We start from the raw sequence: 134,638 nt of genomic DNA, 5'->3' as shown, positions 1-134,638 counted from the left end.
TCCCTCCAAATAATCTCCCCCACCCATATTCACAGCAATCCCCTCGACCATGGCATATCACGTGATCTCTCTACTCCCATTGTGTCAATCACGGATAAGGCTATCTCTGATCACTTCCTTGTATCACTCTCCACCCATATCCCCCTTCCCCCTCCAAACCCCACTTTCTTCAGTGTTTGGCCCCAGAAAAAACTCTCCCCCAAGTCACTTACAATGGCATTTTCAAATTCCCAACTGTCTAGCCTTTGGCCCTCCATTCACCATGACATTTCTGCAGCTACCGATCTGCTCAATCACACCCTCACCTCAACCTTTGATGCCCTTGTCCCCATTAAAACCATTATCTCTTTCACCCTGGTCGTTCCCCCTGGTATGGCCCTCATCTCCGCTCCCTTAAGTCCAAGGGACGCAGAATTGAATGCTTATGGTGGACAACTGGTTTAGCCATTCATCGCCAGATCTGGCTGGATCACATAAAGTATTATCGGGTCCTACTCTCCTCTGCCAAAATTGCTCACTATTCCAGGATCATCCTAGAATACAAAGATAACCCCCGGCTTCTCTTCACTACAAACTGTCTTCTTAATTGCCTCTCCCCTGCCTCCTCCACCCTCACCTCCAACAACAAGTGCCAGGAGCTCATGGACTTCTTTGTCACTAAGATTGAGATCATCCATTCAGCTGCCTCTGTTGCTTCCCTCCCTTCCCCCAGCCCACCAAGCCAAACTTCACCTGAGGTTCTCCCCTCCCCTAGCCCTGAACTCGCATTTTTCTCCAGTTTCTCTCCTATCTCCCCTCATACATTCTCCGAGCTCATCTTGACCGTGAGACCCACCTTCTGCTCCCTCGACCCTATTCCCACCAAACTGCTAACCGTCCAAATTCCCTTCCTGGTTGTTAGCTGATATTGTTAATGATTCCCTCTCCTCTTCAAATTTGCCATCATCACCCCCTCTTCAAAAACCCCACCCTTGACCCCTTTGTCCTTGCAAACTATCGCCCCATCTCCAACCTCCTTTCCTCTCCAAAGTCCTTGAACATGTTGTCGCCTCCCAAATCCATGCCTTTCTTTCCTGCAACTCCATGTTTGAATCCCTCCATTCAGGTTTCCACCCCTACCACAGTACTGAAACGGCCCTTATCAAAGTCACAAATTACATCCTATGTGACTGTGACCATGGTAAACTATACCTCCTCGCCCTTCTCGACCTATCAACAGCCTTTGACGTGGTTGACCACACCATTCTCCTCCAATGTCTCTCCTCTGTCATCCAGCTGAGTGGGACTGCGCTCGCCTGGTTCCATTCTTATCTATCCAGTCGTAGTCAGAGAATTACCAAGTCTTCTCTTCCCACTCCTGCACAGATACCTCTGAAGTCCTCCAAGGATCTATCCTTGGCTCTCTCCTATTTCTCATCTACATGTTGTCCCTCGGCGACATCATCCGAAAACACAATGTCAGGTTCCACATGTACTCTGACGACACCCAGCTCCACCTCACCACCATCTCTCTTGACCCCTCCATTGTCTCTGATTTGTCACACTGCTTATCCGACTGGATGAGCAAAAATTTTCTCTAGCTAAATGTTGGGAAGACTGAAGCCATTGTCTTCAATTCCCACTACAAACTCCGTTCCCTATATATCGAATCCATCCCTTTCCCTGGCCACTGTCTGAGGCTGAACCAGACCATTCGCAACCTTGGTGTCCTATTTGACCCTGAGATGAGCTTCCGACCACATATTCGCTCCATCACCAAGACCGCCTACTTCCACCTCTGTAACATCGTCCGTCTCTGCCCCTGCCTCAGCTCATATGCTGCTGAAACCCTCATCTATGCCTTTACTACCTTTAGACTTGACTATTCCACTGCTCTCCTGGCTGGCTTCCACCCTCCATAAACTTGAGCTCATCCAAAACTCTGCTGCCCGTATCCTAACTCGCGGCAAGTCCTGTTCACCCATCACCCCTGTGCTTGTTGACCTACATTGGCTACCGGTCTGGGAACGCCTTGAGCAGTGCAGGGGGGAAAATATTTGCTGTCGAGTGATCCATTTATGGAAAGTAAACATGTAGATGTTGGGCCAGGTCAGGGTCATGCTTAGATGTGCTTCCCCATGCGGTGGACTGGCCTACCAATGCTCAAGGCAAATTCACACATGAAAGAATGGCAGCTTGAGTGGGATATGAGTGGAACCTGTGAAACTTTAACCAAGCAGGAGTTAATGCCCTTAGGAGAAAAATAAATGATAAGGGCCAAGGACGTCAGTCAGTCAAACATTCTGTTGTCCTTTAATATGAGTTCCATTGTTTGTTGGTAAAACAGATGTAATCTAGTCAGGGAATAAACAAATATACACAAAATCCTACTACTGACAGGTCCGCTAGTTAATCAGTAATCTCTTAAAGGCCACAAACGTACTCACAATGCCATGCAGTAAATTCCAGGCAACAATATAGGCTGGTAATAGCTGCAGGGAGAAAAGGGTGCACTTGGCCCAGATCTGGTTATAATTTAGATAACCAAGGCAGCATAGTGCACTCAGTCTAAACTGATACTTGCACTATATTAATGCAAGTTCTTGTTGTTGTGGACCCGTCCATGACTTGATGTCAGACAGTATAGAGTTGGTCGTTGGGTTAAAAGAAGTGGTGGAAAGGTAGAGCTGGGTGTAGTCAACATTCATATGGAAGCTGACTCCATTCCTGCAGATGATGGCACTGAGTGGCAGTATATGGGTGGTTTTGTTTCTCGTTCATGTACCGTGATATTGAAACCAATACAAATTTTGTCATATTAATCCTAAACTAAACCAAACATTCCCAAGGGTTATATACAGACCAGTGAGCCTGACATCTGTAGTGGGTAAGTTGTTAGAGGGTATTCTGAGGGACAGAATCTACAGGCATTTGGAGAGGCAGGGACTAATTAGGAACAGTCAGCATGGTTTTGTGAGAGGAAAATCATGTCTCACGAATTTGATTGAGTTTTTTGAAGGGGTAACCAAGAAGATAGATGAGGGCTGTGCAGTAGACGTGGTCTACATGGACTTCAGCAAAGCATTTGACAAGGTACCGCATGGTAGGTTGTTACATAAGGTTAAATCTCATGGGATCCAAGGTGAGGTAGCCAATTGGATACAAAATTGGCTTGACGACAGAAGACAGAGGGTGGTTGTCGAGGGTTGTTTTTCAAACTGGATGCCCGTGTCCAGCGGTGTGCCTCAGGGATCGGTGCTGGGTCCGCTGTTATTTGTTATTTATATTAATGATTTGGATGAGAATTTAGAAGGCATGGTTAGTAAGTTTGCAGATGACACCAAGATTGGTGGCATTGTGGACAGTGAAGAAGGTTATCTAGGATTGCAACGGGATCTTGATAAATTGGGCCAGTGGGCCGATGAATGGCAGATGGAGTTTAATTTAGATAAATGTGAGGTGATGCATTTTGGTAGATCGAATCGGGCCAGGACCTACTCCGTTAATGGTAGGGCGTTGGGGAGAGTTATAGAACAAAGAGATCTAGGAGTACAGATTCATAGCTCTTTGAAAGTGGAGTCACAGGTGGATAGGGTGGTGAAGAAGGCATTCAGCATGCTTGGTTTCATTGGTCAGAACATTGAATGCAGGAGTTGGGATGTCTTGTTGAAGTTGTACAGGGCATTGGTGAGGCCACACTTGGAATACTGTGTACAGTTCTGGTCACCCTATTATAGAAAGGATATTATTAAACTAGAAAGAGTGCAGAAAAGATTTACTAGGATGCTACCGGGACTTGATGGTTTGACTTACAGGGAGAGGTTAGACAGACTGGGACTTTATTCCCTGGAGAGTAGGAGGTTAAGGGGTGATCTTATAGAAGTCTATAAAATAATGAGGGGCATAGATAAGGTCGATAGTCAAAATCTTTTCCCAAAGGTAGGGGAGTCTATAACGAGGGGGCACAGATTTAAGGTGAGAGGGGAGAGATACAAAAGGGTCCAGAGGGGCAATTTTTTCACTCAAAGGGTGGTGAGTGTCTGGAACGAGCTGCCAGAGGCAGTAGTAGAGGCGGGTACAATTTTGTCTTTTAAAAAGCATTTGGACAGTTACATGGGGAAGATGGGTATCGAGGGATATGGGCCAAGTGCAGGCAATTGGGACTAGCTTAGTGGTATAAACTGGGCGACATGGACATGTTGGGCCGAAGGGCCTGTTTCCATGTTGTAACTTCTATGATTCTATGATTCTATGATTCTATATAGAGAAATTAGAGCTTTTGTGGAACAAGTGTTTGGCCTTGACTTTACTTACTGGTAGGCCCTCACACTCCATGGTGTAAGTTGCATATTAAATGTGGGATCTGGAGTGCCTGATATAATCCACGGCTGGTTCCCCAAGGGGAGAATTGGGGAGAATTTTGCAACCTGTGCTTTAAGTGTGCATAGACCTTAGTAAAGTATGTTAATCAGGTCCTGAAGGACCTCTGACAAATTATGAGCATTCAGGCAAGGCTCCACCCACAGCGACAGCCTCACCTATAAAAACTGGACACGCGGGGGCTCTGACTGGTGAATCCTGCTTAAACAGCCTTCTTGGAAGGAGAAGGTAAGTTTTTTTCTTGATTGTGTCATGGGGTGGGGGGCAAGTGTTGTGCTTTGAGATATCCTTAGTTGCCTTTTGCCCATTATTTAGTTATTTTGCTGGCAAAGCCTCTATTTTTGCATTTCCGTAGAGCCATCTAAACCCCATGCCTCAGCCTCACCACCTCCCTCTCCCCCTTTAAGACTGACCTTAAAACCCTTTGACCACGCTTTTGGTTACTCCTTCTAATATCTCCTTTAGCTCAGTGCCCATTTATTTCTTGATTTTTGTCCTCCCTCCCTAGGTGAGGAATGTTAAGGCCAACTGTACAACTCTAGCTGCCAAACTGGTTGAGGTCAGCTAACTCACCATATACCTTGGACTGAGCCATGGACTTTTGTAGTCTATGACTCAGAAGCATACTGGACATTGTATTTACCAGCTGAGCTACTGGGGCAGGATGATAGTTCATTGATAACGTTGCACCTCAGCTGAGCATTCCAGCAATAGTATTTGCAGGTACAGTACTCTCTCCTGGATAGACATAGGAGGAAGACATTGTTCCCCAACACATGGGCAGGTAGTCATCCTGTAACTACTTCCCCATCTCTAACCTCCCTTTCCTCTATAAGGTTCTCAAACATGTCTTTACTTCCTGGCTCCATGCTCATCCCTCATGAAACTCACTCTTCAACTGTTCTCACAGCATTGAGAACACCTTAGCCAAAGTCACAAATTACATCCTCAGTGATTGTGACCATGGTGTGTTATCACTCCTCATCTTCCTGAAGCTCGCCAAATATTTGACATGGCTGACCATGCCACCCACCTTCATCACCTCTATTCTGCTGTCCAGATCCATGAGACCGCTCTCACATGGTTCCATTTCTACATTCAAACACAGCTGGCACATTTCTATCAATGGCTTCTTTTCCTTCCCATACACCTCTGTATACCTCTGGAGTCCCCTAAGGATCAATGCCTATATACTGCCCCTCAGTGCCATCATCTGCAGGAATGGAGTCAGCTTCCATATGAATGTTAATTACACCCAGCTCTACTTCTCCACCACTTCTCTTGACTCACTGACCAACTCTGTACTGCCTGACATCAAGTCATGGATGGGTCCACAACAACAATAATAACTTTCATTGATATAGTGCTTGTAACGTTGCAAAACGTCCCAAAGGGCCTCACAGACGCATTATCAAAAATATGCACGCCAAGCCAAAGAAAAAGATATTAGGAGGTGTGACCAAAAACTTGGTCAAAGGGATGGGTTTTAAATAGGGTCTTAAAGGAGGAGAGGTAGGTGGAGAGATAAATGGGTTTACAGAGGGAATTCCAGAGCATGGGGCCTAGGCAATGGAAGGCACAGCCGCCAACAATGATGGGGGGCGGGGGTGGGGGCGGTGTGCGGGGGGGCGGGAACAAGAGATCAGTCAGAGGAATGGGAGACTCTGGAGGTAACGGTGTGGGGGCAAAGAGACAAGCGATTGCTAAATATGCTGAAACTAAGATCACAATTTTCTGCAATTGAACACTGTGAAGAACAAAAGCATAATTTTAGGCAACCACCACAAACTCCACTCCTGTGCCACTGACTCCACTCCCCTCCCTAACCACTCGCCTGGTTAAACCAAACCATAGACAGCTTTGTCACCCTGCTTGATCCTGACCTGAGCTTCAAAACTAACATTCTGCCCATCACCAAGGCTACTTATTTCCAAGTCTCAGGCATCCAGCGTTCAAAGGTCAGTGGGAAAGATGGGGCCTAAAAAAATTTCAGGCTGCCAGGGTCTGTGCCAGTGGCAAGTGTTCACAGACCATGGCTTTGTACACGCTGAAAAGGGGGAAACGATTTTTAAAAAATTCTGTTTTGCAGGCAATACAGAGGTTGTCTGTATCACCACACTATGGCAACAAGCTTCCACCCCACCTCGGTGGGACTCCCCAGTGGGGGCCAAGTAACCCTACTCCTGTACTGAAATGACTCAGAGGCTGGAAGATTGCTCAGGTCAAGGGCATATCTCCGTGGTGGGCAGAAGTCCTCTCCTCTTGGAAATGCGTCCCAATCAACGGAGGGTGCGGAACGTCTAATTACTCCAAAGTTGGCCTTCCCTCCTCCAACTAGTCCAAAGCTCAGCTGTCCATATCTTGTCCCACACTACGTCCTATTTGTTCATCACCTCTGCCCTCGTTGACATACATTGGCTCACTATCGCTCAACCCATTAAATTTTATATCCTTGTCCCCATCTATGTTGTTCTATGGCCTCAACCCTCCCTACTTCTGCAATCTCCTTGAATCCTATATCCCCTTCCACACCCACCAGTCTCTAATTCTGGTCTTCTGTGCATTCCTATCTCCCGTCGCCTCACATTTGGTGGCAGGGCCTTCAGCCGCCTCGGCCCTACTCTCTGGAACTCCTTTCAGAGGGAGGGATCTGGTAGCAATACCAAAAGCTTCAAGATAAAAGAAACAGGAGATGAGTGTAGAGGTCAGGCCAGGGTAAGGAGTAAAGATAACATAAACAGTCAAGGAATAATTACAGTAATAAAACAGAAGTATAAAAAGACTGTTAAAAATAAAGAAAAAGGAACAACTATTAAAGATGAATTAATCTGCCTGTACAGCAATGTACACAGAGTCCAAAATAAAACAGGGGAACTGGAAGCAATAATCCATAGCAAGGAACCATATGGAGTGGGAATAACTGAAATATGGCTACATAAAGAACAGGACTGGCAACTAAATATTGTAGGAAATAACATAATCAGAAAGGACAGGGAAGGATGAAGGAGGGGGGTGGAGTAGCTGCACTAATTAGAGATAACATAAGGGCAGTAGAAAAAAGGGACATAACTAACAAAAGGATAGAAACAGAATCTATATGGATTGAAATAAAAGATAAGGAGGGATCGATGACACTAATAGGCGTATACTACAGACCACCTAATAGTGAAAGGAGATGGGTCTGAAACTACTGTATTAAACTTAAATAAGGGCAATTATAAAGGAATGAGGGTGGAATTGGCGAAAGTGGACTGGGTAAACAGATTAGATGGTATGATGGTGGATAAGCAGTGGAAAACATTTTAAAAGATATTTTATGACTCGCAACAAAAATATATCCCTGTGAGGAGGAAAGACTCCACAAAAAGGGTGAACCAACCATGGCTAACTAAGGAAGTCAAGGATGGGTATCAGGTTAAAAGAAAAAGCATACAACATGGCAAAGATTACTGGTAAGCCGGAAGATTGGGAAAACTTTAAAAACCAGCAAAGGATGACGAAAAGAATAATAAAGAGGGAGAAAATAAATTGAGATTAAACTAGCAAGAAATATAAAAACTGACAGTAAAAGCTTCTACAAGTACATAAAAAGGAAGAGGGTAGCTAAAGTAAACATTGGTCCCTTAGAGGATGAGACTGGGGAAATAACAATGGAAAACAAGGAAATGGCAGAGGAATTGAACAGATATTTTGTATCTGTCTTCACAGTAGAAGACACTAATAACATACCAATAATAGTAGATAATCAAGGGCAAAGGGGACGGAGGAACTAAAAACAATCACTATCACTAGAGAAAAAGTACGAGGTAAACTAATGGGTCTAAAGGCTAACAAGTCCCCTGGATCTGATGGCTTGCGTCTGAGGGTCTTAAAAGAAGTGACTACAGAGATAGTGGATACATTGGTTGTAATCTTCCAGAATTCACTAGATTCTGGAAAGGTCCCAGCGGATTGGAAAACCGCAAACGTAACACCCCTATTCAAGAAGGGAGTGAGACAGAAAGCAGGTAAATATAGACCAGTTAGCCTAACATCTGTCATTGGGAAAATGCTAGATTCCATTATTAAGGAAGTAGTAGCAGGACATTTGGAGACTCATAATACAATCAAGGAGAGTCAACATGGTTTTATGAAGGGGAAATCATGTCTGACAAATTTATTAGAGTCCTTTGAGGAAGTAATGGGCAGGGTGGATAAAGAGGAACCAATGGATGCAGTATATTTGGATTTCCATAAGGCATTCGATAAGGTGCCACATAAAAGATTACTGCACAAGATAAGAGCTCATGGTTTTGGGGGTAATATACTGGCATGGATAGAGGATTGGCTAAATAACAGAAAACAAAGAGTCGGGATAAAAGGGTCATTTTCAAAATGGCAGTCTGTAACTAGTGGGGTGCCGCAGGGATCAGTGCTGGGGCCTCAACTATTTACAATATATATCAATGACTTGGATGAAGGAACAGAGTGTCTTGTAGCCAAATTTGCTGATGATACAAAGATAGGTGGAAAAGCAAGTTGCGATGAGGACACAGTGTCTACAAAGGGATATTGACAGGTTAAGCGAATGGGCAAAAATTTGGCAGATGGAATATAATGTGGGAAAATGTGAAGTCATCCACTTTGGGAGGAAAAATAAAAAAGCAAAATATTATTTGAATGAAAAAATACTACAAAATGCTGCGGTACAGAGGGATATGGGTGTCCTCGTACATGAAACACAAAAAGTCAACATACAGATGCAGCGGGTAATCCGGAAAGCAAATGGAATATTGGCCTTTATTTCTAGGGGGATGGAGTATAAAAGCAGGGAAGTCATGCTACAATTGTACAGCGTGCTGGTGAGACCACACCTGAAGTACTGCGTACAGTTCTGGTGCCCTTATTTAAGGAAGGACATACTTGCATGGCAGGCAGTTCAGAGAAGGTTCACTATGTTGATTCCGGGTATGGAAGGGTTGTCTTATGAGGAAATATTGAACAGGTTGGGTCGATACTCATTGGAGTTTAGAAGAATGAGAGGAGATCTTATTGAAACATACAAGATTCTGAGAGTAGATGCTGAGAGGATGTTACCCCTCATGGGGGAATCTAAAACTAGGGGGCATAGTCTCAGAATAAGGGGTCGCCCGTTTAAGACGGAAACGAGGAGGAATTTTTTCTCCCAGAGGGTCGTGAATCTTTGGAATTCTTTACTTCAAAAAGCTGTGGAGGCTGAGTCATTGAAGACATTCAAGACCGAGTTAGACAAATTTTTGATCAGCAAGGGAGTCAAAGGATATGGGGAAAGAGCGGGAAAGTGGAGTTGAGGTAAAAATCAGATCAGCCATGATCTCATTAAATGGCGGAGCAGGCTCGAGGGGCCGAATGGCCTACTCCTGCTCCTATCTCTTATGGTCTTATGGTCTAAAAGAGGATCTAGTAATGGGAAATGAACCTAAACAGATAAGACAAATAAGCACAGGGTAACATCTAGGCAATAGCGATCACAACATAATAAGGTTTAAGATAAAGATTGAGGAGGACATAAGTAAGAAAAAGACCAAAGTAATAAATTGGAAAAAAGCTGAATTTGAGGAGATGAGAATGGAACTAGGGAAAATAAACTAGAATAATTTACTGATAAACAAAGAAATAGAACAGCAGTGGGAAACATTTAAAACGATGATCAATAGCGTTCAGGAGAAATATATCCCACTAAAAAGCAAGAATAAACTAGCCAGTAATGATACACCATGAATGAATAAAGAAATAAGGGCAAAATTGAAACTAAATAAAAAGGCATCCACTTAGTACATAGACAACAAAGAAAAGGATGACAAAAGGGACTATGAAAAGATTTGGAAAGAAATTTTAAAAACAATTAGGAAGGCAAAGAGAAACTATGTAATTAAATTATCAAGGAATAAAAAAAGAAATAGTAAAGTATTCTACAGACACCATAAATAACAAAAGAAAAATCAAGATAGGGATAGGACCACTAAGGGATACACAGGATAAACTCACAGATAATGACAGCAAAATGGCAGAAATATTAAATAATTACCTTGCCTCAGTATTTACCAGGGAGAATAACATGGTGGGAATGACATTAGAAAAAGAGATCAAAAAAGATATAAAGACATTTAAGATAGAAAGGGGGGAGATATTGATAATCTAATCAAACTTAGACAAGATAAGATCTCTTGTCCGGACGAATTGCATCCACGCAGATTAAAAGAAGTTAGGGAGGAGATAGCAGAGGCACTATTACATATATATAAAAATTCATTAGAAGAGGGAATAGTGCCAGAGGACTGGCAGACAGCTAATGTCATTTCGAAATTTAAAAAGGGAGAAAGAACCAGTCCAGGGAACAATAGACCAGTTAGCTTAACGTTGGTGGTAGGAAAGATAATAGAATCCTTACTCAAAGATGTAATAGAAAAACATCTAGAAACCAAAAATATAGTAAAGAATAGTCAGCACGGATTTCAAAAGGGAAGGTCATGCTTGACCAACCTAATTGAATTCTTTGAAGAAGTAACGGAAAGAGTAGACAAGGGCAATGTAGTAGATGTAATATATTTGGATTTTCAAAAGGCCTTCAATAAGGTACTGCATTGTAGACTCATGACTAAAGTCAGATTATGTGGAGTCAGGGGACAAGTAGCAGAATGGATAGCAAGCTGTCTATTAAACAGAAAACTAGAGAGTAGGGGTTAAAGGTAGTTACTCAGACTGGCAAAAGGTGGGAATTGATGTTCCACAAGGATCGGTGCTGGGACCACTGTTGTTCACTATTTACATAAACGATTTGGATTCAGGAATCGTAAGTACAATTTCAAAATTTGTGCACAACACCAAATTGGGGGGTATAGTTAATACCGAGGAGGACTGTGATAAAATACAGGAAGACATTAATAAGCTTGCAGAATGGGCATGTAATTGGCAAATTAATTTCAATATAGGTAAGTGTGAGGTATTACATTTTGGTAGGAAGAATAAGGAGGCCACATACAGCTTGGAAAATAAGAGTCTAAATGAGATAGAGGAGCAGAGGGATCTGGGAGTATAGATACACAAATCATTAAAAATAGCGACACAGATTAATACGACCATAAAAAAAGCAAACCAAGCACTGAAGTTCATTTCTAAAGGGATAAAATTGAAAAGCAGGGACGTTAAATTAAACTTGTATAGAACCTTGGTTAGGCCACACTTGGAGTACTGTGAACAGTTCTGATCTCCATATTATAAAAAGGATATAAAGGCACTGGAGAAGGTGCAAAAAGATTTACTAGGATGATACCAGAACTGAGAGGTTATACCTATCAGGAAAGATTGAGCAGGCTGGGGCTCTTTTCTCTAGAAAAGAGAAGACTGAAGGATGACCTGATAGAGGTCTTTAAGATTATGAAAGGGTTTGATAGGGTAGACGTAGAGACGATGGGCTCGAATTTAGCAGGCCTGCGGGTTCCCAGTGGGTGGTCCTCCGGGAGCGTGGAAAACACAGACGGCTAATTGCGTGCGTCCCCCGCGCGATCGCGGGATAATTGAACTACTTAAGCCCTGCTTCCGGGTTCTCCGCTCCCCAGCTGCGTGCCGGCGGGCTGCGCATGCGTAGTACCGTCGACGCGATGTAGGAGCTCCACTTAAAGGGGCAGTCTCCCAAAGCCCCTCCTGCTGCAATCATTAGGCTGGTGATGATGGCTCATCCGAGGGGAAAGGCTGCGCCACGTTTTTCGGACCTTGCGCTGCAGCTGATGCTGGAGGGCGTGAGGAGGAGGAGGGACACGCTCTTCCCTGCGGATGGACGCAAATTCCCTGCCGCCGCCACCAGGAAGGCATGGGCAGAGGTGGCGGCGGAGGTGAGCAGCAGGGCCAACACCCCAAGGACATGGGAGCAGTGCCGCAAGCGGTTCAATGACCTCACTAGGTCTGGCAAGGTGAGTACACCAACGCACCCTCCCACATCCCGTCCCCACCATCACGCCAAACAGATCACAACCCCTCCTGCAGAGCCACCACAGCGCTCCCGCAGCAATCCTCACAGCCACTCATTCACCATCCTCGCAAGTACCCACCGTCCCTGTCCCCACCCGAACACTACCACACACCCCAATCCCCATGCAATGGGATGGGCATGTGGCACATGCATCCTCCCATCCATCTGCCCCACGCTCAACCCACCCACACCGATGCTCGATGCGTGTCACTATGCAATACGCACCCACTCACGCATCTGTGTTTTGCCTTGACAGGAGAAGAGAAGCAAGAACAACAGGGAAAGGGCCCGCACCGGAGGGGGCCCGCCGCACGTGGTAGACCTCACAGACGCAGAGGTGGAGGCGCTCGACCTCGCCCGCACGCCACATTGCCTGTCGGTCGCAGATGGTGAGTGTGTCGCTGCAGAAACGGCCGGTAAGGGAAAGCTGACACTCAACACCCATGATCGCGAGTGACCGTATCATCATCTGCCATCAGGCGCACCGTAACGTTGGTGCACATGCCTCATAGTGCCCTCTGTTCTCTTGCAGGGCTGTCTGCGAGCGCTGTGTGTGAGGAGGGCGATTCCTCAGAGAACATGGCGGTCTCTGAGGGTGCATCGTCACATCTGAGCCAACCATCCACCAGCGCAGAGACACGCACCTCGGTGGGTCCCCCTCGCCAACTAGTTGGGGTAGCACTTGGTGATTCACCGCGCACGAGTGAGCATGAGCAGACCCTGGTGGCAGGGGCAGCCGCGGAGGGTCCGCGTCAGTGGGAGCACTCATCTCCAGGCTCTGCTCAGCCGGACCCAGATGCTGAACCCAGGGGGCCACCAGTGAAAAGGAGAGTCGTCGAGGGGCACCAGCTAATTGCTGAGGTACTGGGAGAGGTGCCGTGCGCATTGTCCACAATTGCGCAGGCGATGGAGGAGTCCAACTCCTGCATGCGGGCATTGGTGGCGCAGGCACAGGAGGGTACCGGCGACATAGTGTCGCGGGTAGGTGCGGGAGCGTCTGCGGTGGAGGACAGGCTGGCCTCCCTCGAGCGTCACGCACAGCTCCACATCGAGTCCGTGCAGGCCCTGACAACGTCTGTACGGATTCAGGGTGAGCAACATTCCGCCGCCATAAACAGGCTGACGGATACACTAGGGGTGGCCTTGCAAGGCCTCACACATGCCATCCAAACTGCCGTCCAGCAGGGTGGAAGGGGTGATGTGGGCCGAGGCCACGAGAGGGATGATGGTGACCGGGGACATGGAAGCGGGGACGCTTCTCAAGGCGCCCCCACCTCCCACCCGTTGCCCCCCTCTCAACCAGTACCCGCAATGGTGCCTCCTCTCCAGGTGCCGGTGCAGGAGGAGCAGTCTGTGGAGGTGCCCTCACGGGCACCGAAACCCAGGGGCCGTCCGCCCAAAGCATCTACCCGGTCAGGGCGAGAACAGGAGCAACCTGCCACTACCTCTGCTGGAGCCACAGGGGTAGCACCGCAAAAGAAATCCAAAGGCGTTATAAGCACAAAGGGAATGCACCAGGGTGTCTGTTAATTTGTACACTTTTTGTTTATATTATCTCACATTGTACATATTAAACACTATATTCTCACCACTCCTGCCACCTCTCGTCCATTCTTCCGCGGCCTGTGCAATAGGTGCGTTCCGTGCAGCCCATCATGACGGCAAACACCTGCTGCCGCCCATTGGGCACACTGCTGTGGGTGCAGGAGTACTGGCAACAGTCTTCAGTGGAGGGGGCTGGTATGGCCGCTCGCATGTGCAGTTGAGGAGATGCGAGCGCCTCGCACTGCCTGACTCTAGGAGAACCATTGACGTATGAGTGCCTCCCTGGCCCGGCGACCATCCCGGTGAGTCGTGGTTTGGCGCATGGGTCGTCCATCATCCTCTGGCACGTCCGCGTCCTCCTCCTCGTTCTCCTCCTCCTCCTCCTCATCGCCGTCCTCAATGTGGGTGGCGGGTGTGGATTGGGCCTCCTCCAGCGGCACCCCTCTCTGTCGTGCCATGTTATGCAGGGCACAGCAGACAACTATGATTCGTCCCACTCTGAATGGTGTGTATTGGAGCGCTCCCCCAGAACGATCAAGGCACCTGAAGCGCATCTTGAGAAGCCCTATGGTCTGCTCAATTGTAGACCTGGTAGCAGTGTGGCTGTCATTGTACCGACGCTCCGGCTCGGTGATGGGGTTCCTCAGAGGCGTCATGAGCCACGTGTGTAGGGGATACCCCTTGTCGCCGAGGAGCCAGCCGTTGCCGGCGTTGGGTGCCTGGAGGATTGGCGGGACGGTGGACTCCCTGAGGACGAAGGCATCGTGGCAGCTGCCGGGGTATCTGGCGCACACGTGTAGGAATCTCTGGCGGTGGTCACAGATGAGCTGGGCGTTAATGGAGTGATACCCCTTCCTGTTGATGAACAGCCCTGGCTCATGCGGAGGTGCCCGTATTGCGATGTGGGTGCAGTCGATTACACCCTGTACCCATGGGAAGCCAGCCATGGCATGGAATCCAACCGCCCTCTCCATCTGGCTGCGCTCGTCCATGGCGAAGTTGATGTAGTGCGAGGCCCTGCGGAACAACCCATCGGTGACCTGCCTTATGCACTTGTGTGCAGACAACTGACAGACCCCGGTGATGTCCCCGGTGGCACCCTGGAAGGATCCGGATGCAAAGAAGTTGAGGGCAGTGGTGACTTTGACGGCGACAGGTAAGAAGATGCTGCTTGGTCCATCAGGGAGCAGCTCGTCATTAAGGAGGCTGCAGATGTCGGCAACTACCTGGCGATTGACTCTGAGCCGACGTATGCACTGCTCCTCGGAGAGGTCCATGAAGCTGAGCCTCGGTCTGTACACCCTGTGCGGAGGGTAGTGCCTCCTGCGACGCATCTCTCTCTGCGGTTGCCCTCCCTCCTGCTGTGCAGGTGGGCGTGCAACAGCACCGTGTTGGGGGGCTCCACGTCTCCGAGGCAGATGGCGTGGACTGCGAGGCTGCTGGGGCTGGTCATGCTGTTCGTCCTCCGAGGATGTCAACGCACCACCCATCTGGCAGGTGTTGGTCTGAGGGGTTGTGCAGGGTAGGTAGGTGGTTCCTCGCACTGGGGCTGCGGTTTCACGTCGGTCTGTCCTCTGGCTTGGCGGGGGGTGGTGGAGGGCAGGGGTTGCCCTACGTGACGCGGTGGCCTCCTGCGTGGGTGAGGGCTCTCCCACCCGCTGTGGAGTGCACCTTGGCAGCTGCCACAGGCTGCTGGCTGGAACACGACCGGTTGAAGGGAGACTGTTTCCCCCAGTGTGTGAAACTCACTGCGTTGAAGCTAAAATCCCACACTTCCTGTTTTGACAGCTGATTCAGCTCATTTAATGACCTCAACAAGCAAGTTAAGTACACTCAAGTGGAACCCCGCTTTAATTGCCTGCGGGATTCCCACCAGCGGGGCCTGCGCACGCAGCCCCGCACGTCAGCACGGCACCTGGAAGTGGCCGGGATCTCAGAGCGATCCGGTCACGTGACTGGATATCGGGATTTTCGGGGCCCCCCCGCTGGAAACCCACAGGAAACCCGACGGTAAAATCGAGCCCGATGTTTCCACCTGTGGGGGAGACCAGAACAAGGAACCATAAATATAAGATAGTTACTAATAAATCCAATAGGGAATTCAGGAGAAACGTCTTTACCCAGAGAGTGGTTAGAATATGGAACTCGCTACCACAAGGAGCAGCTGAGGTAACTAGCATAGATGCATTTAAGGGGAAGCTAGATAAACACATGAGGGAGAAAGGAATAGAAGGATATTCTGGTAAGTTTAGATGAAGTAGGGAGGGAAGAGGCTCATGTGGAGCATAAACGCCGGCACGGACTTGTTGGGCCGAATGGCCTATTTCTGTGCTGTAACTTCTGTGTAATTCTCTAAGCTTCTCTGCCACTTCCCACCTTTAAAAATCTTCTCAAAATCCATTTTATGGATAAAGCTTTCGATCACCCCTCCTAATCTCACCCTTTTATGGCTTGGCACCCATTCCCTTTGCCTCTATCTGTGAAATGCCGTGGGACATTTTTGAACTAAAATACGCTATATACATGCAAATAGAGTTTTTTGAGGTTGTAACTAGCAGGGTAGATAAGGAAGAACCAGTGAATGTAGTATATTTGGATTTTCAAAAGGCATTCGATAAGGTGCCACACAAAAGGTTGTTACATAAGATAAGGGCTCATGGGATTGGGAGTAATATATTAGCATGGATAGAGGATTGGTTAAAGGACAGAAAACAGAGAGTAGGAATAAACAGGTCATTTTAGGGTTGGCAGGTTGTAACTAGTGGGGTGCTGCAAGGATCAGTGCTTGGGCCTCAGCTGTTTACAATGACTTAGATGAGGGGACTGAGTGTAATGTATTCAAATTTGCCAACAATATAAAGCTGGGTGGGAAATTAAGCTGTGAGGAGGACACAAAGAGTCTGCAAAGGGATATAGACAGATTAAGTGAGTGGGTGAGAAGGTAGCAGTTGGAGTATAACGTGGGGAAATGTGAAATTATCCATGTTGGTAGGAAGAATAGAAAAGCAGAATATTTTTGAAGAGGTGAGAGACTAAGAAATATTGGTGTTCAGAGGGATTTGGGTGTCCTTGTACAGGAATCACAGAAAGTTAACAAGCAGGTACAGCAAGCAATTAGGAAGGCAAATGGTATATTAGCCTTTATTGCAAGGGGATTGGAGTATGAGAGTAAGGAGGTCTTGCTGCAATTATATAAGGCTCTGGTGAGGATACACCTGGAGTACAGTGTTCAGTGCAACAAAGGTTCACCAGATTGATTCCTGGGATGAGAGGGTTGTCCTATGAGGAGAGATTGAGTAAAATGGGCCTATATTCTCTGGAGTTTAGAAGAATGAGGGGTGATCTCATTGAAATCTATAACATTCTTAGAGGGCTTGACAGGGTAGCTGCTGAGAAGCTGTTTATCCTGGCTGGAGAGTTTAGAACTAAGGGTCATAGTCTCAAGAGGTCGGCCATTTGGGACTGAGATGAGGAAAAATGTCTTCACTCAGAGGGTTGTGAATCTTTGGAATTCTCTACCCCAGAGGGCTGAGGATGCTCAGTCATTGAGTATATTCAAGATTGAGATTGATAGATTTTTGGACACTAAGGGAATCAAGAGTCATGGGGATAGGGCGAGAAAGTGGAATTAGGGGAGAAGATCAGCCATGATCTTATTGAACGGCGGAGCAGGCTCGAGGGGCCATATGGCCTATTCCTGCTCCTATTTCTTATGTTCTTATGTTCTTAAATTGTGCTGTAGCAATTCTAGATCAACAGTAATTGCCACACAAGGAGGAAGTTTGCACAATTATCTATAAGCAGCTTTATCAAGAGATAAGTGCTCAAGATTGTCTTTAATGTTGTAGGACTGTGGAACTTGGACATTTCATTAAAATAGGAGACTGCAATAAATGAGGTTTTCCCCCCAACTGTCAAAAAATCCTTTGCATCTCCCACTGGCTGCTGACTGAAACACGTCTGCTCCAACAGGGAGTGTTTCCCACAGCACAGGAAACATGCTGAGGATCCATGAAAATTGCACCCCTGCCAAAATCTCCTGTCAATGATGCCTGTCAAGTACCTCAACTAGGTAAGTAAGTATTTAAATTGTCATCCCGCCGGCTTTAATTGCCGGTGGGAGTCCCACATACCGGGAGCTGCGCGCGCACCCGAACGCATCACTGGGGAACCCGGAAGTGGGCGGGTTGGAGCCGGGCTCCGGACTCACTCTGGGATTCCCTGATTTACGAGCCCCCTCACCCCCAACGCACCCACTTGGCCATCCTAAAATCGACCCCTGTGTGTGCGTGTGTGTGGGCGGGCTGCATGAATAGTGCATTTTTCTGCAGTGTGTGAGCTAATATCATTAAAATTGACCAAATGGTAACCAGCCATTTGTTTGAAGAAATGGAAAAAATGTCCCTGTCACCTGGATCAAATGTAATCCAGATAGAAGGTGGTCTTAACTTAACCTTTTCTTTATTTGTGAATACTTCCTGGAAAACAGTGTTTGGAATCTCTACAGTTGTCTTTACTGTTACTGTTCTCTGTGCTTTCGCTTCTGTTGTGCATTCCAAGAAAAGCAAAACTATTGCTTTTTTCCAAGGCAAAAGGCAGAGTTGTGAGATACAGTTTAACCATTGCACTGAAACAGACATCATTACAAACATTATAATTACTTTTGAAATGTGTTTGTAAAATGGGCACCATCTTCATAAAAAGTAGTTTGGCAAAAGTTTTTTTTTGTTTACAATCATAAAAGATGATGAGTACATCACACTGAGAAATGCAATTGTGTTATTTACGAGTGATGTCAGCCAGTGAAAATGAGCCATGACTCTCCTGGGGCTGGAGGGAGAGAAAGATTTCTCTGGTCACTATGTGTTGTAAAGCCATTAACATTCTTTTAGAAGCATTTACGATATTAGGTCGGATTACCTGAAGGTGCTGGGGATCTGGTTTGGGGGGGCCGGGGCGTGCACCAAAAACTGGGAGGAGCGTATTTCCAAGGTTAAGCAGAAACTGGGACTGTGGGATCGACGATCCCTCTCGATCGTGGGCAAGAGCCTGGTCATCAGGTGCGAGGTGCTCTCGGTGTTGCTGTACGTGGCGCAGGTCTGGCCCATACCTCGCTCCTGTGCTGTGACAGTCACCCGAGCCATCTTCTGCTTTGTCTGGAGATCAAAAATGGACCGTGTCCGCAGGGTCACGATGTACAAATCTCCAGAGAAAGGGGGGAAAGGCGTGCCCAACGTGGCCCTCATCCTGATGGCCACCTTTGTGTGCGGCTGCATCAAGCTGTGCATAGACCCTCGGTACGCAAACACAAAGTGTCACTACGTGCTGAGGTTCTACCTGTCCCCGGTGTTGAGAAGGATGGGCCTGGCCACGCTGCCACGGAACGCTCCGTCCAGTTGGAACGTTCCGCCCCACCTGTCCTTCGTGGAAAAGTTTGTGCAGAAAAACACCTTTGACCACAAGGCGATCAGTAAGTGGTCAGCACGTAACGTCCTCGAGACCCTGAGGGAAAAGGAGATGGTGGATCCTGTCGGTTGGTTCCCCGAGCAGACTGTCAATGTCGTTTGGCAGAACGCCTCATCGCCAGTGCTTTCAAACAAGCACCAAGACCTAGCTTGGCTGGTGGTGAGAAGGGCCCTTCCCATCAGATCCTTCATGTACTCCCGGACTCTGAGTGCCACCGCGCGCTGTCCCAGAGGAGGCTGCGGTGGAGACGAGACAGTCACCCATCTCCTTCTGGAATGTGCCTTTGCAAAGAAGGCCTGGAGAGAGATGCAGTGGTATCTGTCCAGGTTCGTCCCGAGCAATTCCGTAACACAGGATTCTGTGCTCTACGGGCTGTTCCCGGGGACGCACACTGAGACGGACATCAGCTGCTGCTGGAAGACCATCAACTCGGTGAAAGACGCCCTTTGGTCTGCCCGAAACTTGCTGGTCTTCCAGTGCAAGGAGCTGTCCTCAACCGAGTGTTGCAGACTGGCACATTCCAAGGTCCAGGACTACGTGCTCAGGGACGCGCTGAGGATGGGTGCGGCCGCTGCAAAGGCTCTGTGGGGAAAGGCAACCGTTTAGAGCCTTCCCGCCATTGTATACCGAGGGGCTGCAATCAGGGAAAAACCCCCTCGGGCAGAATGTAAAATTCTAACTGATGTAATGTAACTGTAATGAACCTGGAAAGAATCTGTAACGTACCTGTTATCAAAAATGTGTATTGAGTTGTTGGCCAGAGGCTGCAGAAGGCTGCTGAGCTGGATTCAAAGTGCTAACAAAGACACTGACCTTTTGAACTGAGGTGACCTGGAGTTCAGTCACTGGTCTGAACTGGCCAGAACCGGTTTGAATTTGTTCCGCTTCTTACAGAGACAAAGGGACGGTGATGCTACCTGAGCCCTTGGAACAGAGCCAATCAGGGGATGACATCGGTCACTCCAGCAACTCTGAGCCAACCGGAAAAGACAGCATCGTTCGAAAAGACAGACTTGGGGAATAAAAACTGAGGAGTTGCTGGCTTGGAGTCAGTGTGTGTCTTTGTTTTGTTTGTGAGCAAGAGAGAGAAGAGAGAAGAGAGAAGAGAGAAGAGAGAAGAGTGAGAGTGAGAGTGAGAGTGAGAGTGAGAGTGAGAGTGAGAGTGAGAGTGAGAGTGAGAGTGAGAGTGAGAGTGAGAGTGAGAGTGAGAGTGAGAGTGAGAGTGAGAGTGAGAGTGAGAGTGAGTGTGTGTGTTTTTGTTGGTGTGTCTTTGTTTGTGAAGGAGACTCTGGGAGACTCTGGAAACTAACCCTCGTGGAAGTAGGAACCCTGCGTCAAGGACGTGGAGACGGCGTCGGGAGTAAGAGGGAGAATTGCCTGGCCAGCAGCGTCTCTCTTTTCCGGGTAATATAATATCCTTTCTATTCTGGGACCACTCTGGGAGTGTCGTCAGGAAACCTAGTGGGTGTGCGTTTAAAGCTTGATACTCGGGGAGTATTAATAGAGAAACCTAGTGGGTGTGCGTTTAAATCCTAGTTTGAGTATAAACCTGTATAACCTGCTGTAAACTACATGCCTATATCTAACTAGACGTATAAGCGGTATGTACATGATCTAATAACGTTAATAAAGCGAATTGAGAATTAAGAGAGAATTGACTCTTCCTCTGTGTACTAAGCTAAAACCGTTAACCGGTGACTTCTGGTCAACAGAGTGTATTGCAATGAAGCACCCTAGAGTGTCATGAACTGTAATTATGTCCAATGTGTTCATTGAACTGTACTTGATGTAACCTGCAAATTGTAAAATCTGTATTGTGTATGTTTGGAATGTGATATGAGAACTGTATTGTATGTATTGCTGCAAATTTTATGAATAAAGTATATTTTTTGAAAAAAAATTTACAATATCAGTATACAGGCAGCAAACAGAGCGATTCTTCCTCTCCTCCCCCTTTCCCGGTTTTTCTCCTTCAATGAATAGTAAGAAAAATTTGCTACACACTTTCCCATGAATTCAATGGCCCTTTAAGTGAGGCTGCAGGAATGCAAGAATTGAATGAGGCAATCGCATTCATCTCCTCTAGTCAGCCACTCACCAACCAGTACAAGCTATTGTATCATGGACTCTACTTCACTAATTTAATCTCTTGAGAAAAAATTATAAACATAAATAGTCATAATAGTCATAAATAAACATTGGCCCAGAATTTGCTGTTAAAATAATGGTGAGGCTAATGGTGTCGCCGTTATTTATGCGCAAATCACACAGCAACTTCAGGCGAGGGCGGATGTGCGGTTAAACGCGGAAATCCAGAAGTTGCTGTCTGAGATACACTGCTCCGCCGTTAGCTTCGTGAAAACAGCATCTCACTGTCTGCCTCGTCATTCAAATGCATTGAATGGCGTGAAGTTCCTGCATTTGTTTGGCAGATACAAACTAAACATGCCACAGAAAGTTAGGGCTTGTCCATTTCAAGTCTAAGTACCATTTTAATCTGCAGAAACATTGGGCCGGATTGTGCTGTGAAAATAAATGTATTGAATGGCGTGAAGTTCCTGTAGTGAGAAGGTAAATACCGACAAAACTCGCCATAAAAAGTTAGAGTTTGTCCATTCCAGTGTAAGTACCCTTTTACCGGCGTAGTAAGGCTTAATTACTGCCAAACAACCTCTCTGTCACTGAAAATTAACTATTACAATGTGGAGTTTCATTCCTTCAGGTATTAATTGTTGGAGATTCTTTAAAAAATTTAAAATTAATTTTTTTTTTACTTTCTCTTTCTGTCTCTTTTTTCCTCTCTCTCAATCCAATCTTTCTTTCCCTCTCTTTATTTCTCTTTCTGTACCTGATTTGACAATGAATTCACCCACTCTAACTTACACTTCTTTCTCAGTCCTTACATTGTTAATTTCACAATCCTTCAATCTGATTAGTTAAGGAGATACACGGTTGCTTGCCCTGTTCACACTGATCCCAGATGCCCTGTAGAGGGTGCCATGACCTTTCCATCTCCCACTTCCAGCAACTTGCAGCGCAAAGTATCATGGAGATTAAACGGGCAAAGGCATGTCTAACTGACGGCGGGAGTCCTTCGTTGACCGGTTACAGCAAATTCTGGGCCAATATTTACATAAGTAGCCCCGGAACTCCAAACATTATTGGGTAAAATTCCCACATCTCACTATTCAGCCCTGGCCACCAACTCTTCACTGACATCCCCAGCAGCGCAGGATGGATTGTATCCTATGTGATATTTGATCACCTCAGTCTGTAACCATCCCCAATCCAGAGAGGATAAAGATGGAAGTAAGGGACCAGCAGGAGAAAAAGGCATTATAAGGGGTATGAGGGCAATTTTTTAGTATTTGGGAGGGACATGTTAGTTTGTGGAGCAACACTCCACATGAATCATAAATGCCTTCAAAATTTAAAACATGTGATTGTATTGAGAATTATGAATCTGCACCGACAGACTTGGATTTTTTCACTGCTCTAAACAATATATTCCTGCTCCAGGTCAACACTTGTCATTAGACATGGAAACAATGTTTTGGATCTCTCACTTCCATCATTTCCTTCATTTATTGCACCCTTTAACAGGTTTAATGCAGGATATCTCATTTTTATCTGCCTTACATGCATAGACATTTCAAAATTCTCATCCTTGTTTTCAAATCCCTTCTAACGCCTCATCCCTCCCTATCTCTGTAACCTCCTCCAGCCCTATAACTCTCTGAGATCTCTGCGCTCCTCCAGACCTTGCGAGTAAACGGTAGTTTGTTTGGTTTCATTAACTAATACCTTTATATATATGAATTTTTTTTTTAATGAGACCCTTCCTGTGGTCTTCCTCTGGGACCTGCTACTACACATCACAGAGTAGAGGATCAGTGAGTCTGCTGACATAATCTTGGATGATTATGCACAATTTAATTCTAATTAATATGAATAAAGAAGTCGTATTTACAACACAATCACCCCCTCCTTTAGAAGCCTACATGATATACTTTGACCTTTGACATTGATATCAGGCAGATTTATTAAGGTTTCCTCACTAATAGAAAATACACAAAATCCTCTCTGTACTCACTGACAGTACAAAAAGGTATATCAATAGTACATTCAACTATCAATAATTCTCAAAATAAGATGAAAAATGTATCTTTTTAATAGGAAGTGGGCAGTAGTTAAGCAGCATCAGAAAGGGTATGATTGATTACATAGAGAAGCCAACTGGCAGTTACTGGTTAGTACAATTGGGAGCTGGGCATGAATCCAACCCAGACTTGTAGGATGAAGATCTCTGTTTGCTGTGTGTCAGGATGCAACATGAAATGAGTTTGGGGCTGTCTTAATCCAGTTCCTAGTGGGCATGGGCCCACAATACAAAATTACCTATAATTCATTGGCAATCTAATTCAGAGAAGTCATTAAGATGACTGGTGTGGGATAATGGAAAGATGCACACTGGTGTATTAGAGGGTTCTTTTTTGAGGTTTGGATTAAGATATGATGTTGAGGCAGAGCAGAGGAAGTTTTATTCTGACCCAGAATGTTATTTTCAATTGTCTAGCAGTGATGTCCCCTCGTCTAGATGTGCAAAGTTGATGGTAATCTAATGCCTCAAAAGGAACCTCTGATTCTTCAGATGCCATCGCCTTTCATTCAAACCAGTATAGAATGTATCTAGAAGAACACAGTTCTATTAATCTAATACAATATGAGTGCTCCCTGGCCTCTGAGTCACTGAGTCATTTTGCAGCATGTGCAGCAATTCATTTGAGCATTTATCGTGATAACACTTCCTGCTGCCCGATGCATTTTTGTGGGGCATGTAAGTAGGAAAAAATCAACTGCACAAATCACCCAGTTCCTCATTAGTGTAATAGAGTCTGAACAGGGAAGTGAAAATAATTTAGATGATCAATTCAGTGAGTGTCTAACACAGTGACTTACAGAGGACTGCCTATTCCCTCTGACTTCTGATGTTGGTATTGGAAATACTTACACAGAATCATAAATGTATCTGGGCTTCTAGAAGGTACTTTGCGAGTTTATGGAATGGATGGATCTAAATATTCACCAGACGTATGTTGACAATAGCTATCTTGGCAAACCTGTATTCCTGTACCCTTAAGCTATAATCCTGTTCCAATACATTTACTTACAGTAATACAAACATCTGAGAACTAACAGCTCATCGGTGTCTGGTGCTGCTATGTGGCATGTGATGATACCCGACTACAGGATCCAGTTGTTAAAATAATTTCTCCTGTGCCCACATGACATCCACTTGAGCCCTTTCCTGCAAGAGTCACTGGCTAGCGATCAGGAGCGGGGACACTGGCTAATTTTTTTTCTTCCCAAGTCAGGAGCGTGAGGCCAATTGTAGTGTTCCCACTGCTGCCCGAGTGAGATCCACTCTCCTAGAGGGTCAACTGGTTAAGACGTTGAGTAGCTGAGCCATACAAACCAGAGGATCCCAGTTTCACATTGATTGTCTGTGGGGGATTTAGCTGATCTCATTCACAGTGGGGATAAATCAGCCAGGGTTCCTGCTCCTGATCAGTGATCCCTGCTGGCTGTTGGGTGAGGACAGGTTTGGGGCTTGTTGGTCAGCACTAACCATCTAGCCTCACACATGAAGCATGGTCATTTCAGCTTGGACTGGAGGATGCATTTTGTGTCCAGTTAATGTCACAATTCTGGTGCTTATTCCCAAAACTGAATAGTGTGTTTACTAATAATGGTCCTGGGGGAGCTCTCGCATTGGCTCAGCTGACTCTCCACTGCCTAGTGTGAAACTTAGCTATTCAGATTAGAGAGGGGCCAGGAGTTTTCCAATGTCCAAGTGCAGATTTTAACACTGTTAAGGTTGTTGAATGTTTGATTTCACATTATAGATATGATGACATATCTATACTGTGACACTTTGATCCAGGAGACAGTCATACCCCTTAGACTAAACACTGTAGAATTGGCACGTGGTCAAGGACAGGAGGGTGAGGCAGGTATGGGGATCCAGGAGGTAGCATTGCAGGAGCATCAGCCTCTGCACTTGTCCAATAGATGCGAGGTTCTTGCAGCCCTTGTGGACGAGTGCAGGGACTGAAGGGAGGATGAACAAACTGGCCATGGCACCGTGGTTCGGGGGGCCATTCAAGTGGGGGGAGTAAAAAGGAATGTGGTTGTAGTAGGCGACAGTATAGTTAGAGGGATAGACACTGTTCTCTGCAGCCAAGAGTGAGAGTCCCGAAGGCTGTGTTGCCTACCCGGTGCCAGGGTTAAGGACATCTTCTCAGGGCTGGAGAGAAACTTGGAATGGGAGGGGAAGGATCCAGTTGTCGTGGTCCACGTAGGTACCAATGACATAGGTAGGACTAAGAAAGATGTTCTGCTGAGGGAGTTTGAGCAGCTAGGGACTAAATTAAAAAGCAGAACCACAAAGGTGATAATCTCCGAATTATTACCTGAGCCACGAGCAAATTGGCACAGGGTGAATCAGATCAGAGAGATAAATGCGTGGCTCAAAGATTGGTGTGGGAGAAGTGGGTTTCGATTCATGGGGCACTGGCACCAGTACTGGGGAAAGAGGGAGCTGTTCCGTTGGGACAGGCTTCACCTGAACCATGCTGGGACCAGTGTTCTGGCAAACCGAATAACTAGGGCGGTAGAGAAGGCTTTAAACTAAATAGGGGGGGAGGGCTCAGGTGGGGCGAAGTTTAGATTGATAGAGAAAAGACAAGGAAGTAGTACAGGAAAGTGATGGGGGTAATGATAAACAGGATGTGTCAGGAAGGAACAGAGCGTACAAACATAAGAGTGCACTAGCAAATGGGGCCGGGGTAGGAAAGAATGGTAAATAGACAAAATTAAAGGTTCTTTATCTGAATGCACGCAGCATTTGTAATAAGATAGATGAATTGACGGCACAAATAGACATTACAGAGATGTGGTTACAAGGTGACCAAGGTTGGGAGCTAAATATTCAGGGTTATTTAACATTTTGGAAGGATAGGAAAAAAGGTAAAGGTGGTGGGGTAGCTCTATTAAAAAAGGATGAAATTAGTATAATAGTGAGAAATGATCTTGACTCAGAAGATCAATTTGGGTGGAGGTAAGAAATAGCAAGGGAAAGAAATCACTGGTGGGAGTAGTTTATAGGCCCCCTAACAGTAGCTACACTGTAGGGCAAAATATAAATCAGGAAATAAGGGGGGCTTGTAAAAAAGGTAACACAATAATCATGGGCAATTTTAACTTTTACATAGATTGGGCAAATCAAATTGGCAAAAATAGCCCTGAGGAGGAGTCCATGGAGTGTATTAGGGGCTGTTTCTTAGGCCAATACATCGGAGAACCAACCAGGGAACAGACCATTTTGGATCTGGTAATGGGTAACGAAACAGGATTAATTAATGATCTCAAAGTAAAGGATCCTTTGGGAAGCAGTGATCATAACATGATAGAATTTCACATCCAGTTTGAGAGCGAGGATCTTGGGTCTGAAACTACTGTATTAAACTTAAATAAGGGCAATTATAAAGGAATGAGGACAGAATTGGCTAAAGTGGACTGGATAAACAGATTAGATGGTATGATGGTGGATAAGCAGAGGCAAACATTTAAAAAGATATTTTATGACTCGCAACAAAAATATATCCCTGTGAGGAGGAAAGACACCACAAAAAGGGTGAACCAACCCTGCCTAACTAGGGAAGTCAAGGATGGGTATCAGGTTAAAAGAAAAAGCATACAACATGGCAAAGATTACTGGTAAGCCAGAAGATTGGGAAAACTTTAAAAACCAGCAAAGGATGATGAAAAGAATAATAAAGAGGGAGAAAATAAATTATGAGATTAAACTAGCAAGAAATATAAAAACTGACAGTAAAAGCTTCTACAAGTATATAAAAAGGAAGAGGGTAGCTAAAGTAAACATTGGTCCCTTAGAGGATGAGACTGGGGAAATAATAATGGAAAACAAGGAAATGGCAGAGGAATTGAACAGATATTTTGTATCTGTCTTCACAGTAGAAGACACTAATAACATACCAATAATAGTAAAACATCAAGGGCAAAGGGGAGGGAGGAACTAAAAACAATCACTATCACTAGAGAAAAAGTACTAGGTAAACTAATGGGTCTAAAGGCTGACAAGTCCCCTGGACCTGATGGCTTGCGTCTGAGGGTCTTAAAGGAAGTGGCTACAGAGATAGTGGATACATTGGTTGTAATCTTCCAGATTTCACTAGATTCTGGAAAGGTCCCAGCGGATTGGAAAACCGCAAACGTAACACCCCTATTCAAGAAGGGAGCGAGACAGAAAGCAGGTAACTATAGACCAGTTAGCCTAACGTCTGTTATTAGGAAAATGCTAGAATCCATTATTAAGGAAGTAGTAGCAGGACATTTGGAGACTCATAATGCAATCAAGGAGAGTCAACATGGTTTTATGAAGGGGAAATCATGTCTGACAAATTTATTAGAGTTCTTTGAGGAAGTAACGGGCAGGGTGGATAAAGGGGAACCAATGGATGCAGTATATTTGGATTTCCAAAAGGCATTCGATAAGGTGCCACATAAAAGATTACTGCACAAGATGTGTTGGGGGTAATATACTGGCATGGATAGAGGATTGGCTAAATAACAGAAAAGAGTCAGAATAAAAGGGTCATTTTAAAAATGGCAATCTGTAACTAGTGGGGTGCCGCAGGGATCAGTGCTTGGGCCTCAACTATTTACAATATATATCAATGACTTGGATGAAGGAACAGAGTGTCTTGTGACCAAATTTGCTGATGATACAAAGATAGGTGGAAAAGCAAGTTGCGATGAGGACACAAAGTGTCTGCAAAGGGATATTGACAATTTAAGCAAATGGGCAAAAATTTGGCAGATGGAATATAATGTGGGAAAATGTGAAGTCATCCACTTTAGGAGGAAAAATAAAAAAGCAATATATTATTTGAATGGAAAAATACTATAAATGCTGCAGTACAGAGGGATCTGGGTGTCCTCATACATGAAACACAAAAAGTCAACATATAGGTGCAGCAGGTAATCCGGAAGGCAAATGGAATATTGGCCTTTATTTCTAGGGGGATGGAGTATAAAAGCAGGGAAGTCATGGTGAGACCACACCTGGAGTACTGCGTACAGTTCTGGTGCCCTTATTTAAGGAAGTTCATACTTGCATTGGAGGCAGTTCAGAGAAGGTTCACTAGGTTGATTCCGGGTATGGAAGGGTTGTCTTATGAGCAAATATTGAACAGGTTGGGTCTATACTCTTTGGAGTTTAGAAGAATGAGAGGAGATCTTATTGGAACATACAAGATTCTGAGGGGACTCGATAGGGTAGATGCTGAGAGGATGTTACCCCTCATGGGGGAATCTAAAACTAGGGGGCATAGTCTCAGAATAAGGGGTCGCCCGTTTAAGACGGAAACGAGGAGGAAGTTTTTCTCCCAGAGGGTCGTGAATCTTTGGAATTCTTTACCCCAAAAAGCTGTGGAGGCTGAGTCATTGAATACATTCAAGGCTGAGTTAGACAAATTTTTGATCAGCAAGGGAATCAAAGGATATGGGGAAAAGGCAGGAAAGTGGAGTTGAGATAAAAATCAGATCAGCCATGATCTCATTAAATGGCGGAGCAGGCTTGAGGGGCCGAATGGTCTACTCCTGCTCCTATCTCTTATGGTCTTATGACTGAATAACATATAACTGCTTTGTCTGTAACACAATTGCAAATGTCAATATAATCTGCAGCTTGAAACTAAAAATTTATAAATGGTTAAACATTAAAATATCTTTCTACTTATTTCATTGAAAATGCAACACAAATCTTTCAAATCACTTAATCTATAGTGATGTTGGGGTCCTTTGAAATGGGCAACTTGTGATGTTTTTTGAACAAGTGACAAAGATTTCATTGACAAAACAATTAACCCATCTTTACTCAAGGGTCACACACTAAGTGACCTCTTTTAGTCTCCTATTAGTGCCCATATTCGACACAGATTTAATCAACAATAATAATCTTTTAAATTTTATGGAGACATTGCCCCATGCTGTACAAATGAGCTGTAGTTTCGTATTGGTGGATGTTGAATGAGGCTTAGCTGTGATGTCTTCATATGAGTAGAGAGAGGAGGGAAAAAAATGAGCAAAGGAAGTTCTGTCAGCTAATCTTTGCTTTATGACCATCTCAAGAGGCAGACCTAGTTTGGAAACTCTAAATAAATAAGAAATTTTGAAGCAATAATTACATTTTGGCAAAAGAACCGGGAGTGGGGGGGGTGGGGCGGGGGAATGAGGAGACATTTTTTATGTAGCAAGTTGCAATGATCAGGAATGCATTGTCGGAAAGGGTGGTGGAAGCAGATTCAAGAATAACTTTCAAAAGGGAATTAGATATATACTTGAAAAGGAAAAAAATGCAGGGTTATGGGGAAAGAGCAGATAAGTATGACTAATCTCTTTCAAAGAGCTCTTGGTCACTTTCTGTGCTGTATGATTACACGAACAATAGAATATCAGTTCATGCTGATAGGCAATAAGGCAGCGTAGAAGTAGGGCTGTGGGTGCATTGTCAGCCCCTCCATACTGTATTCCTGATCTTGTGCATGCCACTAGAATGGGGATGGCAAATAGCAAATATATCTTAGAGGACAGGACAGAATTGAAAGGTAAGCCGTAGCAGACTGCTTCCTGGTAATTGGCCGGAGTGCCCTTGGTAGAGGGTCGGAAACAATTTGCTGCCTCCTAAGAAATGGTGCATGGCTTAGGAAACCCCCTCCCTTTAAATGATGATAAATAACGTTTGTTTTATAAAAAATAAGGCTGCTTACGTATTGATTTTTTTTGCTGTCACCTCGGACAATTAGAATGAAAATGAAAACAGTTCACAGTCATATGAAAACATTAAAAAAGATTTTCTTTATATAACACAGTCAAATCTCAAATGTGTCAAAACTTCACATGCAAATAATTACTTTGAATTGTAATGATTGTTGTTATATGAAAAAATTACAAAAATCAACCATCCTTGATTACAATACAAATAATATCTGCTATGCAAATGTTTTAATGTCATTCCAACACCTTAATAAAAAGTGCTTAGCAATTTTTTTTATGGGAGGGGCAGATGTAGAGCTGTGTGCCAGTTACGTGTGTGATGTGATGTGCATGAATGCAATTTATATTAATGCATTATGTGTTTGCCCATTTTAAGAAGGATGGACTGAAAGGCGCTCTAGTAATATGAGGCATGATTGCAACCAACAAACCGGTTTATTTTACATGAATTACTGAATACAGTTTTTCAGCGAGAATCATCTATTTCCGGCCAGTCATGTACCATTGAAATAAATAAAAAGCAACTCTGCCTCTCTTCTAGACAGACAATCATTTACGAGCTACCTAACCGGTCATATCTCCCTCTGTTACAGGCTGCTCATTCGTTTGCCTTCCAAGTCTCTGTGTCTCTGACTGACAGAGAGAGAGAGAGAGAGAGAGAGAGATCTCATCCAAGGTTTGTGTGTAGACAAAAAGCCTTTTCTCATTTAATTAACCCACAATGGGTCTTCCACCTACAGTGACTGAAAACAATCTATGTTGATGGCCAAAAATGTTTCCTTAATGATATGACCATTTTCCCGTTGTTTAGTAGCATACAAAAGTAAACAGTCTGATGGCTGTTCCATCTGGTGACCTACCCAGGAATCATCTATTACCAGGATGCAGACGTCTGTGGAATGTACTCAACAACTTCTCATTGTTTTCTAATTAATATTCTAAATTGCAATGGCAATAATCTAGATTTCATATTGGTTGGCTTTAAATGTTAAGTCAACAAAAATATTGCATTTAATATATGAGAAATATTATAAATTAACAAAATTCTGCTCAGGCAATGCCAGTAAAACCCAAAATGCTACTGCACTATACAAATGAGAGTTGTTCTTGAAACCATCTCATTTCAGCTCAAGGCAATGACTTGTCATCAATAGATTTTCCTGTTTTCCAGTAAAGCTGTGTAAAACATGTGAATTTGAAGAGATTTTAAGCATATACATATTCTTAAAGTACATTGCAGGAAATGTAGTTTGTATTTTCCCTTTGTTCTGAAAGAGTGCTGCGCCTGAATGTTTTTGTCAGAATTGAAATGGGATTTGCATAATCTAATGCGATATTATATGAATCATCTGTAGCGAAGTAAAGCTTGCTGTACCCAAATCAAACCCTGTTTACTAAGAGGCTGTTTCTGAGCAACTCAACTATTAAGACATTGAGAGGTCATCGTACAACATTAATTGGGTAACATACATGCAACTCAGAATTTAGTGTCTATCTTGCTTGAAACAAAGCAGGATTTTTGCAAAATTTTTACATAAAAAGCTTAGAAGCAGTATGTTAGGAACAGTTAACAATTTGGAACATTAAGCCAGAGAAATGATGGCTTGGGGGGCAATTCAAGCTAGGATATCAGGCATAAACACAACTTCTTTTAAATGGGTGGTTGAGAAGGAGAAATTAAAACTTGCACTAAAATATTTAGGATAACTCGCTCAGTTCAAAGGCTTGTGTGACATTTCAAAATTGTAATTAGGAGCTGTGCGGTTGTGGTGTTCACAGCTGCTAGTTCAGAAATAAGTGTCTTTACTGTTTGCTTCTGATTGTGGAGGAATAAGGGAGGCAGCAGTGAATGTAAATCAAAGGGCCGGAGAGATGCCACAATTCATGTGGGTGCTCAATAGCTCAGCAATGTCCTTCTGCCCAGCTTGCAGTGCAATGGTCAAAGCAGTGCTGCCATCCTGCAGGGAAAGTAAGAAAAGAGAAACAGACTATGAAACATTGAACACGTGTTAAGTAATTCGTCAACAACTTTTTGTCAAAGGCCACATTCCCTGCCAATGTTATGCTCAAAGGCCATTCACAGGAATGCTGCACCACAGAGAAACGGGATGCAGGTCTGCCCCTGTCACTCTCTCTACGTGGGAAGCTCATAGCTTCAAATCATGCAGCTGTGGGTAATTATCAAGTGATGGTGAGGCTCCTTCCCAAAGGAAAGAAAAAAAAAACTGTGGGACCAGCAGTTCTATTAGATAGCTCGGTTTTACTAGGATCTTTTCATTGGATCCATGCAAATTGACATCACCCTCCTTTCCTATAGCATTCCTTTGTCTTCCTGGACAGTAAAAAAAGGACTTAATCCCACTTTGGTCACAAGGCATTTGAAACAGCAAGTCTGCAGAGGGCCTGTGAAGGAAGAGGCAGACGGTAAATGACTCCCCCTGAACCCTGGGGCAGTATTATGAGTACAGTACTATTGTATGCCACTGACAGCCATCACCGAGCTAACAGAGGTGCTTGAAATAATCCCTATAATTACTTTAGACATAATCAGTTGGTAACGATCACAACAATTCTCCTTTGAAATAGACTTTCAGTAGCAATTAACATGGTACCTAGAAATACAATGAACTATTTGCATCTAATTGACGTTAATGGATTATAAAGACACTAAAAAACTGCAACATCACTCCTAATCACTAACCAAACAATTTAATATATTCAAAAGTAACCAGCCACTGTACTCAGGCAGTCATGATGTGGAGATGCCGGTGATGGACTGGGGTTGACAATTGTAAACAATTTTACAACACCAAGTTATAGTCCAGCAATTTTATTTTAAATTCACAAGCTTTCGGAGGCTTCCCCCTTCGTCAGGTGAACTCAGGCAGATTGTTGCAAGAAATGTAAATAACATTTAAATATGTGTTTTTGGTGAATTTTTGTGCTCATCAAGCTGAAAGATGTAATGGGACACTTTTCCGCTTTCGGTACTCGGTGTCAGTATCGAGCATTCCCAGGTCAGTATAGTGAAGTAGTGTAAAGCTCCCCCTACTTAATCTCAATAATGTAACTCAACCCAAACCTCAGAAGAGCACCCTACATCTGCGCCATTGTGATATTTTCTAAATTCCCATCCCAGCTGTTTCTGTGACCTCTTTGAAATTACCGAGTTGTACCAAATTGTAAGCAATTTCGACTGTGGACCTGGGCTGAGACAGGACAAATACACTTGCTGTCAGAGAGGGGAGACCTGGATCCCATCAGTCTAAATGCCAATTCAAGTCTCTGAGGTGAATGAATAACATGAAATCCTCTGCAATACCTGTTTTTGAAATAAAGCTCATCAGAGCAAATAATTACAGAAATTTAAACATAGAAGAATATACATTGATTCTATTAAAGGAAATAATTAGGTATATAAATGATTCAGAATATGCAACACTGACAGGAAAGGAGCAGGCTCATGATGTTTCTTATCAGTTAATAGGGAGGAACCTTTTGGAAAAACCTAGGTGAAGGGCAGGCCAACGATATAAGCACCAAGTCTTAAGAGTAAAATAAACAAGGTAAATCAGGAAGTAGCGATTGGGTGATGAGGTCCTGGGAATAAATGAATTAAGAGGAGAAGACAACTCCATGAATCGTGATTTCAACGTAGTGTAGATGGAGGGAGGAGAAAGAATGTGCTGAATGGTGTAATAGGAGGGACAACAGCATAAAGTAACTAAACATTTCGATAAAATAACATGATGCATGAAAGGTTATGATGGAGAAAGAGGTTGGAGGCTAGAGGTAAGTGAAGACTCAACAATCATACGGTAAGATTTTTCTTGTTTCTTGTACAGCAGTATGAGCTTGGCATTAAGAGCCATCCTTTGGGAGCATTATTCAAGTTGGGCTCTATGGAGATGAAGAGTTGCTGAATGAGGATATCTAGCTTCTTGGAGGCACCTTAGCAACAGAAATAATGGAGTATGGACAGAGGAGACAGTGAGGCCAATACTGTCAATAGATAAAGAAGGACCAAAGGTGGAGCCAAAGGTAAGTAGCAGCAGCTGTTGGATTTTCATTGTCCCATGAAGGGCATGGAGATGCAGATGTAGTAATTCAGCCATTGCATTGAGAGGAGTGAAGATTGTGTGCACTGAGGATGTGCATTTTGAAGTAAGTTGACGAGTGAAGAGGGGAAACAATCAGCAAAAAAGTGGATAAGGATGAACAATGAATGAAAATATGGAGAAGGAAGAGAATAGAAGCAAGAACAGACCTAAAGCTGTATGATTCAGTACTCACTTTATCAGTTAGTGCTGTGTTACACCCAGGCTGAGCCAACAGAAGTTTAACGATCTCCACGTGACCATGCTCACTTGCACACATGAGTGCTGTGGATCCGTCATCATCTTGGATATTCATATTAGCCCCATATGACACGAGGGCTTTCACCATATTGATCCTTCCGTGACTGACAGCCAGCATTAATGCTGTCTGCCCTGCCTGTAAAATGTAATTAAACAGTCATCTTTGGTAGTTATCACTTTTTAAAAAATTCTACCATACCGATTGATATGTTGGCCATGCATTAAAATGATTGTGTTATATTGATGCTTAAGGCCTGACCACCAAGGTTCTGCCAAAAATATTATGAGCCTAACCCTAGGGTCACAAACATAGGCATGGAGCAGGTGCCACCTAGGGCTCGGAGGAATTTCTACCCTATTATGTTTTAAAAACTATTTGACTCATCTTCATCTCCTGGCCTGGCTTCGACTGCCTGAGGGGGTCAGAGAGGAATTTTCCAGAATATTTTTTCCCTTTTGGCCCTGGGTTTTTCTCTGTATTTTTTGCCTCTCACAGGAGATTACATGGCTGCGGCGGAGGGGGTGGGGGGAGGGAGTGTCTAGCCATGATGCTCCAGCCATCGTGAGTATGGGGCAGGCTTGATGGACCAGCTGGTCTTTTCAATTTCGTACATGCGTATGTTCTTTGTCTATTCAATATGTAAAGCCAAATAGTCGATACAGAATCGATTTTCACATTGCCAGTAATTGAGAGCAGTTCTACTTAGTTTCCCACTTGCTGGAAGCCCATGTTAGTTCTGCTTACCAGAGCTCTGACCTCAGTTTCCTCACCTCGGAGTGTGGGAGTAAAGAAGGGCCTACAGGCCTCAAGGATAAAGGGTCACAGCTGCAAACAATTGACCCAGCACCCAATCTTCCACTGTCTTGACAGAAGAGGAGATAGGCCACCAGTCGCATCAACCTCAGTGACCACAGCCTATAGTCATATGTGAACCTTTAGCCATGCAAGTCATTAATTATGATTTTAATTAATTTTAACCCCCTGCACCAATCTGATTAACTAGCTTCAAGACCAATGCGACTGCCCACTAGTCACCGGCAGTTATATGCTGCAGCAGCTAGAAAATACCTCAGTGCATAAAGTCAGCTGAACATTCTTTGGGGGCCTTTTGGCAAGTTTTCCTTCACTAGTCTCCCAGTGCCAGGACTGTGGTCAAGAACGTGGTATGGAAATTCTCCTGGGCCTCTGCCTGTGCTGCTCTGGGACAACCACAAGGAAACATGTGAGTGATTCTGTGGCTGTCTCTCCCTCCATTTGCCTCTCCTTCCCTGTGGGAAGCACCTACCATCCCTTCGACATCTCTGCGCAACCGAGACCAGGGACTCAGGAACATGGAAGATCACAAGCACAGCTATCTCAACACGCTATCTCATGACAGTGCATTGGGGATGTTAGAATAATTAATTTTCCATCTTTGAAGGGGAAATTTAGTCCTGATGAAAGCAGAACAACTCTGGCAGCAAAGTCACTACCACCTGGGAAAATAAAACAGAACAAGTTGCACCATAGGTGTCTAATGATGTAATCACGTACATTATTGTGAGGGAGCTAGAAAATAAAGGAATGGCATTTAACGAAGGCCACAAGAAAGGACTTGAAAACTACTTTGTTAGCAAAAATCTGTCAGTACAGTTCTCTCTAACATGTTTCAAAAAGAGCGAGTAGTACTTGTAATAGGGCTCGCCTGTCCAGTACCTCTGACCCATGCTGCTCCATGTGTTCCTGAGCCTTCATTCATAGCTGGCCTCCCCGTGGGGTAGAATCAAAGAATCTTACAGCACAGAAGGTGACAATTAAACCCATTGTGCCTGTCCCCATACCCTTTTAAACTTCCCTTTTAAAAGCCATTATGGATTCTGCTTCCACTACCGTTTCTGGTCGGGTATTTCATGTCCTAACAACCCTCTGTGTAAACAAACAATTCTCCTAACTTTCCCTCCATTCTTTAGATAATGATCTTAAATCTATTCTCTCTAGATACTGACTTACCAACAAATGGGAATAGTTTTACCCTATTTACCTCATCAAAACTCCTTATGATTTTGAACACTTCTGTCAAATCTTAATCTTCTTTGTTCTAAGAAAAAGACCCCCTGTTTCCCCAGTCTCTCTTCTCGGGTATCACCTTTGAGGCTGAAATTTCACACTGGTGCACTGGAGACACAAATGCACTTTGCACAGGCAGCACAAAGGGGCTTTCCCCGAGAGAGCCATAGTCCCCTCATTTAAATAATGGTAGTATGCTCCCACTGTGATTCGCGTCAAGTGCTGGGAGTACAAGCATCAGGGTTTCCTGGGCAGGAGCAGAAATGTACCTGGTGCAGATTCTTAAAGTGGCACTTGCACTTACTATTGATTGCAAAGTTAGAAATTGGGGATTTTCTGCTATGTATTGTGTTGAGATGAGGCAGGAGATTGCCAACATCTAAGGGATGCTGAGGTCAGCCAGTGTCAAGCAAAGGGTCTTGAAAGGTGGGGTCCAGCAGTAAAGTTGAAACCAAACAAAGGGGAAAAAGTAAACATCCAATCCAAAGAATTGAGTATTGGTGAAATGCCACGGAACAAAAAGCTGCAAAAATCGACGATTAATCTCATCAAAGGTTTGAAATGTTTTAAAGCTACTTCTGGTGGCTGTGCATTTGCAGAAGTGTGCTTTGCTCCAGTTTATAAAGGCGCGCCGTGCTGGCTTCCCAGCAAGGGAGCAATGTATCGGAATTCCCAGGACAATAGGGACATGCTTCCGAAACAACTCAAATGCAATCTAATGAGGCTGGTACCAGGGAGCAGCGTGAGCCTCCTGTGCTGTTAGTGCAGCCCGATCAGAAAACTGGGGCTAGCACAAGAGTGGAATTTCAGTCCTTTAGTGAATCTCTTCTGCACTCCCTTCATGGTCTTGACATCCTTTCTAAAGTCTTGTATCTAATACTGGACAAAATATTCTAAGTGCAGCCTAACCAATGATTTGTACAGCTTTCACATTACCTCTGCTTTTGCACTCTTATATTGAGCCTAGGATCCCTATATTTTTTAAAAATAAACTTTATTAACATCCTCCCACTTTTAAAAATTAAAAAAAAATATTAGTTCCTGGGATGTGGGTGTTGCTGGCAAGGCCGGCATCTATTGCCCAAGCCTGGTTGCCCTCGATGGGCATTCTTCTTGAACCGCTGCAGTCCATGTGGTGAAGGTGCTCCCACTATGCTGTCATGTAGGGATTTCCAGGATTTTGACGGAGTGATGATGAAGGAATGGCGATATATGCCCAAGTCGGGATGGTATGTGGCTTGGAGGGGAACTTGGAGGTGGTGGTGTTCCTATGCACCTACAGTCCTCCTTGTCCTCTAGGTGCTGGAGGTCATGGGTTTGGGTGGTGTTGCTGAAGAACCCTTGGCGAGTTGCTGCAGTGCATCCTGTAGACAGTACACACTGCAGCCATGGTATGCCAGTGATGGAGGGGATGGATGTTTAGGCTAGTGGATCAAGCAGTGATTTGGAAACTTTTGAGCTTCTTGACTGTTGGCATACGCTCCATTGCAGGTAGAGCAATGCACTCCTGACTTGCGCCTAATGGGTGGTGGAGAGGCTTTGGGGAGTCAGGGGGTGAGCCACTCACCACAGAATATCCATATGTCACTATATCTGAACCCATAAGTCACTCTGCTCCTCTACTCTTTTTAAAGTTTCATTGTTTAATGCATTTGTCCAATTATTCTTCTCAAAATATATCACACTTCACATTTCTCCACATCAAGTATCATTTGACATCCATCTATCTGACCAATCTACTAATCTCAGTGTTCTCTTGAAGTTGCATACAGTCCTCTTCACAGTTAGCCATACTCCCTATTTTTGTGTCATCTGCAAATTTTGCTATTGTGCCCCCAAAACCCAGGTGCCATTTTTATATTATATATTTATTGAGAAGAGCAATGGTCCTCTGTTTGCATCTCCAATCTGAAGAATATCCATTAATTACTATTCTCTTTTCCGTCCTTCAACCAACTTTCTAATCATGCTGCCTTTAATACTGTGTGCCTTAACTTTATAGAATATAATTTTACAACACCAAGTTATAGTCCAGCAATTTTATTTTAAATTCACAAGCTTTCGGAGGCTTCCTCCTTCCTCAGGTACATTTACCTGAGGAAGGAGGAAGCCTCCGAAAGCTTGTGAATTTAAAATAAAATTGCTGGACTATAACTTGGTGTTGTAAAATTGTTTACAATTGTCAACCCCAGTCCATCACCGGCATCTCCACATCATTATAGAATATAGGAATTGCTAGATGAAAAAAGACCAGGGTCCATCTAGTTTGCATTCTACCATCCTGAAGTCGCATGATATAACAATAATGCAGTTGTTGACTGATCATGGCAATCAATCTCTATCAATTAGTTTACAACAGACCCAGACATGAGTTGAAGAAAACCCCAGTGGTGGAAAGCTTTGGGAACCATAGGTCCAAATCACCTGTTCCTCCCAAACTTGCCACACTTACCATGTCATGTTTCAAATTCATCATATGCTGTATCCTAAAATATTATTTTCTGAAAGAAATCTATCTAATTTGCATTTGAATTAATCAACATTATAGAATCATAGAAAGTTACAGCACAGAAGGAGGCCATTCGGCCCATCATGTCTGTGCCAGCCGACAAAGAGTTATCCAGCTTAATCCCACTTTCCAGCACATGGTCCACAGCCCTGTAGTTACAGCACTTCAAGTGCACATCCAAGTACTTTTTAAATGAGTTGAGGGTTTCTGCCTCTATCACCCTTTCAGGCAGTGAGTTCCAGACCCCCACCACCCTCTGGGTGAAAAAATTTCTCCTTAGCTCCCCTCTAATCCTTCTACCAATTACTTGAAATCTATGCCCCCTAGTCACTGACCCCTCTGCTAATGGAAATAGTTCCTCCCTATCCACTCTATCTAGGCCCCTCATAATTTTATATACCTCAATTAAATCTCCCTCAGTCTCCTTTGTTCCAAAGAAAACAATCCCAGCCTATCTAATTTTTACTCGTAGCTAAAATTCTCCAGAGCTGCCTCCACCGTCTCCCTAGGGAGCCTGTTCCATAGATTTACCACTCGCTCACTGAAATAAGGGGCCAGATTTTGCTGTGAGCGGTCAGCCGTTCATTAGACTTGCATTTGCCCATAGACTTTCTATGGGGTTGTGCACAGCATGTAAATTAGAGATCCAAACAGCGTGGCGCCCTCTACAGGGCATCTGGGACCTGTGTGAACAGGGCAAGCAGCTGTGTATCTCCTTAACCAATCAGATTGAAGAATCGTTAATGAGCAGCGCAGAGTCTGAACCAGGAAGTGTAAGTTAGAATAGTGAATTCAATGTCAAATCAGGTACAGAAGGCGAAAGAGAAAGAGGGAAAGAAAGATTGGATTAAAAGAGAGGGAGAAAAGAGACAGAAAGAAAAAGTAAAAAAAAAGTTATTTAAATTTTAAAAAATCTCCAATAATAATTAAAAGCCGAAGGAAGGAGAATCTGCAACTGTAAGGGTTAATTTTCAGTGCCAGAGAGGTTGTTTGGCAGTAATTAAGCCTTACTATGCCGGTAAAAGGGTACTTACACTGGAATAGGCAAGCTCTAACTTTTTGTGGCGAGTTTTGTCTGTATTTACCTTCTCACCACAGGAACTACACGCCATTCAATACATTTATTTTCACAGCACAATCCGGCCCAATGTTTCTGCAGATTAGTTTTGAATTTACCCCACTTCAAGCACAGGTTGTGTCATCTGGTTCTACTGTTCTGGACAAGGTGAAACAGCTTGTCATGGTCTACATTATCTAATCCCTTTTAGAATCCTAAAAGCAGAAATCATATCACATCTCAATCTTCCCTTTTCCAGCAAGAACATTCTCAATTTAGAGGGATGGCCCGACTAGAGAGGGGGCAAAACTTGACCTCCTCTTGGGAAATAAGGAAGGGCAGGTGACAGAAGTGTTAGTGAGGGATCACTTTGGGACCAGTGATCATAATTCCATTAGTTTTAAGATAGCTATGGAGAAGGATAGGTCTGGCCCAAAAGTTAAAATTCTAAATTGGGGAAAGGCCAATTTTGATGGTATTAGACAGGAACTTTCAGAAGTTGATTGGGAGAGTCTGTTGGCAGGCAAAGGGACGTCTGGTAAGTGGGAGGCTTTCAAAAGTGTGTTAACCAGGGTTCAGGGTAAGCACATTCCTTATAAAGTGAAGGGCAAGGCTGGTAGAAGTAGGGAACCTTGGATGACTCGGGAGATTGAGGCCCTAGTCAAAAAGGAGAAGGAGGCATATGACATGCATAGGCAGCTGGGATCAAGTGGATCCCTTGAAGAGTATAGAGATTGCCGGAGTAGAGTTAAGAGAGAAATCAGGAGGGCAAAAAGGGGACATGAGATTGCTTTGGCAGATAAGGCAAAGGAGAATCCAAAGAGCTTCTACAAATACATAAAGGGCAAAAGAGTAACTAGGGAGAGAGTAGGGCCTCTTAAGGATCAACAAGGTCATCTATGTGCGGAACCACAAGAGATGGGTGAGATCCTGAATGAATATTTCACATCGGTATTTACGGTTGAGAAAGGCATGGATGTTAGGGAACTTGGGGAAATAAATAGTGATGTCTTGAGGAGTGTACATATTACAGAGAGGGAGGTGCTGGAAGTCTTAACGCGCATCAAGGTAGATAAATCTCCGGGACCTGATGAAATGTATCCCAGGACGTTATGGGAGGTTAGGGAGGAAATTGCGGGTCCCCTAGCAGAGATATTTGAATCATCCACCGCTACAGGTGAGGTGCCTGAAGATTGGAGGGTAGCAAATGTTGTGCCTTTGTTTAAGAAGGGCGGCAGGGAAAAGCCTGGGAACTACAGACCGGTGAGCCTGACATCTGTAGTGGGTAAGTTGTTAGAGGGTATTCTGAGGGACAGGATCTACAGGCATTTGGAGAGGCAGGGACTAATTAGGAACAGTCAGCATGGTTTTGTGAGAGGAAAATCATGTCTCACGAGTTTGGTTGAGTTTTTTGAAGGGGTAACCAAGAAGATAGATGAGGGCTGTGCAGTAGACGTGGTCTACATGGACTTCAGCAAAGCCTTTGACAAGGTACCGCATGGTAGGTTGTTACATAAGGTTAAATCTCATGGGATCCAAGGTGAGGTAGCCAATTGGATACAAAATTGGCTTGACGACAGAAGACAAAGGGTGGTTGTAGAGGGTTGTTTTTCAAACTGGATGCCTGTGTCCAGCGGTGTGCCTCAGGGATCGGTGCTGGGTCCGCTGTTATTTGTTATTTATATTAATGATTTGGATGAGAATTTAGGAGGCATGGTTAGTAATTTGCAGATGACACCAAGATTGGTGGCATTGTGGACAGTGAAGGTGGTTATCTAGGATTGCAACGGGATCTTGATAAATTGGGCCAGTGGGCCGATGAATGGCAGATGGAGTTTAATTTAGATAAATGTGAGGTGATGCATTTTGGGAGATCGAATCGGGCCAGGACCTACTCCGTTAATGGTAAGGCGTTGGGGAGAGTTATAGAACAAAGAGATCTAGGAGTACAGGTTCATAGCTCCTTGAAAGTGGAGTCACAGATGGATAGGGTGGTGAAGAAGGCATTCGGCATGCTTGGTTTCATTGGTCAGAACACTGAATACAGGAGTTGGGATGTCTTGTTGAAGTTGTACAGGGCATTGGTGAGGCCACACTTGGAGTACTGTGTACAGTTCTGGTCACCCTATTATAGAAATGATATTATTAAACTAGAAAGAGTGCAAAAAAGATTTACTAGGATGCTACCGGGACTTGATGGTTTGACTTATAGGGAGAGGTTAGACAGACTGGGACTTTTTTCCCTGGAGAGTAGGAGGTTAAGGGGTGATCTTATAGAAGTCTATAAAATAATGAGGGGCATAGATAAGGTAGATAGTCAAAATCTTTTCCCAAAGGTAGGGGAGTCTATAACGAGGGGGCATAGATTTAAGGTGAGAGGGGAGAGATACAAAAGGGTCCAGAGGGGCAATTTTTTCACTCAAAGGGTGGTGAGTGTCTGGAACGAGCTGCCAGAGGCAGTAGTAGAGGCGGGTACAATTTTGTCTTTTAAAAAGCATTTGGACAGTTACATGGGTAAGATGGGTATAGAGGGATATGGGCCAAGTGCAGGAAATTGGGACTAGCTTAGTGGTATAAACTGGGCGACATGGACATGTTGGGCCGAAGGGCCTGTTTCCATGTTGTAACTTCTATGATTCTATGATAATTTACATAATAGGTCCTCATAATCCAATCTCTCCAACCCCTCAATCATTCTGGTTGCTCTGTTCTGTATCCTTTCAATTGCTGCCATATCCTGTCTGTACTGAGGCGACCAGAACTGTATACACTATTCCAAGTGTGGTTGCACCAATGATTTATAAAGTGGCAGGATTACCTCACTATTTCAGCTCAATACTGACCTTTTAACGCATCCCAACATCTAATTTGCTTTACTCACTGCCACTGAGCATTGCTGTGATAGCTTCAATTTATTGTCAATCAGGTCTCTTTATGTTAACTATACTCAGCATTCCAAAGTATTCCTTCTTACCTCTTCAATGAAAGAAAGCAAGGGAATACACTTGGGGCCTATAATATGAATGATGTATAGATCACTGCACCACGGTCCATACCTGAATAGCTTGGACATTGACATTTCCCAAATGAAGTAGCTGCATGACCACTGCCAATTCTTCATCTGTTTCAGCAGAAGCCAACGAAGCTAACATGGTAGCAGTGTATCCCGCCTTGTTCTGATGGTCCACATTGCACATATCTGATTAGCAATAATAAGCGTTATGATAAGGATAAGACATTCAACAAGCAAACAAAGCAGGTTCCTCGTTTAATGCTTCAATCACTATCTTTAGAGAGCGCAAAGGCTTTAATAGGAGTGGATTTACATAGAATCTGTGGTCTTGCTTCCCCGGTGGCTGAGTGGGAAGATGGCGTCAGGCTCCTTTTGTCCCATCTTTGCTGAGCTAACTAATCTCAGCTGGGCCAGAAACAATTAGTCCCGGGTCTAGGGAAAAAAACAAAATAACCAGACTGCTGCTAATCATGATTCAGTGAATCTTGCTGGAATGTGTGTACGTGTGGGCTTCAGGTAAAGACAGGATCAAGCTCAGCTATGATGACCCCCGTGGATAAACATCCTGCCGACACTCTGGGCTCCTCAGGTAAGGGTGGCCAGTGTTTGTAGGATTATAGCCCAGCATGTAATAGCATCTTTGAGACAAGGAGTCATTTGGAGGAGGAGTAAAGGCTTCTTGACATCTTGCTTAACTTCTTCATCTGCATCGATGATGATGTATGTGAGCACAGAAGACCCCGGGGTAGATTTTAACTTGGGCCACCTGGAATAAATGGAGAGGTAGTGGCCCAAAAATGGTTTACCACCCCGTTTACGCCGGTGCTCCATCTTCAAAGAGGCCTCCTGCTGGCCGGCCGGAGCACCCATCTGTTTCAGATGGTAGGGCCTTTCAATAGACAAATCATTGTCCTATGACATACATAGGACCCCAATGGCAATTTTGATGGACAAGTGGACAAAGTGTGCGCCTTGCACACTCCGCCCAGTTTTACCAGGTTGTACAGGAGAGGAGGTACCAACAAGGTAACCAGAAAGTTATTTTTGTGGGGCCAGGAGGAGCAAGACTGCTCCTCCGGGCTGCTGCCGCCCCGGGCTCTCCCCTCCAAGGTGGCCCCTGTTTGGTGCCCGCAGCTAGGTGGCAACATGCTAATGAGGCCCAGGCCTCAAATTTGACCGATCTCCTACCTGCAGGATTAAGTTGCCGGCCAGCACACTCCGCCGATTGGCCGTCCGATAGTTAAAATCTACCCCACCCAAATCTATCAGGAATAGCAATCTGTTCCACTGATCATACAAATAGACTGAACACAGAACCTCACAAGCCAACCTGCAGGCTTGTTCTTACATTGCCGTAGCAGAGGATGCACCTAATTATAATCAGAGTAACAGAACTTGAACTGAATATCTAACAACCTTTAATTCAAACCTTGCAATATGCAACATCAGGAAACACCTCAGAGAACAGCTTCCTCTTCATTGTGCCTGGGGAATGCTCAGCTCCCAGGCATAGCGAAGAGAAAAATGGGAGTGGAGGCCCGTTAAGTTAGGTCTTCGCCCTCCACGTTGCCCATGGGATTTCTGGAGCTTCCCCACCTAATTGTAACTGGAACAATGCCTGGTGTAGTTACGGGACCAGCGTAAGTATCCAAATAAGGCAGGAGGGGACATTCCCAACATCCTGCCTCACTTTCCCCATCACCTGTTCCACTAGCGTTGGGGCTCACGCTGGGAGCTGTGGGCTGGAAGGCCTACAGGGATCCTGGAGGTAGCCCAAAGGTGAAAGGGGAAAAAAAGGAATTGCAGTTCCCCTGCTCTAGGGAGATCTTCAGGTTTCGTAGGCCCTGATGCCAGAGCATGCAGATGGGATTGAGCCTGGAAAACTGTGCACCCATCCCCTTACAGACGCAGCACCCTTCAGTGGGTAGGTGTGTGTGTCAGACATCAAGCAGGGGCCCAATGAAGAAAACATACCCTCACTGGTTTCACACTCAGCTGCAAATCTGTGTAATTACTCACAGTTTTGTTTTTCAGTTTTCTTCCTTCTTTTTCTGAAGACTCTAATTTTTGCTGAGATATAGTTCCATGGGTGCTGGCAGCTCTTTGGTACCTTGCTCAACTGGCCATTCTTTGTGTGAACCTAAACACAGCATTGGCAGACTAATCTACTGTGGGGGCATCACAGCCCGTTCATATCTTGTCCTTACCTGCCTACAAATATGCACACTTTCCACCGCGATCATTGGATAATGATCGAGAGTGGGAGCCCTGGTGAATTGCTCCCATCTCTAAACCATGGGCGCTGAGATCATAGGAACATAGGAATAAGAGTAGGCCATTCAGCTCTTTGAGCCTGTTCCGCCATTCAATTAGATCATGGCTGATCTGTATCTTAACTCCATCTACCCGCCTTGGTTCCATATCCCTTAATATCCTTACTGTACAAAAATTAATCAATCTCAGTTTTGAAATTTTCAATTGTCCTAGCCTTTTGTGGGAGAGAGTTCCAGATTTCCACCCCCTTTGTGTGAAGAAGTGCTTCCTGACATCACTCCTGAATGGCCTAGGTCTAATTTTAAGGTTATGCCCCAGGTCAATTATGGTGCTCTCAGCACAAGTGCCCTGGCTGACATCAGCCAGCTCAGCCTGGGCCTTGCACCCAAGCTGGGATTTTCCTGGTTTGTTTGACTTAATGACCTGACACTGTGCATTTATCCATTAAGCCACTAGGGGGCAAGATGTCTATTTACTCTATAAATGTCTCTGAACTTCAGCACTTCAAAAAGAAAGTCTCTTTTAATACCTGTGTCCAGTAAGAGTCTCACAATGTGGAAGTTGGAGTGGGAGACACTGTAATGGAGAGCGGTGTTCTGATTTTCATCCGTTAAGTTTACAATAAAACGAAGTAGTTCTGGTGATATTTCTCGGAGTTCCAGGAGAAAATCTTGAACTGTGTCAGGAGCTGCAGATTTCTGACTGGAAATCCTGAACCATTCCCACTGAACTGTGTTTAAACTCTGCCTCTGCAGAAACAAAAGAGTGATTAAAATGTTAATTTTGAAACAGAAACCTTTGCTTTCTTTCTTATGGCATGTTGGGAATTTTCCTCAAAATATAATCTCGTTTCCTCAAATTTCTTTCCTTCTCTCCTAAAGGAACTGAAGGGCCTGGCTCCCTCCAGAACTTCACTTCAGCTTTTAGGCTGTGGTAGCACTCTTGCCTTTGAGTCATAAGGTTGTGTGTTCAAGACCGACTCCCGGGACTTGAGCACATAATCTAGGCTGACACTTCAGTGCCGTACTGTCGGAGATGTCGCCTTTCGGACGAGACATTGAACTGAGGCCTATCCAGGTGATGTAAGAGATCCCATGACACTATTTGAAGGAGGGAAGGGGAGTCTCCCAGTGTCTTGGCCAACATTCATCCCTCAACCAACATCACTAAAACAGATTAACAGGCCATTTATCTCACTAGGATTTGTGCGACCTCATTGTTGCAAATTACCTGCCAAGTTTGCCTACATTATAAATGACTACATTTCAAAGTATGTAATTGGCTTGAAAGGCACTATATAAATGCAGGTTCTTCCTTTTTATTAGTTCTTGGGATGTGGGCGATACTGGCAATGCCACATTTATTGCCCATCCCCAGTTGCCCTGTGAAGGTGGTGGTGGATAGCTACTTCAGAGGGCATTAAGAGTCGACCACGTAGTGTGGAACTCGAGTCATATATAGGCCAGATCAGGTAGAGGTGGCAGGCCCCTTTCCCTGAAGGACAATATTGAACCAGATGAATTTTTACAAAAATCCAGCAGCTTTCATTTTTTCTGGTGCCAACTCACAAATGACCAGATTTATTGAATTCAATTTTGCAACTTACCATGGTGGAATTTAAACTCCCAATCTCCGGGTTGCTAGCCCAGTACCATGAGCACTACACTACATTACCATACTCATAGCCATTCAGCATAAGAATTAAAGGAGACAATTCAACAGTTGGTGACATCACAGCTCAGTCCAATCCTGTTCACACCCAAAATATACACTTTCCACTCGGGATCTCTGAGTAGCAATCAGGAACTATGGTTGCTTTTATTTATTCCCCCTTCCTAGCCTAGGGGTATTGAGTCCGATTGTAGTATTCCTGCCACTACCTTGACTGAGATCAGCTACAGTTACTTTTCTACTGGCCTTAGAGGGGTATCAGCACCACTGGTTCTCTGCGCATGGATCTCATGAGGCCGGCAGCAACCCCAAGATAAACTTTCAGATTCGCTAAACCCGGCTGCCGAGAAGTCCTGTTTCTTACCAGATGGGCAGATCTAATGAATCTGACAAGCTCACATTGGGGTTGCCACACGAGACATGCACGTCAGAAATTGACGGCACTTAAGACTCTTCTAAGGTCGGTATAAAGGTAGCATATCTCACAGACCAGGGATCAAACCTGGAACCTTCTTGGTCTGTATGGGTCAGGACCACAATGGGCAATGACATATCTAGCCATCAGGGCAGTCCCGAAAAACTTGTTGATAATGAAGTTTAACAGTCAGCAAAAAACGTTATGCTTCATTTATGTACAATATTGATTCTAGAAGTTAAAGTTACAACAGGGAAAAGTACCATACCACGTCTTTGTCATTTGTGGTCCCCAACTCACTGAGGTGATCCTTCAGATTATGACAAGCGGAGATGAGGCTCATCTTCAATTCGTGCCTGCAAGAAAAATTAAACAAACTAAATTGCATTAATTACACATGAATAGGTTCAGGATATGGTAATGTTAGGTTACCGATTTGATGTGCTGATTAAAAATTTGATGTACTCAGTGGTTAAATGTCTATCCTGTTACACAATGGATAACATGCAGTTTGGCGTGGGTCACACACAGGCCTCATTTTTCTTGTAAAACATTCTGTAATGACGTAATGTATTATAATATTCAGCATACGAGCCGAGCAGGAGTTTCTTTCATCTGGTCACATACCAGAATTTACGAAAGAACTCAGTTACTATAGGTTCCAGTTCCAAAACCCTCTAATTTGGGATAGCTCAACATTCATCTTTCCCAGGTCAGACAAACAATCCTTTGGATTGAAATTCATTGACAGATCGCACTCCAGAGAAAAGGAAAATACCTCTCTGTCAGGAGATCCATACAGTTCACTTACTTTCAGACATAAACTGCACACTTCAAACATATTTATAATGAACAATGGATGAAAAGCCTTAATGTACAAAGTAGCATATCCTGACAAACATAACTAATTTGTATGATTGCATCACCTATTATGTCAGTCAAAATTACCTGTTGTTCATTATATTCAGCAAAGGGAACCCATTTGATCTATTGGTCAAAATATATGAAGTCTACTGTTTAATTAAAAATGAAACAAAGAAACCCACGCATATTTTACTGTGTTACAAAACAAGTTATATACGTCTTGAGCAAGTTTCCCCAGCAGGTTGGCAATGCAGGAGTGACACACTTTCATTACTTGAACTGTGATATTGGGTTTTATTTCACTGCATGTTACAAAAGGTGCAGCAGACCATTCCATCTGTATTAAAAGTGATAGGATCTTCTATTTGCACAACCCTTACTTCCTGCATCACGATTTGGCTGGCACAGTACTTTCAGTGCACTTAGTTTTAAACCTCATGAGCATACTTACCATTATGCTAACCTTTCAGTTCTCCAGCAGCTAGGAGGAGCTGTGGCGCTATGTCCCACAGCGCCATCCGCTTTACTGTGGCTCTGCGAGCTTGGCCTGGAGCCCTGACTGGATGCCTTTCTGCACTGGTGACCTGTAAACTGGCTCCTGGCCTTGGATGGATCCCTCTTCCCCCACTGGCCCAAGGCCCTGGCCAGATCCTGCCCCTAACAGCAACTTGCCATGTCCTTCTGGCCTGAAGCCCCAGCCAGATCCCTCTCTTTATCAGCAATCCTGTTGGCCTTGGCTGGATCCCTCCTTGCCACTGACTACCTGTCACTCTTGTGTCCCAACCCAAATGAACAAATAAAAAAAAAGAAGAGCATATAGGAAGAAAAGAGGATAAAGAAACAGAGAAATAGAAAAGCAGAGTAAGACCAATAAGATAGGAAAGAAAATAAATCAGACGTCAAACAGAGAGAGACCATACATAGGAATAGGATTAGGCCTCTTCTACCATTCTATTAGGTCATGGCTGATCTGTACCTCAACTCCATAAACTTTCCTCTGCTCCATATCTCTTGATACCCTTACCCAACAAAAATGTATTGACCTCAGTCTTGAAAATTTCAATTGACCTAGCCTCAATAGCCTTTTGGGGGCAGAGACTTTATCATTGATACATACTCTCTCCCACTTCTCAGTTTTAAACAATTTTACAACACCAAGTTATAGTCCAGCAATTTTATTTTAAATTCACAAGCTTTCGGAGGCTACCTCCTTCCTCAGGTGAACGATGTGGAGGTAGCCTCCGAAAGCTTGTGAATTTAAAATAAAATTGCTGGACTATAACTTGGTGTTGTAAAATTGTTTACAATTGTCAACCCCAGTCCATCACCGGCATCTCCACATCATGACTTCTCAGTTTACCACTGACACTCCATGTACCTGTGTTCATCACTGAATCTCTGTGGCCAGTAGTTTATCACTGATTTGGCCTCACGGTCACATCACTGATCATATCACTGATCATCCTTCTCACATAGCCAATAACTGATGCAATGTACAACTTTAAATTAATTGCTGGCTGGCTGCTAATGTTGAATTTACAATTAGGAGCAGGTGGCTGTCTTGGGGAGCAGTTGTGTTCAGGAACAGATGCCATTATAGACAGTCACCATTTCCAATCTATATAAATTACATTGGATTCAGAAATGCAATGCAAGTTGGTCAAATTTGCAGATGTTACTAAAATGGGGAAGGGGAAGTGATGAGTCTGGTGAAGCAGCCAAGGAGCCACAGAATGAACTTAACAAAATTTGCTAGACATTTCTGTAAGTGGTCTGATGCCATGGGTGAAGCCATACCACCCAATATCTAGTTATACCATAACGTAACCCAAGCATGTAACAAGAGCACCCCCTTGTGATCTGAACCAGATATCGTGTCTTATAAACATTCCCTCACATGTGTTTCTCCAAGTTTTCAGTGGGCAGACTGAAGACACATTAATGAGATGAGGTCTGATATGAATTGTTGAGCTGTTTTATTTTACTGACAGCAAGTGAACATATAGAGTAACAGTTGTAAAAATAAAACCACACTTCCTCCTCTCAATGTTCGCTTCCTCTCCTCAACAAAATGAGTAAAAAATAATGAACTGCATGCTGTGTTCCTTTTGTGGGCTGGTTTACTTGTTATCACTAGTTCAAATACACATCTTCAATACACATTTTTTTTCTTGACAACTTCTAACTGCAAAAGCTGACCAACTGCATCTCAGCTTCCAGCTCCAGTCCCAGACCTGCACCTCGCAGTTTCCTGTTTAAAACCTGACTCATTTCCCATGTGTCCCTTTGTCCCCATCTTTCCAGCAAGTGGGAGGGCTTTCCCTCTGATGTCTTCCTCATTCAGTGATTGGCCAGTAGGCATGTCAATAAAGCTAATTACTTCTCCCCTTCTGAGCACCAAGAAACCTCCTCTTGTTATTCTCAAAATATGCCAGGGGTGCTTATTGGGTAATTGCACACCCTCAGCCTGCAATTCTCTGATTAGAATTAACGGATGGAAAATCACAGGCTGGAGGTGCAAACTGTCCTGATTAAGCATTCCAATCTCTTGTGTTTGATTGTTATTAGCATTTTAATCACACCCGTTGTTGTAACAATTAATGTACCTTTTACTGCAGTGCTGCATAACATTGACTGTACCATCAATTCCTGTTGGCTGGATCTCTTCAAGCCCTGCTCCCCCTGTGTTCTTCGACATTTCTGCTTTGTCGGCAGTATGTTGGGTTCGATTTCCTGAGTTCACACGTTCCTTTTCCAAGTCACGGTCTGAACTTTCTTCTGATGAGCTGGAATCTTCACTCGACGTGGTTTCATAACTGAAGAACATTACTTGTTCAAAGAACCGGTGTAAATACCAATACTCAAAAATGAAATTAAAAATTGTACACATCACAAACCTCGTGTGACTATAAAACTTTATTTGATGCTCACCCTCCATTTACGCCAATGAACTGAAGATTTTTTTTGGTTGAGAGAGCACCTGATTTGAAATTTCCATCATTCTTTTTCATAATAGATTTAAGGGTCGTGGACTGAGACACAACTATAGGTTAAAAAAAAGTAAAGTTTGCCTGGTAATAGCTGGATTTACATTTTACAATCAGATTAATTATCTTATTTAGTCTCAAGGAGGAGAGTCAGACCTGCATCGCTGATACGTGTTTCTTGCTGGAGATCAGTTTCGAAATCTGTAGGTTCAGAAGGTGATGGCAGTGGCTTCACGCAATGCACATTTTCAGCTTCTGTAAATTCAATAATTACAAACCACATCAGCGAGTAAATAAATGGGCCAAAAGCCTTTCAATTGAACAGCACTGGTTCAAATACCTCTGAGTTGCAGATGGAATTGTAGCTAGCAATTTGAAGTTTGGTCAAATCTGTTCCCTGGTGTCACCCCTCACCCCTCCTCCCCTCATCCTTCCCCCTATACCCTCTTGTCACTCCTGGACCCAACTGGGCTTGTAATATGTTAAAAGGTCCAATTTTTATACAGTATGTTCCATACATTGAACTGTCCAAATGTTTTAACTACATTGAAAGAAACATCTGGACCATACAGGCCTTGAGAGGTCCCAAGTTCAATCCTGGTCTGTGCTGAAATAACTGATATCTCCCAGGGTGGCAGTTAAGATATTAAATCTTGGCCTTAACACCCCTGGGAAGAAGAAAAATAAATGACCCAGTATTGCATTCCTGACTGCTACCAAGTGACTCTTGGATGGGTGAGGATAGGTTGGGCCTGGCTGTGATGTCCTCCCCATGAAATTTTATACCAGACAATTGTCCACACAAATTCCTATTTCTATCCACGATTCAACAGGTCTAGGTAATATTTTCCTGGTTAGTTTTTGCACTTCTCAAAACAAAGTATCTCAAGTGATGGGAATGGAATATTTTCCCATGTCAGGCACCCAAGGGCCAATTTTAACCCTGCCAGCCCGGCGGGAACCGGGCCAATGGGCAATTAAAATTCTGATTTACACACATTGATCCCGCTGGTTGCGATCATAACCTGCTCTTCTGAGTAGACGAGACAGACAGGCAGTGAGATTCTTCTTTAAATACAAAGATCGGGCTCTGATAATGTCATCGGGATCCAACTGCAATTTTAACCGAGGCCTGTGTGGGGAAACCTGACGGCAAGAGGAACTGTTGCCAGAAGAAGCCCAGAAAGGTAAGTGGATTTTTTTAGCGTCTTGGAAGGCCAAGAGGAACAGGAGTGCTCCTCCGGGCCCCACAAGGAAACCATGGGCCTCCTCAACCCAGGAGATCCCTCCCCCTCCCACGACCGCGGGGCCCTCCCGAACCTCCACCAACCACTTACCCGAGTTTTTTTGGGTCCCTGGCAGTGGTCTCATGCCACACAAAATCTCACTCCCGTCCGCCAGCCAGCCAGCTATGGCTTCCCATCCGGTTCGGGCAAGAGACCGATGGGGTCTACGTGGATAAGGCCCGGGAATTAAAATCTCCCAGGTCCCATGGCAGAGGGCCAGACAGTTTGCAGTCAACTCGTCCCAACCCACACAACTCCTAGCCCCAAGTTAAAATTGGAGCTTCAGAGTCAATTTCAAACACACCTTACTCCAGAATAACACAGGCAGCTCTACTGTATAGCTTCTGCCTCAACAAGGTGACTTAGCCCCAAACTTTAAAAAAAAAGTTTACTACTGCATTTATCCTTGCAGCCTCTCGAAACAAGACTGCAGTTTTAGTGACAATTAATGGCAATTGCTTTTTTCTTGTGTGTCCATGGCAACCAGGAACACACTTAAATCAACTAAATTCATTTCATGTAGGATCCTTACACCTGGCAGAAAGAGATCTTTACCTCATCAAGATCAAAAAATTGGAGCTGTTTTTGTTAGAAGAGATTACGGGTGATTTGACAGAGGTGTTTAAAATTATGACGAAATGGGGCAGAGTAGATAGAAACAGACTGCTTCCAGGGACTGAGGGATCTAGAACATAGATAGAAGATTAAATGCAAGAGATTTAGGATGGAGAGCAGAAGAAACATTTTTATGCAGAGGGCTGTGAGGCCGTGGAATGCATTGTCGGAATTAGTGATTGTAGCAGAGACCGTGTCAATATGTTAGATAGCTGGATGAAGGAAAGGGGAATAAGTGGGTAGGGGAACAGAGCAGGACCACTGCTCATGTGGAGGATAATCACCAACATGGACTGGTTGGGCCGAATGGCCCGTTTCGGTGTTGTAATTTCTATGTAATTGTACATAACCTAGTCTGGATTCAAATCCGGTTTCCTGAGGTTAGGTCATTGTGCTAATCCATTGCACCACTCTGTGCCCCAGTTGTAAGCAGTTTTGAAATCCGTCAATTTTTCAGAATTGTTTCTCTGCCATATCAAATCATTTTGACAGTTTAATTGATGGCAAGAGTGTCGTCATAACATACTTTAGGTAACCAGAGCAAATGCACAATGAATAGATTCCTTGCTGGGACACAAGTCACTTTTTTTTCACTCTAGGTCCTGCAAAGATTCAATTTTGGTTAATATTTCCCAAAATGGCTGCATTGTTTCACCTAAGTGCCTGAAGGTAACAGGCATGGTTACTGGATAAGTGATAAAACACAAGCCACATGGTATCCTCAGTGATGATGCCTTCTGACAGGTAGCTTGTGTTTTTAATCACTTCCGCAGCAGATCTTTGCCTGAGTAACCATGTATTGTGCCTTCAGTCTCTTATGTTGTTATGACAGAAACAATGATTAACAAAAACTGTACAAAAGTAGTACAATATTACAATGATCAGCAGTCACAGACATCACTAAGTGTCTGGGAATGTTGGGGTGCAACAAAGTGAGAGCCAGGAACCTATTCAAGGCCGGAGGAAGGGTTGAACTGTGAATGAACTGAACTTGGACAATCTTCTGTTTGAGTTCAGCCTGTACATGATTGTTGAACATGACTGTATTTGGAACAGGGTGAAGGTAGGTCAGTTGAATAAAAGTGTATTATGTATGTGTCACCATTGAGCTATAACATGCTAGAAGGAAGGCACAAAGAAAATCTTTTGAGGAGACGTGGTGAATTTTTACACAAATGTTTATTATATCAAGAGGAATCTGTAAGAAAAAAAAATCTACCGAAATTTCTTCTTCAATGAAATGTTGCAATCTATTGTTTTTGTGCTCATTAAGGCGAGGAATGTTAGCGCTATGGAATGGAATATTTTACACTTTGGGCACCAAATGTTCGCTTTGTGCAGTCCCATTAGAATTAGATAGAATAAAGTTTGTTCTACACTGCCGAAAATGGGTGAATATTTCCTCTGGTCATGTTGTAGATGCCATTGTGAGAAGATTTCCTCTGATTACTCTAGTAAAATAGGAAGTATGTTCTTTTAGAACACTTTCATGATTTTGAAATAAATAGCAACCAGATAAAATCTTCCTGCTATGAACATGACATCACCAACAGACAGAACCAGAGGAAATCTTCCCCCATTGTAGTTTAACCTCACCATCATGTTTTTCATTGCTATTGAGAAACCATGGCAATATGCAAATTGAGCAGAAAAATGCTAGAACCAAGGCATAAATTTGTTTGACATAGATAATGAGAAGTCAGACCACTGTATATCATTTGACAATTTAAAGTGGACAAGGCTTGGCTCTCATTATGATCCTGGGGTAGTCAGTTGCATTATTTGTCTGTTCTTGGTGTGTGTTATGTAAATAAAATGACAAGGACCCTATACTTCAAGTAATGGCACTGGGGAATCTGCATACAATTGATTTACCTCAATGTGTAAGGACATCTTCTGGGAGGACACAGTTAACGCAACCTATCTTGTATCACAAGTCCAGTAATCTGTCTGTGAGCAGTTCTATAGCTGCTCCTCTCCTAAATTTATCTATTTCTCCTAAGCTCTAAATACATTGTCTTATACATTTTTCCTCCTTCTTATATCCTCACAACTTGCATTTATATAGCGCCTTTAACGTAGTAAAATGTCCCAAGGCACTTCACAGGAGCGTTATCAAACAAAATTTGACACTGAGTCACATAAGGAGGTATTAGGACAGGTGACCAAAAGCTTGGTCAAAGATATAGGTTTTAAGGAGCGTCTTAAAGGAGGAGAGAGAGATAGAGGGATGTTTAGGGACATTTAGGGAGGGAATTCCAGAGCTTAGGGCCTAGGCAGCTAAAGGCACGGCTGGAGGAGCGATTAAAATCGGGGATGCGCAAATGGTAAGAATTGGAGAAGCGCAGAGATCTTGGAGGGTTGTAGGGCTGGAGGAGGTTTCAGAGATAGGGAGGGGCGAGGCCATGGAGAGATTTGAAAACAAGGATGAGAATTTTAAAATCAAGATGTTCCCGGACCTCAAGCCAATGTAGGTCAGCAGACACAAGGGTGATGGGAAAACAGGACTTGGTGCCAGTTAGGTTAAAGGCAGCAGAGTTTTGGATGAGCTCAAGTTTATGGCGGGTGGAAGATGGGAGGTCAGCCAGGAGAGCATTGGAATAGAATCGTCCAGTCCAGAGGTAACAAAGGCATGGATGAGGGTTTTAGCAGCAGATCAGCTGAGGAAAGGGCAGAGACGGGTGATGGAGCAGATATGTGGTTGGAAGCTTATCTCATGGTCAAATAGGACGCCTAGGATGCAAACTGTCTGGATCAGCCTCAGGCAATGGCCAGGGAGAGGGATGGAGTCAGTGGATAGGGAATGGAGTTTGCTGCGGGAACCAAAGACAATGGCTTCAGTCTTCCCAATATTTAGTTGGAGGAAATTTTTGCTCATTCAGTACTGGATGTCAGACAAGCAATGTGAAGGTGTTGATGTTATGGCACTATCACCGACTCTATCTCATTCCTTCCCAGGACGTTGAATCCAGAGGTTTCCTTCCTCCTGTAAATTACAAAAATCTAACCTTGATATAACCACTACTTCTTGAACGATCTCACCTTCTTTCCTATTATTTACAGCTATGCGGTGTCCTACAGTGTGGGCCCGAACTCTTTGGCTCTTTTTAAAATACAATGGACATGATTTGAACATTCTGTTGAGAAATAAATAAACCAAATAGTTTTATCTGAGGAGTTGAAAGAAAGGCAGTGTATTTTTGCTTATTTCCAGCAGATTACACCATCTTTGTGCATTATGCCAAATCACCTTCTGACACGTGTTCTTTGATCAATTATTGAGCTCCTGAAGTGCATTGGACTGTGAGGAGCTGCCTTGCTCCATGAACACCACTGATTATACTCATCTTCTGATGACGCTGTGGAGCCCATGTTTCTACTAATTAGCTTAATTAAGAGATGTATGTGACCACCTCCTTAACAAAGGTGGAAGTTAGCCTGCTGTTTGTGAGGTTGGATGAGCATTCCATCTCTATCAGAAAGCAGAAGGATCTGTCTTCATCTCTATTTCAATGCTAGGTGTCTGTTACCACAGGAGAGATTTCACAACATCACAACACACAGGCTGCACAGACTAAACAGATAGTTTCTTATGGAGCTCAAAATTTGATTTGTTTGTATAATTTGTTCAAAGGTAGAAATATTTGCCAATATCATTGATAATTATTGCCTCAACTGTAGCCTTTCTTATTATTTTGCCATATCACTCTGAGGTAGTTTCAGTGGTAGTTTGTCAGTTGCCTTTTTTTCTGATGTAATTTTTCTCTCTGCTGTCTCCAGGAGTAAGAGTTAAGAATCTTGAAGAGCATTACATATAAAGATGCACATTTCGTCCTTCAAATGTTTAAAAAAAATCCTTATTTTGTCTCGTCAGTTTGATGATGGATCACTTTTCTGGCTCTGTTTATTGTTTCACCGCAGCCAACTAGGTACGGCAGACAATCCATTTCCAAGCTGCCACTCTTCTCTGCCCATGAGGGGCACTCTGAGTGCAAGTTCATCCCCTGCAGGGAAGTGTTTGCTCTCTATGTACTGCCCCTCAAAACAGTCAGATGGAGATCAGAAGCTTAGCATGGTTAGAGATTGAACCTGCATCTCATCACTCCATCGTTCTATGGGCTGATACTGCAATGCATCGTATCCTAACCAGCATTCCTCCCCTAATCTACGCTACCAAAAAAACCGCTTAACCGATCATTTATCTCATTTGCTGTTTGTGAGACTTTGCTGTGTATAAATTGACTGCCACCCTGTCTACATATCAACAGTATGTCTATGTCTACATAACAAAAGTAATTCATGAGCTTTGAGATGTCTTGAGGCCATAAGATGTTATATAAATGAAAGCTCTTTCTTTCCTTCCAATGTACTGTGATAACTTACACCCGTGTTTCCAGCTTAGCCTTTTATTATCCTTGGCATTTTTATTGTTGGATACTATGTAACAAGTGGTTTGGCTCTGTCAGTTATTGGACAGTGTCCCCTAACTTACCAGTCACTAATAATTCTCATCTGGGCTACAGTGCAGATACCTAACAAAAAGGTATTACAGTACCCATTCTGTGATTGATTAAAAAAACAACAAGGAACGAGAATGGGCTATTTGGCTTATCAATCCCTCTCCTTCCGCAGATCATGTTGTGGGCCTGCCTCACCCATCATGAGAAAAAGTTCTGCAAAAATTTCCAAGACCCCAAAAGAAAATCAAGCAGAACTCCAGAATATTGATTGATCCTCACATTTCCACTACTTAACACTTTCCCCTGTACTTGTAGCACAGGAACCATGCATTGATGGAGAACTCAATTTGGGGCTAAGACACCAATCTCACTCCCAACCAGATATTTATCCAGTTCCTTTTTAAAGGAGCTAATCATCTCAGTCTCAATTACTTTTGCTGGGAATTTGTTCCACTGACCCACTATTCTACAGGGAAAAAAACACTTCTAACCTTTAGTCTCCCTTGAGGCTTGTCTGGAGCCCTCCAGCTCTGTGCTCACAGTCTAATTCTACCTAATGTCATCCCTGCCTGTCAGGGTCTTGTTCCCCATAAACCCTTTTCTCCATTTTGTGGAGTATATGCATTAGGGAGATAAAAGAAAGAATAGTGAATCAGGGTAATAACTTAATACATGAAGGAATTCTGTCCAAAAGCGGCCTTGGCACTGCTACATTTAGAATACTGTATCCACTTTTGGTCCACTCACACGTCGGGGGATATTAAGGTCATGGACAAAGGTTCAGAGGAGGGAAAACAGAATGATTCCCAGTCAGAGGACTCTTAACTATCAGGATAGCCCCAGGGAACTGGGGCTTCTTTCATTCTGGAGCATAGACTTTGAGGTGATATGATTGAGGGTTTTAAAGTGAGGAAGGGAATAGATTATGTCCAAATGGAGTTAAATTAAGGGATGGAAGAACTATGGGACATCAGTATAAAACAGGAATGCAAGAGTTAGATTAGATGCCAGGAAGAATTTTCTTTTACAGAGAGTCATTGACCTCTAGAGTTGATCACAAAAATCTGCAGTAAGTATGAATTCATTGCTTTGCTTTGAAAGAGAGCTGGATGGGTTCCCGAGAGCCAAGGACATCTCCAGTTATAGAAGGTAGGTAAGGCGTAGCTGTAATTATTGATGCGTTACTGCAGTCTATTGGAGCATGCTGGGTTGTCTTGGGGGTTAGAGAGGAATTCCCAGAATTTTTTCCCTTTTTTAATGCGTGCCCAGGAGATTTTAAGAGTGGGAGGGGAGGGGTCGATAGTGGGATAGCTTGCGCTATGGGATGGACTTGATTGACCAGTTGGTCTATTCCCATCCTTCTTTTTTGTTATGTTTGAATGAGTGATGAGTCATTGCAGTGTTTTTTTGAAAAATGTGAAACATACAAAACTGACGAGTCTTTAGTGCAATTGAAAAAAACACCTGATAATCCATCAAATTATTAGTTTATTTTAAGGCTGTGCACGTCCCTAAAAGATATTATGCGAGCTTTTTAATTCTTGAATAATTTCCACTGCTGTTGACAGTTAATTGTGATTTCAGATGAATGATAACTTTTTCATTTTAATTGACTGACAGTGGGTTATTCACCCATACCCCTGGATGTACATTCAGTGGCATATTAAACATTTATGCAGCATTTCCCACTGCTTTTTTCCTGTCAATTTTCTTTCTATTTAGCAGATATAGGCCAGACAATAGGGATGGGACAATTATACTCAGCGTTTCTGGGCGTGGGAGTGAGAAACTCAACCAGTGGTCGCTAAATAGTGACCTCTGCTAGAAATGCATGTCTGTGGATGGCAGGCAAGGAGAGGATCAGGCTCAGCTGTGCTGCTTCTCATGGTCAAACAACCTGGCAACATTCAGCATCTATGCTGACACATCAAGAATGGCCAGTTGAGATATGGGACCAGAGTATTCCAGGCCTCATGGAACCATACCACCTTAAAGAAAAAAGGGCAGTAATCAGGAACTGTTGATTCTGAGGAAAATATAAATATTAACTATGTTATTTTGTATTCATGGGCTTACCTGGTTCACATTCATTTCTATGAGAGTTCTCTTCTGATTGGTTAAGTCTTGAATGTGATGAGCACAATGGTTGAAGAGAGTTCATCAGTTCACTACTGAGGGACCCAATGCTAGAACAAAGTTTCTTAAAATTCTGTGCCAACTCAGGATAATTCTGCTCCAAAAAAGATTGCTGTTTGCACAAAAGATCCTCAATCTTTTTAACACACTGCCCTATTTCTGGTTTTGTTGAAACCAACTGGGATTCAGGCTGCAGGAAGACATCCAAAGTCACATCCTGGACATCTGAATTTTGGGAATCTTCTTCCTTTTCACATGCGCTGTATTGCCTCTCTACAACAACTGAACATTCTTTGCCATTTTCCATCACAGCACTGGTATCAGCAGCAGAGCTGGTTTTATTGTTGTTCTTTAGATTGTCAGAGTTACTCTCTATATTGTCATCTCTTACTCTAGTATGTTCTAGTTCCTCATTCCCTCTGTTAGATTCACAGATTACATGAGGGATGGAATGCAATGATGGTGCATGCTCAGTCTCAACAGCTTTGCTGCACACACTGACTGCAGTATCAGTTGCTTTGTCACTTGTTTCAACTGCTGCCATAATGTCCACATCATTGACAGTGACATGATCTGTATTGATTCCAAAACTTCGTGTCACTTTTAATGTTGTGACCATTACATTTACAGTACAATCTCCACAACCTACTGACCGAGTGGCTGGTTGGAGGTCTGATGTAATTCCACGTGTACACCTTTCCTTTGGTTCACTTGGTTCCGTGACTCTGAGTATTGGTTCACTGGCCCTGTGAATACTTTCATTACTTGGCTGATTACTTGTAGCACTTAGCTCAGATTGGTCTTGTGCATGTTTGCTTTCCAAATGTATAGACCGGTCACCTCGTAGTGTCTTTGGGTAAGGGCTAATCTTATTAGCATCAGGCATTGTACCTTGATGTTCCAGCTTAAGTTCTCGAGTTCCACCTTCAAATTGCTTCTCCAATATGGAGACTGTGGTTCTTAGTTCTTCAGTGGTAAGTCTCTGTGTGCTGGGGTGTGCCACAAGTACTAACCCCAACTCTTCTTCAGTAACTCGAACACCCACATCCCTCATTCTGTGTTCACTGTCCCCTACAGCACAAGAGTTCTGAAGTAATTCTTTGTGGGGAATGGAATTAAAGTTCTTGTTTTCACTTACAGTAAAATTTGAAGCAAATTCATTTTGATAATCAAGGTCTATCGTTTCTACATTTTCAAACTTGTCACTGGACAGGAAGTATTCAGAGGATGGACTTTTGCTTGAAAATGGCACTTGCTCTTCTTCCATTTCGGAGCCAATTGCTGCTGTTGATGAATTGCATTGACTTCCTGTATTGACACATTGAGTTTTATCCATATTATCATTGGCTTTCCTCTGTAGCACATCACTTGTATTCTGCACTGTGCCCTGATGATTTTTCAGTTGAATATTGAGCTGTTTTTTTTCTTCCTGCAACACAAATATTTGCTGTTTAAGTTCAAAAATGGTGTTTACTTGCTCTTCCAACTCTTTGGTTCTATCTTGAGCAATCCTGATTTGATGCTGTATCTGATAGACCTGGGCTGGCGTCAGATTCAACTGTGGTGTTGTTTCAGAGGTGGTAGAGTTCTCCTGGATAACCGGATCACCTGTTGTACTGAAGACATCATTTTCCAAGTACTTTAATTTCTGTTGGGATGGGGAAAGGGTTTGACGTTGTTCTTCTAAACTCAATTCCTTTAAATCAACTGGCATGCTGGCTGCCCTAAGAAAGGGAGGTTTTACCCAAGTTTGAACAGATTTCCCATTCTCCTCCAAGCTTTTCTTGGTGTCAGATAAAGTCTTTACAGATTTGCAATCATGCATGTTGGATTGTGATAATATTGGGTCTATGTCACGTGGAGAACTTTTAAATAATTCTCGGACATTGGCCACTTTCCCTCTATTGGTAGGTACCCAGGAAGAAGTTGCCATCCACTTATCCCCATAGTTTCTGCAGGAACGAGATTCAGCCAAGGGAAACTGAGTATCAGGGACACTGAAATTTCTTGGCAACGTGCTATATTTTGGTTGTTTGGCTTTCTTGTGTATGTAGACCTTCCTGATGGTATTTCCTTTCTCTATGTCATCCACATACTTCAGAAAATCCAGATCCAGGTGGAAGCCATAAGGGGTTTCCACAGAGTATGGGGATTGTTTCCTTCTGTCTGCACTGGGGCACATCTCAGACAACTTGATGTTGGCTTCAAAAAAATTAAGAAAATTACTCTTAAAATAGCCAAGATTTTCACTTCACAATGCATACATGTAAATTCAGCTCATTCATTGTATAATGGCTAATAACAGCCCGTCATAAGATATCAGTATAGAATTACATTCAACCTGTACTGTCCTTTGCGATTTTCTAAATATTTGCTGTTTTTAATAGTTTAATAAAATGAATGAACACAAATTCATTGATATTTATTAAGACTATGATTTAAATGATAAGATTCAAATAACTTAAAAAATACAATTTTTGCCATACAATACATGGCAGCTATTATTGGAATAAAGTTTACATATAATTTTATTCAGATTTAAAACATTTTGAACCCAAATCTCCCCAATAGCTCAGTGGGTAAGTGAGTCATGGGGTGGGGGAGAGGGAAATCGCAACCAACCCTAATCCTGTCCTCACTCAAGTCCACACACACACTCCAGCAGGGGGGTCACTGGAAAGCAACCAGGAACAGTAACCTGGCCGATTTATATGTCTCTCCCTAGCCCGCAGCAATGAGACCAATTGTAGCACCTAACAGCTGCTTGACCGTCAGCAGTTAACGCAGTGCAGAGAGGAAGTAAAGCTAAGAACATAATGCATGGAATGAGAAAAGGCCAATCAGCACATCAAGAGACTACTATCAATCTATCCCTTCGTATAACTCTGCTCCCCACATGTAAATGAGCTCTATCTATACTCCCTATGGCTTTCCTACCAGTTCCTAACCAGCACCTGGAATTTCCATGGGGGTTCTCCCAATTTTCCACCGTAACTTTGGCAGAACAGCCACTTATGCCATATCTCCAGGGTTCTGCTCTCCTTCCTTCCACTGAAGTTAAGGTGGGAGATTGTGAGAATCCCAGTGGTAATTCTCCCTCCAGTTGTTTTTGAAGGCGTAAACCCATACAGTATTAATTGCTTTTGCTGGGCACCTGTTCCACATACTCACTGCTCTGTGAGGAAAGGTTCCCTCAGATCTGTCCCCTACTTTGAGATTGGTTAAGTTTGAACCTTTGTGCTCACAGTACAAGTTAAACAGCCAGCTTACACCTATATTGTCTGTACTCTCAGCAGTTTAAAGATCTGGACCATGAGCTGTCCAGGTAAAGGCACCATCTGATATGGCACTAAGGCCCCATATCTGCCCCTTCCCTGTACTGAGTTAATAAATCTTAGCTGGGCAGCAACTGTCCTCAGTGCCCCAGGGTCAGGATGGGTGGGGGGTGGAATCACGGAAGATTTCTGTTCCTAACTGGTAACTAGTGACTTGTGCTGGAAACTGTATGTGTTGATACCAGGGGAGGACAGAATCCGACCTGGCTGTAATACCTCCCATAGTCAAATAGCCTACCAACACTCAACAGTCTGGGTTCACAAATGATGCATGGCCACTTGGGTGAGGTAGTGGAGGGCTGGCATTCATACGACTTTATCCAAGCACAAATCAGTGCTGTCAGGAGATGAGATGAGGAAAGGAGAAAAAGCTGGCACAAAAAAAATCCAAACGACAGCTCCTCCTCCTGGTTTGTACGACTCAACTGGCAGTGGGGAAAGTCCTTGAAATTGATTTTAACTGAACATTGCAAAATAAATATTCCTACCTGGATGATGTGTGGCCTGTAGAAGTTCTGACATTCTGTCCTCTTTATTAGCAAAATAAAGCACGATGAAGAAATGAATCACACTGACTGAGCTGAAAGTGAAAGTGGAAAAACAAAATTAAAATCATTAAATATTTATCTGTTTAAATGAGGAGAATATTGCTCAATATTTTGTGTTTCACCAATGACACATTCAAGCTACTCATTCACTGCAAAATGTTGTTTTCACATTTGTAATACCAGCTACCACCTGGTACCATCCTAGACACAGGAAGTGAAGGAGGTACAAAGTCCACTGATATCTGTACTAGTGAATCAGTTAGTGTACAAAATCAGCAACTTGAGATTTATTGACAAAATACGATGGATTTTAAAAAAATACTATACTAAAAAAAAAGTGGCTTGGCATCAGGTGGTTTTTGTGATCGTGTTTCTATTCAGAGCTCTAATTTCAACAAACTTTGGGATATCAATGGGGCACCTTTTGGTCACAGGGTGGCCCAAGCCAGGAGATAGGGAAGAAAAAAACATGTTCTGCAAAGCACACAGTCACACAGAGTGGGATTGCAGTTAACAATCTGCAAGCCCCGTATTAACCAATCCTCAGGAAACAGCGATGATACAAATAGGGCATACTGACAAAAAGAATTCTCAAGGGCCATACTCAATTTTGTTTGAGCAAAACACAGACTTATCTTTACACGAGTTATTCCTGAGCTGGTGATTCGGGCTGGGTTATAGTCCTTTGGTCATCAGCTGCCTTTCAATCTCTTTCCCTTTCTTCACGCATGAACGTAGACACTGAAGGGGCGATTTTAGCCATCTCCAATCAGTGTAACGGAGTGGGGGAGCGGTTAAATGGAGCAGCTCCATTTTCCATTTCGTTCCCGCCAATCTGTGATTTTAACGCTGGTGGTTTTGGCAGCGGGTCAGGCTCTTGCTGGACTCCAGTTGGAGCCTCATTAATAAATGCAAATCACAGTCCCACTACGGATTTTAAACAGCTCCAGAACGGACGACCGCCACGGCTGCCCGGCCAGGCGAACCGGTCAGGAAGTCAGCGAGGCCTACTAAGGGAAGTTTTAAAAAAACTCTCCTTAGTGGGGCCTGTAGAAGCAGTTACTGAATTGTTGCAAACTGCATCAAAAATAAAACTGATGCTCAAATATTCATCAATGGAAACAAGTTGATACTGGCAATCACTAAGGCTGCACTAAGAGAGAGCATGTGAGCAAGAAAGAGAGAGAAAGGGAAAGAGGGAAAGAAAGAAAAAGGGAAAGAGAAAGAGAAAAATAGAAAAGAAAGAGTCTTACTTGTTAATGTTCAACCTTCACCTCCCCACATTCGCTCACACTGGTTCCTAGGCATCCATGACCATGGACTAAGCCGTCTCTCTTAGCTCATTCTGTGTGCCCAGTTTGATGGCTGAGACCTGTTCTCTGCCAACCCAAGCTGAGTTGACAAAGCTATTTCTAGTTAATGTGCCACTGCACACTTTATTTATGACAGGGAGTAGGATTCCCAAGGTTAGATAAAAGTAGTAATAGTAAGATTTGTTGAAATGCATAAAAGAAATATAAATCAATGCAAGGTACAGGTTTTGTCTAATGTAACTTTTATACAAACTGAATAATTCCTTTGAAGCCGACAGTTGTTGCACACTAACATTAATGGATGAATGGTATTTTACATTCCTTGTATATTGTCTAAGTAGGACCCACAGCACATTATTTTCTCAAACTGGATGGAATATAGGTTGTATTGTATTGGAAGAGTTGGCTTTAAGCCATCAGAAACATAGGTTCTATTAAAGTTGTATGTAGGGCATTAACCAGTTTGGAATCGTGGCATGTTTAATCAGTTTGCCTTGTATGAGATATAAGCTATTTAAAAATCTTACGATAAGTCTTGCTTTGGATTTGGTGAGTATTATAGAAGTGCATGATGACAATCAAACTCAATTTTAATTGTTGGAGCTGCAGTAAACATCAAAAACTTTGCTTCAGGCCCTGCATTATCTGTGAACAACTCCACATGATTCCTAATAATGCTTTATATTAACTAACATACAAATATTAGGAATAATGCACAATATTCTAACGTAAGGTGGAGCCATTGAGGGAGGGGTAGAGGTGGGCATTGTTATGGAGGTGGAAGTAGGTGGTTTTTGTGATGGAGAGGATATGGGGTCGGAAGCTTAGCTCGAGGTTGAATGGGATGCTGTGGTTGCAAACAGTCTGGTGCAGCATGAGACAGTGACTGGAGTTGTGGGTATGGGTACGAGGTTTGTGGCAGGGGTCAAAAACAGTGGCTTTGGTCTTTCCAGTGTTTAGCTGGAGAAAATTAAAGCTCATCCAAGACGTCACGTCGGACAAGCATTCTGACAGCACAGAGGCAGTGAAGGGATTGGGACAGAAGGTGGAGAATGAGATAGTGTCATCAGTTTATATGTGGAAGCTGACCCCATGTCTGTCGATGATGTCACCATGGGGTGGATGATGTCACCATGGGGTGGATGATGTCACCATGGGGTGGATGATGTCACCATGGGGTGGATGATGTCACCATGGGGTAGCATTTAGATGAAGAGGAGGAGGGGTCAAGGATAGATCCCAACCAGTTTGAATGTGGGTAATTGTCTGAAATCAAATTTTTGCCACTCTTATTTCCCCCAAATTTCATAAACACACTTTTTAGACTGTAGTGGTATCTAGGAGGAGGGGTTCCAGTATAGATACTCATTTATCATTGTTATTTTGAATTTCCATTAATCATTTCTAATCTGTCCTATTCTATCTCTACAGATATATGCACATAATTCAGAATCAAAACTGTGTGGTGTTGACACAGTCACATCATAGCTATTTGGAAATAAAGCTGACCACAGCACTGCTGGTTGTTCACTAAACAGAAGGGTAATGGTATTACATTTTAAAAATAAAAGATAAGAACCCAGTTGTTAAATACTCCTGTGGTGCATTACAAAGCCACAGAGTCCAGAAGGTCTTGGGTTCAATCCCTTATCTGTGCTGAGTTAGCTGATCACCCTGGGCTAAGTTATAGGGGAAAATTTGTTTCTGATCTCTATGCAGTGATTGCTGGAAAGTGCACATGTATGGATATGGGCAAGGTCGGGATCGGTATTGGCTGTGATCCTTTCCATGGTTGAATAGCATGCCGACATCAACTGTCTAGGCTCAGCCATGAAGAATGGACACTTGGACGATCTACGAGAGGCTGCCTGTACCTTTGACATCATACCCCAGAACACACCGTTGTCTTGACCAAAGAAGAAGAAAAAAAATTGAGGGAAAAATTATATGCAACTTTCATTCGCCTAGTCAAATTTTATATAATTGTTCAGGCTACTCAGTATCAAAAGTGTAAACAGTCCTTGAAAAATCAATTCATCATTTCAGTCAACAACAAGAAGCTGTTTTGCAACATTGGTTGTTTTGTGTTTTAATCATTGCCCTGATAGAAAGTGAAGTCGGAGGTAATTTGGATTGGTTTGAACTGTGTTTTGAATGCATCGAAACCAACTTCAGTTTAATTGTGCTTCATTTACATTGTTGGTGCACATTCAATCTGCATAAATTCATAGTAATGGGATTGTTCTGTTGTAAATTACATTTTTATTACAGAGGCTAAGGAACTATAATTTGGCTGCACGAGTGCTGGGTCCAAGGTATTGCAAATAGAAAATGAATGTGGTGTCCTACTAGATTACATTTGAGAACATTATTTTCCCCGGTATCAAATGGGCAAATATTATTGGCACTTCGGATATTACAGTTGCACATAATCACTAATATTGCTTTGTACACAATTTTCAGCAAAGTCATTGTTATGATTCAAGCATACTTTTCTCATGCTCAACGCAAAGGTCTTCTTCCACAACAACAGCTTACTTTTATTTGGCACCTTGAATGTAAAAAAAAAATCAAAAAAAATCTCAAGTTGCTTTGCAAACTAGTGCAAATAAATGAACATCCAGCCAGGACAGGAGAGATTAGGAAGATTGGCATATTTAGTCAAAGAAATGGGTTTTGTAAAGCTTTTTTAAAGGATGGACAGTGTGGTATAGAGATAGAGGGATTTAGGGAACAAGTCCCAGAGATTAGGGAAAATGACATCGAAGGCTCTTCCACCAACAGTGGGTGTGAAGGGAAGAGGGGAAGCACAGAAGGCCAGAGTCAAATGAATGGAGCATTCTAGAGGGATATAGCATAAAGAAAGCTGCAGATATCGGATGGGGCAAGGACGTGCAGGTATTTTGGGCGAGGTTAGCAGTGCGAGTTAGAAACTTTCCCTCTGCTCCAGAAATGAGGCTCGGGATATTTTAACTCCCAGGCATCATTTAAACCCCCCCCCCACCACCACCACCCCATCAACTTCCTATCCGTTCTGGGCGGGAAGTTAGTAGGAAGTGGTGGAAAATTGCATGACCCAGAGATGGCACACTAACTCTAGATAGATGTCAGGATCGGCTTCCGGATAAAGTCACCCAACAGTGCTTTTTAGGGTTTTAAGTACTTCTTAAAAGGAGCTTAATACTATTTGTTGCCATCTTCATCCATGTTTATCACTCTTCTTGTAGAGGTGAGTTCACACGGTGCACTCGTACATTTTTGACAGTGTTAATTTGAGGCTGGACCTCAGTGGCTGAGGCTCTTCAGTAGGGAAAAAAAGCGGTTTTCCCAGTCTATCAGTCGCAATTGCTAATCAGTCAATCATCCTAATCCGAGCAATCTGCCTAATCACCCTAAAACTCCCTCCTCAAATAAGTCCAGCCCCCAATATTCCTATCCCCCAACCAATCATTTTTACCCCCAACCATTCCAGCTTCCTTTCCTGAATTATCCTAATTCACCGATAACCCTACCTCCTTCCAATACTCTAACTCCAATCACCTCTACTATCTCCTCGATCACTCTAAATCCCCATCGCTGTAACATCTACGATTATCCAGCACCTACAGCTCACCAAATTCCCACAAAGAATAAAGAAAAAATTTTTCAAGATGGAAAATGGTACTGTTCCTAACCCCAGTCTCTCATCTGTAACATACTTTCCCTTAGTGTCAATATTTCCTATGCGTTTTGTGGCTGCATGGTATGACAGAAAGTTCCAGTGGGTGTGGCTGGAGGCATAAACCACTGAGGAAAATTACTATTTTAAAGCTGCATGTATCATGAAACCATTAGTAATTGCGTCTCTGGAAAGCTGCAATAGAAATAATGTGTGAAAATGGTCCAATGTGTTTGTTTACTACAGTCGCAATTTTTCTTGTTGGTCCATTTTATTGATAAAACTATGGTCATTGTTTCCCTTAACTTTGCTCCTACACACTCTCTTTCCGCACTGCATCCTTGCGGTGTTGAAATTAAGGTTCATTGCACCGTCTCCCGTTCTAACACATTCCTTTCCCAGGATCTCAAAACAGTGCAACTTTGTACCTCCTTCAATCTTCCCTTTCATCCATAATTAAAAGGCTTTTAAACACCACAACTTGGTGTCACCCAACTTCCACATCTTGATTCATCTCCTCTTTTCTCCTACTCTTTGCAACCTTCATGTTATCCTATACTTTGGCCTTCAGCACCACTGACAGTGGGGAAATGCTGGGAGAGATTTGTGACCAAAGAGAGGGAAACTAATTATAAAAATTTTTAAATAATAGAGCTCTGCTCACTCTCAATACTGACTTACACGTAAATATTTCACATTTTTAAACATATATAAAGAATTAATTCACATTCAAAAAGTGTGGAAGATTTGATAGGTCTATCCTGGCCCTTCAAGTAGATTTCTCAACTTGAAAAGTTTGATTCAATCACACTTGACAGTATCTTTAACACAAATAGGAATGAATTTTGAAAATTCGCATTCACAGTTGAGCCTATTTCATGTTACACTATGCAAGTTTTAACTCTTCCATAAAAGTCTAGAATCTTCTCAGTATCTATTCTCTACAAGCTATATACTAATTCATTAAGGAAACTTTTTTATTACTGTGTTTAAAATTAATTAAGAAATGGCTTCATTATCCACTGTGTCTAGAACTTATTCTTTCAGGTTCAACTTGTGACTCAAAGGATGCCCTTCTATACCATCAACCAACTCTCTGCAGCACCAAAAAGGATCTAAAAACCTTCATTGCACCTGAGAGTCCTTCAGATATAAAGGCACAATTTTGGTGGTTCTAAAACTAAAAGCAGCTTGCTTTTTTTCCCCCAAAGCAAATTTGGAATTTTTGACAGACAAATTTGGGTAAAGCTGTGGCTTAAGTGTGCTATTCAGCTGATTACTGACCTTATCAGCATATCCACCGCTTAACACAGCCAAACAGATAGTTCCAACCAGACATTGCTTTCAGAGATATTTTGAAAGTTTATCAAGCACGCCTTATGCTCATGCAATAAGAAACCCATGTACAAAGAAATTTTATTCAAATATACTTTAAAATAAGTCAGTGCATTCGCTGCCCAGGGCAGTAGTTGGAGCAGTAAGTCCCTGGGCTGGCTGGGGAACCAGGTGTAGGGGTAGAATCAGCCAGGGTTCTTGATCCAGATTACTATCTGGTGACCCGTGCTAAAAAGTGCACGTATTGACATCAGGCAAAATCTGGATCAGGCTCAGCTGTGATGCCCCCTACTGTCAAATAGTCTGTGATCACTCATTCTCTAGATTCGCATGTGAAGAATGGCCACTTGGGTGAGCTTACCCAGGGCTGCCGGCATCCGTGGAAAAGTATCCTCCTCACAGGGTCAACTCCTTCTGGAAAGAAGGGAAGAAACGTTTGGGGTAGGGGTGGGGGGTGGTAATGTTGAACTTCAACTAACTTTGTTTCTCATCAAACCTGCCATTGGAAGTAAATAATTAACTAAAATTAACTACCGTGTTGTTTAATAGTTCCTTCCACCAGATCAGAGGACTCATCTCTGCCTACAGACATGAACAGTGACTCACTATTGTAACAACAAATTCCTTGTACTACAGATGGGACCGAGCAGCTTTCATCTGGACTGACCAATGACCAGTAATCACTGGCCATGGGGTTATGAGCATACCCCAAGCTCGATGGGTGAGGGTGGGGCAGAATGTAACGTGTAGGGTTTTTAAACTATGGATGGCTAATATGTGCATTGCAAGATATAAAAAGGGCAGAGTCTTAACAAAAGAGTATTTCGCTTACCTTGTTTGGCTCGTGCAGAAAGAGAGCCAGGGGATTTGTGTGCCATGATCATATCATGTGTAAGTGGTCTTGACGATGTGTTTTGGTGTGATTTACATCACTGTGGTGGCAAACAAAGAAACTGGACACTTTTACCATGAAGGCAGCACCCTTTTAAAACCACAAGAAAAAATTCCCTCTCAGCAAAAAAATGATAATTCAAAATAAATATTTGGCCTCTCTAAAATATACCTAACTTTTAGACTGTGAGGTATGTCCTTTTAACTACCTCTCATCTCTTGATGGACTGGGATAATTATAAATCATTTCAAAACCAGAAAAACTACATACACAGAAACAACTGGGAACAACAATCCCCCTCTTCCCCACCACCACCCCCCCCCCCCACTTCGTCCCAACCCAATTTTCTCTCCATCTCCTGAAGTACTGACTTCTGCTGGAATACCAGTGCACAACTCAGGCAGTCCTACCATGACCCAACCAAGTGGCCATTCTTCATGTGTGAGCTTTGACAATATCAGTGGGCTATTCCACCACAGGAGCATCACATCACAGCCAAACCTGTACTCATCCAACGTCGACACACATGCAGGGATCATGGAACAGCGACCAAAAGCATGAACCTTTGCTTTTTTCCCTCGTCCAGGGGCACTCAGGCTAATTGAAGTCCCTCTACTATGTTCCTACTGAGAACAGCAAGCTCAAACAAATCTTGGATTGAACCTGGGACCTTTGTAGTTTGTAAGACTCAGAGCCTCAAAGACAGTGGGCCCGATTTTAGCACCCGCTATCGGGTGCGTTCTCGGCAGGGGGGCCTCGAAAATCGGGAAATCCAGGATCCCGACCAGATCCCGCCTCGATCCCGCCCACTTCCGGGTTCCCTGCTGACGCGCCGGCGTGCGCGCGCAGCCCCTGCTGGTGGGAATCCCGCAGGCAATTAAAGCCAGCGGGATGCCACTTGAGAGTATTTACTTAGCTATTTCAGGTCGTTAACTGACCTGATTAAGGGACTATGTGGGATTTTGGATCAACATGGGACTGTTTCCCACACTGGGGGAAACACTCCCAGATCGAATGGACGTGTTGCAGCTGTCAGCCTGTGGCAGCCGCAAAAGTCCATTTGACAGGTGGGGGGGGGGGGGGGGGGTGGGGGAGATCCTCACCCATTGCAGGAGGCCACTCTGTCACTTGGGACAAAGTTTGGCCTCCACCACCCTCCTCCTGACAAGAAAAGTCACCAACCTGCACACTTACCCCGGGGTCCAGAGACATGTACCTACCTGGCGGACCCCCTCAGATGTACATCTTGTGGATGGGGGCCGCCGTAGCTGCAGTCATGACCTCCTCGGAGGGCGAACAGCATCACCAGCCTCGCCATCCACGCCGTCCACCTCTGACACGTGTAGCTCCACAACAGAGTGCTGTGACACATCCACCTGCACAGCAGGAGGGAGGGCTACCGCAGAGAGAGATGCGCCGCAGAGGGCACTACCCTCGCCACAGGGTCCACAGACCGAGGCTCAGCCTCCTGGACCTCTCTGAGCAGCAGTGCACACGGAGGCTCAGAGTCACTCGACATGTAGTCGTGGACATCTGCAGCCTCTTTCATGCCGAGCTGCTCCTGGCTGGCCCGTGCACCATCTTCCTACCTGTCGCTGTCAAAGTCACCACTGCCCTCCCGAACCTCTCCTCCACAGTCTTCCAGGGTGCAACCGGGGACATCGCCGATGTCTCTCAGTCGTCTGCGCAGAAAAGCCCTGCAAATACACCTCCACCCACTCTGCAGTGACACAATGTGTGGCATCAGTGGTGGGTCCTCATAGTGATACCCAGGAGCGGGCATAATTGCACAAACCGGACAGGATTCGCGAAGACATGGCAGTAGTGGTGCCAATAGAATGTGTGATGTGAGTTGTTCTGAAATTCAATAGAAGTAAGAACCATGACAAACCCTCAAACACCCTTGTGCATCCCCTTCGTGCTCACGACACGTTTGCCTTACGCTGCCTACTGCACATATGTGATGCATGCCCTGTGGCTGCAGCACAGGTGGTGGCAGGTTGAGTGAGGCTGGCCGTGAGAGAGATGCACGAGAGGGTGAGTATGGGATAGAGCCATGAGATTGTATGAGGATTGGGTTGAGTGGTAGTGGCGGGGTGAGTACTGGCGAGGTGAGTAGGTGCAGGTAAGATGAGGATGGGGTTTGAGTGGGTATGAGGGGTGATGTGACAGAGTAGTGTTGGCAGTGCCGAAGGAGATATGGGGTGGGGACAGTGATGTGGCAGACGGAGTGTAGGGGAAAGACTACGTGTACTCACTGTGGCTGACCTACCGTCTCCTGCACTGTGTGCAGGTGGGCGATATGTTGGTGGTGCGGGTGACCCCCTCTGCCACCTCGAGCCAGGTCTTCCTGGTGGCAGAGGAAGGCCGCTTCCTCCCGCCCGCCGGGTGGAAGATCTCTGTCCTCCCCATCCTCCTCACCCCATGTATTGATACCTGGGGTGAGGGATCATTAAACTGGGAGCAGCCTTCCCCCTGGGCTGCTCCATGCAGTCATCTTTGCTATTTCTTGCAGCATCTGTCAGTGGAGGACTGCCCCTTTAAATAGAGCGCCTCCAGCTGACAGATCTTACTGCGCATGCGCAGCCCGCCCGACGCGCAGACCAGCAGCGGGGAACCCGGAGGAACAGGTAAGTGGCTCCAATTAGTGCGTTGCCTGCTACGATTGCGCGGGAAACCCACTAATTTCTCCGGGCGAGTTACCCACGCGCCCACTTGCCCACTCGCCGAGAACCCGCACCCTTGGTAAAATCGGGCCCAGTGTATTTACCTACTTAGGTATCAGGGAACAGTGGGACGGTAATCTATGAGAAAGGAAAAAGGACATTTTGATATTAAAGAAGCCCATGAAAAGACTAAAAATGTATATATTTTATGCTAGGGTAAGCTGACTGGATTGCTTGTCAGCATTCCATATATTTACAGCAGAGAAAAAGCCAGATATGATATATTGATTCTGCATTGGTGCTTTTTTAAAATTCATTCATGGGATGTGGGCGTCACTGGCGAGGCCAGCATTTATTGCCCATCCCTAATTGCCCTTGAGAAGGTGGTGGTGAGCTGCCGCCTTGAACCACTGCAGTCCGTGTGGTGAAGGATCTCCCACAGTGATGTTAGGTAGGGAGTTCCAGGATTTTGACCCAGCGACGATGGAGGAAACGGCGATATATTTCCAAGTCAGGATGGAGTGTGTCTTGGAGGGGAACGTGCAGGTGGTGTTGTTCCCATGTGCCTTGCCCTGCTGATCTTGTCCTTCTAGGTGGTAGAAATCGCGGGTTCGGGAGGTGTTGTCGAAGAAGCCTTGGCAAGTGGCTGCAGTGCATCCTGTGGATGGTACACAGTGCAGCCATAGTGCGCCGGTGGTGATGGGAGTGAATGTTTAGGGTGGTGGATGGGGTGCCAATCAAGCGGGCTGCTTTGTCCTGGGTGGTGTCGAGCTTCTTGAATGTTGTTGGAGCTGCACTCATCCAGGCAAGTGGAGAGTATTCCATCACACTCCTGACTTGTGCCTTGTAGATGGTGGAAAGGCTTTGGGAGTCGGGAGGTGAGTCACTTGCTGCAGAATATCCAGCCTCTGACCTACTCTTGTAGCCACAGTATTTATGTGGCTGGTCCAGTTAAGTTTCTGGTAAATGGTGACCCCCAGGATGTTGATTCTGGGGGATTCGGCGATGGTTGAATGTCAAGGGGAGGTGGTTAGACTCTCTCTTGTTGGAGATGGTCATTGCCTGATGCGAATGTTACTTGCCACTTATCAGCCTGGATGTTGTCCAGGTCTTGCTGCATGCGGGCTCAGACTGCTTCATTATCTGAGGGGTTGCGAATGGAACTGAACACTGTGCAGTCATCAGCGAACATCCCCATTTCTGACCTTATGATGGAGGGAAGATCATTGCTGAAGCAATTGAAGATGGTTGGGCCTAGGACACTGCCCTGAGGAACTCCTGCAGCAATGTCCTGGGGCTGAGATGATTGGCCTCCAACAACCACTACCATCTTCCTTTGTGCTAGGTATGACTCCAGCCACTGGAGAGTTTTCCCCCTGATTCCCATTGACTTCAATTTTGCTCGGGCTCCTTGGTGCCACACTCAGTCAAATGCTGCCCTGATGTCAAGGGCAGTCACTCTCACCTCACCTCTGGAATTCAGCTCTTTTGTCCATGTTTGAACCAAGGCTATAATGAGGTCTGGAGCCGAGTGGTCCTGGCGGAACCCAAACTGAGCATCGGTGAGCAGGTTATTGGTGAGTAAATGCCGCTTGACAGCACTGTCGATGACACCTTCCATCACTGCTGATGATTGAGAGTAGACTGATGGGACAGTAATTGGCCAGACTGGATTTGTCCTGCTTTTTGTGGACAGGACATACCTGGGCAATTTTCCACATTGTCGGGCAGATGCCATGTTGTAGCAGTACTGGAATAGCTTGATAAAATTGTGGCTAGTTCTGAAGCACAAATCTTCAGCACTGCAGCCGGGATATTGTCGGGGCCCATAGCCTTTGCTATATCCAGTGCACTCAGCTGGACTCTGCCATCATTGAGGATGGGGATGTTTGCAGAGCCTCCTCCTCCAGTTAGTTGTTTAATTGTCCACCACCATTCACGACTGGATGTGGCAGGACTGCAGAGCTTTGATCTGATCTGTTGGTTGTGGAATCGCTTAGCTCTGTCTATAGCATGTTGCTTCTGCTGTTTAGCACACATGTAGCCCTATGTTGTGGCTTCACCAGTTTGGCACCTCATTTTTAGCTGCTCCTGGCATGCTCTTCGACACTCCTCATTGAACCAGGGTTGATCCCCTGGCTTGTTGGTAATGGTAGAGTGAGGGATATGCCAGGCCATGAGGTTACAGATTGTGCTGGAATACAATTCTGCTGCTGCTGATGGCCCATAGTGCCTCATGGCCTAGTTTTGAGCTGTTAGATCTGTTTTGAATCTATCCCATTTAGAATGGTGGTAGTGCCACACATGTTGGATGGTGTCCTCAGTGCGAAGATGGGACTTCGTCTCCACAAGGACTGTGCGGTGGTCACTCCTACCAATACTGTCATGGACAGATGCATCTGCGACAGGTATATGATGAGGATGAGGTCAAGTAGGTTTTTCGCTCGTGTTAGTTTGCTCACGACCTGCCACAGGCCCAGTCTGGCAGCTATGTCCTTCAGGACTCAGCCAGCTCGGTCAGTAGTGGTGTTACCGAGCCACTCTTGGTGATGGACATTGAAGTCCCCCACCCAGAGTACATTCTGTGCCCTTGCTACCCTCAGTGCTTCCTCCAAGTGGTGCTCAACATGGAGGAGGACTGATTCATCAGCTGAGGGAGGGTGGTAGGTGGTAATCAGCAGGAGGTTTCCTTGCCCATGTTTGACCTGATGCCATGAGATTTCATGGGGTCCGGAGTTAATGTTGAGGGCTCCCAGGGCCACTCCCTCCTGACTGTATATCACTGTACCGCCACCTCTGGGGGTCCGCCCTGTCAGTGGGACAGGACATACCCAGAGATGGTAATGAAAGAGTCTGGGACTTCGGCTGAAAGGTATGATTCTGTGAGTATGGCTATGTCAGGCTGTTGCTTGACTAGTCTGTGGGACAGCTCTCCCAATTTTGGCACAAGTCCTCAGATGTTAGTGAGGAGGACTTTGCAGGGTTGACTGCGCTTGTTTTGCCTTTGTCTAGTCCGGTGCCTAGTGGTCCGATGACGGCTGGTCCGTCTTGTTTCATTCTTAGTGTGACTTTCTGTAGCGCGATTGTACAACTGAATGGCTTGCAACGTCCTCCTCACTAACATCTGGGGGCTTGTACCAAAATTGGGAGAGCTGTCCCACAGATTAGTCAAGCAACAGCCTGACGTGGCCATACTCACAGAATCAATTAAGAGAGCGATTAAGAATCAATCACATTGCTGTGGTCACATTTAGGCCAGACCGGTAAATTACTTGCCATTAACCTCAGTTTGCAGTGATGAGGAGACATCTTTTATGCCCTCTTTACGCCAGGCATTCAGCATAACCAATTGGAAAGTCTACCTTCATCTCTGAAACCCAAGTCTGAATCCAGCCCAGGCTAGTGAGATGGTAGTTTCCTCTCAACTGGAATGTCCATGGAAACAATTTGGGCAGGCTGAATGCAATTCCTAAGTTGGAGTGAGCCCAAAGCACAAAACTGCATATAATTCAGTAATCTCACTCAGTGAGGCCAAGGGAATGCCTGGCATGGGAAATTACACACTGGTACAGTAGGATTCTCCTCTGAATAGTTCTTGAGTATTGTTAAGGCAGAATGGAGGGAGCTTTATTCTGCAATTACCCTGTGCTATAATTGACCTAAGATTGCCACCATTTCCTCAATCCAGTACTGTACAAGAGTAAGACATTGGACAAGGTGTGGGGCTAAGGCAAGGAGTTAATTTATGTTTATTTTGTTCAGTTTTCTCTTCAAATCTTGTGTCTCTCCCTGTGCTACTGAAATTACCTATTTCTTTCTATAATAAATTGCACCTTTAGTAATTTCTGAAGCTCTGGTTCTTTACACATGAAAGAGTTGTGTTTTATACTCTTTATACAGTGCCTCCAGCCATTAGACAGTAAATGTCATTCTGTCATTCAACTCATAATTCTGTTAATCTATAAACCCATACAAGGGAGCCTTTTACAGCCACTGAAACAGTCTACTAACCCACAACTACCAGTGGAATGTGAAATCCTGGTAGTATTTACATTAGTTACTCAGCTCCTTTTAAACATTCTCAATCTAATTTAGACTATATATGACACTATATATTTTGTTTTATATTGTTTACTTACCATTTGCTATGATATAATCTGATTTACAACCATACTGAAAATATGGCTTTTGGTCATTTAACCAACAGCAACATAGCTGCACAAGGGAATTCATTCCCCATTCATTTAGGGGTGAGGGAGCATATAGTTTTCTGTTCATCACTAATTCCAAAGGTGATTTTGAGTCCTTAGCAGTAAGCTGTACTTGAGCTTTCTTTCCTTGAGTGTAGAGTTGTACAGCTTTGCAAAGTTGAGTTTCCATCTTCTTACCCCAGATTCTCAACCATGATGATCAAAGAAGCAATATAATAGAATAAGAACAGGGACAAAAGGATAGCAATGAGGTAGAGATGCAGCCCTGTGGGAATGGTGTTGGGCTGGGAGGTCAGCTTCTTAATTCTGGTTGGATGTATTCTGGGAGATGTCATCATATTACTTCCTGCCTCCAACTGCCCTGCCCGCACGCTCCTGGCTGATTGGGTAGCTAAAGAAAGTAAGAGCACTCACTGATTGGATGAATCTACTGTCAATTCAATACTGCCTGATTCAATAACATCATGTCAATCAAAATAGGGGCAAAAGCTGATTGGATGCTGAACTAGAACTGCTTGATGACAGCTATTTCTTCTTTTAAAAAATGTTTATTTTCGATTAAATTCTTTGACAGAAAAAGAATTTAACAATTTTTTTTTAAAGCCTCAAATGTCACAAATAATCCTGCCTTCATGATTTGACTCTTTCCATCCTAACCCGCCACGTAGACCCTGCTCCACAATCTGATGAGTTTTTTAAAATTCATTCACGGGATGTGGGTGTCACTGGCGAGGCCAGCATTTATTGCCCATCCCTAATTGCCTTTGAGAAGATGGTGGTGAGCCGCTGCAGTCCGTGTGGTGAAGGTTCTCCCACAGTACTGTTAGGAAGAGAGTTCCAGGATTTTGACCCAGTGACGATGAAGGAATGGCGATATATTTCCAAGTCGGGATGGTGTGTGACTTGGAGGGAAACGTGCAGGTGGTGATGTTCTTATGTGCCAGCTGCTCTTGTCCTTCTAGGTGGTAGAAGTCGCGGGTTCGGGAGGTGTTGTCGAAGAAACCTTGGTGAGTTGCTGCAGTGCATCTTGTAGATGGTACACACTGCAGCCACTGTGCACCGGTGGTGGAGGGAGTGAATGTTTAAGGTGGTGGATGGGGTGCCAATTAAGTGGGCTGCTTTGTCCTGGATGGTGTCGAGCTTCTTGAGTGTTGTTGGAGCTGCGCTCATCCAGGCAAGTGGAGAGTATTCCATCACACTCCAGACTTGTGCCTTGTAGATGATGGAAAGGCTTTGGGGAGTCAGGAGGTGAGTAATTCGCCGCAGAATACCCATCCTCTGACCTGCTCTTGTAGCCACAGTATTTATGTGGCTGGTCCAGTTAAGTTTCTGATCAATGGTGACCCCCCCGGATGTTGATGGTGGGGGATTCAGCGATGGTAATGCTGTTGAATGTCAAGAAGAAGTGGTTAGATTCTCTCTTATTGGAGATGGAGAGTGGAGGCAGGCGGAGGTGTGCCTGCCATTGGAATTAGTGGTGAATAGGAAACTATGTGCTCTGTCACCACCCCACCAACACCATCCCCCCCCCAAAAAAATGGATGGGTAATGAATTCCCTTGTTCAGCTATGTTGCTGTTGGTTAAGAGAATAAGAATCATATTTTCCATTTGATTGTTAATCAGAGTATATCATAGCAAATGATAAGTAAACGATATAACACTCCAGGATAATCTGGGAGAGTTGGCAACCCTATTGGGAGGCAGCCCCAGATGGATGGGCAGTCAAGACAGCACAAATCGGAAGGGTAGACCCCTGCTTCAAATCTCTTCTTTCACATATATGAGAATTTAAATCAAGGAAACTTAGACAAAATTCAGAGAGCTCGTGTTACTTTAGAAATTTGTAGTCTGTGAGTTATATAGGGCAAGTTGGCCTGTGTGCGTGAGGCCTGTAAAACAGAATGAAAACCGCTCATAAAAACAAACTTTTGCTGCTCCCTTGCAGGCCACTAAAAGAAACAAGCCATCTAGCTGAAAAACAGGTGAACAGCAACTCTAAACAGACCTGGGAGTGCTTGATGTGCATATTGGGGACCTGTAGTGGAGAAATGCTCCAGTCCCCAGTACTGATATCATACGGTTTGAACAGCACAAAAATACATCGAAAATATCAATATGAAAAAATATATCACACTGATTTTATATAGGATGCAGCAGCTCTCGAGGAAAGATGTGCTGCATCGCTTTACGTCCCAAATCCCCTCTCCTACGTTTCTCTGCATTACGCCAGGGTGAGAAAGCAAGCAGACTTTTACTTGCTGCACAGGAATGTTTGGTCTTTGCTCGGTGCCTCGCTCAGACATTACAAATGGAAATGGGAAACTCACTGCATGGAAAATTGCAGGCATGGACCTGTATCGTCCATCTCTAGGACTGAGGCATGTTGTGCTACCACAGCAACGTTGAAATATTCAACAGTAACTGTCCTCAGTCTTCAGCTTAAAACTCACGTGGGAAAAGCCAGCAGCAAATTTAATTGGGACATCCAGACCGCAATTCAATGGGCACAGGTTTGGGATCCAGGGTGCCCCTTCCCCAGAACTAGTATCAACGACAAGGTGGATTTATCCATCCTTCAGGACGCAGCAGATCCAGCTCATGATTATGAAGTGCTTCATCTCAATGGAAAGGCATGGTGAGAAACTAACACAGCTATTTTTTTTATTGAGAAATGTAGGTGAAGACCCAAGGCCCATAGTGAAGATACCTCAAGTTAAATGAAGAAGGTTTCAATGCTGGGTTATAGCTCCATGGTGCCAGGAACCCTCTGAAATCTCTCCTATACGTCATTGTTCATGTGTGAGTTTTGACTGTGAATGTTGGCAGGCTAATTAACCAGGAGGAGCATCACGTCAAGCCCGATCCTGTCCTCGCCCAATATCCACACTTCCAGCAAGGCATCCTGGATAGTGATGGGGGGGGGGGGGTGCGGGAGCGGGCGGGTTGGGAAGAAAGGGGCTGTGCAATTTTCCCTTCCCTAACTCAGGAACAATGGTGGCAATTTTAATCTAGCCAGCCCGTTGAGAAACTGATGGGAACCTAATGCATTCCCTAACCCTAATGCATTGAAGTCGATGGAGAGTAATGTTGGGCAGGATGTAAAACCAGCGTTCCACCCGATCCCGTGGATTTCCCACCCGGTGAGTTAGGTTAAAATGACCCCCAATGAGTCCAGTTGTAGTACCTGGCTGAGATCGGCTAATTTAACACAGATTGGGGATTGAATCTGGGAGCCTTCTGGTCTGCATAGCTCAGCTATTCACTGGCCAAATTTGCTGAGCAATTGGTGGCCAGATTGGGCTTAAAACTTGTAGATTATAGGCGGCGAAGGGGAAAACTGAGGTAAGTAAGGAATTCCACAGCGTTGAGTTGAAGACTGTGCGATGAGTCTTAGTTTCAAGTTGATGAGAAATTAGGGAGGAGGAAGAGAATATAGGACTACTCTTCTGTAGCCAGGACTGCCTGACTAACCAGCCCTCTAGATTACACTGTGCAGCGAAGCAATTTTTGGCAGGAAAAAAACAAATAATTACAAAAAGAAAAGTTCATAGGTATAAAATCAGAAACTCATTAAAATGCTAAACATCAGAGACTACATCGCTCTTTTGAAACCATTTACATACCTGAATCCATATGCTATAACTCTTCATTTGCAAAGGTTCCTAATAATTTAATTATTTAATTAAGACAGAAATATTAAGCCAGTGTACACATGATACATAAGCTTTTCTGAACTACAAACAATACCTTTATCCAACTGACTATACGAGGGCACTTTATTCTCAGCAGCTTCCAGGATCACGTCTTTGGGTAGGAAACAAACAGGTAGAGCCAACATGAAGCTACTGCATTTAGATCAACAGAGCCTTCAAATATCATATTGATGAAAACAACAAAGTTCAGATGAATAATAATATATTGCGAAGCTGGTGCACTTAAAACTGTGTTGTTCTGCCACAGTACTGATGTTGTCCTTAGAGTGATTAAATAGGGATATATTTTAAATGTTTGTGAACTCATACTGTTTGTCAGAAAACCAGTGCTATCTATAGTGCTGATTTCAGCATTAAGAATGGTCACAATGTACCGCAGAAACTTACTGCATTTGAGGAATATACATTGCAACACAATGAATTTACCATTTCATGTCACTTTACTTGATTATTTACCTGGGTTTACTTTATTATGGAGTTTCTTTGCCTTCCAATTTTCTCCCTTTCCTATCTGAAGACTCTAGGGCTGATTCCCCAGTGGTGCAGTAAAGAAAGTGCCCACGCATTCTGCAATCAACAAATAGGCCCATGCAATGCAATTGAAGTGACTGAATTCCTTGATCCAAATTTCTTTCAGCGTTTGGAAGTTGTGTTTAGTGTGCGCGTGGGCCTCACTATACCACCGACCTTTATGCAATCATATTTAAATAAGTCCCTTAGTAAATTCCATGAGTTTTCTGGCCTCTTCACTCCTGTAGCGCTGTTTACCCATATAAAACGGGGGCTTGAGTCTGATGCCGTCCATGAGTAAATAGCCTGCTGCCACTCACTGTCTGGGTTAAAACAGCAAGAATAGCTACTTGTGTGAGGTAGTGGAGGACTGATAGCACCCATGGGCCCATACTCCAGGAAGAGTCAGTGCATTCAGAAGAGGAGGGATTTTAAAATGGACAAAATTTGGGAGAAAAAAATAATTACTTTTACATTCAATAGAATAATTTGCACCATGACACTTCAATGATTAGAGAAGCTGAAAGAAAAGTCCCTGCATCTAAGACCCAGATCAATGAATTAACTATCCCATCAAAATTTGCCCACATCAATGGCTCTTAAGTTACTAGGAAGTGAATTAATTTTAAAGAATGACTTTATATCCATGAACCTATTCAATTCTTTGTGTTGTCACAGACCATCTGATGCAATGATTAAGCAATCAACTACATAACAGTCTGAAAAACACTCTAAACACTGCGTTCTGTGAATGATAAAAGCATACAACTTCTTCTCGCTCCTCTTCTTCTCTTCCGTACCTAGCAGCACGAAGCAACCCATTTCTACCACTACTTTACATCCAGCAAATGATGCTTTAGGTCGTTTCTGTAATAAAGTCCCTTTCTATGTGGACAGATCATTAGCCTGACTCACAACTCCCTATCAGGAGAATCGGCTAGATGTGACGAGGTGTCGGCACTCCACTCCCATCGGACACGAGTACCCAGCTGGATGTCAACCCAATATTCAGAGGCTGGGGCTACAATGTTGGGGGGGGGGGAAGGGGGGGCAATATGATGGAGGGGGGAAGGGGGGCACTACAATGGGGGGGGAGAGGGGCGTGATGGAGGTGGGAAGGGGGGCACTACGATGGGGGGAGAGGGGCGTCACGATGGGGGGAGAGGGGCGTCACGATGGGGGGAGAGGGGCGTCACGATGGGGGGAGAGGGGCGTCACGATGGGGGGAGAGGGGCGTCACGATGGGGGGAGAGGGGCGTCACGATGGTGGGAGAGGGGCGTCACGATGGGGGGAGAGGGGCGTCACGATGAGGGGAGAGGGGCGTCACGATGGGGGGAGAGGGGCGTCACGATGGGGGGAGAGGGGCGTCACGATGGGGGGAGGGGCATTATGGGATGGGGAGGGGGCATTCTGATGAAGGGAAGGAGGCACTACGATGGGGGGGGGGGTAACACTACGATTACGATGGGGGGGGGGTGGAGAAGGGCACCACAATGGGGGAGGCCCACTCCTCTCCCATTGGACGCAAGTTCCCCACTCCATGTCAACGCAGCATACAGAGACTGGAACCTTTGCTGAGAAACAAAAATGTTTTAACTCAGTTGACAATTGTAAACAATTTTACAACACCAAGTTATAGTCCAGCAATTTTATTTTAAATTCACAAGCTTTCGGAGGCTTCCTCCTTCGTCAGGTGAACGATGTGAAAATGAAATCCTCGAAATGAAATCGCATTTATAATTCACAGAACAATGCTTGGTGATTACAGACAGTTTTTTCAACTGCCCGTTGCCAAGGCAATCAGTGTGCAGACAGACAGGTGTTACCTGCCAGGTCTCACAGAATATACAAATCACCAAAAAAAAACAACAAACAAAAAAAAACAGAGATAGAGAGGTAGAAACATAGAAAAGACAGCAACTGACCCGTTATATTAAAAACAGATAACATTTGTTCGCTGGTGGTTCGCAGCAAATTACCCAGCTTTCAAGAGAACAGCGTCCACGACACCACACAACCCTGCCACGGTAACCTCTGCAAGACATGCCAGATCATTGACACAGATACCACCATCACACGAGAGGACACCACCCACCTGGTGCATGGTTCATACTCCTGTGACTCGGCCAACGTTGTCTACCTCATACGTTGCAGGAAAGGATGCCCCAGAGCATGGTACATTGGCGAGACCATGCAGACGCTGCGACAACGGATGAACGGACACCGCGCAACAATCGCCAAACAGGAGGGTTCCCTCCCAGTCGGGGAACACTTCAGCAGTCATGGACATTCATCCACCGACCTTCGGGTAAGCGTTCTCCAAGGCGGCCTTCGAGACACACGACAACGCAAAATCGTCGAGCAGAAATTGATAGCCAAGTTCCGCACCCATGAGGACGGCCTCAACCGGGATCTTGGGTTCATGTCACGCTACACGTTACCCCACCAGCGAACAAATGTTATCTGTTTTTAATATAACGGGTCAGTTGCTGTCTTTTCTATGTTTCTACCTCTCTATCTCTGTTTTTTTTTTGTTTGTTGTTTTTTTTTGGTGATTTGTATATTCTGAGACCTGGCAGGTAACACCTGTCTGTCTGCACACTGATTGCCTTGGCAACGGGCAGTTGAAAAAACTGTCTGTACTCACCAAGCATTGTTCTGTGAATTATAAATGCGATTTCATTTCGAGGATTTCATTTTCACATCGTTCACCTGACGAAGGAGGAAGCCTCCGAAAGCTTGTGAATTTAAAATAAAATTGCTGGACTATAACTTGGTGTTGTAAAATTGTTTACAATTGTCAACCCCAGTCCATCACCGGCATCTCCACATCTTAACTCAGTTGAGCATTCCAATCTTTGCCTTAGGGATGCTAACATCATATCCCTCAATTGTCAATGTACACTGTAACTTAAGTAAGCATTGTTTGTATAAAATGTTTAAAATAATTTCACTTTTTTTTACCTCAGAGAATGAAGTGACTATATAAATGGAGCCAGGCACGTCTCTCTTCCATGTTACCGTATGGCCTGAGATGTATCCTTATTTATACTGTGCCAGTCTTAAACATCTAAGCAGATTTCGATTAGAAAAACCTTTTCAGTCGTTGCACCACAAGTAGACATTCAAAAACACTCTGTCAACATCAGTCCTCAGATTACAACAGCTACCCAAAACAATTTAATTCTTCCTGGGAATGTGTATTCAATTTGCACATTTAGCATGAGACTGAGTGATGAGAGTCACATTCAGTAAAACATCTGCAGCAAGGACTGCCACTCTCAGCCAAGCCACAAAATCAAGAGGTAATTATTTGTTAAATGTATCAATTAGAAACACCATGAAACAGTTCTTTGAAAATATGGATTTCCACCCCCCCCCCCCCCCACCCACTCTCAGTCCTATGCTCACCGCCATCATCAACTGGCTCTATCTTCTGGCATTATCGCCTCTGAAACTGCTGTTATCACTCCCTTCTCAAAAAAAAAAATCCCCCTCAAATCCCCCCCATTCTCTACAACTGCCACTCCCTTTCAGGCAATCGTTTCTTTCCAAAGTCCCAGGATGCACTGATGCCGTACAGCGATGCCCTCACCTCTCCCTGTTTGAGGCCGCCGCTCACATTTTGGGATTTGACTCTTTCACTACAGATGGATCTTGGAATGATTTATATTAAAATGCTACCCTAAATTAAATTTAGCTCACAAAGGGTTACATTCTCTGAACAGATGTGCTGGGCGATGTGTACTCGTTGAACAGTTAATCTCGCATACCACTCCAGCCGTAGGCAATAAAAGTCTATTCAGATATTCCAGTGAACTTCCTTATCCATTATATCAGATGATTATACTGGTATGGCTTCTTTACTGAGTGTTGCAGGGGAGGCCCCTCTCAAAGGTGGGGTGGTGGGGGGATGGGTGGTGAGTGGGCAGTAGCTGGTTTAACTTGGGTCTTTACTGTCCAATCCCTAGACGTGGAGAGCTGGGAAAGATTCAGAGATCAACCCCATGTCTTCCTGTAGGAAACAGGACAGAAGTACAGAGTCTATAGTCAGTTCTAGAAGGTCTGCTGAGGAAAACGGATAAGGAACAAGTCTGCCTTACAGTAAAGAGGATGATATTTATTTATCCCAGTATGATGTATTTATTATTTTCTTTGATACACGGACTAATACTGAAATTAAGTTGCAGTATGGCAGGATTTACTATAAATGTTGCTCATTCATTTGATAATTGTAAAATAAATTAGTTTGCTGATTTACATTCTGCCTTGTTAATTGGGGTGCCATTCAGATGATTGGAGAAGTGTACATGTGTATATGGGGGCACATACGAGATTACAATATTTACTTCATATATCTAGAGGTTTCATTGTTACTAACCCCTGGGTCATGCTATTGTGCCACTAGATATTGGCAGTAAAGGTGAACTCCTGATCATAAGGGACACAGGATCTGTTTACTGGAGCTACCTGATTTAATCCCGGGAGATGGAAATGGTTCCGAGTTTCTTCTGCCACAAATGTTTTATTTCCAAGATCACTTTCTTCCCCTCTGTAAAAGCATTTGCTTCTGCTCCACCTTTCCTTTCTTGTTGCCAAAACTTTAATGTACCCTTTTACAACCTCAAGGGTCGACTTCTCTAACTCTCTTCTAGACGGTCTCCCCACTTCCACCCTCTACAAACTATAGCTCAGTCAAAGTCTGCAGCTTGCTATTATCCTTTCTTGTCAAATTCCAATGTGCTTGAGCAAATTGACAAGATCTTGTCTGTCTGCACCCCCTCTGTTCTTCCGACATCTGGTTGTTCCCTCTCTCCTGCTCCCTCTGCTGCACCTTCAATGATCACTCTTTTGGCCACTAGGCCCCAGCCCTCTGGAAGTCCGGCCTTAAATTGTTCTGCCTTGCCACCTTCCTCCCGTGCTTTTTCAAGCACCCTAAAATCCCTTCTCTTCAATTGTACCTTTGGCCCCCTATCTCTTTCTTCCTTCTTGCTTGGTGTCCATTGTTTTTCATTGCCCTGTCTTCCTACTTATAAGAAGTGCTGTGGAACTGAAAGGGTGTGATAAATAGGGACATGCGAAACACAACAGATTTCACACACAGGTACCGGGGATCAGTAATCTCAATTAGTTTTCACTGCACTTCCCCGTCCCTCCTTTCAATCCTCCAATCTTTTCAGCGAATGTAGATTCTTTATAGTCATTTCAAAAGTTCTTTGTGGAGTTCCTACAGCTATTTTAAAAGTGGTCAGGAGAACCATCGGAATAAAATCACAACAGCGTGTGCTGTGACTATCCAGTTTTTTTGTTAAATGTGGGATTTCTTGCAGATATGCCTGCGGTGCCTTGCATTGCACAGGGGGTATTTTGTGCACGCTTTGGGTCTAGGCTCATCCATGGCCAAGGGGTAATTAGTCAGGGTGAACATGTGATGAGTAAGAGTCCGGCATGGACTCGATGGGCCGACTGGCCTCCTTCCATGCTGTAACCTTTCTATATAGTGCTTTAATTCACTATAATTGGTAGTGCTATTATATGGTGGAGTAGTGGTATGTAGTTTTGATCACAGTTGTGCTGCTAAGGGAGCAAGCTGCCATTCGCACCTTCTGAACAACAAGAGGTGCATGGTCTGTGACAGACTAGTAAGGTGAGACTAGTGAGATCACATGGCTTTCGGGTGGGGTGGGGAGTCTATATATTGTGATGCACAAGGCATCGCAGTTCTGTGGGACAGGCTGGATGGACCAGAGGGTCTTTTGATAATTTGGAAAACAACCAAAGAGAAACTGCTAGAAGCTAAAGAAAAATATTCAGCACTTTAACTACTGAATGGTACTGATGCATCCTGGGAATGTAGGTACACAGCACATGCTCACAATGCACAATCTGAATTCAGTTAACAATGTCACAGTTCTGGCGAAAATATCAAGTCCAAGCATTGGCTTTGAGAGCATCTGAGGCCTTCAAACAAAAACCTTTATAAAGGTATTAAAAGATACAAAAGACAACTCAATGGATAAATGTAATCACATTATTGTGATTTTTAAAACATTTTGATTAAATCATTATTTTGGTCAGAAGAAAATTCAGTTAGTGAGAAAAAATGGTGCATTTTTTTTCAAAATAACATTTTGAGTGGGGATAAGATATATTTGAGTACACTATAGGGGACTCACTAAAACAGTGGGTGATATGTGACAGTCATGGTGTGAAATCTCTAATATTGAAAGTCCTATCACAGTGCCACCTGCAGGGGTCACGGGTAATTGCACAAAATAAGAACACATAATGGGATTTTCTGTAAGAGAAGATTTTGATAAGAGTTTTTAATGGAACGTACAGCCCCACATACCAAATTTAATGTATTATTGATAGATTACTCAGGTTTTATTGCGTATAGTTAATTAAACAAAACTCAATCTGCACATGTAATTATATCATAGTGTAAAGATTTTAAAATTTCAAAAATCATTCAATAAACAACAAGAATTGATAACAAGATAAAATAATAAAATTGAAAGCTGAAATTACATGTTGATAAGTCTACCAAATAAATCAGCATGAGTACAAAGTAGAAATCATGTTTTTTATACTCACCCTGACTTTTTCTCTCAAATTATCAGTCGGAGGAATTCCATCCTTGTGTTGCTACTCTGTTTCTTCCTTTTAATTCTGTGTTTGAAAGATAATTTTTCCTGAAGCTCTTAATCTGCTCTAATTCTTGCTGCTCTCTGCCTAATGTCCATCCTCAGTGTCTCCACTTTAATTCTCTCTCTTTATCCACCACTTTAATTCTCTCTCTTTATCCACCATTTTAATTCTCTCTCTTTATCCACCACTTTAATTCTCTCTCTTTATCCACCATTTTAATTCTCTCTCTTTATCCATGTTATTTGATTATTTTTTCTTGCAGCTTTTTTTGTGCTTAGACCACTTCTGTTTCCTCTGATTCAAATGATAGGATTGCTTCTCCACTATAATTTCCCGATCTTTCTATTAATTTGTACCTTCTTCATGCTTAGTTTAACTTGTCTGCTTTTCCCACTTATTCTCTTATTTTAGTTATTCCATCTTCCATCCCCTTTCAATTATTTTTAAACTCCCTTTCTACACCAACTTGTTATGTAACGTCAATTCAAAAATGGACTTGATGCTTGTAGATTTAACTAACCTTTGCTCCCAAAAGCTGATGGTGGCACGTTAACACTACACACAGATTTTTCCCTTTTAACATCCACTCCAGTTATGTTACACAGCGATAACTGAACACCAGATGCAAGTTAGCTGGTCATTTGTCTGAACTCTGTTACCTACCTTTAGGTCAACCAGTCAGAGCTGTCTACACAGAATTCCAGCACCAGCACGTCATGTGCCACTTTACCTGCCTCTCTCCCAGGCAGTTTTCAATGCCTGGAATTCTTGTCTCCTTTATGCAAAAGCTGAAGCATTGACTCACACTGAGTACAGTTCTGTAGGTATCAACCACCCTCCAGCACCTGACACAAGTGCCCATTCTTCATGTGTGTGTTTAGATCGCACAAATAGGGGAACCATTGGAGAAATCACAGGCAAGCTGGAGCCTGTGCTCATGCAACACCCAGACTTCACAGCAGTTACTAGCTGTTGCTTTAATTTAGGAGCTGGAACCCTGCTTGATTTTTTCATAGCCCAGGGATCCTCAGACCAATTGTAGTGCCCAGCTAACTCGACAGAGACTGGGGATCGAATCCAGTACCTTCTTGGTCTGCATGGGTAGGCACCACACTGGGCAGTGTCATTGGGAAACTAAAGCTGTAATTTCACAGAAACTGAAATACAACAATCTTAAGGGGCAAAAAAAACCACACAGGAAACATCCCCAGTCTAAAACCATAAAAATCTGTTTAGGCAAAAAGCACTCACTTAGTGAAAGTGAATTAAAATAAACAGTTATATATATTACTGTTTGAGGATGAGTTGCTGAAGTTATTTCAAAACTTGGAATAAATAACATGCTTCTAATCAATTTGAGACACTCCCCCAGAGAGAATGCTTGTTTTCACATACTGTATTCTTTTTATAACTTGGGGCATGGGAAAAGTTACAGTTTGCTTGTTTGTCAAAGGGCTAATCCCCAAACTTTATAGGAATCATTTAAAACACATGTTTAGTCCGTCCAATATATGCATAAGAGAAGCACTTTACAATAAATATTACTGTTTACACAATTTGTTATCATTTTGCCCAGTTTTATCTTCTTCTTCCCTGAAGGTACTGACTCCGCTGTGGGACTGTTGCACAGGTGCTGGAGGCCCACTGGTACTTTGCCCAGATGACCAGGTGTCATGTGTGAGCATTGACAGTGAGTGTTGGCAGACTACTGGACTATATAAAGAAAGAGACGGGCATTTATATAGTGTTTTTCACAACCTCAGGACATCCCAAAGCACTTTACAGCCAATGAAGTACTTTTGAAGTGTAGTCACTGTTGTAATATAATTGAGCCCACTGTCCTTACTCTGCATCCTTTTGTTTTCTTTTTAATGTAGGCGGTACTGGCATAGCCACATTCACTACCCGTCCTTAATTGCCCTGAGAAGGTGGTGATGGCCCTTCTTTTTGATGCAATTGTTTTATGACTGAGTAGCTTGCTAAGCCACTTCAGAGGACATTGAGTGTCAATCACATAGTGCGGGACCAGAGTCACATATAGACCAGACCAGGTAGGGATGGCAGGATCCCTATCCAGCAGGAAATTAAGGAAACAGCTGAGTTTTTATGACAAAATGGCAGCTTTCATTGCGTTAGCCCACAAATTACCAGACTTATTGAATTAATTTTCATATTTTGCCAAGGTAGGACTTGAACTCACAAACTCCAGGGCCTAAATTTTAACCCCATGAACGGGTGGGTTGGGGGCGGGTGGGAAGATAAAAATTGTAAAAAACTAAAACCCGCCCCCAACTTGCCTCCCACCCGCCCATTTCCAATTTTAACGGAGGCGGGACGAGGGGCGGGTGACCAACCCACTCTTAGGAGGAGGCTGCGGGCCTCCATTTTGACAGGTTATTTTTATTTTTAACTCCCAGGGGCCAGAATTCCCGTGCCTTCTACTTCACGCCACGTGAGAGGAGGCGAGAAGGCTCAGCAGGTAAGTGCCTTTATTGCACTGCTTGTGGGCCTGGGAGAGCAGGGGTGCTTCCCCCTAGCTCAACAAGCTTATCTGCAGCGATCCCACACATGCGATCGGTCGAACCCCCCTCCATCTCCAACCCCCCCACAATCTTCAACACCCCCCCAAATCTCCAATCACTCCACGATCTCCATGTCCCCCCATGATCTCCGCCCCCCCCCCCCACAATCTCTGATATCCCCCGGTGACCCCCAACCCCATTGACTGACCCCCCCCCCCCCCCATTGACTCACCCTGATTACTGACCCCCTCAATGACCGAACCCCCCATGACTCCCCCAAAGACCGACCCCCCCCATGACTCCCCCCGATGACCGACCGCCCCCCCCCCATGACTCCCCTTGATGACCAACCCGCCCATGACTCCCCTGATGACCGACCCGCCCCCGACGACCGACCCCCCCAATGACTCCCCCTGATGACCGACCCCCCCGACTCCCCGCGATGACCGATCCCTGATGACTGACACCCCCCATGACTGCCCCGATGACCGACACCCCCATGACTCCCCCCAATGACCAACCCCCTGTTGACCGCACCCCCCCCCCGACTCCCCCGATGACCGACCCCCCATGACTCCCCTGATGACTCCCCCCCCCATGACCGATCCCCCCCCCCCCCATCTAAGACTTACCTGCTGGCATCTGTTTCTTGGCTCTCTTCCCATCCGACTGACGGACAGCCTGTCAATCTGGCTGGCCTGTCGGTTGGGAAACCAACAAAAAAAATTAGAAGATGTCCTTACGTCAAAATCGTAAGGACGTCCAGGAAACCCACACTTCCAGGCTTCCGGTCAGGAAGTACCTCTTCCCGGCTCCAGGTTAAAATTTACCCCCAGGTTATTAGTCCAATGCCATATCCACTGGATTGCTGTACCCATGTACATGTAATTTCCAGTATGTGTTGCTGGTTAGTGATCAAAGAGTGGGAGTGCTGGCTGATTTTTCTCATTGGTGACCATACCGCCCAGGTCTTGGACGAGCCCTCCCTTCCCAGAGCTGCTTTTGCTCCCACTTTCCTAATTCACTTGCTTTTTTCTCAATTAAATTATGTAAATAAAATGAAAAAAATTGTCCCTTCATAAGCTCATGAAGAGTTGCTCTCCCTCCCTCCCCACCCCCTGTGGGCCCCCTGAATTCTCTGTTCTAATACAGAGATCCTGAGGCCACTTGTAGAGTCAACCATTGCCCTGGCTAAAACCAGCAAAGATCAAACCTGGAACCTTCCTGGTCTGCACTGCTCAGTAGCACAACAACCAATACCGTTTCCTAATAAACCACAGGGGACATCCAGACCAACCATTCAATATAATAGCTGGAAATACAAGGCTTTTTATTTTGAAAGGAATGAGTTTTTGGATAGATACTAAAGGACCACCATACACGATAGAACTGTACAAACTCAAACAGATATATTACTCTGTGCCAGAAAATAAAGGAATGAATTATACCGCTATTACATTTTATTGTTATAAGAGATTCCATTATCATTAAAACTACAGCTTTCTCAAACATGTAATAATTCCTTCTTTGATGATAAAAGCTATCTAAATATTTATTTAGAAAAATGTTCTCTCGATGGCTCAATGGCTGAATGCACAATGTGGTGCAATACTCAGCCATACAGATCAGAAAGGTCCTAAGTTTGATCCTTTGTGCTAAATTAACTGATCTCTGCTGAGATGGTAGTGCAACATTGCAATTGGTCTCAATGCCTCTGTTCTAGCAAGGGGTGGGGGATCAGTCAGGGTTACCACTCCTGATCACTATCCAGTGACCCTGACTGAAAAGTAGAAGTGGACTGGAGCAAGTTTGGCTGTGTCGCCAACCCCATCACGGTTGGCCAGTTACTGTCCAAGTTCACACATGGAGTACGGCCAGTTACTGTCCAAGTTCACACATGGAGTACGGCCAGTTACTGTCCAAGTTCACACATGGAGTACGGCCAGTTACTGTCCAAGTTCACACATGGAGTACGGCCAGTTACTGTCCAAGTTCACACATGGAGTACGGCCAGTTACTGTCCAAGTTCACACATGGAGTACGGCCAGTTACTGTCCAAGTTCACACATGGTGTACGGCCAGTTACTGTCCAAGTTCACACATGAAGTACGGCCAGTTACTGTCCAAGTTCACACATGGAGTACGGCCAGTTACTGTCCAAGTTCACACATGGTGTACGGCCAGTTGGACACAATGTCAAAGGGCTGTTGGTGTTTGTACCCATGGCCCCTCTTCAGGACAGGAAGGGAGAAAACCTCTTCTCAAACTCACATATGAAGCAAAGAGTTAATCATTAAAAACCAACATTATAGACACACCACATTCACGGAGGCATAGAACCATATCCTTTCAGTGTCTCCTGTCATTTTCTTGGCCAACTTACAGGCATCTCAACTATCTCTGCTCACAATCAAATCTCATTTTGTTGATCCCTCATCCCCTCCTTCTCGAGCCTGGAGATTATACCCACTGTGTGTTTATATTGCAATGGACAGTGGGAGGAGGTAAAGTTACGATACTGATTTGAGGTGGAGTATTTCCTTTATTCAGTTTGTAAGAAAGCATTTTTAGATCAGTCTCATTTCAGTCTCCAAGTATTCCAGAGAGGGTAGCACACAGGTGTAGCAAATAAAAGCAATTAACAACATTTCCATAACATAACAAGATCATTGTATGAAGTTAGAAAAGGCACAAATTTAACAGTCATGAAAGCAATTCATAGCACGATGGACACATTATATTCCAAGGCAACTAATTAAACAAACTCCTAATGTAGTCCGTTTTCAGAGGGAACCATGTGGTGAATTATTATTATATGATAAATGCTACATAGTTCAATACAAGGGACAATGGATTTAACTATAAACGAGTATTCTTGAGCTCTCTTGAATGTTGTGTTGTTAAATGCATCACAAGCTGTGATCTAATCATACAGCTCAGGGAGGCCTCAGTTTCCACAGCAGTCTGTACTGAATTAGAATGGGAAACTGGAGGGTCGGGAAATGGGGGCTCAGGGGAACAGAGGGAGACTGGAGTGTCGGGGGAACAGATGGAGACGGCGTAATGGGGTTGGGGATGGGGCTTGGGGAGAGAGGGAGACTGGGTAATGGAAGCCATGAAATTGGGGTGTGGGGGACTGGTGGAAAAGAGAGGGAGACTGCTGGTCAGTGGGATTGGGACTTGAGCAGGGGCAGAGAGGGAGAAAGAGGGACGGGGAATGAGGTGGGCTTGGGGCCCAGCATTTCCTGCAGAGCCGGGAGCAGCAGCAGCAACGTGGTGAGTGGGAGCAGCGCCGAGAGAGGAACAGCCAGGAAAGGGGTAAGTGAAACCTGGGTACTTTACTGTGGGTTGTTTCCACTGGTGGGCAAATGGGGAACAAGGGGATAGAGAATGAGGATTCTCACTGGAAGAACCAAGGGAGAAGGAAGGTTTTTGAACTGAGGGCTATCAGCCCATGGGATGCTTCACCACAAGTGGCCATTGAGGCGGAGACTACAACAACATTTAAAAGAGAATGGAGTAAGTATTTGAAAAGCAGGAATATAAAAGGATCAGGGGCGGGGGGAATAGGGTTACAGGAGAGAGGGCCAGCACAGACACCGGGGGCCGAATGATCTCCTTCTGTGCTGTAATCTCTATCATTGTTTGAAAACTCTCCTTTATGGAGTCTGAGCCCAGGGAGTGGTTTAAAAATGTTGAGATGAGATTAGGAGGCTGTGCCCCAAACACCGAGCCCATTGCCCTTTGTGTGATCTGCCGGTTTGTTTCGGGTGGGTCTGTGCCCACTGGTTTTGACATGTTGTCTGAGTACAGATCGGCTCCGACTGAGGCTCCCAGTTCAGAGTTGTTACCTTCACACAGAACCTGAGTCCAACCCATTGACCAAGGAGATAGGGATGGAGATGAGGCCTGTTAAAAGTGGTATTGACTGACTGGGGCGCCTGACCACATCTTGTGCAGTTGAGGGGGATGATGACTGTAGTTACAGGGTGAATATCAGCGGGTTAGGAAATGGTGGCATTGCACCTGTTACTACCAGTTACACATAGACTACCAGCAAGTTATTGTATTACTGTTGGTTATGAGGGGATTCTGAGTGGCACCAGTGTAGTATTACTATTAGTTACCAGTGCAATTTCAGTGAGTTACTATTAGTTACTGGTAGAATCAAAGTTCATTCCACCTCTGGTTTTCCCCCTGTGAATCTTTCCCCCATCTTGGTTTCCCCTCTCCCCCCGCCCTCGGTTTCCCCTCTCCCCCCGCCCTCGGTTTCCCCTCTCCCCCCGCCCTCGGTTTCCCCTCTCCCCCCGCCCTCGGTTTCCCCACTTTGCCTGCTGGTTCTCTGAACTTCTCGCACAACAGCTGTCAGAGTGAAACCATGAGCAAAGATACTTAACTACAGGGGCCCTAACCATTATAAGGTAAATGCAGTAACATTTGCAGACGTTACGTGATCAGAGCGTCATGTGGTCAGATATCATGTGAGCAAACCTCCAGGAATACCTCCAACCAGAGTTGGCAACCCTAATATGGAATTGTGAGTAGTTTTGTGCGGTGGACATTGGTTGAGACTGTCCAAGCCCATTTCACTTAGGATCTTCAGAGGCAGCAGAGAAAGGAGGGCTTTCAACATTATGGAAAGAGGAAATCATCCCTCCTCCTCCTGCTGAGGATTAAAATCGGACCAATCTCCATTGGTAAGAACCTGTAACTATGCCCAGGGCTGAACTTTCATCGGTGCTGTTCTAATGATCTCAGGCACTGATATCAGCTAACAGGCTGATTTGTTTTTTCCCCTCTAAGCTATCACTAGATATAGGTTACAGAAAAGCATTGTGAGTGAAGTTTTGCCCTGAAATTACATAATAAATTACAAACTGCTTCAAAATGGGACAAAGTGCAAGGAGGACCCTTTTCCCCCATTAGCAGGGTATCCTGCCCTCCCTCCAATGCTTATTGTGAATGGAGATACTGTGCCATTGCTGCGCCAGATGGCAGTAAGTTTCAGAAAAAGAGCACAGGGTTTACACTGAGGTAAACCTCCCAATCATGTAACCAACTCCAGGAATTATCAAAGAAGACTTCAGAAATGAAACCATATCAGGAAAGGATTGTACCTGGTCTGTGCTGCATTGGCTGTTCTCAAGGGGGAGTGGGTAGGGGTGGGAGAGATAATTGACCTGTGTTAGGGAGGGAAAAAAATTGGTCAGGGTCCCCATTCCCAACTATTATTCAGTAACCCCTCTGGAATTGTGCATGTGGACATTAGCGGAAGACAACATAGGGTTATTGTAATCCCATGGCCCTGCTGGCACTCACTGTCAAGGCAATGTCACACATGAATTATGAGCACTTGGTTGATGTATAGGAGACGACCTGCAACTATGGAACAGTAAGCTTCAGGAGAGGAAGAGAGCAGAGAAAATGGGCAGCGAAGTGTATATATGAGCTGTCTTTTATATGTAAGATCTCGAGTTCAGTCGACAAACTATTTCTTTTCAAACTGCAGGAATAATCTCTATGTACATTCACCCATTAATGTATAAATACATTCAATATTTATGGCTCATTGGTTTATTGCACTGGCCTTTCATCTCCGGCTGGCCTGGATTTGAACCCAGATTGCAGACTGGATGAAAGTCTGCTGTCTCCTGACTTATGTTGAGTAAAATCTGTCTTAATCCTGTTCCTTTAGACAAGAAATTTTGATTCAAAACTGCCCCCACGGCGAAACAAGGTTACTAGTTTGGTAATTCGCTTTTTTCTATTATTGAGAATGTCAAGTGAAGGTCAATGGCACCGGACTTCACCAACGTTGAAAACAAGGCCAGATAAGTCAAACAGAAGTTGTTAGCTGAACCATCCCTGGCTTTTAAAATCTGTAAATTGTAAGAGGAAGGGGAAGGGGAAATTGAGGAAGGCAAGAAGTTCTACAGACCTGGGAAAGAATGCCGACTTAGACACCAGTAAAAAATGACCAACAGCTTCAAAGAAAAATGTCTGACACAACCCTAAGAAAGCTGAGAACTCAAATATAGCCCTGAATATGAGCAGTAGGACATGGGTCTTGTAATTTCAACTTTGGGCATAACTGACATTACTTCCTTGTATTGGAGAAAATGTGCGAACAAGAACGATGACTCGAATTTATATAGCGCCTTTAATGTTGAAAGAAATGTCCCGAAGTGCTTCAAAGATGCATGATGAGAGGGGCAGGAGTGTGGGGCCGAAATCGCAGTGAGAAGGACCTAGGTGACTGAAGGCACAGCTGCTAAAGTTAGAGTGAAGGGAGGTTGTGGGGGGGGGGATGCACAGGAGACTGGGGTCAGAGGAACGGAGTGTTTCTTACTGAAAAGAGTAGATGGATGGAGTATGTAAATGGAGGGAATTTCCTTTTCCCCTCCCCTCCCTCCCCCCCCGCAACCCCCCGCCCACACTACCCTTGTGTGCTTCATACCCAATGGGAGCTTTGTTAGGTGGGGAGAGAGTTGCCTCTCTCCAGCTGGGAACTGCTCTGGGGCAGAAGTGGGCTGGTGCAGATGTTGCTTTTGTTTCCCTTTAGCGAGGTGCCTGCCAGTCCCAGCGAGTTCTCCCTCTGGTGCTTGTACCTGATGCTACCTGCACTAATGCTTGGTGATCAAATGACACTGGCAGCATCAACAGCCGCACACCTATTCTGGCACACCTCAAAGCCATGGTTCCTGCATCTTGGACCCCTGCACGGCAAGCACTAACAAGCAAACAGTTCAACAATCATTGACAAGCGAACATGGCCTGGATATTCTCTCTGCCTTTGATGCCTGGGGGGAATGTTCTCCACTCCTGGCAGGCGAGACAGGGACCAAGACGACACAAACAATAAATGCACAAAGACCCCATATCTGCACCTCGCCTGCTGGCAAAAATGGCAAATTCTATACAGTTGAATTTTTATATAATTTGTATAACTTTCCCTTAAACCCCAAAAGCTGATACATTCATATCAGCCAAAAAACAATGTAACTTTTAAGCTGTAGCCCCTGCCTGACTCCATAAGAGGAGGCCAATTCCAATCCTCACTTCAATCTGTCGTCAATTACGGGAGTCAACTCAAAAGCAAGAGGCATGTGTTTGAACTGCACAGTAATGGGTGACAGGGTTGCAACGAAGATTGTGAGAACCCAGCAGTTTGGACCAGGCTCCATGCTGATTTTAAATCGCAAAGGTGGACAACACTGATCCTGGGTCAAAACGGGACAAAATGTGGATGGTATAGATGGTATGAACATAGGAACAGGAGTAGGCCATTCAGCCCCTTGTGCCTGCTCTGCCATTTGATAAGATCATGGCTGATCTGTGATAACATGGGTAATCCAATATAAGGGGTCAAGATTTTTAACCACAGGACTTTCAAAGCTGAAAGGGAAGAGGGTAAGTGGGCTGTTGAAATAACATGGCCTCGGTGTGCTGAAGTTCTTAATGTGTCGTATCAACTCTACAAATGCACGTTAAATGGGCTGTTAACCAGGGATTGTTTTGCGTAAACCCATCTGCCAACTGTGTGCTTATATATCTTCAAAATTCCTTTTATAATCTGTTCCTACAATATTGAGGCCATAAATGATTCGAGCCACTTTGTTTAATGAGCCGCATCCAGCACAGAAATTGCAGCTAATGTGAAATAAACTTCAAATCCAATTAGATCTCCTTCTGAATACTCAGCTTTATCTCAATTACTTTACAGTTAAACATGCTTCCTCTAATGAACTTTTTAGTGCTTAGTGAGTCTGTACTTACCTCTAGCAGTTTCATGAGCACAGGAGCAAGCTGATCATGCTCTCCGTGCATTCACAGAAGAGCTTTGCCTGGCAGTATTCTGTAGCATCTCGGGACGTCACAGGAAGTTTAAATTTTTGACCTTAAACACTGACAATAGGAAACTACCTGACAAACGCTGAGTGTTGGCATATATGAGTTAGAGTAGGAGACAGTGCAATGAATCATGACCTCAAAACAGTGGGGATGCAGGGAGGAGGAAGAGTGTGTAGGACTGTGTATTTCAAGCTTAGGAAAAACAAGGCCCTAAATTTTAACAATGAGGCAGGATCTCAGCTTGCAGGGGGGGGGGGGGGTCAATAAGTGGGTGGGAAACCTGGAAATAATTCTCGTGCATGTTCTCGAGCAATCACGACTCAATTGAAGCCACTTAAATAAACTTCCGGACTTCGGGTCCTCAAGCTGCGCAGCGGGCTTTCTGCACACCCGAACAAAGCGATTTAAAGCCCATTAGTTAAAGGACCAATGCAACAATGCATTTTGAAGGTGAAAGGAGGAAAAGGCAGAATGGAATGTCATAGAGCAAAGTCAGCACCCAGGTTTGTAGACCCCGCCCCGGAGATACTACTGGCTGCTGTGAGAAACAGGAGGGAGGTGCTAGAGCCACCTGACAGGAGGAAGACACGTGGTTCTGTCACCTAGGAGGTGTGGCTGGAGGTGGCAGAACAGGTAAGCAGCAGGAGCACGATGCCCTGGTCGTGGCTGCAGCGCAGGAAGCGATTTGATGACCTAATCAGGTCAGGAAAAGTGAGCACAGTTACTGATTCACCTGCATTCTGTGGTGAACATTAACCCCCGCGCCCCCCCTCACACTGCCCTGCGAAACCTACTCTATCACATCACTCCTCACACCCACTTAAGGCTCAGTGTCAAGTTACCTTCACTTTCTATACACTTCTTCACTGCCCCCCCGCAATTTGTGTGCCCACCTCTCCCCCTCACCCCAATCCTGATGCAATGTGATGAATCTGTTTGATAGTCACCCCCTGATGCATCTCATTTATTGTCACCCTGACCCAGAGCAATGCATCCATCGGGTGACCTCGTCACCCTCACTCACTCACACGTCTGTACTTACTTCCCTTGTAGCAGAAGAGAGCGCAAAATGGAAGGGAGAGGAGTCAGACTGGAGGGGGGCCTTCACAAATAGAGGCCCTTACAGAAGCGGATGAGGCAGCCTTGGAAATAAGCCGAATGCTGGAGTGCCTGGCTGTCGGGGATGCAGAGACTGGCACCCTGTAAATGTCTGGTGACAGAACTTAACATCCATCACACACAACATGGATTGATGTTATCAATGATTGACCTGTTACACACCTCATGTTAATTGTATGATTTATATCAATTAGTGTTAATTGTATTCAGGTGGTGGGTATCAATTGGGGACTCTCTTGGAGCCTAGGCGAGTTTAGCTGGGGTGTGGTGTGTATGTAAGGGGAATCTCTGTGAATAAAGGTTGGAAGCAAATACCAGACTTTAGTATTCTATCCTTCACCACATGGCTATCCAATTTTTAATACCTCAGTATGCCCATCGCAACATTACTTCTGTGATGAATCTTAATATCGCTGCATGTTCTCTTCCAGGGCCATCAAGGACTGAAGACGTGGGTGAGGGCAATTCCTCAGAGGAGCTCCCTGCCTCTGAGGGCGCACTGTCATATCTAGCGAGCCATCCACCAGCACAGAAAGTCACACCTCGGTGGGTCACATTAGAGAGGTAGTTGTGTTGTCACTTTGTGAGTCACCACACACAAGTGAGCATGAGCAGACACTAATGGCAGGGCAGTGGACGGTGGGGAGTCTGCGTCAGTAGGCACACTCTTCTGCAAGCTCTGCTCAGCTTGGCATTGATGCCGGACCCCGGGTACCATCCTTGAAAAGGAGAATGATAGAGGTACAGTCGCACCTTTGCGACGTTTGGAAGATGTACCACATTCACTCTCCACAATGGCGGAGAGGATGGAGGTGTCCACCTCCAGCATTAGTGGAATGGTGGCGCAGGTAGGTGCGGGAATGTCTGAGATAAAGAGAATTGTGCTTCAAGCATGGCTCACAAAAGGGTCCATTCAGGCCATGGCAACGGCTGTGCGGACTCAGGGTGAACAACATTTAGCCGCCTTAAACAGGCAGACAGATACGTTAGCACTGGTCTTACAAGGCATCACACATGTCCTCTAAGCTGTTGTCCAGCAGAGTGGTAGGAGTGATGGGCCCTGGCCCAGGAGAGGGATGATTGCAAAAGGAGACATGGAGGGGAGGACCGACTCAAAGCACTCCTACGTCTCACCCGCTGCACTCCCTCAACCAGTACCCGCAATGCTGCCTCCTGTCCAGATGGCCGAGTCGGCCCCTGTATAGGTTCAGGTGCAGCAGTCTTTGGCGGGGCCCCCACGGGCTCCAAAACCCAGAGGTCGTAGGCCGAAAGCATCTAAGCTGTCCGGGCATGAATCTGAGCAACCTGTCACTACCTCTGCTGCAGCCAAAGGGAATGCCCCATGGAGAAGCTGTAGGAAGAGTAAGTCTAAGATTTTGTAAATACCAAGGGTATGCACAAGGGTGTCTGACAGAATGTCATGCTTTTCATTTATGTTATCATTCTCAGCACCACTGCAACTCTTGCCCATTCTTGAGTCCCTTTTGTGAAAGTGCCTTGTCATGCGCTTCATCACGAACAGCAAAACTTGATGCCAACCATTGGGTGCATTTACAATGGGTGTATGTGTGGTTGTAGGACTGTTTTGTGCAAATTGGGGGGGTGGGAGGGGGGCTGGTATTGGTGGTGGTGGTGGTTGTTCCAGGCGGTCTGAGTACTTGACTGTCTTCACTTTGCAGATCTCCCTATCAGAATCTATCAAATATGAGTGACTCCCTGGCATCATGAGCAGCCGGGTGAGCCACTGCTCTGCTGATGGTTCGCCCATCATCACCCCCACATCCTCCTCTTCCTCCTCCTTGTCTTCTTTTATGTTGGCAGGTTCAGCTGCTTCATGAGCGCATGGGACCTCATCCACCGGTAACCCTCTCTGTTGTGTTGTGCAGGACACAACACTCAACAATTATTTTTCACACACTCACTGGTGAGTATTGAAGGGCTCCCCCAGATCGATCCAGGCACCTGAAGCAGAACTTCAGCATTTCTATGCCTTGTTCTATGACAGAGAACAAGCCATAGAAATGGACATAGCTGCCAGACTGGGCCTGCGATAGGTGGTGAGCAAACCAACACGAGGGAAAAACTTACTTGACCTCGTCCTCACCAATCTACCTGTCACAGATGCATCTGTCCATGACAGTATTGGTAGGAGTGACCACCGCACAGTCCTCATGGAGACGAAGTCCCGTCTTCGCACAGGGGACACCATCCAATGTGTTGTGTGGCACTATCACCGTGCTAAATGGGATAGATTCAGAACAGATCTAGCAGCTCAAAACTGGGCATCCATGAGGCGCTGTGGGCCATCAGCAGCAGCAGAATTGTATTCCAGCACAATCTGTAACCTCATGGCCCGGCATATTCCTCACTCTACCATTACCAACAAGCCAGGGGATCAACCCTGGTTCAATGAGGAGTGTAGAAGAGCATGCCAGGAGCAGCACCAGGCGTACCTAAAAATGAGGTGCCTACCTGGTGAAGCTACAACACAGGACTACATGCATGCTAAACAGAGGAAGCAACATGCTATAGGCAGAGCTAAGCGATTCCACAACCAACGGATCAGATCAAAGTTCTGCAGTCCTGCCACATCCAGTCGTGAATAGTGGTGGACAATTAAACAACTAACGGGAGGAAGAGGCTCTGTAAACATCCCCATCCTCAATGATGGCAGAGTCTTGCATGTGAGTGCAAAAGACAAGGCTGAAGCGTTTGCAACCATCTTCAGCCAGAAGTGCCGAGTAGATGATCCATCTCGGCCTCCTCCCGATATCCCCACCATCACAGAAGCCAGCCTTCAACCAATTCGATTCACTCCACGTGATATCAAGAAAGGGCTGAGTGCACTGGATACAACAAAGGCTATGGGCCCCAACAACATTCCGACTGTAGTGCTGAAGTCTTGTGCTCCAGAACTAGCTGCGCCTCTAGCCAAATTGTTCCAGTACAGCTACAGCACTGGCATCTACCCAACAATGTGGAAAATTGCCCAGGTATGTCCTGTCCACAAAAAGCAGGACAAATCCAATCTGGCCAATTACCGCCCCATCAGTCTACTCTCAGTCATTAGCAAAGTGATGGAGGGTGTCATCGACAGTGCTATCAAGCAGCACTTACTCACCAATAACCTGCTCACTGATGCTCAGTTTGGGTTCCGCCAGGACCACTCGGCTCCAGACCTCATTACAGCCTTGGTCCAAACATGGACAAAAGAACTGAATTCCAGAGGTGAGGTGAGAGTAACTGCCCTTGACATCAAGGCAGCATTTGACTGAGTGTGGCACCAAGAAGTCCTAGCAAAATTGAAGTCAATGGGAATCAGGGGGAAAACTCTCCAGTGGCTGGAGTCATACCTAGTACAAAGGAAGATGGTAGAGGTTGTTGGAGTCCAATCATCTCAGCCCCAGGGCATTGCTGCAGGAGTTCCTCATGGCAGTGTCCTAGGCCCAACCATCTTCAGCTGCTGCTTCAGTGACCTTCCCTCCATCATAAGGTCAGAAATGGGGATGTTCACTGATGATTGCATAGTGTTCAATTCCATTCGCAACCCCTCAGATAATGAAGCAGTCCGTGCCCGCATGCAGCAAGACCTGGACAACATCCAGGCTTGGGCTGATAAGTGGCAAGTAACATTTGCGCCAGACAAGTGCTAGGCAATGACCATCTCCAACAAGAGAGAGTCTAACCACGTCCCCTTGACATTCAACGGCATTAACATCGCTGAATCCCACACCATCAACATCCTGGGGGTCACCATTGACCAGAAACTTACTGTGGCTACAAGAGCAGTTCAGATGCTGGGTATCCTGCAGCGAGTGACTCACCTCCTGACTCCCCAAAGCCTTTCCACCATCTACAAGACGCAAGTCAGGAGTGTGATGGAATACTCTCCACTTACCTGGATGAGTGCAGCTCCATCAACACTCAAGAAGCTCAACACCATCCAGGACAAAGCAGCCCGCTTGATTGGCACCTCATCCACCACCCTAAACATTCACTCCCTCCATCTCCGGTGCACAGTGGCTGCTGTGTGTACCATCCACAGGATGCACTGCAGCAACTCGCCAAGGCTTCTTCGACAACACCTCCCAAACCCGCGACCTCTACCACCTAGAAGGACAAGGACAAGGGCAGCGGGCACATGGGAACACCATCACCTGCACGTTCCCCTCCAAGTCACACACCATCCTGACTTGGAAATATATTGCCGTTCCTTCATCGTCGCTGGGTCAAAATCCTGGAACTCCCTACCTAACAGCACTGTGGGAGAACCTTCACCACACGGACTGCGGCGGTTCAAGAAGGCGGCTCACCACCACCTTCTCAAGGGCAATTAAGGATGGGCAATAAATGCTGACCTTGCCAGTGATGCTCACATCCCATGAACAAATTTAAAAAAAGACCTAGTGGTGATGTGACTGTCATTGTACCACTGCTGTGCCTCGTTGGTGGGGTTCCTCATGAGCCACGTCTGCAGGGGGTATCCCTTGTCTTCGAGGAGCCAGCCCTTAAGTCTGTTTTGTGCGTGGAAGAGGGCCGGGATGTTGAATTCGCGCAAAATGAAGGAATCATGGCAACTGCCAGGGAATTTGACACACATGCAGGAACCTCTTCTGGTGGTCGCAAACCAGCTGTGCATTGATGGAGTGATATCCCTTTCGGTTGATGAACAATCCTGGCTCATGTGAATTGTTACGTGTGTTACGTGTGTGCAATCAATTACGCCCTGTACCCGTGGGAAGCCAGCCTGAGAGTGGAAACCCACTGCCCTCCCAGTCTGGCTGATGTCGTCGATGGAGAATTTGATGTAGTCGGATGCCCTGGCAAACAAGCTATCTGTGACCTGTTGTATACACTAATGTACAGAAGAAGAAGTTGAGGGCACTGGTGACTTTAACTGCGACGGGCAATGCCTGGCCACCAGGCCCAGCCGGGAGCCGCTCTGCAGAAGGAGCCTGCAGATGATTGCGACCACCTGGCGACTCAATCTGAGCCTTCGTCGGCACGGCTCCTCAGAGGTCCAGGAAGCTCAGCCTCTGCCTGTAGTGCCTCCTGCGATGTCGGCCCCTCCATTGGTCCCCTCTCTGTTCTTCTGCAGGTCCTTTTGGTGCACCTCTGTCTTGTGGAGCTGGAACTCCCAGAACTGCCCGCAGTGCCTGCCACAGATGGTGATGTGCCTCCTCCTCAGATGTACTGTTGAATAAATCCATTACACCCTCCCCCCCCAATCCTGATAGTGTCAGTTTGAGGGGGTCCAAAATGTAGATAAATATGTATGAACACAAGAATTCTGAGTGTTAACATAGCAATCTCAGTCTAAACACAAAGAACTCCCAACCAAAGGTCTGACTGAGAGAACTGATTGCCCAGTGCAAAAACTCACCTTTTCTTCATGTGTCAATCACTGGTTTCAAGGTTCAAATGGCTGCCGGCTGCAACTCACCTCCGTTTCCATGGCGTGTTTCGGAGGCCACGGGAGACATGTTCAGGTAGAGTTAAAATCATTTGTCTGCCTCAATACACTAAAATTTAATTCACTTAACTACTTCAAATACCTTAATTGTCCCTTTAAATGTTTAAAGCTGGCGGGACTCTGGGTTTCTGAAGCGCGCGAGCACCCAGATGGAACTGGGTGATATGCGGATTTCAGTGGGTTGGAGCCGGGATTAGTTCTCTCCTGTCCCAACCCACCCGTACTTTGAGGTTAAAATTTACCCCAAGAAAGAAGAGTTCAGAGGAGCAATGACCATTGTCAAATTAACAGAGAGACTAGAGAGTGTCTGATAGAGGTTGGAGGCTACATTAGAGAGAAGGGTCACCTATCAAACAACCTTTCTCTTGTTACATCGAGTTACATCGAATCTACAACAGGTCCATGCCGGCGCTTATGCTCCACACGAGCCTCCTCCTCCCCCCACTTCATCTCACCTTATCAGCATATCCTTCTATTCCTTCCTCCCTCATGTGCTTATCTAGCTTCCCCTTAAATGCATCTATACTACTTGCCTCAACTGCTCCTTGTGGTAATGCGTTCCATATTCTTGCCACTCTTTAGGTAAAGAAGTTTCTCCTGAATTCCCTGTTGTATCCTGTCCAGAAGTGCAAAACAGATGCTGAAAGACTCTTCCCTCATACAACAGTCCATACGTAACCCACATGGAGATGTGCAGATCTTCCAATTTATTCTAAAGCTACTGATTAAAAATAAATATAATTTGGGGTTAAAGTCCCTGAATTATCAACTCCCTTAATGGCTGAATTGCTTAAGGTGGTGAGCAGTTGAGCAACTGAATCAGTACTGAACGAGCTGATCTCAGGGAGAGTGGCTGCAGGATAGGTTACGGAGAGGAATATCACTAGGGGTTCCCATTCCCGATCACTATTTACAGAGCCCCTGCTGATTGTGCATGTTTATGGGCAGGAGCGGGACCAGCTGTAATCGCCTCCTGCATTCATTTAGGCTGTTGATGCTCATTGTATTTGCGCTGCGTTTACAATAAGCCATCATTTTCAATGGACTCAGTGCAGGGATCCTCATGCAGATACACTGCTAAAAACATCCACTATTTATTCATTCATTATTTATTACACTGATAAAAAACTTTGAAAAAGAACAATTCTTCTTTTCAAATTTTCTCCACTTCTTCCCTGAAGGTGTTGCCTTGCTGGCATGAAGTTCCACGGGCACCAGCAGACCTCCAGTACCTCGCCCAAGTTGTCATTCTTCATGTGTCAGGAGGCTACATGGCTGAGGAGGACATCAAGCTGAGTATTGGCTGACCTCCAGAAGCGGTCGCTGGAGCACAAACCCTGCCCACAGGCACAAAGGCGAAATGTAGCAACCCCCAACTGAAATCAGGGCCCCAATTTTAACTGCGGGCCAGTTTTTGGTGGATGAGTTTTGATGTCAGCGGGGGTATTTTAACTCCTGGCTCTCGTTTAAATTCTGCGCAGTCCAGAGTCCGCCTGCCGAGCAAGTAAGTCCGTGGGATCAGTCGCGGTGCTGTTCCATGGGGATCCCCGCGATCAGAAGAGGCAAGATCGCGGCAGAGAGACCCAAGATTTCTTTGTGGAGCCCAGAGGAGCCCCTTCTGCTCCTCCTGGCCCTACAAGGGTATTAAAAAGAAAACTTTGATACATACCTTTTCAGGCCTTTTCTGACCCTGATCCAGTTCTGCGCTGGGTTGGTCTGGTGGGAAACTCTGGCTGTTACCCACTCAGAACTCCGAGTAAAGATTGCAGCTAAGTCCCGATGACATCATCAGGGTCTGTCATGCAAATACTAAAAAGGATCCCGCCAGCTTTGGGCAGGTGTCCTTGCCGCCTGCTTAGTGGAGCAGGTAAAAATTGTGGCTCGTCAGCTCCTGGTGACTCCAGGGCGGTTAAATGACCTGGGGGGGGGTTTAATTGTCTACCTGTTTGGTTTTGGCCCGGCAGATAAGATTGAAATCACCCCCCAGGTAACTCAGCATAGACCAGGGATCCTGATATGTAATCATAAATGAAGAAAATAATGGTGCAATGCCACCATTAAAATATTCTTTCAAATTTCTTGTTTTCTAAACACAGAAACAAGATACAAAAACAAACTAGAAAAGAGACAGGCATTTATGAAGATCAACCTAATGTTGGAATAATATTACCTAATTATATGGAAGTAGAATTGAATTTGTACACTAAAAGACACGTTAGTGAGATAATGATCATATAAAGGTGAACAATTTCACTTCATGCTTGGAACTGTGCTTTTCTCAGAGTTGCAGTGGAAATAAAGTTCACTGAATTCCCCTAAGCTAGAAAAGCATGAGGCAAGGTACTGATCGGTTTAACTATCTTCATACCCTTTCCTCCACTCCAGCACTTCTCAACCCTGAACCGTTTTTGTCGCTTAGCCAAGAAGGCACTGTATGTCCACTTTGATACCAGACTGCTGTATGCTGTCAAACTGCCGCTGCGGAAGTCAGACGGAACAGAAGATAAAAGAAGGAGATGCAAACTGGAATGTTATAATCTGAATCCTGCTGACTTTTATACCACAAGGCATTTTCTACTCTGCTGCTGTGGGGCTCTTCTAACCAGTGGGGAATTCAAACCATCTGTCTCCAAAGACGGAGATTGAGATACACCACAGATGAAATGCCATGGGTTTAGTACATTTACTGAAAACAGTAATGGATCCCTCTTCAAGACTGCTTGAAATTCAAAACAAAATTCTCATTACATCGCTGCTCATAAACTGGGCGATTTTTAAAAGAAAGGAAAAGCAATTTTTACTATGTTAGATCTCGGTTTAATTATGGAATATTTTCCACAATGCTCACAGTTCTGATGAAGGGTCACACTCAAAACCATCTTTCCCTTTCAGATGTTGACCAATATTTCCAGCAATCTTTGCTTTTAAAGTTGAGTGGGATCACACTATCTCTACTTAAAAGAAGTGCGATAGATACCCTACAGTAAAAGAAATCAAAGCCACTGCAAAAAAATACATTTCTTGCAGTAAAAGTTTTCATTATTTATATGTTTGAAGGGAATTTTTTTAAAAAAGGAATCATTTCTATTTTGCATTGACTTATTCAGAAGTCTCTGTCAATGCTGCTCCCTAACTGGTGGTTTACCTAAGTGCGTTATAAGTGGGGGATTTGGACCTACCTGCTCTCATTGATATATGACTGAAGTGAGGAATACACCAAGTGGGAAATCCCAAAGGAAACCCGGCACCCTGTGATGCAAAATGTTAGCATGCTGCCACCTAACAAATAGTGATAATGGTGAGGGGGACTCGTTTTAATATAAATTACTCCCTCACACACATAATGTGCCATAAACCGTAAACATTTTGTACTCAGTCGATCTTTTCCCCCTTTCTCCAAAGATTTTTTCTTCTTCCCTCCTCTCCTGAAACTGTTGACTCCTTGCTCGGTTTACAGTTCCACAGGTATCTTTCCAATACCTCCTCCAGATGGACATTCTTCACGCGCTCGCCCAGACTGTGAATGTCAGCAGGGCATCACAGCTGCTACCAATTCTGTGGTCACCTGACATCGACACAGGCAAATTCCTGGCAAGGGTTGATGGATAGTGACCTTCCTGGGTGACCTACCCCTCCCCAATCTAGGGACCCTGAGGCAAACTGCAGCATTCCTCTGGCTGCCCAGCCTGATATCAGCTATCTCAGCACAGACCAGGGGTCGAACAAGGGACTGCCCACATTTGCATGATTTAACTACTCACTGCCAGATAAGTCATTGGAGAAGCTAATGTGAAAGCTTCTTATTTTCATTATTCATTTCACCTCTTGGGCCATGATGAAATTTTATATTTTTTGTCCTGTTGGCCTTCTGTGTATTAAATTCTGTTGTAACAGGGGTTAAATGGATTCCAATTGTGTCTTGATTTTAAAACAGCAGTAAGACTTTAAAGTGCATGCTAATTAGCTGGCTGATCCTTCGGTCTGGCGTTCAATGAAGAAGATGGGGAAACATGTAAAATTATGCACAGTATGGAGCAGCTCACATGGCTGTGGGAGGCTGCAGCTGAGTAAACAAACGAATGGCCCTATTGTAGTTCCCATCTGTATTTTACAAGGACTTCATATCATGCTGTGTGTTGGTAATGCATTAGTTTTAATGTAATATTAGGAGTGATTGCATCTTTGTTACTTTGATCTGCAATTTTAAGATTTAAGAGGATTTGGGTTTAGAAACCAGAGGTCTTTGCCAATTATAGAGTCAGCAGCACCCCCCGACCCTCCACAGCACCCCCTCCACCCCCCGCCCGGTAGAGCAGCTCAAAGTCATCGCACTGAATCCTGCAAAAGGTCAGTTTTTACATAACCGAGAAAGGAGGTGGAAGTTTGGACAAATTGTTTTTGAAAAACACAAGACAACTTCTGCTGCAGCCAAGTTATCAATTCCATTTACCAGTGCCCTTCTCCCGAAGATCATCTCCAGATTCAGTGCTGATGTCTGGCAGAAGTTGAAAAGTGGAACATTATCCTTTTAATGGACATTAATGTAGTGAGCGCAGTATGATATTATATATATAACTATTGCCTATTTCTTATGCTTCATTGTATTCAATTCAGAAATAAATACTGTAGTTAAGTTTTAGCTGGTATGACACTGATCGTATCACACAAAGGGTCACAGAAATCTGGAACTCTTTGCCTCAAAAAGCTGTTGAGGCTAGGTTAATTGTCAATTTCAAAACTGAGATTGATAGATTTTTGTTATGTAAGGGTATCAAGGGATATGGATCAAAGGCAGGTAAATGGAGTTGAGGTATAGATCAGCCATGATCTAATTGAATGGTGGAACAGTATCGAGGGGCTGAATGACCTACTCCTGTTCCTTTACCAGAGTAAATTGAGAACGTGACACACATTCCACATATTCCAATAAGCAATTTACCGCATTTCAATTAATTGCTAGACCTGGTGGGCATGTAATATCTGCAGATAAAATGAATTTACAGCATCCACAATGGTATGGGATGAAAATAAAACAGTACTTTAAAAAAAGACACTGGTTTGTAACATGGGCCCATCATCTCTGGTCTCCCTCACACCAGGGAGTCATTCCACCAATATCAGCTGATGTCACTCATGGATGCTCCTTGGGAAATCCCAGAAGTTGGCAAATAGGATCGGGCTCGATGCTGAATAGGAAAAGTCAGCATTCACTAGGTACTGCTATGTTCTCAGAAGTGCTCACTTTTGGTGGCCTGATTGCCTCTTAGTTGGCATCCTCCCTGGTTGTGGATACTGAATCTGTGGGATTCCTTCTGGAGGTATTCCCTGATGTCCCATTGTTGACATCAGCAGACTTGAGCTATAGCACCAGGGCGACATAAAATCGCAGCTCTCCATGAGACTGAAAGTGAATGTGGAAGTTAGTCATTTCTCCATTTTTTATTGCACTGATTGTGGGGCTTACCGGGGAGGACTCAATATTGAAAGTATTTCCCCTACACTATAGTTCTGTATAAGAATGAAGGACCCCCTTCCCTCATTCGCGGGAGAATAAGGCTGCTTTTATATTGTTCTTTTAATACCGATTCCAGGAGCCCACCATCAACAAGTTGCTGCCAAGATATGGAAAACGGATTAACACCATAAACACAGGGAGTCGGCTCATGGATGCCAGATTCCCAGAATACGAATTAAAAGAAGTTTATGTTTGTTGTAGTCTAGTTCCCAGCCCACTCACAGACAAACACACACAGAATCATTTGAGTTTAGCAAACATTCAGCTTGCATTGATATTGATGCAGATACCATACAAGATGCAGTGTGGGTTTAGCAATTCTGGAATTTGCATCTAAGATTTAAGTGGGCTTCTTCAGTCTAATTCTGGGAATTAATTTGCATCTAGCACAACACCACAAACAATTTATCATTTGTACTCACTGCAAATTGACTTAATCGACCTGTTTACACTCAGTTCTTCGTTACAAAGTGGTGTAGATTTGGATTTGGTCCAAAGCAGCCACGTTGTGTATAGGGCTATAGCTCCCTGCTATTCAAGGAGACCTTCTTCCCCAGAGGTTACAACTTTCTATACTTTCTATACAATGAGCTTTTTCAAATACGTCTTCTCGTAAAAGTGGAGGTATTTGCCTTCAAGACAAATTAATTAGTAACTTATTCTACATCCGAGCCACTGGAGCTCTGCCTCGCACAGACAAACAAAGTTAGAATTTGTGTAAATCATTGCATATGTATGTTTTAAAATTGCAGTAATGGCTACATTTATCCAATTTAGGTCAATAATATTTGCTAAATGATGGTTACAAGTAGTCAATACAACATTTTGTACATGTATAAAACACGTACAGAAATCATTTGTTTCTCAATTGCTGTAATTAAAAGGACTATTTATGCTTCACAAATATGTATTTCAGATTTCAACAATAATCTTGGCCGAAGATATCACAAAACAAATACGATGGATAGTTATAACACCGCACACCCATAAACCCACAAAGCACTAATTTGCCTTACCTTTAAGATTTGACAAATACTTTCTACACTAGAGAAGTCAGTTCTGTGAAAGCTCAAGAAGTGAAATGTTCTTAATCCAAACAGTATAGTTTCAATTTTTCTACTGATACAATTAGGATGTAGGATGCCACTCCATAAGGGGATTGTTCAACATATGCCAAAGTCAACAGGATAAGTCTGGTTAGTTTGCAAGTATTTGCTCTGTGAAAAATGGTCTTATGAACACACCCCCGATGAACACTGACACTGCATGCCTGTTTTAACATTCACCATGGATCATTTGCTCCTTAACTGTTGAGATGCCAGTCACTGTTTGTTCAATGATATTGATTAACTACACACTCTCCATTGCAGTATTTTATCAAAATATCAACTTGTATTTAACTTACTGCAATAGACTGTCAACTTAATTCACCAATTGCAAAACAAAATACATTCCTCATGGGTTTGTCTACATTTTTTTTTCATTCATGGGATGTGGGTGTCGCGGGCAAGGCAAACATTTATTGCCCATCCCTAATTGCCCTTGAGAAGGTGGTGGTGAGCCGCCTTCTTGAACCGCTGCAGTCCGTGTGGTGAAGGTTCTCCCACAGTGCTGTTAGGTAGGGAGTTCCAGGATTTTGACCCAGCGACGATGAAGGAACAGAGAGATATTTCCAAGTGGGGATGGTGTGTGACTTGGAGGGGAACGTGCAGGTGGTGTTGTTCCCATCTGCCTGCTGCCCTTGTCCTTCTAGGTGGTAGAGGTCGCGGGTTTGGGAGGTGCTGTTGAAGAAGCCTTGGCGAGTTGCTGCAGTGCATCCAGTAGATGGTACACACTGCAGCCATGGTGCGCCGGTGGTGAAGGAAGTGAATGTTTAGGGTGGTGGATGGGGTGCCAATCAAGCGGGCTGCTTTATCCTGGATGGTGTTGAGCTTCTTGAGTGTTGTTGGAGCTGCACTCATCCAGGCAAGTGGAGAGTATTCCATCACACTCCTGACTTGTGCCTTGTAGATGGTGGAAAGGCTTTGGGAAGTCAGAAGGTGAGTCACTTGCCGCAGAATACCCAGCCTCTGACCTGCTCTTGTAGCCACAGTATTTATGTGGCTGGTCCAGTTAAGTATCTGGTTAATGGTGACCCCCAGGATGTTGATGGTGGGGGTTTCGGCGATGGTAATACCATTGAATGTCAAGGGGATGTGGTTAGATTCTCTCTTGTTGGAGATGGTCATTGCCTGGCGCGAATGTTACTTGCCACTTATCAGCCCAAGCCTGGATATTGTCCAGGTCTTACTGCATGCGGGCTCGGACTGCTTCATTATTTGAGGGGTTGTGAATGGGACTGAACACTGTGCAATCGTCAGCGAACATCCCCATTTCTGACCTTATAATGGAGGAAAGATCATTGATGAAGCAGCTGAAGATGGTTGGGCCTAGGACACTGCCCTGAGGAACTCCTGCAGCAATGTCCTGGGGCTGAGATGATTGGCCTCCAACAACCACTACCATCTTCCTTTGTGCTAGGTATGACTCCAGCCACTGGAGAGCTTTCCCCCTGATTCCCATTGACTTCAATTTTACTCGGGCTCCTTGGTGCCACACTCAGTCAAATGCTGCTATGATGTCAAGGGCAGTCACTCTCACCTCACCTCTGGAATTCAGCTCTTTTGTCCATGTTTGGACCAAGGCTGTAATGAGGTCTGGAGCCGAGTGGTCCTGGTGGAACCCAAACCGAGCATCGGTGAGCAGGTTATTGGTGAGTAAGTGCCGCTTGATAGCACTGTCGATGACACCTTCCATCACTTTGCTGATGGTTGAGAGTAGACTGATGGGGCGGTAATTGGCCGGATTAGATTTGTCCTGCTTTTTGTGGACAGGTCATACTTGGGCAATTTTCCACATTGTTGGGTAGATGCCAGTGTTGTAGCTGTACCGGAACAGTTTGGCTAGAGGCATGGCTAGTTCTGGAGCACAGTTCTTCAGCACTACAGCTGAAATGTTGTCGGGGCCCATAGCCTTTGTTGTATCCAGTGCACTCAGCCGTTTCTTGATATCACGTGGAGTGAATCAAATTGGCTGAAGACTGACTTCTGTAATGGTGGGGATATCGGGAGGAGGTCGAGATGGATCATCTACTCGCATTTCTGGCTGAAGATGGTTGCAAACACTTCAGCCTTGTCTTTTGCACTCATGTGCTGGACTCTGCCATCATTGAGGATGGGGATGTTTACAGAGCCTCCTCCTCCCGCTAGTTGTTTAATTGTCCACCACCATTCACGACTGGATGTGGCAGGACTGCAGAGCTTTGGTCTGATCCGTTGGTTGTGGAATCGCTTAGCTCTGTCTATAGCATGTTGCTTCCGCTGTTTAGCATGCATGTAGTCCTGAGTTGTAGCTTCACGAGGTAGGCACCTCATTTTTAGGTACACCTCGTGCTGCTTCTGGCATGCTCGTCTACACTCCTCATTGAACCAGGGTTGATCCCCTGGCTTGTTGGTAACGGTAGAGTGAGGAATATGCCGGGCCATGAGGTTACAGATTGTGCTGGAATACAGTACTGCTGCACATATTATGAAAACTGAGTGTGTGTTTGGAACGTAAATGAAATGAGTGCTGCTTCACTAGCAAGTTCAAATATTCTTGAGTACTAATTAGAAAAAAAATCCACCAAAGAAAGCAAAAATAAGCTGAATCTTTGTACAAAATACAAAGCTTTGAGCTTGCTTCATTATATTTTGCCTGACAGAGCTCCTATGGGTATAACTGTTTGGTACTGAAGGTGGTTGGCATTTACCAAAATCCACCACCAAAAGTGCATTACCAAACTAATTGATACTAAATGAATAGCAATTACCACAAGCCACTGGTGTCTGGAGTTGTGCCAGTTGTAGCCCAACTAGTAACTGGCACTTGTATTGATTCTGACACATTTATAGGTTTAGATAGTATACATCTACAGATTATTAAAAATCTTGTATAGAACATGCACTTCTTGTCTACAAACCTTACTTCCCGTTCTCACATTTGTTGACTTTTCTGTCAACACTTATCAGTGTAAATTGTAATGCCATCATTTCCCATTTTGTTTTGTTATGTCAACTGTCACAATGTAGTGATAGACTCTGATAACTGATTCAAACTGACTCTTTGGAGCGAGTTCCTGAAGTCTCTCTTCCAGCTCTCTCACTAAATCTTATAGATCTTGAATTTCCTCAGGTGTTACGCCAGACTCCCATCGTATGGAGAACTGCAGGCACTTGGTTGTACTGGGTCCCCACTGATATTGGGACTTTCCAGTTGGCTTTGTAAGGTTTTCAATGACTGTTGTCTCTTACAAGGCCAATTGCACCAGAAGCCGAATTTGCCTGGACTGGAGGCTGGTATTCCAAGTGAGATAAGGTAAATCAGCCCCCAGATGGATGTAAGAAGGTCCCACCCGGGTGGGGTTGCAGCAAGACAAGTGACCATTTTCTGAAAATGTGATTTGCGTTTAAGATTTAAGTGTGTTTCTTCAGTCTAATTCTGGGAATTAATTTGCATCTAGCACAACACCACAAACAATTTATCATTTGTACTCACTGCAGATTGACTTAATCGGCCTATTTACACTCAAAAGGAATCGACTCCCTTACTCTATTTTAATCTCAAACTTTCTCTCCCCTCTTCACCTGGAAATGCTAACATTGGCTGACATTTGGTTTGCATAAACCACTCTGATTTGCAGATACCTGCTGGACACTCGATAACAATGTGTCTCCTGTATCGATGTCCAATCTTTAAGGCAACCCAGCAAAGTTTGTGCGTCTCCAAATGTGTTGGACCACTGCAGTGGTACCAGATGTCCAAAAAATCTTTATGCCGGTGCAGGATTTGGGTGTAATCCATCATACTGTCCTCTAGGAAACCTCACAGCAACTCTAGGGCTCTGGTTATAAGATTGACATCTTCTATTTCTATCTTTTTCTGAATATCGTTCAGGAGTTTTGCAGTGCTAAACATCTTTCACAGAGTTCTATCCGTTTGGGAATAAAGACTTTGGGCTCCATCTGTACTTCAGATGAGCTGCCTGGACTGGAAGCATCAATTCTAATGTCAGAGACAGTGCAGAAAAGGGCATGGGTAGTGCTATGGTGTGGGGCAGGCTTAATAGACCAGCTGGTCCTTTCCTGCCCGTCAATTTCACATCTCGTATGTTCGTAACATTGCCCAGCACTGGCAAATTGCCGCAACTCAAACTGTAAAAGGAAGAATGTCTGTCCATCGTATCTGTGCTAAACCCTAAAGAGCTCATGAAACTCTGCCCATGTGAAGCTAACTACAGCCCACACTGCTGGTCCCAAGTCTGGATAAAGGAGGATGGTTGTGTGCAGGGCCAGCAACCCTACCATGTAAAATCCTGCTTTCTATAGAAATAGAAGATGTCAATCTTATAACCAGAGCCCTAGAGTTGCTGTGAGGTTTCCTAGAGGACAGTATGATGGATTACACCCAAATCCTGCACCGGCATAAAGATTTTGGGAACTATTTAAGGTTCGCTCAAAGCTTCGGATTGGAATGTGCAAACTCTGCTTCAAGCTGGTAAATTGGCACAATTTATCAACGAGATGAACAACTACTCTTTTGACATGTTGGGCGTAAGTGAATGTCATTGGCCAGGAACCAACACTATTTGGATTGCAACAGAGAAGAAACCCATACTGTACTCAGGAATGCCAGAAGATTGTAAGAAAGGTGTTAACTTCATCCTTGGTGAGGCAGCTTAACATGCCCTTCAGCACTGGGAATCCATCAACCGCAGACTGCTATCTGCAAGGTTCCAGACATGTTACTTCAAAATGACTATCACGCTGTGCTCTGCACCCACAGATGAGCACAGCAATAAAATTAAAGACAGCTTTTACAACACACTGCAGGACATAATTGGCTGTGTTCCACAACATAATATCCTGATTGTGAGGGAGACTTGAATGCCAAAGTTGGATCCTGAAATGAAAATGTATTTGAAGTTATGGAAACACATGGGGCATAATTTTAACATGTTGGCAGGAACTCGGGTCGGGGAGGGTGGGGGGGGGGGTGAGTAGTTGCGTGGGAAACCCGAAAAATTTTGCGTGCGTCAGCTGAAGCGATTGCGACTCAATTGAAGACCCTTAATGTAACTTCCGGGTTTCGGGTCTCCAAGCTGCACAGTGGGTGTACTGCGCATCCGAATGATGTGCTGGAAACTGGAATATTTAAAGGGCCATGGATTTTGAGGGAGAAAGGAGGAATTTGCAGATATGGAGAACAAAGGAGTATGGCAGCACCCCACTTTAACGACTCTTTGCTTGAGTTGGTACTGGCCGGTGTGAGAAGCAGGGGGGAAATACTCTACCCGGCTGATCGGAGGAAGTATCCTGCCTCTGCCACCAAGAAGGCCTGGCTCAAGGTGGCAGAGGAGCTGAGCAGCAGAAGCACCGTGGCAAGGTCGTGGGTCCAGTGCAGGAAGTGCTTTAATGACCCAACTAGGTCAGGAAAAGTGAGTACAGTTACTGATTCACCTACATCCTATGGTGTACATTAACCCCCACCCCCCCTCACACTGTCTTGCCAAGCCTGCTCCATCACATCACTCCTCACACCCACTTAAGTCTTATCATCAACTTACCTTCACTTTCTGTGCATTTCCTCACCTCCCCATTTGTGAACCCGCCACTCCCAGTCATTCCAATCCTGATACAATGTGATCAATCTGTCTGATAGTCACCCACTGATGCATCTCTTTCATTGGAAGCCTCACCCAAAGCAATGCATCCATCGGGGTGACCACATCACCTTCACTCACTCACATGTCTGTTCTTTCTCCCGTTGTGGGAGAAGAGAGCACAAAATGCATGGGAGAGGAGTAGGACTGGAGGGGGGCCACAAATAGTGCCCCTGACAGAGACAGAGGAGGAGGAGGCAATGGAGGTCAGTTGCACAGTTGAATGCCTGGCCGTCGGAGATGGCAACACACAAACGGCTGGTATCAAAACTTTAACATCCTTCACACACATCATGAATTAATGTTATCAATGATTGACCTGTTGTACACCTCAGTATGCTCATTGCAAACTAACCTCTGTGATGATTTTTAATATTGCTTTATGTTCTCTTCCAGGGCCTTCAAGGATTGATGAGGAGGCAGGCACCACGGAAGAGGGCGATTCCTCAGAGGAACTCCATTCCTCTGAAGGCGCACAGTCCCATCATATCCAACCATGCATCAGCACAGATACTGGCACTTCGATTAGACAGATAGTTGGGTTGTCACCTGGTGATTCACCACTCACAACTGTGCACGAGCAGACACTGGTGGCAGGGGCAGCTGTGGAAAGTCTGCGTCGGAGGAAGCACTCCTCTCCAAGCTCTGCTCAGCTGCACACAGATGCTGAACCCCGGGGGTCATCGTTGAGAATGAGAATGATAGAGGTACAGCTGCACCTTTGCGAGGTACTTTTTGAAAATGTGCCATGCACACTCTCCACAATAGCGGAGGGGATGGAAGAGTCCACCTCCATCATTAGTGGAATGGTAGAACAGGTAAGTGTGGGAATGTCTGCAATGGAGAGAATGGCTGCCTCCATTGATCATCAAGTACAGCTCACAAATGAGTCCATTCAGGCCATGACAGCGGCCCTGCAGACTCAGGATGCCAACTTTCCTCCCATCTTAAACAGGCAAACAGACACTTCAGCCATGGCCTTAGAACGCGTAATAGATGTGCTCCTAGCTGTTGTTCAGCGGAGTGGTAGGAGTGATGTGGCCCTGGCCCAGGAGAGTGGTGATGGTGAAAGGGGACATGGAACTCCACTCGAAGCTCTCCCACATCTCACCCGTTGCCCCCCCTCAACCAGTACCCGCAATGCTGCCTCCTCTCCCAATGGCCGAGTCTGCCCGTGCACGGGTGCAGGTAGATCTTTGGCGGGGCCCTCATGGGTTCAAAAACCCAGAGGGCGTAGGCCAAGGGCATCTCAGCAGTCAGGGCAGGAATCTGAGCAACCTGCCACTCCCTCTGCTGAAACCACAGGGGATGCACCATGTAGAAGCAGTAGGAAGAGGAAGACTAAGGTTTTATAATCACCAAAGGTATGCACAAGGGTGTCTGACAGAATGTCATGTTTTTCATTTATATTTGTTTTTTGTTAAATTCACATTAAATGTTGTAATTCTCACCACCACTGCCATTCTTGAGTCCCTTTTGTGAAAGTGCCCTTTCATGTGCCTCATCATCGCTCAAGTCTTGATGCCACCCACTGGACGTACTTGTAATGGGTGCATGCGTGGTTGAAGGACCGTTTTGTGCAAGCGGGGGAGGGCGGGGGGAGGGGGGACTGGTGGTGGTTGTTCCAGGCAGTCTGAGTAGTTCACTAACCTCATTTTGCAGATCTCCTTATGAGAACCTATTAGATATGAGTGACTCCCTGGCATCATGAGCAGCCATGTGCGCCGCTGCTCTGGCGATGGGCTCGTCATCATCCTCGCCCTCCTCCTCCCCCTCGTCTTCTTCTGGTAGATGCAGATGCTTCACAAGCGCATTGGAGCTCCTCCACCTCTAATCCTCTTTGTTGAGCGAAGTTGTGCAGGACACAACGCACAACGATTATCCTGCACACCCTCACTGGTGAGTACTGAAGGGATCCCCCAGATCGATCCAGGCACCTGAAGCCCATCTTCAGTGTTCCTATGGCTTGTTCAATGACAGACCTGGTGGTGATGTGACTATCATACCAATGCTGTGCCTCACTGGTGGGGTTTCTCACGGGTGTCATGAGCCATGTCTGTAGGGGGTATCTCTTGTCTCCAAGGTCCTAGCCCTTAAGTCGATCTTGTGTATGGAATAGGGCCGGGATGATAGACTCGTGCAAAATGAAGGAATCATGGCAGCTGCCAGGGAATTTGGCACACACCTGCAGAAACCACTTCCGGTGGACGCAAACCAGCTGTGCATTGATGGAGTGATATCCCTTTCAGTTAATGAACAGGCCTGGCTCATGTGCAGGTCCTCGGATTGCTACACGTGTGCAATCAATTGCACCCTGTTCCTGTGGGAAGCCAGCCAGAGAGGTGAAACCCACTGCCCTCTCAGTCTGACTGATGTCATTGCAGGGGAAGTTGGCGTAGTTGGATGCCCTGACAAACAAGCCATCCTCGTTACCTGTCGTATACACTTATGTGCAGAAGACAGACACCCTGGAGATGTCAATGGTGGTGCCCTGGAAGGATCCGGAGGCGAAGAAATTGAGGGCAGTGTTTACTTTGACTGCGACGGGCAATGCGTGGCCACCAGGCCCAGCCGGGAGCAGCTCTGAATGAAGGAGCCTGCAGATGTCTGCGACCACCTGGTGACTCAATCTGAGCCTGCGTAGGCACTGCTTCTCAGAGAGGTCCAGGAAGCTCAGCTCTGCCTGTGGACTCTCTCACAGAGTAGTGCCTCCTCTGACCTTGGCCCCTCCCTTGCTCCCATCTCTGCTCTCCTGCAGGTCCTCGTGGTGCACCTCTGTCTTATGGGCCTGCAACTCCCAGAACTGCGTGCCGTGCCTGCCGCAGATGGTGTTGTGCCTCCTCCTCAGAGGTACTGTTGAATAAATCCATTGCACCCCCCTATCCTGATGTTGTCAGTTTGAGGGGGTCCAAAATGTAGGTAAATATGGCAAAGGCATAAACAGGGAGTCGGTTAATACTAACACTTGGCATGGAATCGCTGAAAGGAAAAAGGCCAAGCTCAATCTATTCAATGCATCTGAGCTATTCAACTAAATTGGGGAAATGGGTAATGCCTTGTGAGTATAAGTGTGCAAGAGACATTCTGCAATCCCGAAGAGTAGCACCCCGTATTGAGGCAGAAAAACCTCCTTCGTTAGCAGCATCCTGTTCATGAAAACAACGAGGATTGGCAAAATCATCAACAGACCCCATGTCCGACCTAAACAAAACTGAAGAATAAGATACTGAAGAAGGGAAAGGGTAGAGTGCTGTGTAATAGCTTAGCATACTTGTATTTCACCTCTGGTTTTAGGTTCAAATCTAGTCCAAACTGATGGGGTGAAATTCTCCTCGCTTGCCAATGGTTGAAATGGAATTTGTTTTCAGGAGTAATCAGCTTCCCTCTGCTTTTTATGACTTTGACTCTGGCTTTTTGTCAAGTACTTTATTTTTCATGTGAGTTGTGAACGAAGAACCTTCCTACTGTTTACCCCTTGGTGACTACTCATGTGTGCCCCTTCAATTCTGGCTGACCACCAGCGAGTGGTTCTGAGGCGACTGGCTGATGTTCCAGTCAATGAAAAGGAACATTAGGCAGGATGTATAATGGGCAGTCGATCCAATGCTGCCAGGTTTATGCCGCTGCTGAAGTTGAAAGTTAGTCCCTTTATGTCTGGTCTCCACTCTCCCCCCACATCGCTACACTGGGGTTCCTTGGCAACTGGGTCTGCTCCTAGAGAAGATGCAGGAGGAGGGAGCATTCCTGGTTTCCAATCTCTGTTTCCTCTATGTTGAACTATTGGGTGCCCAAGCAGAGACCACTTGAAGAAATCAGGATTTGGGGACTTGCATCAGAACCCCTGATGGTCTGTGGCGGTCTTTGGGGGCACTCCCAAGATTTTGCAATAAAGTTATTTTTTTTTTCTTTTTAACCCTCCCACCTCCCCTAGGACTATCTCGAAACTTGGGGGTCTTCTGGATGCTGCTTTCTGGTGCGAGCAAGCAGCAGCAGTGTTGTAGGCAGCTCAGGCCTGCAATTACACTCTTGTTTCCAGAGGGCAGTCTTGCGTCAGGAGTGTGCCCAGGTAATGCAATAAACCTGAGACAAGGAAACTTGAGTGCACTTCTCCTCTTACAGGGCACAGAGTACCTCAGGTATGCTGAGGTTTCAGGCACCCAGTGGGCAGCGAAAGAGGAAAATCTACCTTATATTGAGCCATATTGAAAATTAAGGTCTGTTGCTATGAAAAAGCTATTGTATGGGTTAATGGCTTAGTAGCTTGTGGTTGTCTCTCCTGGTACAGAACAGGAAATGGTTTAATGGCCCACTGACTCTGTTGGTATTTTCACTGAGATCAGGAAATCCCGCAAGTAACATGGCAATAATCATATCAACATCAGATCGGAATAGAAGTTGCATTATATTACTCTGGGTATAAAAGGTTATGCTCTACTTAGTGGGTTTCAAACCACAGGGAGTAAATGGGCATGTGCCATTAAAACATATATTTTATAGTACTTACCAAGGCTTTAAAAAACAATTTCATATAATTCCAAGCTAAAGCTACAGATCTCTCAAATACTATTCTTTTGTGGCAGCGTAAAAGCACTGTGCATTGAAACACTAACATTCCCCCAAATGGGGCAGTTGGTAAATTTATTGCCTGGTGTGGACCAGGAAAGTCCCATGTTAAGTGATATCAGCCATGGTGGCAGTAGGAGTGCTGGAACTGGCTTCAATGCTCTAGGTAGGGGGTGGGGCAGAGGGAATAAGATCAGCAAGTATTTCACTTCTGATCATTACTCGGGAGCCCCTGCTGGAAAATATGGACATTAAGTAACGACAGGATTGGAATGAGTTGTGATTCCTCCCTCATAATCTAAGAGACTGCTGACATTTTGGCCCTGATAATAATGGGGAGGCGGGAAGGGAGCTGGTGGGCGGGGGGGCAAATTTAGCAGCCGGGAAACCCGGATTTCCAGGTTTCTCCGGAGGTCCTGCTGGATTTAATGGCAGGACCTGATGTAAATTTTTCCAATCAGTTTCCTGGCCACAACCAGCTAGATTGAGTGACTGGCTGGTTGTTGGGGAGGTAGGCAGCCAGGGAGTGGAGCGGAGGTGAATTGGGCATCAGTTGTGGGGGGCAGGGGGGCGAGATAGTTCGACATCAGACATCAGTGGGTGAGAGGGGCAAGTTTTGGACATTGGAGGTCAGGGGGGTGGAGTTGGACATCAGAAGTTGGTGGGGGGGGGGGAACGTCGGACATCGGAGGTTGAGATGGGGGGGGGGGGGGGAAGAGTCAGACATCAGGCTTCAGTGGGGGTCGGACATCAGGGGTCCCATCGCGGGTGTGGGGGGGAGTCGGCCAATCGAGGGGGTTGGATCTCAGGGTGGTATACAGGGTAGCTTGAGGGGCCTCTTGACCCACAAGCAGTGCTGGAAAAGCACTTACCTGTTCCATCCAGCCATTCTCATTTCCCTTCAGCTGCCGGGTCTCGGGAAACCCGGCCCCCAGGATTAAATGCGAAACACAGGTTAAATTTGTGGCAAGCAGCCTCTTTAAAATATTTTAAGGATGGACCCGCCTCCGAAAAGCAGGTTAGTTGCCTGCCCTCCAACCGGCCTCCGTTAAAACTGGAAGTTGGAGGCGGATTGGGGTTGGGTATTTTTAACCCTCTCCCCCCCCAGCCTGTCCTAGAGGGTTAAAATTACCCCCTTAATGTCTAAACTCACACAAGAGCAATAGCTAATTTAAGGAGGAGGAAAGAAACACTAAATGACGTTGCCATGGAAAGAGAGGATGCAATTTATATTCTCCCACTTTGGTTTTGGCCTGAGCAATGTTGGGCAGAGAGAAGTCAAATGGAGGCTCGGGCATTTCCCTGCTAGGAGAGGGGAAAATTGGGTTGAGAGTGTCACCACAAGGCCATTCTCACACACATCCCAGTGTCCAGAATTAGAGAAGGGTTTGAAAACAAACTGCTTGCTGCATTTGATGGCAGGACTAAAGGAAGAAAAAGTGAGGCCATGTGCCCTTCAATGTAGAGTGAATACCCTCAAAAATAAACTGTAATTATTCTGTATACTGGACATTGAATTAACTTATTTAACTTTTGCTTGCGATTAGAAGACAATGAAAAAATATTTGTTTAATGCCTGCGCTGAGATGAATTTTGAGAGCATCTGTTAATAGTTTACTGCTAGCTGCAAGGCAACTCATGAACAAAGGCACACACATTTTGCAAATTTGAGATATACTGAAAAACAGCTCTGCTGAAGCCAGCCTGACGCTGTGCCGTAGGTCAGGTTATGCAGCATTGATTTCTGTAAAGTACAAGCCAAAGCACAATTTGCTGCTTTTGACCTATTCTGATTTCTCCAAGGCTCCTCTTAAAGTTTTGAAAAAGTCCTACATTCTGGCTTGGTGCCATGAAAGAAAATTTGCAAATGTACTTTTTAACGACAGAACTGATCAGAAAGCTGACAAATTCTCAATGCTTTATACATTTGGTATAATAAGGAGACTTATAAAACCCTGATATGATGTGGCTAAACATAGAATAGTGAACTATTTATCCTCAATGAAAAATGTCGGATTATATACTGTAACTTTTCATACGTTTGTACCATTTTACATTTAAAAACGAGCCTCAAACTAGTGTACATTAAAAAGGATTTCAAAGTGATGATATAACAAGCAACATTTTACACTATAGTGTAGATATGCCACATAGTTTGGGCTGGATTTTCCCTCTCTGCCCATGTGACTCCACCGTTGACCTGCTTATGTTTCCTCCTGGGACCCTAGTTATATATGTGGGTGGGTTAGGAGGAGTAATTCCATCTGTCATTGGGTTATCAGCACTGGGAGAGAGGAAAATAAAATGGCACAATCCCTTAAAGGAGGGACATAACATTTTGAAGAGCTGGAGCCACAAGTTGGAAAATGTCTGAAGGCGCATCACGAAGGGCTCCCAGGTTCACAGATACTTCCACGGAGGTTTTACTGACTGAAGTAAGGTCTAGGAGGGAAGGTCTCCTGGGGACTGAGGGCCAGAAGCCCATAAGATGCTGGTTCAGGTAGTATGGAGGGAGGATACCGGAGCAATCATGGCAATCTCCACCATCCCAAGAATTGCCACACTGCAGGAAGAGGTTCAACGGTACAGTGACCTCCCAAGGCCAAGGTAAGACAAGGCACTGTCCTCAATCCACATCCTGTACCATTAATGGAGGCTGCTTAACTCTCATGTTCTTGGGGGTCAGGGAAACGGACTTATGCAAAGGGCAACCTCTGCAAACACTCAAGCACCATCTTAACTCACACCCATTCTGTCAACTCATCACCTGCCACAAGATGTTGTGTTGGTCTTGAAGGACAGTTCACTTAAAGGGACAATGCACCTGCATCTCTTATGATCATAGGATGCTTGCACTCACATGGGGGAAAGCAAGAGACCATGCCACTCACCTTTAACATTGCAATCTCTCCCTGAAAAGGAAAAGGTCACGCATAACCAACTGGGGGAGGAACAACAGTACTGAAAACCCTGAGTTCGCACTCTGCGGTTAATAGGCAAACAAACAAGAAAGGCTGTGAAAGACAGCAAAAGTCCTAACAAAACTTTCAAAGTACCAAACAGTTCAAAATAAGACCAACCTTCAGCCCAAGCAAACAAAATGGATTCCCTAACGCGATATCTGCCTCAGAGGTACACTCCGCTGCTCGTACTGCCACTTACATTGTAGTAATTTTAATTTGGGTCAGATTTGGGACATATGTTGAGGAAATTGAGCAGTAGGGTTGGTCACGCCCACTTGACGCCAGTGAAATGCGGTGGGCCAAACTCCAGGCAGGGGTCATTAAAGGGGAATGACACTATTTATTGAGAATTCAGGTGCAGTTTTTAAATCAATGGCGTTTTACCAAGATTAATGCCCCAAAACCATCTGAAAATCAAGGGAATATACAGCCCTTTGTGCTGATGCAAAACTATTTGCCTTTGCATTGATAGACCACAATTCAAGTTTGAGGCCACCTGAATCAAATACAGGCAAATGGCATGAGGCCACCTTGAGAAGGTAGGCCCACATGTCTTTAGCTTTGTACAGCTGCAGTGTGACTGTCCCATAGGCTCTTTGTTAACATTAAAACTTAACTGGTATTCAGATGCCAGTGTGAACTCCATTCCCTGATGAGAGAGTGACAAGGAGCTGGCCAGAATACTTGGGTATTGGTCTCAAGTGTAATGATTCCCTTAGTAAAATTATTGTGCATACACACATGTTCATGTGTGCACATACACACATATTACAACCCTACACTTAACACTGAAAGTTCAAAGAGTTGCTTTATTACTGATTCATGCTGTTATACTGGGCCTAGTTTATTTCCTACTGGCAACAAGGAACACTTTATGAGACTCAAAACAATCTGGTTACAAGACTTACCCACAATAAACCTTCTTTAATCAAAGAAAAAAAAAATCACAGACTTCCATGTTGTATAATAAGAAGCATCCAAAGCTAATTAAAATGTGAGTCGATCCAGAGGAGAATGTAAATGCAGAATGCACACTCTCTCAGTGTTCACGGTTTCTCAATCTAAATATTGTTCGGAGTTGTTAGATAATGATAAAGAAAGAAAGACTTGCATCTATGTAGCACCTAGCACGACCACAGAATTTCCCAAAGCGCTTTATGGCCAATGATGTACTTTTGAAGTGCAGTCATTGTTGTAACGTAGGAAATGTGGCAGTTAATTTGCACACATCCAGATCCCACAAACAGCAATATGATAATGACCAGATATTAGGGGTTAAATTGGGTCGTGTAGCGCCCGTTTTTTAGGCACAAAGTGGCCAACTAAGGCTCGAAACTGGGGTCCGAGATGCGTGTGCATACTTCCAACAGGAAGTGCACAGGACACCATCTTGGGAAAGGGGTTTGCGAGCACGTAATGACCGCCAGCGGCTTGTAGAGTAGGAAGATTATGACACGAATCAGTAAAAAATGTTGATTTGAAGCCACTGCTGCCATTTTGCAACTTCAAACTCCATCCAATGCCTTGTCTTAACCTCGCACAGCTGAACTCGATGTTAAACGGCATGAAGGAACCCCCCACCAGCGTTATTTAAAGGGATCATAAAGTACTTGCAGGTTAGTCACTGGATTCTTTATTCTGGCTGCTGGTATAATTGTATGAGTTTCTTATACTTGGCTAAGGTTTAAGTAAGTACTCTACAAGGAGTGGTCTGGCTGGTCTTACAGTACTTCTTATGTCATTTAAAATTTCGTGGTGAAAATAATTGTTTCCAGAAGTGGGTGGCCTGATAGGGCTTCCTCTGGGAATTGAACATGTCTGGGAGAATGAAGAGAGGGCACGTAGAGCTGGACGAGCTGCTAGAAGAGGGAGGACGAGGAGGAGGAAGTGCAAGAGGAAGTGGAGGAGGAAGGGAGGCTACAACATGATCAGATTATTCATGAGCGTTACCAATAACCTCAACCACACCTCCCCATTCACAACAGTCCCACACTTCTTACCTTTCCTCTCCCACTGACCATCACATCGTCCTCTTTCTGACAACAAATATTGCTTCCTCCCTCAGTTCACCGCAGAAATAAAAACCACCAAGAAAACAAGTGCAAATTCAAATCCAAATTTATCAATTCACTCAATAAATAATGCATACAAAATGAAACTATTGACCCTTGTACATTCCCTTAGTGCCTGTCTTTCATGTGCCTTTACCTTTCCTTGTGCTCCTATGAGATGCTTCCCCAGTGGCTGCAGCATGGGAAGTGGAAGGCTGCTGACCTTCAATTGAGGAGAGTGCAGATGGCTTTGGAGGACGACCTCAAGCAGCTCTGTACCATCTCGGCCTGGGCTGTATCAGTCTGGGCCGGCTGGCTGACAGGGCAAGGGCACTGGTGGAGTGGCAGGAGTGGGAGCAGGAATACTGTCATCCTGATAGAGGGCAGCAGGTTTCTCTTCCATGAAGCCACTGCCACTCTCCCGGTGTGGCGCCTCAGCACTCCTGGTGATCTGTTGGAGAACAGATTGCTGGGCTGCTGTGATGCCCTGGAAGCCCCTTTCAACAGTGGTACTCAGAGCCATGAAGGCATCAGTCAGACCTTTGATGGAAGCTGTGACATCGATCGTCAGACGCTGTATCATGGTGGGTTCCACAGATGTGCTGATGAAGGTGACCACCCCTTCCACGTGAGAAAGGATGGGCTCCAAGCTCTGCGTAAAGCCCTGTGCCAAGTTGGAGCTGGACTCCTCCATGCTCCTTTACATTGTGAGCAGGCTTTCCAGTGCACCAAGCATTTGGTTGTGTACACCCATCAACCTTCTTCGGTACCTTGGCCCATCGAAGTCATCATCTGAATCCTGTGCAGCAGAACTAGTGTGCGACCTCATCCTCCGGCAAGCTGGCACCTGCGGTATACGTTCCCCCCCCGCCGGCTCCAAAGCACTTGTGCCCAGTGTCTCACCATGTGTAGATCCCTCCTTTATCCTAGCCTCTAAGCTATGTGCAGTGTCAGTCTCTGAGCTGGTGGCTGCGAGTGTAAGATCGAGTGACGGTCTCTCTTCATCATCACTGTCTTTTTCCTTTTCCTCTTCTGACTGGGAAGGTTCCAGTTCTTGGGTATCTGAAATGAAAAAGGAACAAGGGTTGGGTCGCGGTGTGGGGAGAGGAGAAAGTAAGAAGTGCGTGCTTACGCCACCTGCAGCTTGTGAATCAGAGAAGATTGTGGAATGAGGGAGAAGTGGGAAGAGAGAAGGAGGATTAGGTATGCAGAGATCCTCATCATCGATCCCTCCAGCGCCAGTTAGTGGCCACGACCTCAGCGATGCCCCTTCCCATGATGGGGTTAAAATGTGTAGGCGCGCTTGTCCTGCTCTGGTTCTTTCTTGCTGCCTCCTGTTCTGCAACATCTTCTCCTGCAAGAAAGAGGGAAGTGTGTCAGTAAATGTCCTGCAAGATGTTTGGGTGATGTGGTTGTCATGGTTGAATAGCTGCCAGTGTGTGTGAGCTGCGAGTTGTGGGTGTGAGGCTTGCAATGGTGTTAAGTGTGTGAGGGTGAGGTAAACCATATGAATTGAAGGGTTGAGTATTGATTGCTGGAGATTGTTGGTAGGTGGGTGATGGGAGTGTAGTGAATTGAACAGTTGTTGAGGCTAATGGTGCAGTTGGTACGATATGCCATTTGAAGATTGAACTCACTCACCTTGACAATTCATGTCAGATCATTGAACTTCTTCCTGCACTGCATCTATGCTCTTGGAGCTATACTCCTGGCATTTACCACTGCTGCTACTTCCTCCCACTGCCTCCTGAGCATATGTCTACCCCCCTGCAGATACAGGATGCCCCTCCTTCTCTCCACTTCTTGCACCTCTGAGGAGACACAGCGGTGTCCTTCACAGTCTCTGTAGGTCCAAGAAAATTATTGTGTAGAAACTGCAAGTCCATTTTTATACCAAGCGTGACATGTTGTATATCATTCGACTCAGTTCAGCTCACCTAAAATTGTACATGTAAAATTAAATTGAAATTATTTTGCAAATTTGAAATAAAATTGTAGAAGACATCACATTGAACTAAATAACGTATGACTTGGCATAACTTGTTTGAAACTGTGCCTGAAAAATGTAGTCAAATATTTCATAACCAGCACTAACTACTGAATATCACCTTTTTTGGTGTTGATGTCACATGATCAGTTAGGCACCCTATCTTGTAATCTTGTTGAAAATGCTTTCCAACTACGTCTTACAACAGCTGCTAAATTGCAATACCTTTAATCTCAAGGCAAAAGTATTAATTTCTTGATTACTTATCATTAATGGAGCAATTCTATGGGCCCTCTGAAATGGAGTCCAACTAGCAATTCTTCATGAGTTAATTGGACAATGATTCCATGTGCTATTTAACTGTGAAGGCCAGCAATTCTGAACTTAGCCCTTTGCTCACCGTCCACACAAGCAAGAGGTCGCTATGATCGGGATTGGGACTAAGGAAATACTACTTGGAAATATATCGCCATTCCTACATCGTCGCTGGGTCAAAATCCTGGAACTCCCAATCTAACAGCACCGTGGGAGAACCTTCACCACACGGACTGCAGCGGTTCAAGAAGGTAGCTCACCACCACTTTCTTAAGGGCAATTAGGGATGGGCAAAAAATGCTGGCCTTGCCAGCGACGCCCACATCCCATGAATGAATTTTTGAAAAAAGTAAAACTAAGGCCTATTGGAACATTATCACTACCTTCTCAGCTGAGCTTAGCTAGCTCAACATGGACTGGGATAAACCTGGCACCTTCTTGGTCTCATGGTTATTGAGCTATTGTGTGAAGGGGACAAGAGGAAAGAAAATTGCATCCTCACAATGACATTACACTCACTGCTGTGATGTGGGCAAAAATGTATTCCTTTTTAAATTAAGCCATTTACACTATGATTAAAGTGTTTAATAAACACTTATGGTTAAAGTGTTTATTAAAATAAAAATCAAGCAGACAAAGGCCTATGTATATTACTATGAACATTGTCAATGTTTTGCTGTAATTTTGGTGGCCTGAGGCCTCTTACCACACTTACTAAGTACTTACCATGAGCTTAGAGTGAGGTTAAGATTTTCCCCTACATGTTCAACACAGTTGTACTTTGTTCCATTCTCCAAGCTTAGCAAAAGCTTCGATGAGGCTTTCAGCTATCTCAAGGTTTTATCCTTTGTCTTGTAGACTCAGTACAAAATGTGAATAAGCCAGTCGGTAGAAGCTGAAATTGTTCAATTTTATCACTAATGATACAATAGCATTGTTTTTCAGTTGTCTTCACCTCCAAACAAATCAAATGTACCTCCCCTTTAAGAGATACAGGCTGCCTTTAAATAGTGCTAACCACTTGCGATATCGGGCCCCCTGCTGATGCGTGTAGCCAGTGAACAGCGCAGGTAGTGCTGGCTGCACACAGAAATCATGTGAAACAGCCTACACACCAATTTAACATACTGCCTGCAGTGCAATGAATGGGTGCAGATTAATTGCGTACCGCAATCCCCATGCCCGTTTTCGAGGGTTATCCAATTTAACCCCCAATCTGATTTAGTGATGTTGGTTGAGGGATAAATATTGGCCGGGACACCAGGGAGCACTCCCCTGCTCTTCTTTGAAATAGTGCTTTGGGATCTTTTATGTCCACCTGAGAAGGCAGACCTTAGTTTAACGTCTCACCTGAAAGAAGGCACCTCCATCAATGCAGCACTCCCTCAGGACTGCACTGAAGTGTCAGCCTGGATAATGTGCTCAAGTCTCTGGAGTAGGACTTAATCCCATAACCAGAGGTGAGAGTCCCGAGTCATCTATCCTAATCACTGAGTAATTAAATAAAAATTATCTGTCCTGCGGAGGGATTGTGTGGTGCTGTCAGTTAAAATACTGTCCATACATGTCCGGAATCTGAATTCAAACACAGTCCAGACTAATAGTAAGAGAGTTCCCCTCTCTGCTGCCTCTGAAGATCCTAAGTGAAATGAGCTTGGGCAGTCTCACCAAGGTCCACTGCACAAAACTAGCAATGTCAGTCAGAGGAGGAACAAAGAAGGCTGGTATGAGAAATGAAAATGCTACATTGGTACGGTAGGGTGTGTTCTTCTCAGGTTGAAACTGTAATAATCATACATGCCAATCTACAAACCTCAGAAAAACTGTCGACTAGAAAGCCAACATACAAGTGAATAAGAGCCCTGCAAATGGTTAATGACCAAGGCCACTACTGCAAGGCAACTGAATAGGTTAAACTCCTGTTTACTTCATTGGATTTTAGGATTTTTATTAGTGTTTTGGGACCATGTTGTGCAATTGAGTTTGTTTATCTGTGAAAACTTAAACCCAAAGGCCTCACATATGACATACTGGGAGGTCTGGCCATTTTACTTCCTGTTTTCAATGAGTAGTCCAGAGCAGAGAGAGTTGGTGTACTAATACAATGAGCCAAAGAGCTGCAGACTCTAGTTTCTACTCACGAGTCCGTGAGTTTGGCACTCAGTCATGGGGGAGGGATTGTACTACTGAAGGAAGGATATCAGAGGTGAGGTTCACCTATATTGCTCCCATACATGACCTCACATTTTGAAATGACAGTTTCAGTAACCAGTTGCAAAGTGGCATCTGTAGGGGCCAGGGAGCTTGGCAAAAACTCACTGAAACTGAAGGAAAGAAATTTACATGTAAGACATGCGATCAGACTGCAAACTCCCCAATTCCTCTGATGCCAGTGATGAGCAGAGAAGCTTTGCAAACGTGAACACAATGCACTGAACCCCCTCAATATCCTCACTGGTAGCAGGGAGTGACATTGTTATGCCTTCTATCTGGTAATTGGATACCATTCACACCTATCGTTTCCAGTCCCTGTTCATGTTGTTCACACTGGTGGATGAAAATCAGCTACTTTCCAGCCACTGGTGCAAATGGGGTGGAAAAAGCAAACAGTCCGGACAAAAAGCGGGCGGTTGGTAACCATGTTAACACCCCCCACTGGGGGGAAGCTGTTCTATTAATGTCAATAAAAGATCTGCACAGAATGAGCCACAGTATCAGAAATTACAATCTTATCTTCTCACACATACCTCCACACAGATCTAATAATTAGACAGAGCGGTGATGAGTCTGCTATTTTCCAGTATGATCATACCCACATACAAACATACATATGACAATGACGGATAGAAAAAGACCCACTGATCCATTCAGCCCATCCAACAGAACTGCAATGCCTTGTGCACTACAATGCATACATTCCCCACTCCATCCAAAAGCCATGTAGTCTCATCGGAGAGGCGAAAAACCAGAATCATGTTGTATTTGATACTTGCTACACACCAGGGATTAGGATTCAGTCTTTTTTCAAATTTTACTTCACTTTCGGAGTTGATGCCAGTAAAATTTGGTTATTCCCGAAATTAAAGCTGAAGATCTAATCCTGACATGTGAACCTTGATAAATGTTTACTGAACGCAGGTGTCTCTCTACCACTTTATTTCTCCCACAAATTTATTTCTCCAGTTCATACCCGCTGATCATTTCCAGCCCTCCTGTGCTGATCGCGCAGGGGCTACAAAATGAGTTGATTTGAGGACCGACAAATTTGCACCATCATGTAACAAGAATCGCCTCCTCAGCACATGTGCAGAATGGGAGATTCACACTGTGTTATGCCGTGAGTTCAACGGTCCCCAAACCTGCTGATTTTCCAATCCTGGTGTGAACATGAACCAGGACAAGACAGGCTGATGCCCACTCCAAAAGCAGGCAATTGGCAATCATGGATACATCGTGGAAAGAATGAAAGAATTCCTTTGCGCCATGAGTAACAGAATAAAAAAAAATGGGCCACTGGACTTACAGGCCCGGAAATCGGTGGCAGTTCTGATGTATACCCACCCTGACGTCAGCAGGAGTTCGCTGTAACAGCTGGAAACTAAGCTGGGGCCAAATACTCTAGGTTCCTGCCTTGCTGTGAAGTTTGCTCAATGACATGTTGTGGGCCCACCCCAAACATAGCTATTGTTGAAGTGGGGCAAGGGGATTGGGGGGTTCCTTCGCTCCGGGCCTTCAGCCAGACTTGGCATGTGGTTGGCAAAGGTAGGCTTACCTCCCCGACCACTGGCAGTTGTGGTTAATCACCTGGGAGTCCAGGTCCAGATCGGAGCCTGGACCTCCAAAGACAAAGGGTGAGATTAATTGTTTAAATGCGGGCATTTATAAAGAACGGCTGGTGGGATCAGTTATTACTTGTTTCAGTTGCGGGGGTGGGGGGGGTGGGGGAGGTAGGCCTATACCACTCCCCATGCCCCAGCTGGGCAAGTCCCCAAGATTGCGCCTCTCGTAGTACAGTCGTCGGCTGCTGGCAGGTTAATTAGGGAAAGTCCACCAGGGTTAGCGGAGGAGAGTCCGGCATGAATTGCCGGCCTGAGGATTTTTGGGCTCACAGTGACCGCTATGACATCAACCTGCTCTTTTTGGACTCAAACCGACAGTTTCATAGCAACTCATTTAGTTGCTTTAATAATATTTATAGCACTTGCATCAAATTTAGTATTACAAAAAAAAATCACATTTGGCTTAAATCTACAATAAATATGAATAAAATGGCTTACCACTGAAACAAAATGTTGACAAACTAGAATTGTTCAGATGAAAATTTAAAACTTTCATGTCACTGGAAAGTATTTAGAGGGTGAATTTCCTCAGAACTACTTACACTGCACCGGTGCAACTTCGGCAGAAGTTCAGTAGAAACTCTGTTTACGGGTAAATGGAAAGTAAGAAGTTTGACAATTGGGAAAACATGAATTAGAACAGGTGATGGTATGATTAGTCTTTGTTACAATGCATGGAGGATGCAGAAGGAGCGAGTCTGTAGGATTCACATATTTAGAATTTATGAGGAACAAGAAAGCTCGGAGGCACAATGAACATAACAATATCAATAAAAGAGACAAGGATGCTGGAGGTGTGAAAATTGCCTATTAGATATAGAATCATAGAATGGTTACAGCATGGAAGGAGGCCATTCGGCCCATCGAGTTCATGCCAGCTCTATGCAAGAGCAATCAAGTTAGTCCCACTCCCCCACCCTTTCCCCTAGCCCTGCAAATATTTTCCCTTAAAGTACTT

The 134,638-nt window shown here is 44.7% G+C and overlaps 1 protein-coding gene across 4 annotated transcripts; it reads right to left on the bottom strand.

The window, feature by feature from the left end:
* Positions 1 to 30,279: 30,279 nt before the first annotated feature.
* On the bottom strand, positions 30,280 to 112,416 carry LOC137325430 (KN motif and ankyrin repeat domain-containing protein 1-like). 4 transcript variants are annotated; one of them, XM_067990532.1, is made up of 11 exons: positions 112,240 to 112,416; positions 63,733 to 63,824; positions 59,850 to 62,111; positions 51,569 to 51,667; positions 51,357 to 51,468; positions 51,032 to 51,241; positions 47,830 to 47,917; positions 46,005 to 46,224; positions 43,245 to 43,387; positions 34,511 to 34,711; positions 30,280 to 32,175 (listed from the first exon to the last, which is right to left on the bottom strand). In XM_067990532.1, exons 2-11 carry the CDS (start codon positions 63,764 to 63,766, stop codon positions 32,074 to 32,076), a joined length of 3,471 nt encoding a protein of 1,156 aa, XP_067846633.1. In that variant the 5' UTR covers positions 63,767 to 63,824; positions 112,240 to 112,416; the 3' UTR covers positions 30,280 to 32,073. The 4 variants fall into 4 exon arrangements, with proteins under 4 accessions (XP_067846633.1, XP_067846634.1, XP_067846636.1 ...); XM_067990533.1 differs by lacking the exon at positions 112,240 to 112,416 and adding an exon at positions 88,690 to 88,726; XM_067990535.1 differs by lacking the exon at positions 112,240 to 112,416 and having other exon boundaries at positions 59,850 to 61,338; positions 63,733 to 63,773.
* Between the last annotated feature and the right edge of the window lie 22,222 nt (positions 112,417 to 134,638).

Source organism: Heptranchias perlo, chromosome 9, assembly GCF_035084215.1.
Source record: "Heptranchias perlo isolate sHepPer1 chromosome 9, sHepPer1.hap1, whole genome shotgun sequence".
NCBI classification, from domain to species: domain Eukaryota; kingdom Metazoa; phylum Chordata; class Chondrichthyes; order Hexanchiformes; family Hexanchidae; genus Heptranchias; species Heptranchias perlo.
This window is presented reverse-complemented; position numbering and strand designations above follow the sequence as displayed.

Bases quoted from the DNA above. Each gene is read 5' to 3' on its own strand.
- LOC137325430 (XM_067990532.1), bottom strand. From the start codon at position 63,766: ATGTCAGAACTTCTACAGGCCACACATCATCCAG. The intron at 62,112-63,732 runs GTAGGAATATTT...ATTTTTTTGAAG, and splicing joins ACAGGCCACACATCATCCAG to CCAACATCAAGTTGTCTGAG. The intron at 51,242-51,356 runs GTGAGCATCAAA...AATGTTCTTCAG, and splicing joins TTCATTGGCGTAAATGGAGG to TTATGAAACCACGTCGAGTG.